Raw genomic sequence first — 144179 nt, forward strand, 5'->3', positions numbered from 1 at the left:
ACTAGCCACGAAGACCTTTCCAATCAAGGGATGGGCCTCCTCAACAATTTATGCCATTGGGAGAGCCTATTGAGTCATTAATGAAACAATTAATACAAGCAAAATTTATCAAGTTACCAGATATCAAGGCAGAACCAGTGGTAAAGCCGCATTGGTGGAATGACAATGCCTATTGTGAATACCATCAGTCAAAAGGGCATAAAACTGCATCATGTTTTCAATTGAAACATATGATTCAAGACTTGTTAGAGCAAGGAGTAATTGAGGTAGATCTTCCCAACGTGACCTCTAACACTGATCATACAATTTTCAAAACTCCTTTGCTTGTACATGACAAGGGTAAAGCATCTTCTTCAAACTCTACCCAAACAGCAAATTATGCAAATACTAGTTATAAAAATGTCATCAATTGTTTTCGAGTGTCAAATGAGTATGTTTTCACCCTAAGAATAAAGGGACAAGATCATTCTTGTGCAGTCACCACTCGTCGATCCAAAATAGTCCTCAAAGGAGCTCCTGTCGTTCCTCCCAAACCAACTCCTGCAAGTCAGTATAATCTCCTAGATCATCTGGGAAAGACACCTACACAAATATCGATCCTTGAGTTGTTGAAAATGTCCCCTATGCATCGTGCAGTCCTGGATAAAGCTTCAATTGAGTCCACTGTCCTGATAGACATTGATGTTGACCAGTTTCAAGCCCGAATAGGACATCTAGCTGTTTCCCAACATGTTGTATTTTCTGATAATGATATTTCACCTGATAAGCTCCCTCATAATGATCCTTTACATCTTGAAGTCTTTGTCCATAATTGCAAAATCTAACGAGTCTTGATAGATGGCGGAGCTGGTCTTAACATCTGTACCTTGAGAGTGCTCATTGGTCTTGGTTATACAGAAAAGGATATTGATTCTTCTAGAAGAATAAAAATCAAAGCATATGATGATGTTGAGCGCTCATCCAAAGGGATAATTACATTGCCTATCAGAGTCAGTCCAGTGATAGAAAACACTTTCCTGCAGGTCCTAGACCTTGATCTCCCTTACAATATGATTCTTGGTCATCTATGGATCCACGTAGTGAAAGTAGTTCCGTCCACTTATCATCATTGTTTAAAATATCCTTACAATGGAACTGAGATAACAATTCCAGGAGATCCTAATCCATTCCAATTTTGTGCTGCCCTAAAGGATTCTCCGCAGTAGCAAGTCCCAGTCAATAGAGAGGCCAAATCACATAGTTATGTGGATCCTAATGAATTGTTAGATGTTGTCAAAGGAAAATTGAAGATACATGACCAAGGATGTGGAGAGTATTCAATGGCTCAAACATTCCTTATTGGGAATTTACCGATATCTCCAAAATCACATGGCAAGCCACATTTGTTGCAAAAGGAACCTAAAATGGTCATTTAGTATCAGCCCCCCACTACATTTACAAGATGGGGTGAACTTGACAAAGAAACTTTAGATGATGATGTCATAGATTGGCTTTATAAGGATCCAACTGAGATCCCACCTATCAGGTTGCCGGTGGAGCGATACGGCAAAGGATTTACTATGCTGCAGAAGAAAGGATATGATGGCTGTAGTGGCTTAGGTCCTAACAAGAAAGGAAGGCTAGAACCTATTATACCCAAGATGCGACCTCCAACTTTAGGGTTAGGTTTTGTACCATTGCAAATTGGATCCTCATCTACCAAATCGACCACGTGTGGAAAGGGGCGTGACTCGGATGATGAAACAACACCTGAGGATACCCGACCCGAAACTGATTCCAATGAATGGGAGTGGGGTTCTTTTTCCTCTAGCTCCTATGCCCTTGACAATGTTTTCCTTGACCCTGATGATTTGACCTTGGAGGACAAACATGAAATAACTCCCCCTCCAAGGACATGTCCTAATGCTTGGATAGAGTAATTCTGGGACCCAAGCTCTGAATCAGACATGAGCAGTTCAGATAGTGATACCACAGATGTTCACATCTTTACCATTTCGGCCCTCTCCCTCCTTAAAACTGATGATGACATGCCCCTCGTCTATCCCCAACTTATCCAACATGACCAATAAGAACCACTCACATTGGATTTTTTTCAAAATGACGAAGTAATTGCAGAATTCCTTGGACTACGGGAAGGCATACCACAAGGTGATCATAAGGTAGGATTTGCTATTGATCTGGATTCCATAGCATATTTTGGGGAGTCAACTCCATCTTCCAGTCATCAAAATGAAAAAAGAAAAGAAAAAATACAAAGTCAAAAGAATAGGTCTTTGAGTGAAAACTGTAAGGCACTCTCTGATCATACAAAAGTAAAAATAAAAGACGTACCTGCGGGTGAAAACCTCTCTGAGGCGCCTAAAGGTGGAAGAGTGGACATACCCATATCAAGTCAGGATAAATCAACATTGCTTGTGGAAATGACCAAAGAGATAAATTTGGGTACACCTGACAACCCTAAGGTCATTCACTTTGTTGCTTCTTTATCAAAACAGGAAAAGATAGATTTTGTCAATTTCTTTATTGAGAAGAAGATTAGCTTTGCATGGTCCTATGCAGACATGCCTGGCCTTGATCCAAAATTAGTCCTTCATCACTTGCCGTTAAAAGAAGATGCCAAGCCTGTTAAACATAAACTCAAAAAGATGCATCCCTAGGTGGCTCTTTTGGTCAAGGTAGAACTGAAAAAATTACTAGACGTGGGCTTTATTAGACCCATTGATTATGCAGACTGGATTTCAAATTTAGTACCAGTTAGCAAGGTAACTGGGGGCATCAGAATCTGTATGGATTTTTAGGATCTTAATAAAGCATGCCCTAAAGATGATTTTCCATTGCCAAATATAGACATCATAGTTGACATGACTGCTAGATATGGGATGCTCTCATTAATGGATGGTTTCTCCGGCTATAACCAAATTCACATTGCTCCTGAAGATCAACATAAGACAGCATTCACCTGTGCTTGGGGTACTTACTACTAGAATGTGATGCCCTTTGGTCTTAAAAATGCTGGCGCAACATATCAAAGAGCAATGATGACAATTTTCCATGATTTCATGCATACTTTGATGGAGGACTATGTTGATGACTTATTATGCAAATCTGTCACTAGAGATAGTCATCTAGCCATCCTGGGCCCAATCTTTGACCGAATGGTGACCTACAACCTCAGACTCAATCCAAAGAAGTGTGTCTTTGGTGTCATAGCCAGCAAATTACTAGGGTACATTATTTCTCATAGAGGCATTGAAGTCGACCCTGCCAAGGTTAAAGCAATAATGGATATGCCTCCTCCTTCCAATCTCCGACAATTAAGAAGTCTGCAAGGAAAGCTATAGTCAATCCGCCAGTTTATAGCTCAATTGGCAAACAAATGTCATCCATTCCAGCATTTATTGCATAAAGGAGTCGCTTTTAAATGGACTGAGCAATGCCAATCAGCATTTCAAGCTCTTAAGGACTATTTGTTGTCGCCACCTATTCTAATGCCTCCTATAGAAGGAAAGCCATTTATATTGTATATTTCTACAACTGAAATGGCACTAGGAGTTCTCTTGGCCCAGCAGGATGAGAACGGCAAAGAGCGAGCTATTTATTATATCAGTCGGACACTAGTAGGCTATGAGTTGAATTATTCAACTATTGAACGGGCATGCTTAGCAATGGTCTTTGCAACACAGAAACTCTGACACTATATGTTAAATCACCAAACATTGTTGGTTGCAAAAATTGATCCCTTGAAATACTTTCTTAGCAGAGCAGCTTTGACGGGTCGCCTAGCAAAGTGGGTTATGATCCTTAGTGAATTTGATATTGAGTATATGGAGCGAAAGGCAATAAAAGGACAAGTCATAGCAGATCAACTTGCAGAGGCTCCTATTTATGATGATCATCCCATGTTGACTGATTTTTGAGATGAATCAGTCTTTGCTCTCACATCTTCTAATGAATGGAAGTTATACTTTGATGGGTCCCATACCAAGTTTAGATCTGGAGTAGGCATATTGTTTGTCACCCCTCAAGGTGATGCTATTCCCAAGTCCTATAGAATAACTTTTCATTGTACCAATAACATTGCAGAGTATGAAGCACTAGTCACAGGACTCCAAGTAGTGGTCCACTAGAACATCACACATTTACAAGTCTATGGAGATTCTCAATTAGTCATCCGACAAGTGAATGATGACTATGAAACAAAAGATGAAAAGCTTATTCCCTACAAGCACATGGTAGATTTCTTCAAGACAAAATTCACAGCTATCCATTTCAGTCAAGTTCCAAGAATGCAAAACAAGTCGGCAGATGCGATGGCTACGATCGCTTCCATGTTAAATATGCCCCACAATATCGACAAATGTGAATTTTTGGTCGAATAGTTGCTTGTTCCTTCTTTTGACATTCCGACAGCAGATGTGATGTGCATTCTTGTTGGTCCCAACTCCCCATGGTACAATGACGTATATCAATATTTGAAATCCCAAACCTTACCACCTAACCTTTCCACTAACCAACATTGAGCCTTCATCTGACAGACAGCCAAATATGTCATCATTGCCGACACCCTTTACTGTCGTTCCTTTGACCATACCCTCCTCAGGTGTTTGGATTCTGATGAAGCACAAACGGCTTTACACGAGGTTCACGATGGTATATGTGGGGGCCATTTCAATGGTCTGAGCTTAGCCAAAAAGTTGATTCGTGTTGGGTATTATTGGCCCACTCTAGAAAAAGATGTTCATGATTTTGTTAAGAAGTGCTACAAATGCCAGATCCATGGAAACTACATTCATGCACCAGCCCAAGAGCTTCATTCTGTCATATCTCTGTGGCCCTTTTCTCAATGGGGATTGGATCTTATTGGCCAGATTCACCCAACATCTGCAAATGGACACAAGTTCATCATTACAGCCACAGAGTATTTTACAAAATGGATCGAGGCTATCCCCATGACCTATATCACTGGTGTACAAATTTCAAAATTCCTATTGAACTATATCATATGCAGATATGGGGTTCCCCTTGCCATAGTCACAGATAATGGTCGTCCCTTCAAGAAAAAAGATGTCAAGGAACTCTATGAAAAATTTCATATCCAACACCGTTTCTCCAGTCCATACTATCTATAGGGTAATGGTCAAGCCGAAGCATCAAATAAAACCATGATCAAGATCCTGAAAAAGGTTGTCAATGACGCTGGTTGAGATTGGCATGTATAGTTGAATCCAGCACTATGGGCTTATCACACTTCTATCCGCACACCTACTAGAGAAACACCTTTTTCCTTGGTGTATGGTGTGGAGGAAATTTTACCCTTGGAAGTGGAGATTCCTTCTTTGCATGTTTCCTTGCAACATCTAACTAATGATGAGATGCATAGAGTCTCTCAGTTGCATTAGCTTGAGATGTTAGATGAGAAACGTCAGATAGCTCTGACACATTTGCAAGCATATCAGAACTGTCTCCGTCATTCTTATAATAAGAAAGTCAAAGGGTGACACTTCAAAGTGGGAGATCTGGTTTTAAAGGCAAACCCCAAGAATGCACAATCTACTGACATCATCAAAGGCAAGTTTGAACCTAATTGGGTTGGGCCTTTCATAGTGACTACAGCCTATGGCTCGGGGGCATACCAGCTTGCCACCTTAGAAGGTGAACCTTTGTCTGATCCTGTAAATAGCATGCACCTTCGCAAGTACTAGGCATAATTTTGTATCAGCACTTCTTCAAGTATGATCTTGAAAAAATACAAAAAAATAAAAAAAGTGAAAAACAAAGAAAAAGAACAAAAAAAAAGTAAAGAAAAATGATTCACCCTCTAGTGAAAACCTGGCAAACAGGCGCTTTGGGCAAGTACCTTGGTGAAAACCTAGCTATGCTTTGTCGTGTCCATCCTTGTCTTGACCCAATGTTCTGTTTCAGGCATGTAATTGGTCAACATCATTGTCTTGCATACTCTGTTTCTTGTGCATATGTTTGATCCTGGCCTCTATATATGTCTTTCAGATGTGCATTGGGTGTGTTCCCCTTGTCATGATCAATCACAGAAATAAATCCAAAAAAATTGAAAAATGTCCTGAAATAAAACCAAAAAAATTGAAAAATGTCCTGAAATAAATCCAAAAAAATTGAAAAATGTCCTGAAATAAATCCAAAAAAATTGAAAAATGTCCTGAAATAAATCCAAAAAAATTGAAAAATGTCCTAAAATAAATCCAAAAAAATTGAAAAATGTCCTAAAATAAATCCAAAAAAATTGAAAAATGTCCTAAAATAAATTAAAAATTTTTTTTAAAAATGTCCTTAAAAAAACCCTAAACATCAAATAAAGTCTTGAAAAAATGAACAAAACTTTTTTGGAAAAATTCAAAAAACAAAGCAAAAGTATCCCCTTTGTGCATAGACAAATCGCTGAGCACACATCCAACGACACGTAATCACACACTGCACTTTAATGCAAATCACGTATTAACAGATGACCTTTTTCAATCAAAACTAGAAATTCAAACTGATCACAATTGTCTTATCAATCAATCATCAACATCAGTATCATTCGTCCTTGGCACACTATCATGGGTCTTATACAGGGTGTGGTATACTCGAAACTAAACTGTGTCCTGTCTTAGACGGGGTACCACATGTCCTAAAACCAGATAGCATGATCGTCCTATCAACGCTTTCAACTTTTGACAATGAAGATCAAGATGTTTGTTTGGCTTGTTGGAATTAGCGAGTCTTATCTTTTTATTGATTTATCTTCGATCATGTTCCTATGTTGCTCGATGATGTCACTGAGTGATTTAGAGTGACTGGGATGGTTCATGGTCCCTTTCTTTTTTTGTTGTGATTGTTGTTTGTCTACGATGTGTCTGTCTTTTGCAAAAAGGGTTACATTTCAGCTCTAGCCTTCAATGCCATGATGCTACGCATCCATTTTGCTACATTAAAATAAAGGTTCTCACCTACAAAGTGCATTAGTGAAAGCAAGTTTTTCTTCACCTCTAATTGTCCTCTGTCTCCATTTCTTTTTACTATCATTTCTTCCGTCAGTTCGGATAGTCAGTTCGGTCTAGTGCTCTGATTTCCCCAAACACATGTTACATCCTGCATTCATTGGTTAGTACATTTGCATTACATCAAGTCTCACATCAAGCATTTTATCCATTTCATATTATAAATGCATCAAAAACACATAAAAAATATATATCCATACATGTTCCACAATCATACATCAACAGTGCATAAGTCCTCCATACATGGAAAATAACATAAGTCATAACACATTGCATCCCATCATATTGATGCATATCATATCATATATCCACATAATATCGGCATACAAAATTGGACTGTCTGTCCTAAGTATGGCCCGCAGGCTGACTACATAATGTCAAACTACATCTGTCTCTGTCCTAAGGAGCATGTGCTTCTATCACTGGGTGTTCCCTTTGTCCTCCTCATCCCTACCATGTCTCATAGATGATGTCCCTCCTAGTCCTGGCTATGGTGGTCTCATAGGTCCACTCACTCCCATGCTGCTCACAAACCTCCGAGAGCGTGCCTTGCTCTCTGTCCTCGATCGTGCCTGATATGAAGCTTCTCTCTACTCTGCTGGAATTGCACTCTCATATAGTGTCCTCTAATGGCATATATCCTCTCTGGTCTCTACCAACATCTGTGCCATCTCCCATGCACTGGCATCCCTAATCGACCCAATATACTCAGTGACTCTCTGTCCTTCTCGTTGTGCCTGCGCTATTGCTGTATCTCAAGTCGCTGTAAGTCTAGCTATTTTTTCTCTAAACTGATCCTTCTCTATCCTCAAGATGGCATTCTATCTCTCTAATGTCGCAATATTATCATGTTGACTCGCTATGGTAGCCCTGCACATATCCATCTCCTCTATGCTAGCTGTCTCCGGCTCTATGGGTATATCCTACAATGAATCCTGATCAGCTGAGTCTGGCTCATAATCATCATTCCCCTCATCATCTCTATCCTCATCATCCCCCTCATCCTCATCACCTCCCTCATCCTCCTCATCCTCATCATCTCCCTCCTCCTCTCCTACGAGTGGGAAGTCCTCTTGTCTCCTCAGTACCAGAATATTAGGATCAGTCAATGGCACTGGCTGTCATCGTGCAAACCATCTCTCATACTCCTCTGTCGTCCTGGCATCCACCACATCTGATCTCCAATCCCACTATCTCTACTGTAGCTATGTGAAGTCAGCATATGCTATGTGTGGCTAAATCATCCTCCCCCATTGACTCGTCTCTCTGTGAGATCAGGCAAAGTGTGCAGTCCCTCTAGGTATATCCTATCTCTCTCCAAACTGTCATCTGACTCTCTCTGGTAGGTACATCTCAATCGCTCTTTGGTGATTCACTGGTTGCCCAATCAGGTACCTCTCCTATCTACAATACAATAGCTCATCACTATCATCTGACCATCTAGGGCAATCAAGATATGGCCTCCATGTGAACTCTCTCAATCTGTCTAGCTCATGTCGCCAATACAATATGTATCCAAAAGGACCCTATCTTAGTGCTCCTCCATAGTAATACACATATGGTCAGTGTGGTAATACCTATCTCTCTACAATTGGTCGACATATGGCTATGTGCTCAAATGCCCATACCTGTAATAGTGTGACTCCACAGCTCAAAGACTGCACTCCCTGATATGCTATCTAATGCAACTGAAAATATAGCATAGCCAATACACATGGTCCCCATGCGTACATGGTACCCTCTATAGCCATCCACTCTAGCACTCTTCCCCATCCAATAGGGAATCCATGTCCTCATCTGTCTCCTGCTAATAGACATGCTATCACCACGACTATCACCACATATCGCCGATCATACTCTGATGCCATGGTCTCCCAGCCAATCTCCCTCTCTATGATATCCAGATCATCTATGTCGCACTCAAATAATCTACACAAAGCATCTCTCCCTATCACTGGGTTGTACTCTACCATCTCTCCATGAATCAGAATGCGGAGGATACACCATACATCCTCTAGTGTCACAGTCGCCTCCCCAGTCGCTAGATGGAAGGACGAAGTCTCCGAGTGCCATCGCTCTGCCAATGCAGTAAGTAGTCCTATGTTTGCCCTAATCTTGGGCATGAATGTGATATAGTATATTCCAAGTCCTGCTAATGTATCTCTGTCCGTGCTCCTAAGTCTATGTCGTAACATGAAGTAGTCTGGTCGGTTCTCCCGTGTGATCAATGGATACTATCGACTCTGTATCACAATTGGGGCACATTTTGTCACTTTTAGGGTTTGCTCCTACGGGCTACATTTCCTTGTTTCATGTCCAAATCAGGGTGTTCTTTATCTATTTTTGACCTATCCTATTCTTATCCCCCCTTTTCGGATCATTCGCATGCCATTTTTGACCAAATTAGGGTTGCCAGAGCACAACTGCACCTGTGTGCTAACTCCTGCGCTTGTGTAGCAACAAACTACGCCCGTGTACCCTACACAAGTGTAGAAGACCCCACACAAGCACAGAAGACCCTACACAAGTGCATGATTCACCCTACACAAGTGCAGGAGTCACTTTCTGCATTCCTTGTGGGCCCCGCAATGTCCAGCAAGCAAGTCAAATTCATAAAATTGACAATATGGGTTTTTGAGATACATACCGCTGCTCTCGCATCATTTGATTATCTGTACATGCGTACACATTCTCTGAGGTGATCTATCATTGGAATGTTCGCCATCTCTCTGTAATTGTCGATTTCCAGAGCAACAAATCCTCTTCTTGGGCTAGTGCAAATGAGCAATTTTCACTCTCTTTGCCTCATTTATAGATCTTTGTCAGTGCATAGATGGATGTGCACCCTCTCCATCTCATTCTAGTCATGGTCTTTTGCACCTTCAATTTCTTGTCATTCATGTATCCAATCTCCGATTTTCAATCCATTTGATCCTATCATATTCTATCATTATTATCGATCAATTAGCCTCTTTTCTGCATGTTTTCGGCCAATTCCTCGAGGGGGCATGCATATGTCATTGTTAGCATTTGGGGCATTTTTATTATTGTTCTTTGAAACAACGCTTAAAATCACATTGTCTCAAAGAGGGGCAAAATGTAGACACCTAAAAATGGTCAACGCTTGCGGAGTCGTACTTTAACATTTGCACATTGCCTTATTTTAGGGTTTTTGCGTCGCATTAACATTTCTCCTATGATTCGCACTTGGTTTTTATCATTTACGAGCATCAAGTCCTTCTTCCGAATTCTTCATTTATCTCACTCTCGAATTTGGTCTTTTCGACAATAATCTTCAGTCATGATTTTGGTCGATCTTATCCCGTCGCATCAATGTGTGTGCTCATTTGTCATCATTTTGGAAATCATCAATCCTAATTAGGGTTTTGTCCTCATACATCAATCTTGTCGTTTTGCGATCGATTTGTCATCAATAATTGTCCTTTTATCAATCTTGTCATTTTGTGATCGATTTGTCATCGATCGTGGTCATTTTTAATCTTGTCGTTTTGTGATCGATTTGTCATCAATCGTTGTCCTTTTATCAATCTTGTTGTTTTGCGATCGATTTGTCATCGATCATGGTCATTTTTAATCTTGTCATTTTGTGATCAATTTTTCATCGATCGTCGTCCTTCTCAATCATGTAAATTTGGATCAATTTGTCATTGTTCCTCGTCAATTGGTGCATTTGTCAATCAAATCACTTATCAAAATCATGATCGAATCGACATCAAATCAATCTTACATCAAGACCTAATTGTCGTTCTTGCATTTCTAATTTATCTTCTAGGGTTTCATGATTTAACTCATTTAACCTTGTTTGTCATTTTCTCTCCATTTTCTCTTTAGGATAAATGATTTATTTATTTATCCTAAGTCTTCTTGTCACAATTAAATGTTTATTTAATTGGCTAATTAATTCCCTCTCTTTGTGTGAATTAATTAATGAATGAAAACTTGTTAATTAATTCACTTAATTTCTAATTTCTCCTAATTCACTTATTTCCTAATTTCCACATCATTTCTAATTTTCTAATTTTCCTAATTCCTAATTTCCACCTATTTTCTAATTTGTCAAATTCAATTTCCACCTAATTGATTTCTCTCTAGTTCTCCTTATTTTTGTGCTTCGGTGGAAGCATGAATTTCTCATGCGTCATACTTTTGGCATAGCAAGATGTCATAAGCTTTTAGTCCTCTAACCTTTGCATTGGCAATATGTCATAATTCATGACATAGAAGGTGTCATAACCTTCTTCTTTCCACTCAATTGTGCCATTTTTGAAATCAATTGCCTCTAATATCAATTTCATGCTAATCTGATCTTTTCTCCAATTTGTCTATAAATTGGATGAATTTCTTCAATCAAGACTACTACCTGGTCGAATCAATCACGCTTTGAGAATTCTTGTGCTACAATCTTGTCTACTTGCTTTCATATCATGCTTATGCACCAGTAGGTGAGAGCCACAAACAAATCTATTTGAAGGAGAAAGAAGGACAATGGAGCCACATGAAGGAGACATCCAAGTCTACATTTGGTTTGCTTAGTTTTCAATCTTGAATTGATGTCTTGTTTTCATGTCTTTATTGAGTGTAATTAGGATTGTTATCATTGCATTTGAGATTTTGTGATTGAGCTAGATTACTAATATTGATTTGCTTTGATGATTTCCACATTTCCTATCTACACCTGGATTTGTTTTTCTTTTATGCTTGTTATTTCCTTCTGAACCCAACGGAAAACCTTGTTGAAGCAGTTCGTGTCATTTTTGAAAAAAAGGTCAATATTCAAATGGGAGCCATCCTAAGCCTTGTCTCCCATAGGATCCATGCTCACCTCCAAACCCACCTCCTTCAGCTCTGCACTCTTAGCTTCCTTCATGGAGATGTCCTCCCTAGCCAAGCCCTTATTGTGGTCCTTGGAACCACTAGGGAAGGGTGAATGGTTCTTATCTCCCAAATCCACACTTCTCAAAATCTTCGCCTTTTCCTTCTAGCTAGAGATGATTTGAACCTCCTCGCTGTCTGTCTCCATATTATCTTTAGTCTCATTTTCTTCCTCATACCAACTATCATCATCCTCTCCCTTCTTCTTCCTTCTGGTCAACCCTTTACCCTGATCCTCTTTCCCTATTTTCCTTTTATGCTTGCTCAACCCAGTGTAATGGGGGTCATCCTCAACATCCACCTCTGTGTCATAATCTTCACCATCATCATCCTCTAAATTATGCAATTCCTTGTCTGACTCAAAAACCTCTACAATATAAAGTTGAACCATGGTATTCTTGATGTGGTTATCCAGAACCACCATAAGACCCTCATTCATGGCAAGATTGGTTTTGGGATTAGAGATAGCATCCATAATCCTGACATTTAGGGAACAAAACAAGTAGTAGGGGATGGAAATTTTCTCCTTGTACCGGAAATGGTTGAGAATAACAAAATGGTATCTATAAACCCTGGTATATCTACCATCTAAAGTAATAAATTCCATAATAGCAAACAAAACTCATTTCCAGATCATCTTGATTACCTTTGGGGAGTAGTAAGTGTGACTTGTCTTCACCAGCTTCACTTTCTCCTCCTCATCTTTAGGGAATTTCTTCACAGCAACATCCGACAGCTTCCTATCCATGTAGAATTTAATACCATCCATCGACAGACCCATAGCCTCAACGATCATGACCATCTCATTCACCTTAACCTTCCTACTGCCAATGGTCAAGGTGCCCTTATTCCACCCCTTTTTGAAAATCCTAGTGATTTTTTATCATCTTTCTTGCACTCTCTCCATGTAATCCATCTTTTTTGTTTCTTGCAGCACAACTCAAACCTAGGGATGGTCCTGCCATTTATCAATTTTAGTTGCCTTCATGCGCTTGTGATTTCCCCCCATATTCTTATCGATTTCAGTCAACTGTAATTTCCTACAAATACCACTCTTCATTGTAGACTTTCATTTTAGTAGGAAAGAAGCCTCTAGAAGCCAAATGATATTTCTTAAGCTTCCACTCTAAAAGGAAAAAAACACCCACAAAGCATGCAAGATGATTTGGCAATTACTAATGTACCTCCCTCTTAGCTGCTTATGATACCATTTCATGATGCCACGACCACCCCTACCATCTTGGGAAATGTTATCAAATCCTGCCTTGTTTACCATGATATCTTTTATAATTTAAAATGTCACGTGTCACTCGAGGGAGCTCCCCCTTGCCATTCCAAATCTTGATTTTCCTGCTCCGTACTACCTCTTTGGCAGCCCAATCAACGCTCTTGTTGGCCTCTCTATAATCATGAGAAATGAAACACTAGTTGAATCCCTCAAGCATCTCCCTAGTTGTGTCAATGATATTTTTAATAGATCATGAGGGTTGATGCTTACCAAGGAGGCAATTGATAATGTTTCTAGAATCCCCCTCCAGCCATAAAAATTTGACTCCCATATTGTGTTGTAATTTGATAGCTTTGAGGGTTCCCATAGCTTCAACCAAATGATTAGTTTGATTCCCCAAGGGTAAGGCCACTACTCCTATGCAAAAGCTAGCACAATTCTGGATAACTCCACCACAACTAGCTGGCACTGGGTTCCCTTTAGCAGCCCCATCAAAGTTAGCCTTAATCTAGTCATTGGGAGGAAAATACCAGCATCACATCATTCTTTTAAGTTGGTTGGTATCGATGTCCATGTGGGTTGGGATATTCCAACTCATTATTACATCATAATCATCCTTACTATTGTCGTAATGAGATCCACTAGCCATAACATTCTCAACAAAATTGTATTTTATCTTAGCCCAAACCACCTCAGAGAGGTTAATATCATTCCTAAAAATTTTGTTATTCCTTTCTTTCCAAATACTCCATAGGATATGTGGAAAGGAAAACTTCCATAAATTTCTTATGGTTAGATTGTTTGTACTGCAAGACCAACTCCTGAAACAAACTTGAATCTCATCTAGGAACACCCAATTTAAACCCCAATGCTGGAAAAAAATAGCCCAGATAGGTTGGACAAAAGGACAGTGGATAAAAATATGGTTCACAAATTTCTCATCATTGAGACATAGATAGCATCAATTAGAGATGTAGACTCCCCTCTTTCTCAGGTTATTTGTGGTTAGAATTTTATTTTGCAAAAAAATCCATAAAAAAATATTAATTTTTGGAATCAAACCTGAACACTAGGCCTTAGCCTAGCAAGGACTAGAGTCTTGAAACTGATCCATCATAAGGACAATAGATGCCATAGAATAAGTCCCTGAAGGTGTACCGCTCCACACTAGGTTGTCCTCCCTTCTTGGGTTAATAACCTCTTGGTTGATCACTAAGTTAACCTTCTTTAAGTTACGATCAATAGAGCTGAGGTCCACCCACTTTTGATCTCTCCAATAGTCAGCAACTTTAACACCGAACCTGTCCTTGAAGGTTTGGATGATCATCTGAGAAACACAACTATCATTGAGAGGATTTCCTCCAATCTAGGCATCATCCCATAAATCCACCTTTCTGCCATTACCAATGGCCCAAACTTTGCCCAAACTGACAATACCTTTAGCATGGGTAACACTATTCCAAATAGTAGAGCCACTCGGTATCTGATTAGATGCAAGGAAATCTTCCATGGTAGGGACCACACATAAGTATTTAGCCTTCCAAATTTAATTCCACTCACCAGTTCTCTGATAGATTCTCCAAATTTGTTTGGCCAGAAGGGTCTTGTTCAAGGTTCTAATATTTCTTACGCCTAGTCCCCCCACCTTTTTTTGTTTGCAAACATTAATCCAGGAAATAAGGAAAACTCTCTTCTTTTCCTCAACCCTAGACTAGAGGAAAGCTTTCTGAATTTTCTCAATAGCATCTGCAAATTCACCAAGAATTTTGAAGAGGCTTAAATCATAAACCAAGAGAATCTAGAGAGAATATTTTAACAGTTACTAAGAAGGGTACCTTTCCATCCAACCAGCTTCCTATTGAATCTGTCAACAAGACTATTCCAAAAAAAATTTGTAGGTTTCGTGTCCAAAGGAAGACCCAGGTAAATAGATGGGGGCTTCCCAATTTAACATCCAAGGATCCAGGCCATCCTATTTTGTCTATCCTCTGGGGTGTTGAAGACAAATACAAAGCTTTTCTCCTAATTAATCGCTTGACCCAAAACTGAAATATAAGTATTTAGAAGGTTCTTCATAGTAGAAGCTTCTTTGATTGATGAAGTCCCCATTAAGATGGTATCATCAACAAATTGCTGGTGGGAACAGGATTTGAATCTAGAAGAGGGAGAGACTCCTAGAAAAAGAACCTGAGAGAAAAATTTGCTAATAAATCTACCCAAACATTCAGCCAGAATAATGAAGAGAATAGGGGAGATGGGATCCCTTGCCTGATGCCCCTAGAAGTTTTAAAGAAGAGGGAAGACACACCATTCACAAGGAAAGAGAAAGAAGGAGTCAAGATAAGTTGATCAACCAACTGAATAACCTTATCACAAAATACAGAATCACCAAGTTATTGGTATTATGGATGTGTTGCATTGGTTTTGTCATTGATGTCAACACTTGTCAACACTTATCAGCACTGGATATCTTTGGTTATTTTCACCAGCATGTTCAATGACTTGTGCACAGTCATCGGTATTTGGTTCACTAGCAGGTTATATTGTTCACCAACACTAAGGATGATTTGTTATCATTTGGAGATTACTTGGTTATGTCAAAGACATGGTTTGGACACTTGGTTTTGGTGATTTGGTTATTAGTCTAATCAAGTTTGCATATTTGCTATTACTGACAAATTGGTCTAGGTTATGGACCAGCAAGCGTTATCTATTCCAGATAATCATGACACATTATGGAGATGATTTATTGATTGGTTATTATTGTAAGTGCATTGACCAAACATGATGCATCGCATATTGATTCATTTGTAATTGATTTAATTGTAATATTCTTAGTGAGCCGCCCTACACACTTGGTCTTAGGTTTTGGTATATATGTAAGATCTCATTTGTGAAATTATGTAGAAGGTGTGGTAGAGGATTGTAATAAGTTATATGCGAATATAAGCAAAGCTATACAGATAGAAATCATTTGAATATTCAAGGAAGGTTTGAAGAAGACAATCAAAGCTTAACCGATACTGAATCCAGCATATGAAGATGCTATTTTGAGTAGTACATTATCATTGGATTTAACCATCCAATTGTACTCAGTGTGACTCCTATTTTGTGATTGAGTAGTGAGCTCTAAGCAGTTGGCCTTTCTACATGTGCAGACCCCATTTGTACACGCATACTATCTACAGTAGTATCAACTAATTGTGGGTAAGGTTTCCCACCTTGGTTTTTCCCCTTACAGGGTTTCCACGTACACATATTTATTTTATGTCTTGTGGATGTTATTTGTCTTTCTATTTCATGCATTAAACTTTATCGCTACTGTTATTAACTATTAAACTGTTAACCGACATTAAGTTTGTGTACCTGTATTATGCATCAAGTTTGATTAAGTTATATTTGGGTTGAAATTAATAGACAACTAATTCACCCCCCCCTCTCAGTTGCCTCTGAGTCCTAACAATCGGTATCAAAGCCAAGTCCTCTTTTTGTAGAAGTTTAATAGCTTGAGGAGATTCTATGGCAACTAACTATTTCAGGAAGGATAGTCTGAAACTTGATGGAACTAACTATGGTATATGGAAGATCAGAATAGAGACACATCTAAATTGCATTGGTAGAGACATATGGGATATTACAAAGAATGGTTGTGTTGGTCCTACACAAAGTCAACCTAATCCACCTACCTTGGCTAAAGATCAGGAGAATGATTGCAAAGCAAGAGAAGCACTTTTGAGCTCATTGTCAGATCAGCAAATTATGGGATTATCAAACCGATCTATTGCTTAAGATATTTGGGACGAATTGGAGACATTGAATGAAGGTGATACCACTATCAAAATTGCAAAATTGGAATGCTTCTGAGTCAGGTATGAAAATCTGAAAATGGAAGAAGATGAAAGGATTTCTGCTTTTATGGAAAGAGTTAATGAAATTGTTTTGGGTATACAATGTTGTGGAGGATCCTTAAGTGAAGATGAGATTGTTTCTAAATAAGTTTTAAGATAATTGCCACTAGCATACAAAATGAAAGTAACCGCTATAAATAAATTAAGAACAATGCCTAATCCATCAGTATCCAGAGATACCTTGGTTGGAAAACTTTCAGCTTTTGAACTTGAGGAATTTGGTCTTGTTGCTACAATTAAGACAGATTTGGCTTTCAAAGCATCTATAGCATCATCATCATCATCTGATAAATCTGATTGGAAAGCACTTTATGCAAGAGAACTTGAAGACATCAGAAGGGAGAATGAAGAACTTGAAGAACTTGAAGCACCATTTGCAACAAAAATGCCTAAAGGTCCAGTTGGAAGTTGTTGGCAATATTGCATTATAATAGACAATGAAAGATTGTTGGCATTTCTTAAGGATATTGAGAAGGTTGTTGATGATTATGGATATAACTGATTAAAGATGTTTTACTATCTTGATATTATTATTTTGTCATTGATGTCAAGAAATTGATTTTCTAATTCAGTATGATGTTGCCATATCTTGAGAAGTATGATATGAAGATTATAAAGATGTCAGTAAAAGACACAGGAAAGAATATGATGAATAAGGGGATGAATAGGGTATTCAATGGGAAACTACTACCGAGTCAGACAATGATGAGATCATGATGTTTCAGACTATTTTAACATCATACATATGTTGTAAATTGTAAAGGTTAATACTATACTAAGTTATCAAGCAAAGAACCTAGTCGGTAAACCCTAAGGTTATCACTATCGGTTAATGAAGGCGGAATGTCTACCAAGTGGAGTTTAGTATTCACCAAGTTGTTACCGAGTTGTAACCGACCTATAATAGAATGCATTAAATATTTACATGCGGTATTTAATGAAGGAAGTTGATGAGCTAGAGTGGATCAAATGATTGGTGAGTTGTGGAAGAAGTTTTTTAATGAATCTGAGGCAATGGAAAGTCGGCATGAAGATCTACAGCTCAAATTGAACTGCAATACCCTGACACAAGTTCCAAGACTATTATGCAAGTTCCAAGGTGGGGTAAAATGTTTTCAAATTGAAAGATGCATTGAACCTAGACAAGATTGAAGATCTGATGGCTATGATTGATCATGGGAAATGTGATCAAGGAGATTAAGCAGTTACCTAATTGTTTATAAATAGGAAACTGTTGATAAACAATGCATGCGAGAAAGTGTGTGCACAAGGATGCTACATAGTGATTACCGAGCATAGAAGGTTGAAGACCTATTAGAATAACAGAGTATAGAAGCCCAGTAGATAGACAAGATTAGTTCTATGTCTAGATTGTATTGAACAAATAGGAATCTGCTTTAGCATTTTAGATGTGAAGTTGCAAATAGATTTTTATTACCGTTATTTTGTGAAAGTGACAGAAAATATCTTAACCGAGTGGACTTAACAGTCTTATATGTAAACCCTCTAGCAAGGTGACATTCTGATTGAGTGTTTGAAATCCTTTAACAAGGTCACTTCTAACAAAGTGAAGATCCTAAAAGATCTAAGGGAAATCCCTTAACTAGGTCACATCTAGCAATGTGTTTGTAATCTTTAACAAGATTTTCTTTTAATCGAGCATACTCTAGAAGAGTATATTTCTTAGTGGGTCCGAAATCCCACAGTGGTTTTTTCCCTATTTGGGTTTCCACGTTAAATCTGGTGTTATGAGGTTTATAATGTTCATATGCTTTTGAGTTTGCATGTTTAACAGTTTTGGTTATATTACTGATATATATGTTACCGAGGTTGAATCTGATGTTTTTTATGGATGATTAAGTTTGTATGATTCACCCCCCCCCCTCTCATCTTGTTGGCTATTGGATCTATACTTATATTAAGTATCAGAACTATCAATTGGTATCAGAGCTTTGGACTCTGAAAGGAAAGTTTAAAGGCACTTGAGTTAAAGATCCAAAGATGTATAAGAGGGATGTACCGAAGCTAAACAAGTCAAGTTTCTCTACATGGCAGAAAAGGATGAAGCTACATCTATTAGGAGTTGGAGAATATGATGTATACTATCTGGAGAATGATTTTGTTACACCGAGCACCTATCCATTGACTATGGAAGAGATAAAGGCGAAGCAACAACATGTTCAAGCAATGATTGAAATAACATCTGCATTGACCGATTCAGAGTTTAATGATCTAGAAGGTTGCAATGATGCAAAGGCAATGTGAGATAAGATCATATCAGTATATGGAGGAGATGAACATGTTCAAAGAGAAAAAATAGATAGTCTGAGAGGACAACTTGAATCTATGAGGATGAATGAAGGTGAGAACATAACTCAGTATAGTACAAGAATAAAAGAGATTGTCAATCAAATCAAAGGAGCAGGTGGAACTATTGAAGAAAAGGATATAACAAGTAAGTTGTTGAGAACCCTTCTACCAGCTTATGCAATCCGAGTTTCTGCAATCAATGAATTGAGGTCTGTACCTAATATGCCAGTTTCTTTAGATGCTACTATTGGTAAGCTACATGCATTTGAGTTAAGTAATTTTGATAACAATGGATCTTCGGTAAATAAAGTTGAATTTGCATTTAGTTCTTTTCATCTTGATGAATCTAATGATTACAATGAAAGAAAGTATAAGTACTCTGAAGGAGATCACAGTGGAGCAAGTGAAAGATTTTGAAAGAACATGGAAGAAGTACACAAACTGTATGAGGAAATCAGAAAGCAAGAAGAGTTTGAAGCACTATTAGCCAAAAGGTTACCGAGAGGCAAAGGTAAGTATAAAGGAAAACTACCTTTGAAATGTTTCAATTGTGATAAGATAGGACATATGGCTTCTAACTGTCCTGACAAAGATTTTACTAAAAAGAGAGATTACCGAGATGATAGATAGAAAGATAATCATTACAAAGGACACTGAGACTTCAGAAGAAGAGATAAAAAGACATGCTTAATAGCTGATGAGGAATCTAACGATGATAAATCAGATGAGACTGATATAGAGGAAGTAGTTTATGTGGCTATCAAGGATGGCTCAGATGAAGAAAGGTATGAAGAAAAAGCCCTAATATCTCACATAAACACTAATGATTCTTGGATTATAGATAGTGGATGCTCACATCATATGACAGGAGATAAACACAAGTTTGTTATGTTAGAAGATTATGATGGAGGCTATGTTAGATTTGGTAATGATGCACCATGTCTGGTAAGAGGTAAAGGATCTATAACACTTCTTGATAATGCAAGATGCAATGATGTTTATTGGGTTGAAGGTTTGAAATACAATTTGTTGAGTGTAGCACAGCTAAACAACATAGGTTACCGAATAGAATTTCAGAAAGGAATTGTCAAAGTTCATGACAAGAATGGAAAGTTAGCTGCTACCGAGACACAAACAAAAGGTAATACATTTCACCTTGACTCAACTTGGAATAAGTGTTTGCATGCAAAGATTGATGATACCTGGCTATGGCATAAAAGGTTTTGTCATGTAAATTTTGATAATCTGATCAAAATAAGTAAGAAGCATAGAGTAAGATGTCTACCGAGTCTTGAAAAACCTAAGAATGCTATGTGCCGAGGATGCCAGATGGGTAAGATGACAAGATCAAGCTTTACAAGTAATTCTTACACTTCTAAGGGAATTTTAGATCTTGTGCACACTGATCTTTGTGGTCCTATGAAAGTTCAAAGTTATTATGGTGATAAGTATTTCATATTATTTATGGATGACTATTCAAGGATGATGTCAGTAATGTTTTTAAAGGAAAAATAAGAAGTTTTTCAAATGTTTAAATGGTAAAAGGAAAGAGTTGAAAATGAAACAAGAAGACAACTGAAATGTCTTAGATAAGATAGAGGAGGAGAGATCACATCTGATGAATTCAACTTATTCTGCAATGATCATGGTATTAAAAGACAAGTCTCTACATTGAGAACTCCATAGCAGAATGGAATAGCTGAGAGAAGAAATAGATCTATTGTGGATTGTGCTAGAACACTGATGATTGAAAAGAAGGTGCCACAAACATTTTGGAGAGAAGCAATAAGCATAGTTGTTTACACCTTGAACCGAGTTCAATTAAAGAAAGGTACTTTCAAGACACCATATGAAATCTGGTATGATAAGAAACCTAATGTTAGCTATTTTAAAATCTTTGGAAGTAGATGCTATGTTCATAAAGATGATAGAAATGGCAAGTTTGATTAGAAAAGTGAAGAAGGAACATTTCTAGGTTATTCTTCCAGAAGTAAAGCATTTAAATGTCTTATCAAATCATATAACAAAATAGTAGAAAGTGCAAAGTGAAAATTGATGAATTTGCATAAAGAAATGATGAAGGAAATTCCAAGGAACCAAAAGACTATGATGAATTTGTCTATGTTCAACCGAGAAGTCCTACCAAGAAGACTATTGAAGAAAATGAAGAGAATAACTAGTTACCGAGTGATGAAGAAGATCATACAGAGCCTACCGAGCCTGTATTAGCCAAGTATGTTAGAAGACATCATGCACCAAGTCAGATTATAGCAGATAAGGATGATACAGTGATGACAAGGAACAAACTGAGACAGAACACATGTTTGATATCTGAATTTGAACCGAGAATAGTGAAAGAGCCATTTAACAGTGAAGATTGGGTAAATGATATGACAGAAGAGATTGATCAAATCAAGAAGAATGACACATGGACACTAATCCCAAGACTGAAGGATAAAAATGTAATCGGTACAAAGTGGATTTTCAAAAACAAGCTAAATGAAAAAGGAGAAGTCATTCGAAACAAAGCAAGACTAGTTTGCAAAGGTTATGCTCAAGAAGAAGGAATTGATTATGGTGAAACTTTTGCACCTGTTGCTATACTTGAAGGAGTAAGAACATTATTGGCCTATGCTGCTTTCAAGAACTTCAAGGTATATCAAATATATGTCAAATCTACATTTCTGAATGGAATATTAGAAGAAGAATTTTTCATTGAACAACTTGAAGGATTTGTTGAAGACAATAATAAAGATCAGGTATATAAATTGAACAAAGCTTTATATGGTTTGAAACAAGCACCAAGAGCATGGTATGAAAGATTGCACTTTTATTTGATTAAGATTGGTTTATAAGGACAAGTGAGAACAACAACATGTACATGAAGAATGATGAAAATGGAATACTGATCTCAGCCATATTTGTTGATGATATTATATTTTGTGGGACTGACTCTTTATGCAGGAACTTTGGAAATGAAATGAGCAAAGAATTTGAGATGTCATTAATCAGTGAGATAAAGTATTTTATAGGTTTACAGATACTGCAAATGAAAAATGAGATTTTCATTACTCAATCCAAGTACATAAAGGAAATCTTGAAGAAATTTGGAATGGAGGATTCAAAACTAGTAAGTACTCCTATGACTACCAACTATAAATTATCTAAGAATGATGAATCTGCATCTGTTGATGAGACACTCTATCGATCCATGATTGGAAAACTACAATATGTTGTTCATAGCTGACTAGACATAGCACATGTAGTAGGTATAGTTGCAAGATTCTCTACAAATCCTAAGGAAACACACATGACAGCAATCAAAAGAATTTTTAGATACTTGAAAGGCACAGAGGATTATGGCTTAGTATATCAAAAAGGAAATGATTTTGATTTAAAAGTTTATACTGATGCTAATTGGGCAGGCAACATTGATGACAGAAAAAGCACAAGTGGAGGAGCTTTCTTTTTAGGAGAAAGACTAGTTAGTTGACTTAGCAAGAAACAAGGATGTGTTTCACAGTCAACAATAGAAGCTGAATACATTGCTGCAGCATTGAATTGTACCAACATTGCATGGATCAAACAACTATTGGAAGGTATAAATGAGAAAGTTACCAAGCCAGTAACTATATTCTGTGACAATACTATTGCCATTAATATTTCAAAGAATCCTGCTATGCACTCTAAGACAAAGCACATATCTATCAAATATCATTATCTTAGAGAAAAAGCTCAAGAGAAGAAAGTGGTGTTGGAATATGTTAGCACAAAGGAGCAAATAGTAGATATCTTTAACAAGCCACTACCAAAGGACACTTTTGAATATCTTAGAAGTAAGTTAGGGGTCCTACCCCTATCTTCTACTCACTGACCAAGTTCGGTGAAAGCATCAATCCGATGACTCTATAGAATATCTTTTGGGAGTTGATGGTGAGTTATACACTTTAGGATGTTTTCTTGAAGTGTACAGGAATTAATACGGGAATTATACAGGGAACAGGAAGAAATTATGTTCTAAGTTCTTTACTTTTTTTTGGCATTGTTGTCAAAGGGGGAGAAGACCTACCAAGGGGGAGAAGACCTACCAAGGGGGAGAAGACTACTATAAAGGAGAGAAGACTGAGAGAAGACCTATCAGGGGAGAAGACTAAGAGAAAATTTAGCAGACTACAGATTCGGAAGAAGACTGAAGAAATGAGGAGAAGTCTAATTTATGGGGGAGAGCATTTCAGCATTTCAGAATTACAGCAATCCGAATCTATTAAGGTCAAATCAATTGGTTTTACCATCAATGCCAAAGGGGGAGATTGTTGGCAATATTGCATTATAATAGACAATGAAAGATTGTTGGCATTTCTTAAGGATATTGAGAAGGTTGTTGATGATTATGGATATAACTGATTAAAGATGTTTTACTATCTTGATATTATTATTTTGTCATTGATGTCAAGAAATTGATTTTCTAATTTAGTATGATGTTGCCATATCTTGAGAAGTATGATATGAAGATTAAGATGTCGATAAAAGACACAGGAAAGAATATGATGAATAAGGGGATGAATAAGGTATTCAATGGGCAACTACTACCGAGTGAGACAATGATGAGATCATGATGTTTTAGACTGTTTTAACATCATACATATGTTGTAAATTGTAAAGGTTAATACTATACTATGTTATCAAGCAAAGAACCTAGTCGGTAAACCCTAAGGTTATCGCTATCAGTTAATGAAGGTGGAATGTCTACCGAGTGGAGTTTAGTATTCACCAAGTTGTTACTGAGTTGTAACTGAGCTATAATAGAATGCATTAAATATTTACATGCGGTATTTAACGAAGGAAGCTGATGAGGTGGAGTGGATCAAATGATTGGTGAGTTGTGGAAGAAGTTTGTTAATGAATCTAAGGCAATGGAAAGTCAGCATGAAGATCTATAGCTCAGATCGAACCGCAATACCCTGACACAAGTTCCAAGACTATTATGCAAGTTCCAAGGCGGGGTAAAATGTTTTTAGATTGAAAGATGCATTGAACCTGGACAAGATTGAAGATCTGATGGCTATGATTGATCATGGGAAATGTGATCAAGGAGATTAAGCAGTTACCTAATTGTTTATAAATAGGAAACTGTTGATAAACAATGCATGCGGGCAAGTGTATGCACAGGGATGCTACATAGTGATTACCAAGCACATAAGCTTGAAGACCCATTAGAATAACAGAGTATAGAAGCCCAGTAGATAGACAAGATTAGTTCTATGTCTAGATTGTATTAAACAAATAGGAATCTACTTTAGCATTTTATATGTGAAGTTGCAGATAGATTTTTATTACTATTATTTTGTGAAAGTGACAGAAAATCTCTTAACCAAGTGGACTTAATAGTCTTATATGTAAACCCTCTAGCAAGGTGACATTCTGATTGAGTGTTTGAAATCCTTTAACAAGGTCACTTCTAACAAAGTGAAGATCCTAACAGATCTAAGGGAAATCCCTTAACTAGGTCACATCTAGCAATGTGTTTGTAATCTTTAACAGGATTTACTTTTAACCGAGCATACTCTAGAAGAGTATATTTCTTAGTGGGTCCGAAATCCCACAGTGGTTTTTTCCCTATTTGGGTTTCCACGTTAAATCTGGTGTTATGAGGTTTATATTGTTCATATGCTTTTGAGTTTGCATCTTTAATAGTTTTGGTTATATTACTGATATATATGTTACCGAGGTTGAATCTGATGTTTTTATGGATGATTAAGTTTGTATGATTCACCCCCCTCCTCTCATCTTGTTGGCTATTGGATCTGTACTTATATTAACTATCAGAACTATCAGAAGTAAGTATGAAGGTAAAGCATCATTTAAATGTTTTAACTGCAATAAAATTGGTCATATGGCATCTAGGTGTCCTAATAGACATGCAAGATTGAAAGAAGAAGCTAAAAGAACATATAAGCCTAACCCTGAATATCAGAGATACATATTTAAGAAGAATAGAGACAAATCATGTTACTATGCAGATGAAGGAGTTATTGATGATTATGTTGATAAACTGATAGACAATGGATGGGCTTTTGTTGCAATAATAGAAGATCAACCGACACCTACTGTACAACCGGTAGAGCAGGCCCTGGAAGCTAAAATTGAAGAAAATGATGAATGGATCATTGATTATGACTGTTCACATCATATGATTGGTGATAAAAGTAAATTCCTAACCTTTCAGGAATACAATGGAGGTCTAGTATGATTTGGGGATGATAAAGCTTGTTGGATCAGAGGAAAAGGCACTATATCTTTTGATGGTAAGCACAATACTAACAATATTTACTATGTTGAAGGTTTGAAGCATAATATTTTGAGTACTGTTCAATTAGTTGAGAAGGGATTTCAGTTACAATTAGAAAATGGTAAAGGCAAAATCATGAATAGACCTGGTTTGGAAATTGTAACTGGTAATCAAACTAGAGGCAATATCTTTCACTTGAATAACAATGAGAAGACATGCTTGATTGCACATATTGACGAAAATTGGTTATGGAATAAGAGACTTTTTCATGTAAATTTTGATTGCATTGTGAAGATCAGTACAACTAAGGCAGTAAGGGATTTACCAAAGATTGTAAAACCTCACAATCTGGTATGTAAGGAATGTCAATTTGGAAAGCAAGTTAGAGAAACTTTTAAGAGTATTCCAGAGAAATCCAATAATGGTCTTGATTTCATTCATACTGATTTATGTGGTCCAAAAAGAACTAGAAGTTTACAAGGAGATAGATATTTTATGCTAATTGTTGATGATTATTCTAGAATCTGTTGGGTTACTTTTCTCAGGGAGTAATCAGAAGCTTTTGGGAAATTCAAACTATTCAAGGTAATGGTAGAGAATGAAACTAGTAACAAAATCAAATGTCTAAGATCAGATCAAGGAGGTGAATTCACATATAATGAATTTAGTACATTCTATGAAGTGAATGGAATCAGAAGACAATTATCAACACCTCAGACACCCCAACATAATGGATTTGTGGAAAGGAAGAATAAAACTATTCTGGATGCAACTAGAAGCATGATATGAGAAGAAAATCTACCTCATGTATTGGAGAGAAGCAATGAATACGGTGGTTTACACATTCAATGAAGTTCACATCAAAGGTGAAATCAGTAAGACCCCTCATGAACTATGGTTTGGTAATGATCCTACTCTTAAATATTTTAGAATATTTGGAAGCAAATGTTATATTAGGAGAGATGATTATATTGGTAAATTTGATCCTAGAAGTGATGAAGGAATATTTCTTGGTTATTCTTCTAAGAGCAAGGCATATAGATGTTTTAGTAAGAGATTGCAGAAAATCATTAAGAGTGCAAATGTGAAGATTGATGAATAGTTTAGAGGTAATTCAAGGTCCAAGGAATCTGAACCAGCAATTGAAATAATCACAAATGAACGTACACTGAGTACACCAATATAGAATGTTGATCCAGTCACACCAGCATCATTTGAAAATTCCATAGTGACTTAAGAACAACAACAAGTGAATACACCCAGGTATGTAAGATTGAATCACTCTAAAAGTCAGATAATTGGGAATAAGTATCAAGGTCTTATGACTAGAGGAAGATTGGCAAATGAAGAGGTATGTCTAATTTCTCAAATTGAACTAGAAACTATTTTTGAGGCATGTGAAGATAAACATTGGATTAAGGCTATGGAAGATGAATTAAAATAAATTGAAAAGAATAACACATGGACATTAGTTCTCTGACCTAAAAAACAAAAATGTAATTGGAACTAAATGGGTATTGAAAAATAAACTTAATGAAGATGGTAAGGTAATCAGAAACAAAGCAAGATTAGTGTGTAAGGGATATTCACAGAAAGAGGGAATTGATTACAATAAAAACCTTTGTATCGGTAGCTAGAATTGAGGCAGTTAGACTATTTCTACCATTTGTAGCACACAAGAACTATAAAGTATATCAAATGGATGTTAAATGTGCATTTCTGAATGGTGATCTTGAAGAGGAAGTTTACATTGAACAACTTGATGGATTTTCTTTAACAAATGACAAAGATATGGTTTACAGGTTAAGGAAAGCTTTATATGGATTGAAGCAAGCTCCTAGAGCTTGGTATGCTAGATTGGACAAATATCTTTTGAAGCTTGGTTACACTAAAGGTAATGCTGACAGCAGCTTATATTACAAAGTGACTAATGATGACATCTTGGTTATTGAAGTTTTTGTTGATGATATCATTTTTGGAGGAGAAGATGGATTGTGTAAAGACTTTTCTAATAAGATGCAAGAAGAATTTGAAATGTCTATGATTGGGGAGATAAAATTATTTTTAGGATTGGAGATTTCGTAGACTGATAAAGGTATATTCATAAGTCAATCAAAGTACTTGAAATAATTACTAAAAAAATTTGGCATGGAAAACTCTAAATTGGTAAGTACTCCTATGACTACAACTGATAAACTGTTAATCCAACAAGATATAAATCTATGATTGAAGGTTTATTGTATTTGACACAAACAAGACCTGATATTATGAATGCAGTATGTATTGTTTCAAGATTTTAGAGTAATCCTAAGGAAAATCATGAATCAGCAATGAAAAGGATTTTCTGGTATCTACAAGGCACAACAAATCTTAGTTTATGGTATCCTAAACATGAACATTTTGATTTATGTGCATAAAGAGATGCAAATTGGGTAGGAGATGTAGATGACAGAAAGAGCACCACCGGTGGAGCATTCTTTCTTGGTAGTAGATTGATTTCATGGTTGAGCAAGAAACAAAATTGTACATCACTATCAACAACAGAATCAGAATATGTTGCAGCAGCAACTAATTGTACTCAGGTATTATGGATTAAGAAAATGTTGGAGGACATAAAGGTAAAATGCAAAGAACCTATAATCATTTACTGTGATAATATGGCAGCAATTGATATATCAAAGAATCTGGTATTTCACTCTAAAACTAAACATGTTTCTATCAAATTCAATTTTCTAAAAGAGAATGTTGAAGCAAAAGAAGTGAAATTGGTTTATGTGAATACTAAAGAGCATATTGCAGATATCTTTACTAAGTCTTTTCCTAAGGAAACTTTTGAATATCTCAGAGAGCAGCTTGGGGTAATACCCTCACCAGTAGAAACTTAGACAGTTGGAGATTGGCATCAAACGAGCAGGAATTGACAAAGAAACCTTTTTTCTAGATTTGATGAAGGAGAGCTACTTCTCAGGGGGAGTATTTATCTATTCCAAATCAGCATGACACATTATGGAGATGATTTATTGATTGGTTATTATTGTAAATGCATTGAGCCGACATGATGCATCACATATTGATTCATTTGTAATTGATTTAATTGTAATATTCTTAGTGAGATGACCTACACACTTGGTCTTAGGTTCTGGTATATATGTAGGATCTCATTTGTGAGATTATGTAGAAGGTGTGGTAGAGGATTGTAATGTATATGCAAATATAAGTAGAGCTATACACACAGACATCATTTGAAGATTAAAGGAAGGTTTGAAGAAGACAATCAGAGCTTAACTGATACTGAATCCAGCATATGAAGATGCTATTTTGAGTAGCACATTATCTTTGGATTTAACCATCCAATTGTAGTCAATGTGACTCCCATTTTTTGATTGAGTAATGAGCTCTAGGTAGTTGGCCTCTCTGCATGTATAGACCCCATTTGTACACACATGCTATCTACAGTAGTATCATCTGATTGTGGGTAAGATTTCCCACCCTGGTTTTTCCCCTTACAAGGTTTCCACATACAAATATATGTGTTATGTGTTGTGGATGTTATTTGTCTTTCTATTTCATGCATTAAACTTTACCAGTACTATTATTAATTGTTAAACTATTAATTGGCATTAAGTTTGGTTTACCGATATTATGCATCAAGTTTGATTAAGTTATATTTGGGCTGAAATTAATAGACAACTGATTCACCCCCTCTCTCAGTTGCCTCCGGGTCCTAACACAAGAAACTTGTCCATGAATCCACAGTCCACATGATCATAGGCTTTAGACAAGTCCAACTTCATCAAGAAGCCTTGTTTCTTCAATTCCACCAATGAGTGTATTATTTCATGAATAGTAATGATAGAGTCAAGGATTTGTCTGCCAAGTACGAAGCCACTCTTTTGGGGTGATATAATAGAAGGGATAATCGTGAGAAGTCTTCCAGTAACCACCTTCAAGATAATTTTGGAGAAAGAATTGCATAAACTTATCAGTCGGAACTGATCCATTGAATTAGCCCCAGGACATTTGGGAATCAAAACCAAAAACATAGCATTGAGTTCCTTTGAGATAATCCTAGCCCCAAAAAATTCTTGCACTCTTTTAACCTTATCAAATTTGAGAATGTTCCAAAAGGATTGAAAGAAGAACAACGCGAACCCATTTGGTCCTGGGGCTTTATTGCCATCAAAGGAGAACGCTGCTTTATTAATGATGGAAGGAATGGTCTCTAAGAGGGCCCTTTGAGAAAGATCATCGAGACCGCTATCCGCTAAGAGAAGAGATTTGAAAAAATTCCTAGCTTCATTCCCAATCTCATCATCCTTCCTTGTATCAATTCCACCAATTCTCAATTTAGAGATCTTATTAGTAGCCTTATGTTTCACAACAATCATATGGAAAAAACTAGTATTTTTGTCCCCAACTTTAAGCCAAAGAGATCTGGACCACTATTTCCAAAATTCTTCTTCTCTTATGATGATCTTATGATACTTAACAAGCACTTCATTATATCCATTGGTTTTAATTTTATCCTATATTTCCTTTAGCTCAAGTTGGATTTTGGACTTGGCAACAAAAAGATACCCAAAAACTTCCTTGTTCCATTTCTTAATATTATCTTTCACATGCCTTAATTTTTTTGCCATTCTATAAATTGCAGTACCTTTGACATCAATTGACCACCACTCCTCAATGGTCTTCTCAAGGTTAGGATGGTTCAGCCACATCCTTTCAAATATAAACAGGAAGTTTCTTTTAACACTTATATTCTCTGCCACAAAAACCACAAGAAAGTGATTAGAACCAATCTGAGAAATAGCTGACAAGGAGCATAGATAATGGATAAACTAGTCATTACAGATTAGGGCCCTGTCTAATCTAACTTGAATAAGATCTCCCCCCACCCTTTGGTTGGTCCAGGTAAAATTGGCACCTTGGAGATCTATATCATGCAGAACCTAGTTATTAATAAAGTTCAGCAAGTCCATTCTACTTTCTAACTGAGATGTGATGCCCCCAAACTTCTCATCATCATAGAGAGAGGTATTGAAGTCCCCCATGACCATCCACCTTTCATCCTTAAAAGGAGACTAAATGGCCTCCAACTTCTTCCAAAATTTACATCTACCAAGTCTATTATTAGGGGCATAAATGTTAGTCAAGATCCAAGAGGTACCATCCCCTAAATGATGAAACCTAACAAAAGACAAATTACTATCCTACTTAACAGGCACCCCAGTAACATGCCTTAGATTTTAGAAAATGGCAATGCCCCCAGAAGCACCATCTGAGATACCTCCTAAAACTCCACCATCCTTAAAAAGCTTAATCTTCTCAACTTTATCTTTAGTCATTTTAGTTTCTTTGATAAGAATAATATCTGGTTTATGCTCTCTAACTAAATTTCTAAGAACGTCTTGTTTATGTGGACTATTCAATCAATGTATATTCCATGAAATAATATTTATTTTATTTTTAGGGAACATACCTCAAGGATGATCATTTGAGTACCATCCGCTATATTCTTGGTTGCCTCTTGATCTCTGATTTGGCTTGCTGATAGTCTTCCATGGGGAGAGGGGATAAAACCCATATTGGCTTTAGTCCTATTTCTTGTCTTGACTGGAGTATCCTAAGGGGTAGATTTTGGCCCCTTTTTTCCAACTTTCTTTCATTCCACAACTTCATTATTTTTGATATCTTCCTCTTGGTTATTCTGGGCGATTGTCTTCTGCTTGACATCATCATCCTCATCCCACTTAGCACTTATATTAATCAATGAGGTTGTTGGGGACTATTGTTAAGTAGATTTCACCATATCCACCAATTGTTGTGATTCTGATGACGAGATCCCTCCAAGGATCAAACACCTCTGGGCATCCTCATAGTTTGATCTAGGGCCATCTCTATTAGTGTTTCCCATAGTGTAGTTCGAATCTACTTCCTCCTTGGTCTGCAAAACCACTTGTATTTCTCTATCTTCTAGGTTATCACTTTGTTGTTCCTCATGATTGGTGTTTTGTCATTCTCTCTCGTCTTTGCCTATTTGATCCTCTTTCCCTTCTTCAATTATATGGTTTTCTGGGTTTTCCAAATTAATGTTTCCCTATTGCTCAAAAGTGTCAGGGATGATTACACTTTGGTCTTCTTCTACCATTTTTTCTTCTTTAACAATCACTAGTTGCTTAGTAGGATTTTTGGCTATCCATTGCATTGTCTTGTCTTTCTTCTCTTTCTCTTTAATAGCTTGTAGAGGGTATTTTCTAGCAGTATGCCCCGATATTTTGCAGTTAAAAGATAAAAAAGGGACACTTTCATATTCCATAGGTTGGACCGACTTCCCCAATCTAGAATTAATCGCAATAAATAAAGGCATATTTGTTCCTTGCATAACTCCCACACAAATCCTTGTAAAGGCGAGTCTTCTTCTAGCTGATGTGATAGGATCCATAGATAAGAGTTCCCCAAAGAAACTAGCAATTCCTTTAAAAACATCTTCAACCAAGAACTCCAGTGGAAGGCCTGACACTCTGACCCAAACAGGAGCTTGTACAAAAAAATATTCATTTAGGTCCATCTTAGGTGACCACTTTTGTGGAGCAAGCATAGATTTTCCAATCAACCAAGGACCATCACAAATCACCCTCGACATGTCTTCCTCAGATGAAAAGGACATAGACAATGCACCTTTGGACATGGCAGTGATCTTAACTTGATCTTTGAGTGCCCATTTACATTTAGCAAATGCCCTAACAACATCAATATTCAGTCTCGAGCCCAAAATTTTTCCAACCTGAGTTAGTGCCATAAGGTTAATTTTATATTCAATCAATGGATCTAGAACTTCAATATAAAATCTACCCTTTTCTGGTTCTGAGATATTACAAACTACAAAGAGTAAGGACTTTCCACTTGGTTTGACACCGAATAGGGATGTCCACGATTGACCGATGTCCCTTCGAACGGGACCCTACCTTGGGTTGTCTCTAGCACATGATTCTCCCCTCCCCCAATTAGGATTGAGAGGCTTGTCACCACCTTGTGGGTCCACATCCACCAGATCCTTTCCATTTGACTCAGAAGAGTCAGGGCAGTCCTGAGATTCATCCTTTCCACCCACTCCTTGGCTCATCTGTCCATTACAGGCTTTCCCGCCCTGTCCTGAGTTCAAATTCAAATTTGCTCCCTTCTCCTGCTCCTTGTCTTGATTTTCATCATGTGTTGACATTGGGTCATTCTTCATATTATATCTAATTCCTTTCCAACCCTAATGAACCTATTCGATCACATTTGGCCCTATATCATCATGATCAATAGTTTTATCATTTGATCATTTGATCCTAAATCAACCTTTATTGATAATTAATCAGTCATTAATTATCGACCTCTTCAATATTTTTATCAAATCCTTTCCAATTATCTTTAATCAATTTTCGTCAGTCAATTAGAATTATTAATTTAAATCAATTTCAATGTCAAAATCAATCATTTTGACATCTCATTTTCCTTTATGGTGTTCAATGATCTTGTCATTATCATCATTATCAATTTCCTGGTCTTATCAAAAAACCTCTAGATTATGTTCTTTTTGATCATTTTTCCTTGTCAATTATCATCAATTTTGTCAGTATTGTAAATCAATCATTTTATTTTAGTCATAATTTGGGCCTAATTCAAAGTTAGGGTTGGATTCATGTACTAAGAGGGGGGCTGAATCAGTGTTATACCGGAATGAAAGATTTTAGCCTTAACAAAACATTCATACACCAACCGGTATACCGGTACAAACAAAATTGAATGAAGTAAAGCAACCAATAAGACAAACATGTGAATGAGAATCATAACACAGATTTATACATGGAAAACCTCAAAGAGGAAAAACCACGTTGGGATTTGTGACCCATAATATCAATCCATTGGCCATATGAAGAGATATTACAATATATGAGGGGCATGCACTTGCAGGAAGGCTTACACCCTAGAGCATGTTGCTCAATCATAATAGGAGACTCACTAACAACATAAAATTCTAGACAACAATCTGGAGAAGTGTGAACTACTAAGATAGCATCTTCTATGCCAGAATACAGTTCCAATTTCAGCCCCATCTATTCCGGTTGAAACCCTAAACCCCTTTACTGGAATAACCCTTACGTTAAATTCCTCACATACATAATCTCTCTGATATATTTTGCATTACATTAACATCATGATCCATTACATCCATATCCTCATTATATCAAAATGATCTAATCAATCTGCCCTATTTACCCTATACAAATTTATGCCTTATATCAACTTACAAAGATATATACAATGTTAGATTATATGTCGGCCAGACAACATAAATAAATAAACATTAAAACAAGTTGCCAATTCTAGATCCAAGATAAGTCAGCCTCCAATACCGATAAACTTTTCTTATACCAAGTTGGCCTGCATTGCCAGTGACCAAATAAATCCTTTTGTCATGTGGGTGTCGGTGCCGGTGCCGGTGCTAGTGTAGAATCTGTGAAGTGTGTGTTGGTACACCATATGAAGCCAGAACACAAAATCACGTTGTCATCAATGAAAATATAGTAAAACCAACCAATAGAGTGTCAATTGCCAACAATCTCCCCTTTGGCATTGATGGAAACACTCATGTGAAAAATGGTCAAGGTTTCATTTGTCAGTTTCATCCTGTCCTGCTCCCCTTGAGCTAAATATGCAAAATACTCCATGTCTCCAAAAACTAAAACACTTTGTAACTCCCCCTAATGTATACAATTCTTTTTCACATCTATACTACTCCCCCTTTGACATCAATGCCCAAAAATTATAAAAAATAATGTCAAACAATAAGAACTGTACACTAAATACCTCCAAAAATGTCTTACCGGAGCTTGAGCAATTTCAAAATTTTTGGATAAGCCCTCTCCAGTAACTCCACATAAGTATCCCAGCCGGTTTTGAATGTGCCAGAAATAGATACAAGACCACTGAATAAGTGTGCAAAAGATTATTTTTCATTTATCTCTACCGATGTGGGCTTTCCCAGCATATCCATGCATTCCTTCTTATGTACACAGAGTGAATCCAATCTTGGACTCATCAAACCTCTCAGACTTTTGGCTCTCCGAATTATTTTATCTCTTTCCTTCTCAAGAGAAGCAATTTGATTCTACAAAATCAAAATTTGACAATAAATTGATGTTTTCAATGAAATTAATCCATCAAAAGATTTAGCAATACTAGCAATTTTCTCGTGTATCTCTTTTATTCTTTTATCTACATTTGCTATAAGTATTTCAGTATTGCAACATACCCTATATATATTAGTACATTGTTTCAAAGAATTTCCTATTAGAGTTAGCTTCTCCTCAATCTTTTTCTTCTCTGTCTCAATTACCTAATCAAAAGTGGCTCTCTTAGCCTGAGTAAACATTTCTAATGCTTGTTGGTTTGATCTTTGTTGTAAGGATTGAAATTCTTTTGATATGTGCTCAATGATTACCTTAAGCTTGCCAAAAGGGATTGCTTCATTTTCAATATTACACTCTGGGACCAATTTGTATAGAGCATTAATTGATTGATTTATAATCCCCTTATCTCTAGTTCCCTCCTTCATCAGATTCAGAGCAGCCATCATCATCAGTTCAGTGGGACTCATTTCTGTGATGGTTTTCTTTTCCACCTAAGAAGTGTCAAGTGTCAACAATGATGGTCCAACAAATGGTTCCCTGTCAGATTCCCTTGTTTTATCCTTTGATGTTTTATCCTTTATTACCTCCTCACTTGCACCGATGGCTTTGCCACTTGGTGCAGTCTGTGTAACTATTGGTTCCTCTATAGGAATAGTATCCTCAACCTGTACATTAGTATCCGAAGGAAAATTGTCATCAGTGTTAGTATCTTGTACAATGTTATCTGTATTAACCAGTATCTCTATATTTGTCTGTACATCTTTATTTTCTGGTGGCTCAATTTCCACTATCTTAATATTTTTCAAAACTAAGGGTGGAGTACCCATGATCCCCTTTCCTTTCCCTTCAACCAGTATATCTACAATATCTATCTTTGTCTCTAGTGAAGTAAAGAATCCTCTGTAGTCTCCCAAAAAATCAATCCATGCCTTCTGAGTTTCCTTTATTACTTCATTCACTCTTCCTAGCATCAGACTAGTTATCTTGTGTTTGCTATTGAATACCTTTCTGTCTTCTGCTTCAATTGTCTTATCCATTTCATCTAGAGTTATAGTAACACATATAGCTAGTAGTTCTTGTATTTTAATGTGTTTATCCTCTTGCATAGCTGATAATCTTCTAGCATCTAACATATTATATAACTCAGTCAATATTTGATTTTCTATCTCTATTAAGGCTTTCTTATAGATATCTATGTATAATAGGATTGCTTTCCCTACCTCTCTTTGCTCATCATCCTCTAAGTTTTCATAATAAAATTTAACATTCTTCAACATGCCATCTTTTGTAATTTCATCTACAATTTTTGCACAAGTTTTAGGTGGTATGATAGTAACATTGCCAGTTTCAATTGCTAAATCAATGACACTCTTCTTCTTCCTCTTGATAGTACCAGATGTAGTTGTAGGTGTATCTTTAGGTTCTTTCTTCTATGTTGGTAGCTTGATTGTGACCTTCCTAACCGGTTCCTTCTTTTCTTCCATCTTTGTTTCCTCTGGTTTCTTTCTAACAGCCCTCTTGAATGCTAATGGAGTGTCATCTTCTGATTCAGATTCAGTAGTAAAAGGTTCAATATGAACTTTTGGATCCTTCCTCTTTCTATTTTTATTTGGGACAACATCAATTAGTGCCTTTATGTCCTTTGAGACCTTCTGTAAAAATCTGCTTGCTTTTCCTTCTTGTTTCTCTCTTTTCCTCTGGTTGAACTCTATTTCAACCTCTAGAGTCTTTTGTTGTGCAGTTCCACAAGGTTTCTCTACCTCATCTATTTCTGCATCAATTAGCATTTTTGCGTAGGCATCAAGAATCTGTGCATCTACCTCATATCCCATTTCTTCAATCCAAATCTTTCAGGGCTTAACTGCCTCTATGAGAGTCGCATCCTTCCTTACCATGAAGCAAATGTCGGTAGAGTATTTCTCTACTATATGTTCAAGTACCCTTACCCTAGACCTCATAGATTTTTGAAATGCCTTGAAATACCCCCATATCTTATCATCTCTCTAGCTTCCTAATGCAGCAATTGAATATTTTAATTATTTTCCTACCAGAATGTCAAAATCCCCATTGTTTCCTACTAGAACCGTGTGTATCATTCAAAAAATATAGCATCAAGCAGACTAACAAATTCCCATACCGGAAAGTGCCCTTCTTCTCACCCTTAATCTTTCCTAAGTTGATTAACAACTTTTCAAGCATCCAAGCACAAAGATCTAATTTTACATTATCTCTCATCATTTTCTATGTAGCCAATATAAATGAACTGGAAATAGAATTCAGTCGGTCTGACTGAGTTACTTTATATTAGATAATCATACTTCCAAATTTGATGTTAGTGTTAGTGATAATGCTCACTTTCATGGATCTCATTTTAGATGTAGCATTGGTTAACTTCCTCACAAAGTCTTTTGAAACTTTCTTATCTGGATGTTTCCCTACCGATGACAAACTAGTAATTATCCAGATGGCTTCCTTGGTAATTTTGTAAGGTATGTCCAGCCATATGAATTCCCCTTGTACTCTACTCAGTATATATCTGATTATCTCCTCCTTAAACTATAGAATATCCAAAATATCTTTAAGCACTAGTTCTTCAATATGTAAATATGTCGGCTTAATCTTTCTAGCTTATCCCTTGATCTTTGAAGTTCCTAAGTCCTCTATATTATAGTGGATGTATGCCCTAACATCCTTTATATACACAACTCCTTCTATAACGCGATAAAAAAAACTCCAACTGAATCTTCCTGGGTAGCCACATATAGATACCACTTGAAAATTAATCTGGGGTGGTCCTTGACCTCCACTACAGCTGGGTTTGCAACAAAAATAGGAATAGAAGATGATCCCACTTCCATGTTTCAAGATAAATACCTTTTGTTTTCTCTTAGTGAAAACCTTCAACAAATTCTTCCAGATGCCGGTGTGATCACTCAAGAAGAAATCTGATTGCCTTTGAATAGCATCTAATTGCACTTAGTCGCTCTGAATAACTATGAAATCGCTCTGAATGGAGGGTGATTAACAATGAAGTGTATTCAACCTTTTATCCTTTGATAAAAACCCTAATCTTCCATTGACATAAAATGATTGCCGGTGATAGATACTGGATCATGCTCAAAACATATGCATTCCAGATAATCCCCTCCAATATCTAGAAAATATTCCAAAACCTCTTCCCGAGCCATATGCATCATCTTCATGAATTTTGCCTACCCCTAAGGCATCTGCCTTAGTTACCGGATGAGCTCATTGTCGGTGTAGGAGCAACCTCTTCTACCAGATAAGTAACTAGGACATTCCCATCTAATGATTGTTCTTCAGTATTACTAACCCATCTCTGAGTACGATCTTACCGGATTTCACCAATCTTCTCTTTTCCTTTTTCATTTGATCCTCCATAACCAACCAGTGGGTTTCTACTTCTACAGAACTTAGCAATATGCCCAACTTCATTACATGCATAACATGTAACATTGTTCTTCTGAATTGCTTTGCTAAAACCGGTGAAATTTTTTGACCTACACTGATTAGCCATATGCCCATATTTTCCACAAGAATAGAATTTTACATTGATTCTGCAATCCTCTGTCTTATGACCAATTTTATTGCATTTCGAACATTTACCAAGAGCAGAATCAGGGTTTTGATTTACTCTGTTTCTACAATGCCTAGCCATGTGACCAAATATATTGCAAACAAAACATCTACCATTGAATTTATAAGCTTGAATTGTCTTACCGGTGCCTTATGGTTTTTATCTTCATTAGCAGTACTGGAACTCTGTCCTTGCTCAAATCCAAGTCAACGGGAATCTCCAATGTGTCTTTGTCTCTTCAATAACTCATCAAGTTGTGTTGAGCTGATCTTGAATTTTTCCTTGTACTCACTTGCAACAATTAACTTTTCTATTAGCATTATCATTTATTTCTCAATATCTTGCTCATTTCTTTGGGATTGTAGCAAATTAGTTCTCAACATATCATTCTCATGAACCAACCTACCACATTCTTCAAACTTGTTCTTTAGGGATACAACAAGATTTTCTTCCTTTTTTCTTTTTGTTCTCAATCTCCTAAGACATACTCATTGTTATAGCTTGCATTTCATTCTTCATAACCATATTCTCCTGACTCAATTTTTGACATTATTCCTTAAGTGCATTTTTCTCTTCATCATCCTGATTTTGTAAAATTTCCTTCCTCCTACCTTGAATAAAAGATAGCCTATCTTGTAGGACAAGAATGAATTCCTTAGCAGAATTCAATTCATCTTGTAGCTTTAAGTTCTTTAACCTTTTAGCATCATAATCTTGAAGTGCCATCTCAAGCTACTTCTCCAAAGCCATATTCAATGATTTTGGTTTTAGGATCTTCCTCAAGCTGTTAAACTTCCTCCAAGGCACAAGGCTCTGATATCAATTGTTGGAAATCAATAGCACTAAGAGGGGGTGTGAATCATTGTTATACTAGAATAAAATATTTTAACCTTAACAAAACATTCATACACCAACCGGTATACCGGTACAAATAGAATTGACAGAAGTAAAGCAACCAATAAGCCAAACACATAAATTAGAATCATTACACACATGTTTATACATGGAAAACCTCAAAGAGGAAAAACCATGATGGGATTTGTGACCCACAATATCAATCCACTGACCATATGAAGAGATATTACAATGAGAGGCCTGCACTTGCAAAAAGGCTTATATCCTAGATCATACTGCTCAATCATAATAGGAGCCTCACTAACTACATAAAATTCCAGACAGCAATCCAGAGAAGTGTGAGCTGCTAAGATAACATCTTCTATGCCAGAATACTGTTCCGGTTTAAGCTCTATCTATTCCGGTTGAAACCCTAAACCCCTTTACCAAAATAACCCTTACAATAAATTCCTCACATAAATAATCTCTCTGATATATTTTGCATTACTTTCACATCATGATCCATTACATCCATATCCTCATTATATCAAAATGATCTAATCAATCTTCCCTATATACCTAATACAAATTTATTCCTTATATCGACTTACAAAGATATATACAATGTCAGATTATATGTCAGCCAGATAACATAAATGACTAAACAGTAAAACAATTTGTCGATGTCGGATCCAAGATAAGTCGCCCTCCAATATCGATAACCTTTTCTTATACCAAGTCAATCTTCATTGTCGGTGACCAAAGAAATCCTTTTGTCCTATCGATGTCGGTGTCGGTGTAGAATTTGTGAAGTGTCTGTCAGTACACCATATGAAGCCGGAACACAAAATCATGTTGTCATCAATGACAACATAGTCAAACCAACCAATAGATTGTCAAATGACAACATTCTCCCCCTTTGGCATTGATGGCAACACACATGTGAAAAATGGTCATGGTTTCATCTACCGGTTTCATCCTGTCCTGCTCCCCTTGAGTAGAATATGCAAAATACTCCATGTCTCCAAAAACTCCAAAACTCTATAACTCCCCCTAATGTATGCAATTCTTTTTCACATCTATACTACTCCCCCTTTGACATCAATACCCAAAAAATGTAAAAATAATGTCAAAGAATAAGAACTATACACTGAATACCTTCAAAAATGTCTTACTGAAGCTTGACCAATTTCAAAATTTTTGGATAAGCCTTCTCCAGTAACTCCACATAAGTATCCCAACTAGTTTTGAATGTGCAAAAAATAGATACAAGACCACTCTATAAATTAGAAAAAGATTATTTTTCATTTACCTCTACCAGTGTGGGCTTTCGCAACATATCCATGCATCCAGAAGGAATCGCTTCATTTTCAATCTTACACTCTAGGACCAATCTGTGTAGAATAGTGATTGATTGATCTATAATCCCCTTGTTTATGGTTCCCTCCTTCATCAGTTTCTAAGAAGCCATCATCATCAGTTCAGTGGGACTTATTTCTGTGATGGTTTTCTTTTCCACTTGAGAAGTGTCAAGTGTCAACAATGATGGGCCAACAATTGGCTCCCTGTCGGATTCCCCTATTTCTCCTCTGATGTTTTATCCTTTATTACCTCCTCACTTGCACCGATGGCTTCACCACTTTGTGCAGTCTGTGTAACTATCGGTTCCTCTAAAGGAACAATATCCTCAACCTATACATTAGTATCTAGAGGACAATGGTCCTCAATGTTAGTATCTTGTAAAATGCTATTTGTATTAACCAGCGTCTCTGTATTTGTCTATACATCTTTATTTACCAGTGGCTCAATTTCCACTATCTTAATATTTTTCAAAACTGAGGGTCGAGTACCCATGATCCCCTTTCCTTTCCCTTCAATTGGTGTATCTACAGTATCTATCTTTGTCTCCAATGAAGTAAAGAATCCTCTGTATTCTCCCAAATATTTAATTCATGCCTTCTGAATTTCCTTTATTACTTCATTCACTCTTCCTAGCATGAGACTAGTTATCCTGTGTTTCCTATTGGATACCTTTTTGTCTGCCACCTCAATTGTCTTATCCATTTCATCTGGAGTTATAGTAAGACTGATAGCTAGTATTTCTTGTATATTAATGTGTTTATCCTCTTGCATAGTAGATAATCTTCTAGCATCTAACATATTATATAACTCCGCTAGTATTTGAGTTTCTATCTCTATTAAGCTTTCTTATAGATATCTAAGTATAATAGGATTGCTTCCTCTACCTCTCTCTGCTCATCATCCTCTAATTTTTCATAATAAACTTTAACATTCTTCAACATGTCATCTTTTTAATTTCATCTATAATTTATGCACAAGTTTTAGGTGATATGATAGTAACATTACCAGTTTCAATTGCTAAATCAATGTCACTATTCTTCTTTCTCTTGACAGTACCAAATGCAGTTATAGGTGTAGCTTTAGGTTCTTTCTTCTATGTCAGTAGCTTGATTGTGACCTTCCTAATCGGTTACTTCTTTTCTTCCATCTTTGTTTCCTTCAGTTTCTTTCTAACAACCCTCTTGAATGCTAATGGAGTGTCATCCTCTGATTCAGATTTAGCAGTAACAGGTTCAATATGAACTTTTGGATTCTTCCTCTTTCTACCTTTCTCCGGGATAGCATCAATTAGTGCCTTTATGTCCTTTGAGACCTTCTGTAAAAATCTACTTGCTTTTCCTTCTTGTCTCTCCCTTTTCTTCTGGTTGAACTCCATTTCAACCTCTAGAGTCTTTTGTTGTGCAGTTCCACAGGGTTTCTCTACCTCATCTATTTCTGCATCAATTAGCATTTTTGTGTAGGCATCAAAAATCTGTACATCTACCTCATATCTTATTTGTTCAATCCAAATCTTCCAGGGCTTAACTGCCTCCATGAGAGTCTCATCCTTCTTTACCATGAAGAAAATGTCGGTAGAGTATTTCTCTACTATATGTTTAGATACCCTTACCCTAGACCTTATAGATTTTTGAAATGCCTTGAAATAACCCCATATCTTATCATATCTCTGGCTTCCTAATGCAGCAATTGACTATTTTAATTGTCTTCCTGCCAAAATGTCAAAAGCCCATTGTTTCCTACCAGAACCGGGTGTATCATTCAAAAAATATAGCATCAAGAAGACTAATAAATTCCCATACTAGAAAGCACCCCTCTTCTCACCCTTAATCTTTTCTAAGTTGATTAACAACTCATCAAGCATCCAACCACAAAGATCTAATTTTACATTGTCTCTCATCATTTTATATGCAACCAAAATACATGAACTTGAAATAAAATTCAATCAGTTTGACTGAGTTACCTTATATCCAATAATCATACTTCCAAATTTGATGTCAATGTCAATGATAGTGCTCACTTTCATGGATCTCTTGTCAGATGTAGAACTGGTTAAATTCCTCACTAAGTTGTTTGAAACTTTCTTATCTGGATGTTGCCCTACCGATGAAAAACCAGTAATTGCCCGGATGGCTTCCTTGGTAATTTTGTAAGGTCTGTCCAGCCATATAAATTCCCCATGTACTCTGCTCAGTACATATCTGATTATCTCCTCCTCAAATGTAGAATATCCAAAATGTTTGTAAACCCTAGTTCTTCAATATGTAGATATGTTAGTTTAATCTTTCCATCTTCTCCCATTACTTCACTCAAATACATTCCCTTGGTCTTTGAAGTTCCCAAGTCCTCTATATGATAGTGGATGTATTCCCTAACATCCCATACATACACAACTCCTTCTAGAACATGAGAAAATGCTCCAACCAAATCTTCCTGGGTAGCCACATGTGGATACCACTTGAAAATTAGCCTGGGGAAGTCCTTGATCTCCACTACAGTTGGGTTTGCAACAAAAACAAGAATAGATGATGATCTTGCTTCTATGTTTCAAGATAAATACCTTTTGTTTTCTCTTGATGAAAACCTTCAAAAAAATCTTCCAGACACCACTGTGATCGCTCAAGAATAAATCTGATTGCCTTTGAATAGCATCTAATTGCACTTAATCCCTTTGAATCGCTCTGAAATCACTCTGAATGCAAGGTGATTAACAATGGTGTGTATTCGACCTTTTATCCTTTGATAAAAACCCTAATCTTCCATTGACATTAATGACTACTGGTGAAAGATATCAGATCTCGCTCAGAACATATCCATGCCGAATAATCCTCTCTAATATCTAGAACATCTTCCAAAACCTCTTCATGGGGCATATGCATCATCTTCATTAATTTTTCCTACTCCTAAGGCATCTACCTTAGCTATCGAACGAGCTCACTATCGGTGCAGGAGCAGCCTCGTCTATCGGATAAGTAACCAAAACATTCCCATCTAATAATTGTTCTTCAATCTTCCTAACTGATCTCTGAGTATGATCTTACCAGATTTCACTAACCTTCTCTTTTCCTTTTTCATTTGATCCTCCATTACTAACCGATGGATTTCTGCTTCTACAAAAATTAGCAATATGTCAAACTTCATTGCATGCATAATATGTAACATTGTTCTTCAGAATTGCTTTGCTAAAACCAATGAAATTGCTTGAGCTGCACTAATTAGCCATATGTCCAAATTTTCCACAAGAATAGTATTTTAGATTCATTTTGCAATCTTCTCTCTTATGACAAATTTTATTGCATTTAGAACATTTACCGGGAGCAGATGCAGGGTTCTGATTTGCTTTGTTTCTACATTTCCTAGCCATGTGACCAAATCTATTGCAAACAAAACATCTACCGTTGAATTTATAAAAACTGAATCATCTTATCGGTGCCTTATGGTTTTGATCTTCATTAATAATACCGAAACTCTATCCTTGCTCAAATCTAGGTCCACTGGAATCTCCAATCTGCTTCTGTCTCTTCAATAATTCATCAAGTTGTGTTGAGCTGATCTTGAATTTTTCTTTGTACTCACTTGTAGTAGTTAAATATTCTCTTAGTATTATCATTTGTCTCTCAAGCTCTTGTTCATTTCTCTAGGATTGTACCAAATCAGTTCTCAACATATCATTCTCATGAACCAACCTACTCCATTCTTCAAACTTGTTCTACAGGGATACAACAAGATTTTCTTCCTTTTTCTTTTTGTCCTCAATCTCCTTAGACATCCTCATAGTTATAGCTTGCATTTCATTCTTCATAACCATATTCTCCTGACTCAATTTCTGACATTGTTCCTTAAGTTTATTTTTCTCTTCATCATCCTGATTTTGCAAAAGTTCCTTCCTCCTAGCTTGAAAAGATGATAGCCTCTCTTGTAGGACAAGAATGAATTCCTTAGCAGAATTCAATTCATCTTGTAGCTTTAAGTTCTTCAACCTTTCAGGATCATAATCTTCAAGTGCCATCTCAAACTACTTCTGTAAAGCCATATTCAATGATTCTGGTTTCAGGATCTTCCTCAAGATGTTAAACTTCCTCCAAGGCACAAGGCTTTGATACCAATTATTGGATACCAATAACACTGAGAAGGGGGGGGGGGGGGTGAATTAGTGTTATACCAGAATAAAAGATTTTAGTCTTAACAGAACATTCATACACCAACTGGCATACCGGTACAAAAAGAATTGAAAGAAGTAAAACAACCAATAAGCCAAACACATAAATGAGAATCATAACACACGGATTTATACATTGAAAACCTCAAAGAAGAAAATCCACAGTAGTATTTGTGACCCACAATATCAATCCACTAGCCATATGAAGAGATATTACAATATATGAGGGGCCTGCACTTGCAGAAAGGCTTACAGCCTAGAGCACACTGCTCAATGACAATAGGAGCCTCATTGACTACATAAAATTCCAGACAACAATCCGGAGAAGTGTGAACTGCTAAGATAACATCTTCTATGCCAAAATATAGTTCCGGTTTAAGCTCTGTCTATTCTGGTTGAAACCCTAAACCCCTTTACCGAAATAACCCTTACAATAAATTCTTCACATACATAATCTCGCTGATATATTTTGCATCACATTCACATCATGATCCATTACATCCATATCCTCATTATATCAAAATGATCTAATCAATCTTCCCTATATACCCTATACAAATTTATGCCTTATGTTGGCTTACAAAGATATATACAATGTCAGATTATATGTCGGCCAGATAACATAAATGAATAAACATTAAAACAAGTTGTCGATGCCAAATGCAAGATAAGTTGGCCTCCAATACCGATAATGTTTTCTTATACCAGGTTAGCCTGCATTGCTGGTGACCAAAGAAATCCTTTTGTCATGCCGGTGTAGAATCTATGAAGTGCCTGCCGATACACCATATGAAGCCAGAACACAAAATCATGTTGCCATCGATGACAACATAGTGAAACCAACCAATAGAGTTTCAAGTGCCAACACATTACACCACACTCCTAAAATATTTTGGTAGTAAGCAAAGTAGAATGAATATAGCATAATAGTTCATGGTACATTGAAAACTCTACATGGTATTTGCAACAAGAAGTATTATGAATCTTAAGAGGTACACAATTTAAAATGGCTTCAAAGATTCAAAATCCCTTTATGAGATTTGCAAAGTTGGATGTGTTTCACAAATTTGTTTTAACAACATTTTTTGGCTTGATTCCAAGAAATGTTTAGGATGCGGTGTGTGGTATCGATTGTCAATTCTTAACTTTAAAACATCTTGCACATTGGGTGATACTCTAAATTTAGAGTGCCAAAATTGATGAATTTCTTCCTTTACATTGTTGGTCAGCTTCTTATCAACACATGGAAGCCCCCCATCAAAATCCCATGTATAATTTTGAAGAGGATCGTTGAGTCTTTCTCTTCTTGCAAGTGCTCCATCCAAAGTTTTATGATTTATGTTTAAATCAACACAACTTTGTCTCATAAAGAGAGCCTTTCTCAAATGATGGCTTACTAAGGAGGTTGTAATCACTCTCCAAGTAAGGTCTCATATCTATTCCTTTCTATTCTTTCCAATAGATTGAGAGAATTGAAAATATTTTTGACAATAATAAAAAATTTCTTCATCTTCTTGTTCACATGAATCTTCAATTTCCCTAGCAAAGGCCTCATCTTTTGCATCTTTAGCAATTATTCAAAAAATTGGCATTGCTCGGTCAATGTCTTATTACTAAAATATTGCTTGAAAAATTGTGTATCTCACAATCGAATGTTTTGTGGTGACCTCTTGCCTTCAATATTATCTACAATATTCTTGTCAATTTCATGTAACCATTTTGGGGTTCTTGAAGGTATTGAGTTTGGAATTTGTCTTTCTTCTACACAAGGGTCTTCATTTCTCATGTAATTTGGTGATACATAATGTTCACTAAGTGGTTCGACATTTTCATGTATTAGCATATTGTCATTGATGCCATTGATACTTTTGGATCTTGCAACATTGGTGCAACACACTCTAGCATAAGTAACATGCAGCACATTTCGACATAAGCTTCATATAGTGTGGTAATATTACTAGTCCAGAAATCTCATAAGGCTTTAGGATCATGGTGTATACCTCTCCAGATGACCACATCTAAACATTCCAATTTTAATGTGTGATTATAGCTTTGCTATAGGTCCATTAATAAGGCACTATGTTTTGCTTGGTTAATGTAATGGAATGTTTTTGGTTCGATCCTATTCGGAATCATCAGCAGTTTAGATATTTTGTATTTCAAGATATGAAGGAAGACCTTTTGTGTTTTGGCCGACTTCTTTAATATAATATAATCAATATACCATGGCATGTAAAGGATTTTTGGAGCTTATCCTTTACACTAATTAAATCTGACTTTATGAAAACATGTTTAGTATATAATGTAGTTAGCGAGCAGCATTTAGATAGATGATCTTTTGATCATATAATATGGTGTATAGTATATGTGATCAGACAGTAAATGTAAAAGTTATTTTGTACAACGAATGTGATATAGATTATGCACTTATTGGAACTATATCTCATGCATATGGCAGATGCAACATAATTGTTCATTTTTGTACTACTAGTTGTAAGCCATCATACTTTGGACACTGAGTCCATCTGGCAATGAGCCACATATTTTTTATATTATAGAGAGTTAACCCTATCCAAGGTTTTTCCCATCTTGGGTTTTCTGCATATAAATCTTTGTGTTATGTGGTGTACTTTATTGTCTGCTATCTTGTTAGTTATTTAGCTAAGTAATGTTATGTGGTTATTTGTTTAAAAGTTTTAATAAGCTTAAGGGAATACTTATTCACCCCTCCCCTCTCAGTATTTCGAGTGTTCAACAATTGGTATCAAAGACTGGTCCTTTAGAATAGTTTAACCACTCAAAGGAGATCCAGAAAGTTGAACTTATGGATATTAGTGAAGAACTTAGAAATGCTCTTGAGGATGTTGAGGCAATTGAAAATAAAAATAAAGATATGAAAGAAAATGTCTAGTTGGCAAATGAATACATTGAAAATTTGAGAGATCGAATCTAGAAATTTAAGTTGAGACATAAGGAGGTTAGTGAAGAGCTCAAGCAAGCAAACAAAACAAAACCAAGAGTGAAGATGATGAGAAAATAAAGTAGTATTTAAACAAGATGGTGAAATGTAAATTAGGGGAATGTAAGAAGCTATAACAAGAAGTCACAACCTTGAAATCAGATCTGAAAAAATCAAAGAAACAAGAAGACAAACTTAAGGTAAGTTCAGGTAAGCTACATCAAATGTTAGTTCCGCAAAGATCTCTAAAAATCAAAAGTGGTCTAGGATTCGAGACAGGAGAAAGCTCACAAACAAAATTTGGAAATGAAGAAGGAACTTCTCCAGCAAAAGAAGCTCAGACTGATAAGTCAGCATAAGATGACAAAGGTAAGTCATCGGTTGAGCAACAGGTAAGTAAGCAAAATGTTTCCTTCAATAGACATTGTTTTAACTACAATAAATTAGGTCATAAAGCATTTGAATGTAAAAATAAAATAATTCAAAATGTTAGCACTTTCTCCAATAGATACTATACTTGCAAAAAATATGGTCATAAAGCTTGTCAATGTAGAAATCATGTCGTAGTAGAGTAGCATAGATATAGACAATTTGTAGGATGATGTTTTGTTTGCAATATGTTTGGACACAAGGCTAGCTAATGTAGGTCAAGACAAGGACAAAGGAATGACAAATGTTGCAACTACAACAAATCTGGTCACATTGCAAGGCAATGTAGAGGATAAGTGAAACCAAGTGAAACAACAAAGAATATATGAAGGAAAAAATAAATAAAAACTAGAGGAAAAAGGAAATTGAGGCTACACCCAACTTCAATGCACACATTGCATCTGGTAACTGAGAATTAGAGGCATTGGCCTAGGGGGTTTAAATCACGAAATATCCATCCCCTACTAAAGAGCATAAGGCTATAGTAATAGTAGGAAGATATGAGCATTATGGTGAAGACTCTAGTGGAAAATATGCAATTTTGGTAAAATGTTGAGGTTCGAAAAGACTCTATGAACTCAAATAGAATATAAAATTAAAAAAATATGATCTTATTTCTTATCACATTTAATGCATGCAAGTGGGTTGAAAAGGCATAAAAGGAAACTTGCTATGTTTTTTTTCTCACTCGAAAGTGATAGAGGTCTATCTAGTGGATAAAGAAGAGAAAGGGTTAGGGTTTGTTAAAGAAGCAACAAGAGGTATTTTTCTGCAATTTAATTCTTAAATACTTTTATACATGGCTACCCCTATAGTTATCGATAAAAGTGCTCAATAACAACCATTATTTAATAAGTATCCAATCAAGTCTCTTGAAAATGATATGGGGGGTGCATTTTCAAGCATTCCTTTTGGAGTTGTTTTGTTAGAAGATGTCAAGGCATATATTCATGTGAAGTTGGATGAATTCGACCATGGAAAGATGAAAATTTCATGGAGAAACAAGTTGATTGGGAATGATTTGAAATAAAACCAAAATACAAAACCCTAGTTGAGAAAAGAATCCAAGTGTGGAACTGCTTCCCTAATTTCTATTTTGATGACAAATGGGTCAGAATTGCTATGACCATATTTCATGACAAATTCTTATGGCTTGATGAACAATTCAAGATTACCAAGGATGTAATGAAGGTGATTACCAGTGTATGTGATACAGGTTCTATCTTGGCACCAAAATCAGCAAAGAACAAGTTGAGAGGATGACCAACATCACATATGGCAGTCGTTCCCTTAGGGTTGACACTATCACAAACCCTACCATATGTTATGCTTAAATGACGATAGGCATCAAGATTAACTATACCAATTGAGAAAAAATGATCTCAACTACTATAGTCAATATGGCATATGAAATGGTTGAGAAAGGTGTAGATTTTGAACTTTGTGAAATTCTAAAGCAACAGTTTCTGGATAACTTGAAATAGTGCAAGGAGAAAAAGCATCCATTCAAGTATGGGTCACTAGCTCTATGTATCATATTCTATTTCTTGCAAGAGATTCTTGTATGTGGAAAGGTAGTATGAATGGAAGGCACTCTAGTTTCTAATCAAATCATAGATCAATTGAGAAGGTTTATAGATTTATTTGGGCAGGAAGAGGCATTCACTAGCTACTTCATAGTATTTAAGCTCAAAATGTGTAATAAGAAAAGAATCCCTAGATCCTTTGTGCAAAAGTACAAAGATTATATCACATTCATGATTTCAAAAAACAAATACACTATGGAGCCCATAGTTCCTAGAACTCAGTGGATTTTGACTCTGGGATATGAAGTCTCTAAAGAAACATTGGAAGGACTTGCAAACTTCTTGTTGGAAAGTCTAGTAGATGAGACCAAGGAAAGGTTTGGGATAGTAGAAGAAAAATTCATGAAAATTCATATAGAGAAAACCAAGGAGAGGAAGAAATTTAAAAAAAAAACTATTAACGAATCTCTGAAGCAATACATCCTTATTGTTGAGGAAGTAAGGCAATTCAAGAGTTTTGGCAAGATTTTTGCATCTTCTAATTCTCTGGTGAAAGAGAAAGACTCCCCAAGTAAAGAAGCTAAAAACCATGTCAAGAGGAAGAAGGAAAATCCTTCTCCATACTCTTCCAAGAAGACCAGGAGGGGAAGCAAGAAATTAATTGAAGTTGAATTTGAAGAAGAAGCACCAAAAGAATAATCTAATAGAGAGGGATTCAAGATTTAGTCTCAAAAAGGCAAAGGTAAGAAAATAGTTATGGAAACCCTTGAATTAGAATATGTGTATAATATGATAGCTCTTAAAGGTCAATTAAAACAAGTGAGTGATATGTATGTTGAAGCTAACAATGAAGATAAGGAAACCATTGTAAATACTTTTATTCAACATTGTGTTAGATTAACTACTATTTTAGAAGATTTTAAGAAAGATATTCCCCAAAATCTCTAAAAAATTCTTAATGAGATCAGAAGAAAAGATATAGAAGATGATAAGGAAATCTAGAAACATGCTCTAGAGGTTGTTGGAAACACTCTTTCCGAGAAATAAAAGGCCACTCTTATACAAATATGCATAACAAAACTCGGGAAAAAGAAAAGGCTATATGCTCTTATAGAAAGGTCACAAGATATAGATACACTGAAAGTAAAATCGGTATAATATGTGAGATCCATTGCGAACAAATCTAGACTTTTATGGTCAATGAAGGTCTAAAAAATATATCTATTGAAGATGTCATTGACTTGAAATTCTTAATGAAAATATTATTTCTTATGATGTTTCATATAAGAATATTATGCCTTGTGTCACTATTGTGAAGGAAAATCCTTCAGTAAAAGCACCTGATGACATTGTAGCTCAGAATGTTCCCATTGATAGTTCAAAAGTGGAAGAGATGAAAGAGAAAGATGATCAAGAAAACAAGGATAAAGTGGTAGAAAAGAAAGTGAAAGAGAAGGAAGTGGAAGAAAAGGTTAATTCCATCTAAAGAACGTGCCACACCGGCTAACACCACTGAAAGGGTGCAAGCTAGATCTAGGTCTAGTACACTAGAAAATTTGTTTGCCACTCCACTATTGTTCCAACCTATCACCTCCACATTTCTTGTTGATATAAATAAAATTGATTCCTTTTATAAGTTTCATATTGGTAAAGTCATTCAGGCTTCAGTTGAAAAGGATGTATTTGATTAATTGAAAGAGAAGAATAGAGTAATTAAGGATGTGATATCATCTCTTTAAAATGCTATTCCCAATAGTTTAGTTGACCCATCCTCTTCCAATATAGATCAATGCAAAAGCTTGGCAAAATCTCTCAAAATTTACTCCTCCACTCTGGAATCTCGAGTAGTTCATGAAAAGGAGTCTAAAACGGCAAAATTGCTATCTAATTTGAAAAGTAAATGTGCAGCAGCAAATGGAGACCTATGTCAACTTATTGCAAAAGTTCAATCTTGTCTCTGCACTAGAAATTCAATCTATATTTATAGTCTACAATGGCTAGCTACTACTAAGAGAATTCAGAATGAGATTGATGCAATTGAGTCAAAAATTGAAGAGGCATTTCTCTCGTTTCAGCTAGCTCAGGACCTCTCTAGGTCCGGAAGGACATTCATTGAAGATTTTCACAAAAGATACTTTGAGCTTTAGTAGCAAAGGGACAACATCATTATCCCTCTTAGACAGCTAAGGGACATGTGTAGTGATTGCATCTCTTTGATGAATCGTGTCGTCTCCAAGGCATATAAGTTTACCTTCTCTAAACCTCATTCCATTGAAGATGTTGAAAATACACTTGTATCTCTCCATGTTGAGTCTGCTGTCCTTAGAGATGCCCTTCAATAATGGACTAGAAATGAAGGTATTTGGTCTACACGCATTCAAAAGATTAACGAATCTTCTTGTTAACCTATTTTATGGTTATTGCTCTTAGGGGGAGTTTATCTTCTTTTTTGTTTATATAATCTATGTCCTCACCGTTTTCCATTTATGCCAAAGGGCAAGTAAATATATGTAATTTAAAATTGTTAACTTTGTACAAAGGAGTGAATATGTAAAAGTTGGACAAATATATATATTTTTTCTTTTGGTACACTCGTATGCAATGTTGCCATCAATTATAAAGGGAGAGATTGTTAATATGTTGTCATTGATGCTTTTGGATCCAGAAACATTGGTCTGGCACATTCCAACATAAGAGTCACATGCAGCACATTTCAGCATAAGCTTCATATAGTTCGGTACTATTACTGGTCCAAAAACCTCATAAGGCTTTAGGATCATGGTGTATACCTCTCCAGATGACTACATCTGAACATTTTGGTTGTAATATGTGATTACAACTTTGTTATGAGTTCGGTAATAAAGCACTTTTTTTTTGCTTGGTTAATGCAGCACGACATTTTTGGTCCAGTCCTATCCAGAATCATCGACACTTTAGGTATTTTGTATTGCAAGATATGAAGGAAGTATTTTTGTGTTTTGGCTGACTTCTTTAATATAACATAATCACTATAGCATGGAGTGTAAAGGATTTTTGGAGCTTATCCTTTACCTTGGTTAAAGTTGACTTTATGAAGACATGTTTAGTATATAATGTAGTTAGCGAGTAGTGTTTAGACATGATCTTTTGATCATATGATGCAGTGTATAGTATATGTGATTAGACAATAAATGTGAAAGGTATTTTGTAAAGCGAATGCAATATGGATTATGCACTTAATTGGAACTGTATCTTATGCATATGATAGATGCAACATAACAGTTCATTTTTGTATTACTAGCTGTAAGTCATCATATTTGGACAGTGAGTCCATACGGTAGTGAGCCACCTATTTTTGTATTACTATAATTGGTTACATATTACTGAGAGTTAACCCTCTCCATGGTTTTTCCCATCTTGTGTTTTCCACGTATAAATCTCTATGTTATGTGGTGTACTTTATTGTCTACTATCTTGTTAGTTATTTGGCTAAGTAATGTTATGTGGTTGGTTGTTTAAAATTTTTAATAATTTCAAGGGAATACTAATTCACCCCTCCCCTCTCAGTATTCTAGGTGTTAAACATCAGCTTTCAATGTCAATTCCAAAGTTTTCACCTTCAATGTCAATTCCAACATTTTTACTTTCCATGTCAACATTTTCATATTCAATTTGATGTTGAACATTTTGAGTTTCAATTTTGATATTTTCATTTCCAAATTTAATATCATGTTTAACATTTTGAATATCAATTTCAACATTTTCATTCCTAATTTGAATATCATGTTCAACATTTTCAATATTGATATCTACATTTTCATTTTCATTTTCAATATCATGCTCAACATTTGCATATTCAATTTTATGTTCACTTGAAATAACATTTATCAGTGGAGCAGAGGCCTCACCTTCACCAATATTTGGCATACCTTATCTTTTCTTCCTATGACTTTCTCTATCTCTTTGTCTATATGCTTTAATTTGTTCTTTTGAAAGTTTTCTTTAACATTTTTTCTTTCAATAATGACTACTCCCTATTATACATCCACAAATATGCTAAAAATGATTGCTAATGACAAATTTGTGTCAAAGATTCTCAAAAATGTAGAATTTGTCTCTTACTATTTGAAAACCTATGTTTGTCGCCTGCAAAAAGAATGTAGGGACCATTTTAATGCTCAAAATGGCCCACTATCCTCTTTTGTGTGGCCCAAGAATCGGATATCACATATTGGATATTATCTGATATTTGATATCTTTTCATAAGGGTGCCAACAATTTTGGTGTTTCCCTTTCTCAAATGTATCAGATATGGCCCGCCCGAGTGCCCACCCTAGTGCGCAACCCAGCCAAGGTTGGTGCTAAGGTATGTGCACCAAGGTGCCTACCCCGATGAAGGTGCACACAAGGTGCGCACCTAGGGAAAATTGAGAAATTAACCTAGCTTCTAACTTCATGCGCACCAGAGGTGTGTGCCATGGTGTGCACCTTGGAGCACACTTCGGAGCGCTCTTTGGTGTGCACCTCAGAGTGCACCTTTGGTGCACACCAAGGTGGGCACTGAGGTGCGCAGTAAAGTGCGTTGTGCTCAAAAATTTCTAGAAAAGGCAAAAAAATTGAGATTATAGAATTTCCCACTGGAGAGATAGTAAAAAAAAAAAAATTGAAGAAAACATGGGTGCCAAGGTGCCCACCCTAGCGAAGGTGCACGTGAGGTGTGCACCCAGGGAAAACTGGGCAATTAACCCAACTTCTAACTTTGTGCGCACCTTGGAGCACACTTTTGAGTGCACCAAAGGTGCACCCTTTTTTAGTGGTATCAGATATGGTGCCCTTTCTCAAAGGTATCAGATATCAGATAATATTTGATATTCGATATCTTGTTTAGGATAGGGAGAGAGAGAGAGAGAGAGAGAGAGAGAGAAACTAGGGGAGGAGATGTAAGTATCAAAATATAGAGAGGGAGAGAAGGGGAAAGGGATGGGGGAGAGAGGAGTCTATAAGGGGAAAGGGCTCAAGAGGGTGGGAAAGGGAGAGAAGGGAATGGGGGGAGAGAGAGAGAGAGAGAGAGAGAGAGAGGTAATTAGGGGGGAGATAGGGGAGAGATGGTGAGAAAGGGAGAGGGGGGAGAGAGTGAGAGAAGGGGTTGGCAAAGGATAGGTGGGAGAGGGATAGGTAGGTAGAGAAGGGGAAATGGAGGGAGAGATAGGGAGAGAAGGGGAAAGGGATATATAGAGAGATAGTAATTAGAATGAGGGGGAGAGGGGAGAGATGGAAGTGTCAACAAAGGGAGAGGGAGATTAGGGGAAAGGGAGAGGGTGTGGGCAAGGGATAGGGGGAGAAAGGGAGAGAAGGGTAAAGAGAGGGGTGAGAGAGAAAGAGAAGTGGACCGAGAGAGGGGGTTGGCAAGGGAGAGAGCAATATTTAGAAGTGCAATACATAGGAGAAGAGAGTTGGGTACAAATCAGTGTACAAGGTGTTAGGGATAGTAGGATAGATAGAGCTATAACTAGAGGGAAAGAGTGTCCAAATGGAAGATTATATAAGGGATCCAAGGAAAAAATTTATTTAATCTAAAATTTTATATCGAGATATATATAAGTTTTTAAATGTATATTAATATCAGTAATTATATTATATTATATTATATGTATTAGTAATATATATAAATATTTATATATTAAATAAAATATATAGAATAATATTTTGAATATTATATATAACAATAATATAATATATTATATATTATACATAATTGTATAAGAGGTTATGATATATTATATGATATATCATATATTATATTTGTAGAAATAAATTAACAGAAATCGGATATCCGATAATATCGGATATATGTTACCTACAAATATATCCAGTTTATGATACCTTTGACAAAAATTTGCAGCCTTGGGATTCGCCTCAGGATTTATTTGGGATTTGGCTAGGACATGCCAAACCTAGAAAGTCAACACAAAAAACAAGTTTAGGAGTTTTCCTTGGTTTTCCATACTTCACCCATGTGGCTGATGACTTTTTTTTTACCAAAAAATGATGAAACAAAAAGGGTTTTTTAAGGAGATTATTAGTTTTCCACCAATATAAATTATGCCTTATTTTGAATTTAATAAATTGTTATTATTCATATTCTACTTGAATTACGACTAAAGTCTTGATTGATAGGTTGATTGAAAAACATCTATAACTTTCAAACAATATCACATTTTTTGAATCCAAAACATGCATCAAATTATATGCTTCAAATACTATAAGATTAAAAAAATTTAATTTCATAAAGTTTTGACCAACTTATGGTGATCAGACATACGAGTTTTTATGTTTTTAAAAAGGTGTAGTAAAAAACTCATAATTAGTTATTTAGTTTGAAAATTTACAAAAAAATATGTGTCACATATGGACATGAGCCTTCTACTTATATCTAAAATCATAAAAAAATATTATGATTTTATTGTGGTTAGTGTGGTCAGGCAATCACCTGCTTCTTATCTTTTTCTTGAAATTTTAGTACTAGTGCATTGAAATATCAATTTTTCGCTAAATGGATTTATTTATTTTTATAAAACAACTAGTAGCTTAGAAACTTCATTCAATGTGCTACAGATTATATTCTTACATATTTTTTAAACAATGTTGATAACTTATTGAAATTTTTATGTCAAGTTGTGTAACTCTATTTTTCTAAATGTTCATTGTCACTTAAGGGCCTAGTTTGGCCAGCCATGATCTTGCACATACCCATTTATGATGCTACATTTAGCCCTCACTTTAGAAAGAGTATGGACCTAGGTTCATACTCATGATAAAGTAGATCAAAGCATAAGAAAATTTCATCAAGGTAAAAGAGACAAGGATCACTAAGCCCCCAAGTGACTCTAGGACCTCACCAATCTAAAACCAAGACAAAAAGAGCACCACATGAAGAGAGAGAGAAGTCATGACTACACTAGCCTAGTAAGGTTAAACTTAATATGAGCCATGTAAAGTGGTCCAAAAGAGAAATAAAAAAGTCTAGCAAGTTGTGTTATGCTAGTCAATTCACCCCAAGGATAACCAAGCGAAACATTGTACATTAAGAAATCTGCCAAAGGAATACTGCAAAGGATAACTAAGGAAAGCATTACATCCAAGGAAATCTACCAAAAGGGAAGACTACAAATAAAAAGACACAAATTACTAAGTAACCTAAAAAAAAGGCTGCAAAAGTTGATTGCTCTAGTGTGTGCATAAAGTGTAACAAAGAGCGAAGTGTATCTCCTTGTGTTAAAGCAATTGTGTGCACCTTACCAGGAGTTATAGCTTTAAGGTAGCATGCATGAATCCAAAAGACAATCATGTTTTCACTATGATATGCCCCCAATCAAGGACAAAATCAAGAGAAATATAGCACATGACAAAAAGAAACATAAGGGATCCACTGTCATGCCCAAAATTTAGGGCAAAAAATGGAATGATTTTTTTTTTAAAATACTAACTAAATAATGTTAAGTTTGCTAACACAAACACACTATGCAGTTTTGCTTTTAACTATGTTTAAAACAATCATTTCCTACTATTTAAATAGCAGAAAATAAATTAAGATTAACTACGGATTAGAATAGACTAGCTCATTTTCACTCAATCTAATTAATTTTTAAATTAAATATCAACTTCATAATATTTCGATTTTAAATATTCAAGCTATTCAAATTTTAAACTAATAATAACTTTATTAATATTTATCTCATGAATACCTAAACCTATTTAAGTTAGAAATAAATATTAATTTCATTAATAATTAGCTCATAGACTTCTCAATAAATTTAAATTTAAAATAAATATGGACTTCGCTAACATTTAAACAAGTCAACTTTTTTTAAATTTAAAGCCTAATGTTAATTCATTATAATTGGATTCATAACATTTCAATTCTCTTTGAAAATTATAATTAAATAATTCCACCATACCTATATGTAAATATAATTAATATTATATAAATATAATATTAATATATTTTAAAACCTAAATGGGTTTACCATGCAACCTTAACCCTTATTAAAATCTATAAAATAGTCCCCCCCCCCTTATTTTATTTTAATACTCATTCTTCATTTATTTACCCTAGCCCTAACCGGGCTAGGGTTTCATCTTAATTTATTGTTATGTTGCAAGGTTTAAATGCAAGTCGGCGGTGCTATTAACAGTGGCGGCCGAATTGGTGGAGACGGGGAAATGGGAGCGACGCTGCCAGTGGGACGACCCACTGTGAGGGTCACGGCCCACACAGCGGCCTTGGCCACTGTGTGTGTCATGGCCCGCACAGTGGTTGCGGCCACTGGTGCATTCCGTGGCCCACATAGGGAGCCGCAGACCCTATGCATTCCGTGGCCCGCATAGAGGCTGCGACCTCTATGTTGGTCGTGGCCCGCACAGGGTCTGTGTGCCCTACGCGGCCCTTCCCAAATAAGTCTCCCTCTTTTTTTTTTTATATATTTTTTTTTAATATAATATATATATATATATATTTTACATGCAAATTTTTTTTTTTAAAAAAAACAAAGGTAATTCATTAAGTTTAATAAATAAATATATATATATATATATATACATTTTCATATGTATATATTCATATATATATATATATTTGGGTTTATATCTACATTTGTTTCGTAGGTAAATGGTATGATATGTTTTATATATATGTATATATAAATATATACATGAAATCTATATGTATATAATTATATATATTTATATATAACTTTTATTATTATTTCTTTTCTTATAATAAAACCGAATTCATGGAAGATTCTGATTTAGATATCAATTTCTGAAACTAACTATTGCCAGTATTTAAAATAACTGTCTATCTTTCTGAAATAAATGGAAGAATATTATCCTGAAACTATATTGTACTTTATTGCTTTTACAGAAAATAGAAATATAAAATTTATTTTAATCTACAATATGCATGCAAATCTAATTTATGCCTTTCCTATTTAATTTTATTTTAAATGCCTAAGAATGGAATAAATTTCCTGCTAAACTATTTATCATAACACATCGGATATACTTTTTTTTTTTGAACTTAGGGAATACTAATTTAGGAATACATAATTCTTTTCTGCAATAAATACATGTACTGATTTTGCAATTAATACAGCAACTGAATAGGTATTCTTATTAAAATCTAACAACAACTACCACTCATATTTTCTGCAATTTAAATGAAGACAAATTCACAGATAAAAAGAAAAACACAGAATTAAATAAAACTGATTTTCATATTTCAATGACTATTGCATGCAATTCGAAAGTAATTCTTTTCAAATAGAAAATAGGAATATATCTAGCTTTTTACAATATTAAAGATATTCTGCAAAGTTTACAAGATGTTTCTTTATTTAAATACAATAACAAATCTCATGTCTATATTTCAAATTTACAATTAGCCTCTCATTCCAACGAATGAGGGTGTATTTCTCCTTTTAAAACTAATAAATTCAATTGCAATTAAATTTCTGCAACAATAATCTTCTGCAACTTTTCACTTGTCCTATTCTTTTCTCCCGACAATCCTGCATAATAAATCACAAATATGACCATGGAGTGCTCACCTCCCAGCCTAGGCTAACTGGTAGCCACCCCCGAGCTCAGAGAACCAAGCCCTAGATGGGTAACAAACATGCAAACACATAGAAGACAGAAAACACACAAATTTCAAACACACTCCCAACTTGGCTACACTGCACCACACTTTGGTGATGACCTTTTCAAGAGTGGTAGTGGACCAATACCCTGAGGAGAACTGCAAGTATGGAAAACATGTAGCCACCTCATGGCACAACAAATACATCAAGAATTTCAACCCCTTATTCCTTATGCCCCCCAAGGCATTCTAGCCTTATATCCCTCCTTATGACCCCCATTGCACAAACAGGCCATGTAGCAAGGGTCACACAAAAATCCCTTGTGATTGCTCTCATAACAAGAGTCTCTCACTCGAGGGTTGTCACTGCTACCACCCACAAGATCCTCCTCTCTCCCAAGAGTAAGAGGTCTTGAAAACTCCCAAAAACACATACAAAACAATATACAAACTATACCAAGTGAACTTTCCAAAAAGGACATACAAGAAAACAAATTTCTTACACCAACATACTTTCAAACACATGCAAAAAGAAGTCATTTTAAGAATAATGTAACCAACCTTAATCTGCCCAAAGGTAGGATAGTATTTGAGGAAGAGCTACCGAATTCCACGGATCTTCTTCTTCTTCTTCTACCCTTAGCCAAATTTTACTATTCAAATCTATTCTATTCTTTTTCAAAAATTCTCTTGTCTCCAAAAATGGAGAGTGGGTGATTACCCTCAAATTTTCAAATTCTTGCTTAAGAAGCTCATTCTCCCAATTCTCACAAGTTTCTAAAAACTAAAGAGGAAGGTAAGCCAGAATGGGAAAGAGAACTCTCATTCGAATAGGAAAGTTTACAACTAGGTTCAAACTTCTAATTTCAATTTTCGCACAACTCAGAAAAGTCAAATTTTAGAATGTCTAAAAGGTCACTTAGGAGTAGAAACTTGCCTAAAATTACCCCTAACCCTTAGGTATACCTTATAGGCTTTAGGAAACCCTATTAAACTACCCCTAGGTGTTCATTTAACCCATTTTAAACCCCTTTGAAGTTTACTTTCGGGTCAAACATATGTTGACCACCCCAAAGGTTCTTTTCCCAAGGTATTTATGACATCACGTTACATTAAATGAAAAAAGCTATAGTTGAACACTTTCCCACCAAGAGACAACAAATGAAATTTAAACTTAAATCCACACATGTGTCAAGTGACACAAAGAAAACACTTTTACAATTTCCAACATGAAAACGTCTCTTGTGGATTTTACACAATTAACTTAAATACACTTAACACACATGCAGCATATACTGTTACGAATAAAATACAACACAAACGGGGTGTTGTCTCTCCAAATAGACAACCCCTAGCTTACGAACATACATAAGTCTAGGTTTGGTTCTCTGTAATATTTCCATGGTCACATGGATAACTTTCTGCGCATCTCAATTTACACATTAGTACTTTCAAATATCCACATATAATATAATTCAAAGGAATAACAATACACATCATCACTTGCATACAATTTACATCTGCACAGATTAAATACATCTTTTATCAAGCAATTTCACATAAGCAATTTCATCCTAATTCACATAAACTTAACCATACATCATAGTTCTATTATCATAGTAAAGTCCTGCAAATTCAATAACGACATCTATCATCGCAATATCATCTTATCTAACAATCATGTAGTTTTCTATCTCATAAGGCATATAAGTAAATCATCAAAATATAGCAATGTTATCCAAATCCTGAAATCATATAAGTTCTAAGTTTCAAAATGCATCAAAATAAAGTATCCATAATAGTCTAAATATAAAATCCACTAAAATGTCAGACTGAGTCGAGGTGAGGCCTCACATCCACTAACTCTGGGGTCAATATGTGTGTATGATAACTCCTGTATATCAAGTATAATTGCATTGATTTGACCTCATCCCTCAAAGGAGGTAGTGGAACTGAAAGCACAATGGAAGAAGAGAACATAAGATAACAAATAAATAGCTTTTTGGGTCTATTGGGATAATGTGAAAATATGTGTTTGGATTGACTGGGTAATGTGTTCTCATTGATGTCAACATATTTCTTTGTGTGTTCTATTATTGTAGTTAGATTAAGTGAGTTGGTTTGGTCAGTGTGTTACAGATTAAAGGGTTTTGAGACAAGTATCTCTAGTTGATTCATCTCAAGTTTGGGTGGTTTGCATGGAGATTTGATCGAGTAATGAGATCCGATATTGCGGTTGGTTTTTCAATTATTTGGTGTTGATCAGTGTTCTGGATTTTTCTCTACATTTCTCCTTGTTGCAATATCTTGGTTTAAGGATTTGGTAGAGTGTTTGGGATAAGCTAGTGTGTCCTAAATTTAGATGGTTCCTGATTTGGAGGTCCACAAGTGAATCTTTCAGTTTGAAAGTCATTGCAGTTAGTGTTCTTGAAGTTCAGTATAATGATTAAGAAGATTCTAGTAAATGGTGTTGGTGCGGTTGTTTCCGTGGTAATTCATGATACTTGTGGATATTTCTAGATCGTGTCATATTTGTGTTGATGGTCCGCATTGATCGTTGTGCTCATTTTTTATGATTTTCCTTGATTTGATGGTGTTCTTCATGTTCTTGGTCGACATGATGATTGTAGCGTGTTGCAAATGTTTGAGGCATAATTATGTTGGAATCCAAGAACATTGAGAGGGGGTGAATCAGTGTTTTACTGAAGTGTTCAATTTTAACCTTATTATAACATGCATTCACCAACTGATAAACTGATACATATAAGATTGAAATAAGTAAAGCAATCAATAAGCCAATCACACAAATGAATACTATAGCATAGAGAATTATACGTGGAAAACCTCAAAGAGGAAAAACCATGATGGGATTTGTAACCCACAATATCAATCCACTGGCCATATGAAAAGATATTACACAATAGGGGGGCCTACACTTGCAGGAAGTCTTACAGCCTAGAGCACACTACTCATCACAAAAGGAATCTCACTAACTACATACAAATCTAGACTACAATCTGGAAGAATGAGTGAACTGCAATGATAACATCTCCTATGCCTGAATATAGTTCTAGTTCAAGATCTGTATGTTCTAGTTCTAAAACCCTAAACCCTTACCAAAATAACCTCTTACATAATATTCACAATCAATCAGAGAATCAGATAGATAGACTATACATAGAAGATAGATCTTTTGATTCAAGGTCTCGATTGTGACCTATTCTACCAGGCCTGAGAGTCGATATGTTGTAATCCAGTTGTAACTGAATGGATGTAATCAAATTTCATGCAATAAACCAATCTGTTTTGCATTGCCTTTATCATATCTTGAGTTTTCATTATGTTTACTCTTGCTGGCCAGTTCGGATTGATCTCTTTGAGGTCCCTCCTCATCGGTGACTGCTTCAAGTGGTATCAGAGTGAAGGTTCATTTCGGAGGTTGTGTGTCCTGAATTTCTTGTTGTAGGGTGGTAAATTGCAGATCTGACCTGGAATTGGAGAGGACTGGCATGAATCAATAGCATGAAGATGAACTAGGAATGGTGGAGGGTGTGGGAATGCACCCTATTGTGATGGAGATGTTACAAGGAATAGCAACTCCATTAGAAGCCATGGAGACAGCCTAGAGAAGAGGCTGACATATTGAGGATGTAAGTGAAGATGAAGGAGAAGAAGCCCAGGAAGAACAAGTAAACCAACCGATGGTTGATCCAGATGAAGAAAGGTTTTTAAGGATTTTGAGTAGGGCGAACACTAAACCTCATTTTACCCCACCAGAATATGATGGGAATTTAGATTTAGATGAATTGATGGATTGGATCTCAGAGATGGAGAAGTATTTCGATTTTGAAAACACTGCAGAAGAGAGGAAGGTGAAATATGTCTGTACTCGGTTGAAAGGTCATGCATCTCTTTGGTGGGAGAATTTGCATGCTGATAGACAAAGAAGAGGTAAAAAGAAGATTAAGACATGGGATAGGATGATTGCTAAGTTGAAATCAAAGTTTGTGCTGGCGAATTATCAAGTGGATTTGTTCTGGAAGTTAAAGAATCCGAGACAAGGAATCTAGAGTGAAGGAGTACACCAAACCATTTTACAAGTTGAACATCAAATCCGGATATGTTGATGATGAAGCTAAACAAATTGCAAGATATTTGAACAGATTGTGGATGTCTATACAAGATGAACTCAGTATGATGAAATTGGAGAGTGTTGAAGAGGCTTGCCAGTATGCCCTAAAGGATTAAGAGAAATTGAACAAAAGACATGAGCAGAGACGGAGAGGTCGAGGTGGAAGATTTACCGGAGGAATATTTCAAGGAGGAAGAGGATATACCAGAGGAAGAGGATATACTGGAGGAAGAGGAACTAGTACAGATCAGAACAAGGACAAGGAAGTGATAAAAGAAGGTAATTCATATTGAAAGGATGATAGAAATTTATACCGGAGGAGAGAATCGGATGGTTATCAGAATGAGAACTTTGGAAGACAAGACAAGAGGACATTCAGAGGAACCTTCTTTAACTATAGAGTAGAAGGACACCATGCATTCAAATGTAAGAAGATAGAGGCTACCGAAAGAGCAGCAGTGGTGGAAGAAAACTCCACCGGATCAAACAATAAACTGAAAGATGGAGAACTATTGATGATGAGGAGAGCTTTGTGTTGTACCAAAGGAGATGAAGAACCCTTGTAGAGGAAGAATTTGTTCAAGACCAAATGTAAGGTATCATGTAAATGTTGTAAAGTTGTTATTGACAGTGGTAGTTCAGATAATCTTGTTTTAGATGAGATGGTGAATAAGTTGAAATTGAAGAGATTAAAACACCCTAAACCTTACCAAATAGCATGGATTCAGGATGAACATAAGTTGTTAGTAAGTGATTAATGTTTGGTAGAATTAAAAATTGGGCATTATTGTGATGAAGTTTTGTGTGATATTATGCCTATGGATATTTATCATAATTTGTTGGGTAGACCTTGGCAGTTTGATAGATAGGCAATACATGATGGAAGGAAGAATACATACACTACTATGGCTAATGGGATGAAGCAAACCTTGTTACCTTTGGAGGAACCTTTGAAGAATGAAGTCAATACGAATGCCAGAATTTGTTTAGTAGATGCAAGGAAATTCATGGATCGACTAAGACACGAGAATGTGTGTTTTGTCTTAATTCCTAAGAAGAGTGAGAGACCAAAACTAGAAGGAGAACACTCGGAAGGAGAACACTCGGAAGAGATAAGATATTTGCTGACAGAATATGAGGACATCATTTCAGATAATGTACTAATGGATTTCCACCTATTAGAAGTATTAGTCATTGCATGGACTTGGTTCTTGGAGCTAGTTTGCCTAATAAAGCTACACACCGGTTGACACCGATAGAGAATGAAGAACTGAATAGACAAGTGCAGGAGTTCTTGAAGAAAGGTTTGGTCAAGGAGAGTCTGAGCCCTTGTGTAGTACTAGGAGCATTAGCACCTAAGAAGAATGGAGAATGGAGGATGTGTACAGATTCAAGAGCAATAAACAAGATCATAGTGAAATATCAGTTTCCTTTGCCTAGGGTGGATGACATAATGGACTGTTTGAGTGGAGAAAAATACTTTACAAAGATAGATTTGGAGAGTGGATATCATTAGATCAGGATCACAGAAGGTGATTAGTGGAAGGTAGCATTTAAGACAAATGAAGGACTATATGAATGCTTGGTGATGCCTTTTGGATTGACTAATGCACCAAGTACTTTCATGAGGTTGATGAATGAGGTATTGAAGAGATTCTTGGGTAGGTTTGTTATTGTGTATTTGGATGACATTCTAATTTTTCAGTAAGACAAAAGAGGAGCATTTGTTGCAGTTAAGACAAGTTTTCTAGAGGTTGAGAGAAGAAAAGTTGATGATCAATATCAAGAAGTGTACTTTCATGAAGGATGAGTTAGTCTATTTAGGATTTGTGATATATGAGGATGGTTTAAAGATGGACCCTGAGAAAGTGAAAGCCATTGTTGAGTGGCCTACACTGGAAAGTATTGGGGAGGTAAGATCATTTCATGGGTTGGCTAGTTTTTACCGGAGGTTTATCAAAAATTTCAGTTTAGTTTGTAACTCTATGACTCATACCATGAGAGGAGATCGGAAGGAATTCAAGTGGACCACCGGAGAAAACAAATGTTTTGAATTGTTAACGCAGAAAATGACTGAGAAGCCTGTGTTTGCTTTACCAGATTTCAATAAAGTATTTCAAGTGGATTGTGATGCAAGTGGAACAACAATAGGAACAGTCTTGAGTCAAGAAGGGAGAGAAGTAGCCTATTTTAGTGATAAATTGAATTATGCCTAGAGAAGATATTCAATGTATGATCAGGAGTTTATGCCATAGTTCAAGCCTTGAATAAATGGAGACATTACTTGTTGCCTAAGGATTTTGTGTTGTATATAGATCATCAAGCTTTGTAGTATTTGAATAGTCAAAGTAAGTTGAATGAGAGACATATGAGATGGGTAGAATTCTTGCTAAGTTACACCTTTATGTTGAAGCATAGAAGTGGAAAATCTAACAAAGTTGTTGATGCATTGAGTGGGAGAAGGAATTTTATGACTGAGATGAGAGTGAGAGTATTAGGTTTTGAAGATTTGAAGACCTTGTATGATGAAGACTCAAATTTTGGAGAACCTTGGAAAGAATGTAGAGAACCAATTATGGTAGATAGAATCAAATGGTTGGATTACTTCATTCAAGATGGAATGTTATTCAAGGGAGTTTAGTTGTGTATACCTAAGAGTTCCATGAGAGAGAACCCGATAAAGGAGAAACATAGTGGGGAACTAGCTGGACATTTTGGCATTGATGAAATAGTTGCATTGGTGAGTGAGTAATACTTTTGGCCCTAGATTCATAAGGATGTTAAGAGATATGTGCAAATTTGTAGATTTTGTCTAGTTCGCAAAAGGTAGTAGTCAAAATGTGAGATTGTATAAACCTTTGACGGTACTGGTAAGACCTTGGGAGGATATAAGCATGGATTTTGTACTTGGATTGCCTAAGATACCAAGAGGGAATGATTCTATATTTGTGCTAGTGGATAGATTTTTGAAGATGGATCATTTCATACCTTGTAAGAAGACATTAGATGCATTACATGTAGCAGACCTATTTTCAAGAAACTGGTGAGATTGCATGGATTACCTTAGAGCATAGTTTCAAATAGAAACACAAAGTTTGTTCCCTATTTTTGGAGAACACTTTGGAAGAAGATGAATACAGATTTGAAGTTCAGTTCTACTTTTCATCTAGAGACTGATGGACAGATAGAAGTTGTTAACCGGAGTTTGGGAAACTTGTTGAGATGTTTAGTGGGAGATAAAACTAGAAGTTGGGATTTGATCCTTGCACAAGCAGACTTTGCCTACAACAATTCAATGAATAGAAGTACTAGAATAACACATTTTGATATTGCTACCAGAGTGCACCCTAGAGGTATAGCAAAATTGAGAGAAATTAGTAGTGAAGACCAAAAGAGTTAAAAAATAAAAGATTTTGCATGGCAGCATTGCATATTTAGGTTGAACAACATTTGGAAGACATGGACAACAAATATAAGGAGAAGGCAGATGAGAAAAGGAGACATAAGGAATTTGAAGTTGGCGATGAAGTCAAGGTATATCTAAGAGGAGAGATTCTCGGTTGGAACTTATAATAAGTTGTAGATGAAGAAGTTTGGACCCTATAAGATTTTGAGGAAGTTCAGTTTTGGAAATGCATATGAAGTGGAGCTACCAGATAGTCTAAGTATTTCACCTATATTCAACATTGAAGATCTTCATGAGTACCATGAACTAGAATTCAATAAGGATAGTGTTGCAGACTTGGAGAAATAGTTTCCCCAAAATGAATCAGATCAGATTGAAGAGATTTTGGATAGTAGGATTGGACGTAGTACCCAGGACAGTCAGTATAGGGAATATCTTGTGAAGTGGAAGGACAAACTAGTTGAATATTCATCTTGGATTTCTTAGGTAGAGGAAGACCGCCTTGGTTTTCTTCTAACCCCAGCAAAGTGAGAGGCTCACTTTTTCAATAACCTTGGATGTCTGATGCAAGAGCATCCTTGGTTCACAGCAATCTTGCATAAAAAAAAAACATTTCCCTTTCTATTTGTAGTTCAGTTTTCCTTTCTATGTATCATGATTTTGGTTCACCGGGTCATGTGGAGTTGGATTCTACTTGAAGACTTGAACATCTTTCTTGCTTTCAGACCGTAGAGCATTTGGATCACTTTTCGACAAGATATTGCTACCAATTTCCATGACAATTTCTTGTTACCAGATTGATAGTTCTTTGTTACCGATTGCTTGAGACCTATTCTAGTGATCTACCGGAACCCATTCCAAAGCTTGCAGAGCCTTGGATGTTGATCTTGATGTTCCTTGGCGTGTGGCTGACCTTTTCTCACAATCTACATTTTATCCTTTGGATTTTTCTAAGGAATCACTTGGCGGAGGCCGACCTTTGTTATTTTCATGTTAGGTCTTGTTCTTTGGGTTTTGATCCCTTTAGGACTGACTGGATCCTTTGGATCAATATATATTTGTAATTATGCTTTAGAATGCAATCAATCAGAGAATCAGATAGCTAGACTATATATAAAAGATAGATCTTTTGATTCAAGGTCCAGGTTGTGACCTATTCTACCAGGCCTGAGAGTCGGTATGTTGTAACCTAGTTGTAACTGGTTGGATGTAATCAAATTTCATGTAATTAACCAATCTGTTATGCATTGCCTTCATCATATCTTGAGTTTTCATTGTGTTTACTCTTGTTGGTCGGTCCAGATTGATCTCTTTCAAGTCCCTCCTCATCGGTGACTACTTTAGGTTATATCTTTGTAATTTGTGATGTGTGTTGAGCTGACCTTGAAAGATAGGTTGATGATATGTATAAATATGTAGTGCCCAAACTTTTGGGAAAAAAATACAACAATTTTTTTTTTAAAATGCTTAATTACTTGTAATTTATGTAATGATTAAATGTGGTTGTTCACGTAGTCCCACTAATTTGATAACTTAAGTGTCAACTTAATAGGTCTTTAATGCGAGAAATAAATTTTTTTATTTAACTCCTAACTAAAGGGGTAACATGTGATGTTTGTTTGTTAAGAGGGGGGGAGGGGGTAATTTAACCTTCCCCACGCCTCCTTACTCTAATAACTTTAATGGGGTATAGTTCTTTAAATAAGATTAAAGACACTAACCCAAACCTAACAACAATTTAATAATTAAATTATTTAAATTTTATTCAAGTGTTCAAAACCATTGAATTCGTCTTAAATATAATTACTAATGAATTATATTTCAATTTCTTATAATTACTAATAACCCCATTTCTATTTAAAGTTGATTAAAATATTTCAATAATGTCAATACAACTTTAATGTTAATTATATTCCCCCATTGCAATCCATCAATTTTACTATATTAATATTAATATAATTGCCTTATATTAATATTAATTTAATAGTTATATGTATTTATTAGCCAACCTTATTATTATTCCACCACCATAAGTTAATTATTTATAAATGTTTATACTTATGTATATGTGTTACAACATATCCATTTATTTTATGAATATATATAAATCCATATTTACCTCAAAAATGGTCTATAAAAACACACCCCTCTTAATATTTATTTAAATCTAATACACATTCATATATGTAACCATACACATATCCTTTTGATATGTGTATGAAGCTACATATACATATAAGTTAACTTTATTTTAAAACCCAACCCTAAAAGAAAACCCCTCTTTTTTTTATTTATCCTAATTAGGGTTTCTTCTTCTTTATCCCCCTTTTCTTATCATAGCCCTAACATATTATTAGGGATTCTTATTTTCTTTTGATTGTTGCAGGAAGGGGAGGGTCAGACCCCTATTTGGTCACCATTCATGGTAGGGATGAACAAGCAAAGGGGATGTCTTGTTTGTTTGCAAGGCTTCGTAGAAATGGTTGTGAGGGGTTTACATTGGCACTATGCGGCGAGGAGGGAGGAGCAGGAAGACAACGTGGAGGTTGTTAGGATTAATGATAGTCCCAAAGATACTGAGAGGGGGGGGCTGAATTAGTATCTAATCGGTTAACAAATTCTTTAATCTTATTAAGTATTTTGCATTCCAGAACAGTGTACTAGTAAATAAGAATTAATGTAGTAAACAGAAACAATAATGATAGCATAGAAAACACATCATAACACAAGATATTTAATGAGGAAACCCAGTGTGGGAAAAACCTCGATAGGATTTGTGACCCACAATATTCACTCATTGGCCAATGAATAAATATTACTTACAATGAAGGGCATGCACATGGAGGAAGGCCAACTGCCTAGAGCTCACTGCTCAATCTACAAAATAGAAGTCTCACTAACTTACAAAATGGATTATGAAAATCCAATACAATGTACTACTTCAAATTAACATCAACTATGCCAGGTTTAGTACCAGTTTAAGCTCATACTATAACCATAAACCTTATACAAAATCTGTCCTATGCTTTGCATATATCTTCCTTCTTATTCGCTCATTCCTATCCCATATCCATCCATACCTAAATGATTTACAAGATGTCATACATATATGAGTGTATTACAATATGCCATGTCGGCTTTACAAAATATAATTACAATTAAATACAATAAACAAAAGTTTATTCCTGTCGGCTAGGGTGTCGATATGCATTGTTGCCGTTGCAGGTGAAGTATCTGTCGGTGTCGGTGTCTGCCAGTGTCTTTACCAAATGAATGTTGGGTGATTTCCAGAACATTTCTAGTAGGTTTCCATCAATGACAACACCATCATTTCTCATTAGAGTGTATAATGCCAATAGAGGCCACCTCCAACAGCGCATGGGTTTACCCTTGCGGCTGTGAGAATGTCCCCCCCCCCACAGCCATGAAGCTTTGGCCCTATGACTGTGGGGTGCCCATCCCACAATCGCAAGGGTATACCCCTATGATTGTGGGTGGCCTCGATCCCCACAGCCCTTAACTCAACATCCAACTCGATGCCCTTTGTTTTTTAGTTAAATTTTTTTTTTAAATATAATATGGTTACACGATTTTATATATATATTTATATTCTTATGTGTATATATATTTATATATATACACAAACTGTATATACATAGTGTTTTCTCAGATCTATTTTTTTGAATAGTTGCATTTGTTATATATATATATATATGTATGTATGTATGTATGTATGTATGTATGTATACATATTTAATATAAAGCTTATTGATTTCGAAAATGATCAACAAGGTGTTTTAAATACAAAATATAGGGATACATGATGATATATATAAATACATACATATACATATATACATACATATATATACATATATGTATATGTATGTATGTATATGTATATATGTATATGTATGTATGTATATGTAAATGTATGTATATATATATATATACATGTATGTATGTATGTATGTATGTATGTATGTATGTATGTATGTATGTATATATACATACATATATTTGTATATATATAAATATGTATATATACAAAACATATATATATATATACAAATATATATATACACAAATATATATATAGGTATATATACATATATATACATGCATACATACATATATATATATATACATACATACATACATACATACATACATACATATACATACATACATACATACATACATACATATATATACATATTCGCACAAAAATATGCTTTATAAAAAATGATGTTATTTTCTGTTTATTCTAGCATTGTTTCTTAAAGAGCAGGTATAATGTGATGTTCAGAGATGTATGTATATATATAGGGTATGTGCACAAAGATGGTGGTCAAAAAAGTGGACACCAACTAAAAAAAACATGAAAAACAAGTAGCAAGTACGCAGTATTAAAATTTGAAATCACCGTGTACACACTTAGGTCCATTGTTTTCAAGCCTAAATAAAGAACCGCTTAGGAAAGTGAGCGTGTGCACGGTGTTTTTAGGAAAGTGAGTGCGTACGCGCTTTTATGTCCTAAAAAATCGCATACGCGGTACCTATCAAAAAAAGTTTTTTAAAAAATGATTGGGTCTTATTTTCCCCGTGACCATGGCATTTTTTCTCTATTTTCTCCACAAAACTGTGAACGGGCTACCATATTTCTCCACCAAACGCTATGGATCAAGATTAGTTTTGCTTAATTTTTGTCTTTTTCTCTCATTTATTCAAATTTTTTACATTTTGATTTAGATTTCGTTTATTTTGATTAGGTTTCAAAAACTAGATTCTGATAATCCACAACAACAACAAGATGCACCTCCTGAAAACCCGAACAAAACCCACAAGATGCACCTCTAGTTCCTCCTTTTGACCGTACACCTAAAACACAAGAGAAATTGATTAATCAGTAAGGGTTAAAAATGTCTAAAATAAATAGACTGATTAATAAATTGAAAACATTTGAGCTTGAGCATCATAAATCCCTCACCACTATCCTAGAAACATTAGCTAGTGGTGCCACAGTCATTTCCACACAAATTACAAAATGGGCAAACTTTAGGGATATGTGTCATCAATACTATGCTAGTGGGTTATCATACGAGGGAGTGAAAAATAAAAATATTAGTAAACAACAAATATGTGCCCTTTTTGTTGATCCTAAAATTGGTCAGTCGTTACCTCTTAATGCAAAGAGGATTCTCATACATTGGTGTACCAATGTGCAGATGAAGAAAATTGTTTGGCAGAGGTGGTGCATGGTCTTTGATGATCCACCTTGTAATAATTATGAGGTGCCATTGTATATTTTGACAAAAGTATACTTTGAGTCTGTCCTCAATGTGTGGCCAAACTATTTCAACATGAGAGAGTTCCATGGTAGAGATGGAGGCTCTGCCCAAGATAGACCTAGAGCCTGTAGGTGATTAGCCCTGGAGAGTCATCACCCCTAGCACCTAAACCCAAGGTGCATCAGGTTGTCCTAATAGATCTGATAGAGTCGATGGAGCTATAGACTCTTCAGGCAGCCATAGAATTGACTGGTTGCATCATCCAGCATGGGACACAGTTAGCACACCCTCTTGTACTAGATGATGAGCCATTAGTTGCTCCAAGTGGTGACACAGAGCCCATTCAGCATGTGTGTGTCAGTTTCTCAGGGATATGCATAGGGATGGATGACAAGGTCGTTGTAGATAGATCCACATATCATTTGTGCACAATTTGCGAGAGTAGATGTCAGACCCGCATGGCTGAGGACATGGCGCTGAAAAAGGAGTTGATGGACATGTTGTTTGGCCATTAGCCACAAACAGAGGTGTGTTGATTTCAATTCATAGCATTTTATTTATCAGTCACTTTAAATTTTTAATTATATAAATGAATTTTCATTTATACATCGATTTAGATTGATACAAATTGTAGACATCTAAAAATGGTCAACGCTTGCGGAGTCATACTTTAACATTTACGCATTGCCATATTTTAGGGTTCTTGCGTTGCATTAACATTTCTTCTATGTTGCGCACTTGGTCTTTATCATTTGCGAGCATCGAGTCCTTCTTCTACATTCCTCATTTTTATCGCTTTCAAATTAGGTCTTGTCGATAACAATCTTCAGTCATGATTTTGGTCGATCCTTATATTTCTCCTAATTTCATGGGAATGACATTTCAATTTGTCATAATTTGTCATAATTGACAATAAATCAATTTTGACACAGAAATTTGTCATAATTTTGTCAAAATTGTCAATCAATCAATTTTGCATAGAAAGTGCAAATTTGTCATAATTTGTCATGTTTGTCATTCTTGATTTGCAATTTCTATTCAAATCTCTTCATGCTAATCTTGTCATTTCTCCAATTTGTCTATAAATTGGATGAATTTCTTCAATCAAGGCCCCTAGTCCCTAGTTGAATCAATCACGCTTCTAGTATTCTTGCGCTATCGTCTTGTCTACTTGCTTTCACATCATGCTCATGCACTAGTAGGTGAGATCAACAACAAAGCTATTTGAAGGAGAAAGAAGGACAATGGAGCCATATGAAGGAGACATTCAAGTTTGCAATGGTTTGTGTTTGAATTGATGTCTTGTTTTCATGTCTTTATTGAATGTTTTTAGGATTGGTCATTGCAATTGAGTTTTTGTGATTGAACTAGGTTAATGTTTATCTTGCTTTGATGATTTCCACATTTCCTATCTACATAAATTGGTGAACCCGACGTGTACTAACCCCCTAACCATGCTTTTGAGTGCTTTTGAGTTGATTTGCAGGTGAAAAACCCAAGAAACAGGGTAATGCAGGGCTTTCTGAGAACTTATGCGCTTGTGTAAGAGCAATCTGCGCCTGTGTCAAGCATTTTGTGCCTATGTCAAGGACTTATGTGCCTGTGTCAAAGGGATTTGCGCCTGTATTACTGCATTCTGCACCTGTGTCACTACAATCTGCACCTGTGTAAGACATTCTCCGCCTGTGTAAGGCCAGAAACAGAGGTAAAAGGCACTATTTTTACTTGCAAATTGTTTTGTTTTGCATTTTGTTTCTACTTTTTGGTCTTTTGGTACTAATTCTTTGTGCAGCACCTTGGCATTACGCATGACAAAGACAACAAATGAAACTATTAACACATTTTATGTAGGTTCGATAGTCAAAGACTAAGCAAATTAAACTTCTAACTTGGTGGTTTTGCAGGTTGCCTTATACTCCAACTAAACCTTGTGTTTGTAATTCATAATTAGGCACCTAGTTTTGATTGCTAAGTAGGATGGAATGAACGTATGTTTTCTTTGATTGTTGAGTTTGACATTGGAGTAGGAGAGTATGCTCTCATCCTTCTTAGGGTGATCAGAAATCCAGATCTTCGATACCATTCTCATGTTTTGATTGTGTGTTACCTTTAGAGGGCCTGCCTTCCCAACCATTTGCTTTCTTTTGCAAGCGACAATCATGAGAAGGGAATGACCCAAAGTGAGTACGGCTAGAATACCTTCGCATTCTAACTCACTATAAACAAATACCTGATGAGCGAAAGCTTTGAAGGAAGGGTTACGTGGGAATTGTAGTTACTTGGGAAGTGATGACCCTTGGACTCTTTCTCATATCAACATCTAAGTAGGGCCTCAAGGTCTAAATCGTGCTTGCGCAACTACATTTGTTTGGTATCTTGGTGGGCTTAATGTCTCAATCACGCTTGTGTGACACCAAGGAGTAACGCTTAACAGAAATCTTGACTAAACACCTTGTATTTAGAGGCCAAAAATCCTTCTAGTTGCTTGAGAAGGACAAGTTCAGATACTTGGAAGAGATACTAAGTTCGCCATGGGGAGATTTCCATGGGGACTGATGCTTGGCTGCCCTAAGAAGTGAGTGTCATGGAGGGGAGCCCGTGGGGTCAAGCATCTATGTATTCTCCTTGAATCTCATAATGAGTCTACCTCTCAAGTACCTATTGCCCTTGCCATCCATAAGAAATGTGTGAATGAGCATGATTGTCTTGAGTCTAAGTTAAAATATCTTGTCTTCTTTACTTGTCAAAAGTTGAGTTGTGTCTCATTTAAAAAACAAGACAAATTGATTCAAAACAAGGTTAAACACAAGAACATTTCATCCAACAAAGTTCAAAACATCTTCAAACATGGTTGTCAAACATTTTTCAAAATCTTGTCTCAGCATTCATGTCACTTAGATTTAGGTTCATCCTAGGTTTGCATTTTGCAAAGTCATTGTCAAGTACCAAGGTTAAGTTTCACATAGGTCATACTCCTTTGCATATCAATAAGGGTCATCCATTTTGCATGTGTCCTCTTGCATTAGAGTAATAACATTTCATAATTCAAACTTAGATTGACATTGTCATACATTTGCATTTGCATACCCTAGGTCCCTTCATTAAGCTTAGGTCATTATCATATCATATTAGGGTCACTTGCATAGTAATTGTCCCTTTGTATATAGTGTCAAAAACTAGGTTTTGTCATACTTGAGTAATCCAGATCTTTGATAAACCCTAAGTTATTGTTAGGAAGTCTAGACCTTATCAAACTTTTGTCTTTTTGTCATCATTGTCATTCGGTCAAACCTAGCTTAGTATCCAAGCATATAGGGGAGACATTGTCATTTTGTCCTTTTATCACTTGGTCCTTTTGTCCTTTGAGGTCTAGACATCATTTCAATTTAAGGGTCTCTTTCTTAGATTTGCATTCCAAAAAGTTTGTCAAAATCTTGAAAAACAACCAAAAACATAGATTGCATTCTTGCCATAGATTGCATTTTCATCTATTTAGTTTGCATTTAGTTGCATATCATACATTATCCTTGAAAAATTCCAAAAATATTGCATTCGCATAGTGACATGCCTATTGAGACAAGGTCAAAATCTAAAAAGATGGGCGAACCAACGTATCAACCCATTGACAACATATCAAATTCACAGTTTCAAACTAGTCAAACAGTACAAATTGAAGGTTCATCAAACACATCATTACCACCATATGGAATGGTTCAACTTGGACCACCTCCATTATATGCACCAATATTTGTACCCATGAAACCAGGACATGGGAGTGTTCCACCAACACCAAGAGGAAATGCACCTTTCGATTGGAATCAACCAAACCTGCAACATGAAATTCAAATATTACATGAGGAACAAACTCTTTCACAAGGATTTGGTTCAGATCAAGGCATTCAACAAGAAACAAATCAAAACATTTTACAAGATTCTTCATCAGATTTCAATGCTTCTGATGATGTTGATATGTTCCTTCAAGATCCAAAGTTGACAAAAAAGATGGATAAATTCTTGAACAAGGTCTTTAAGATGTTCCCACAAAAATATCTTGACATGATGAGTAATGTGACCTCCTCAAGTGAGAAAATCAATGTGTAAAAACAACAAGGTGGTGAGTTGTTAAGTTTCTCTCCGCATCCCAATGAAGAAACTGTGCAACAAGAAACTCAACCTACCTTGATGAGTAAACATGCTTCAAAGGCATTGACAGTGACTATTCCTCAAAAGTCACCATTTGAGACAATAAATAATCCATTATTTAACACAACACCTGTAACACAAGATCAAATGAAGACCACACAAATATTGACAGCTGTCCCTCAACAAGAAGTGGTTCCTCACATGCATAAAATTGGATCAAAATCTAAGATGCAAGAAAGCTTCACGATTGGAATGCCTGATCTCACCAATGTCCAAAATAATTCCATGATACAACAAAGTTCTTATGTCCCACTAAGTTCAATATACTTGCCAAACACTCAAGTACCTATTATGCAGACTATTGTGACAGATCCTTCGATAATGGTGACACAAAGAGCTACAGATAGTGGTTTGCACCAACAACAAATGTTGCAACAATTGAGTAATACACAAAAGGTACAATCGAATGTGCAAACAAACAATGCTCAACAACAACAATATTGCATTCGACAACAAGTTGCAGCGCCCTCTGCACCACTACAAGTTAATGCAAACTTGCAACCACCACAATGGATTGGACAAACAACACAACAAGTTAATGCAAGTGCCATACCCCATCTTAAGGAGAAACAACAAAAACCACCCAAACAAAGTTTTTTGCAAATGATGTGATTTACACCGCGACAACAACAATTGGCACAAAGTTAGCAAATTCCAATTTGTCAGCATCAACAACAACATGTGCTTCAATATGTGTCAAGACAAACAAGCTATCATACTTCACAACCGCAATTGACGTCTGTGCAATATCAACAACACCCTAAATTGCAATATCAACCTAGGCTACAAATGATGATACCACCACAAGAAGCACAGCAACAAGGTCAATATCAAGGAATGGCACAACCACAACAATAAGAGGTGTACCAAGAACATTATATGCTGGAGACACCAAAGACGGCAATTTCAGAGCATCAACAACCGATCGAAAACATGATGTATCGACAAAGAGTACCCACTCGGATTAATGATGGACCTCCAAAATCTGATACAATTGTGCAACAACTTGAGAAGTTGCAATGACAAGTCGATGCATTAGAAACCAAAGGGACAAAGAAGTTGTATATAGATCAAGATTTATGTCCTAATCCATTTGACAAGAGCTTATACATGCCTCCCTTCCCTAAACATTTTGAGGCACCTAATTTTAAGAAATATAAACGGAATGGTAATCCAAAAGATCACATTCAAGCATTTTTCACGGCATGTACTAAAGTGAGTTATGAGGAAACATATTTAATGCGCTTATTTGCACGAAGTCTCACGGGACAAGCCATGGATTGGTATTCGCATCTGCCAGGAAATATAAAGACTTGGTCAGAATTGGCTCAAAAGTTTATATCTCACTTCGCGTTCAACATCGACAGTGACGTGACCATGTCAGATTTATGCAACACCAAGCAAAAGCAAGGTGAACCATTAGTGACTTTCTTGCAATGATGGCAAAGCTTGTATAGTCGTTCTTCCCTAGATATACCTGAAGAACAACAAGTGAATTTGTTTATCCAAAATTTGGTCCCAGAAATGATGTATGAACTAAAATTGAAAAGTCCCAATACTATCGAGAAACTCATTAAGAAAGGGATGAACATTGAAACTGCTCTTGTAGCTAAGGGAATCATTAAGCTCAACAAAGACAGTGACAACACAAACAATTCAGGGGACAAAAATAGATTCTGGTACAAAAACAAGAATGTCACTAATGATGGAGTTGTTGATGCAAGAACGGTGAATGCAAATCAACCCCCGTTCACAAACAAGAAATTGAGTGTTCCTAATATGTCAACTATGGAACAAAATCAAACACTAGTGAGCAATGTTACTCAACAGCCGCAATACCAATAGCATACTCAACAATACACTCAACAATATAATCAGCAACAAGGCCAGCAACAAAACCATCAACACAAACCTTTCTGATCAAGGGATGGACCTCCTCGATAGTTCACGCCATTGGGAGAGCCTATTGAGTCGGTAATGAAACAATTAATACAAGCAAAATTTATCAAGTTACCAGATATCAAGGCAGAACTAGTGGTAAAGCCGCATTGGTGGAATGATAATGCATATTGTGAGTACCATCGGTCAAAAGGACATAAAACAGCGTCATGTTTTCAATTGAAACATATGATTCAAGACTTGTTAGAGCAAGGAGTAATTAAGGTAGATCCGCCCAACACAACCTCTAACACTGATCATACAATTTTCAAAACTCCTTTGCTTGATCATGACAAGGGTAAAGCATCCTCTTCAAACTCTACCCAAACAGCAAATTATGCAAACACTGGTTATAACAATGTCATCAATTATTTTCGCGCATCAAATGAGTATGTTTCCACAGTAAGAATAAAGGGACAAGATCCTTCTTGTGCAGTCACCACTCGTCGATCCAAAATAGTCCTGAAAGGAGCTCCTGCAGTTCCTCCCAAATCAACTCCTGTGAGTCAGTATAACCTCCTAAATCATCTAGGAAAGACACCTACATAAATATCAATCCTTGAGTTGTTGAGAATGTCCCCAATGCATCGCGCAGTCCTAGATAAAGCTTTAATTGAGTCCATTGTCCCGACAGACATTGATGTTGACCAGTTACAAGCCCGAATTGGACATCTAGTTGTTTCCCAAAATGTTGCATTTTCTGATAATGATATTTCACCTGATAAACTCCCTCATAATGATCCTTTACATCTTGAAGTCTTTGTCCATAATTGCAAAATTCGATGAGTCTTGATAGATGGCGGAGCAAGTCTCAATATTTGTACATTGAGAGTGGTCATTGGCCTTGGTTATACAAAAAATGACATTGATGCTTCCAGAAGAATAACAATCAAAGAATATGATGATGTTGAGCGCCCATCTAAAGGGATAATTACATTGCCTATTAGAGTCGGTCCGGTGATAGAAAATACTTTCTTGCAGGTCTTAGACCTCGATCTCCCTTATAATATGATTCTTGGCCATCCTTGGATCCACGCAATGAAAGCAGTTCCATCCACCTATCATCAATGTTTAAAATATCCTTACAATGGAACTGAGATAACAATTCTAGGAGATCCTAATCCATTTCAATTTTGTGCTACTCTAAGGGATTCCCCTCAACAGCAAGTCCCAGTCAATAAAGAGGCCCACTCACATAGTTATGTGGATCCTAAAGAATTGTTAGATGTTGTCAAAGGAAAATTGAAGATACAGGACCAAGGATGTGAAGAATATTCAATGGATCAAACATTCCTCATCGGGAATTTACCAATATCTCCAAAATCATATGGCAAACCACATTTGTTGCAAAAGGAACCCAAGGTAGTTATTCAATATTAGCCTCCCACTACATTTACAAGATGGGGTGAACTTGACAAAGAAACTTTAGATGATGATGTCATAGATTGGCTTTATAAGGATCCAACTGAGACCCCACCTATTAGGTTGCCGGTGGAACAGTACAGCAAAGGATTTACTATGCTGCAAAAGAAAGGATATGATGGCTGCAGTGGCTTAGGCCCAGACAAAAATGGAAGGCTAGAACCTATTATACCTGAGATGCGACCTCCAACTTTAGGGTTAGGTTTTGTACCATTGCAAATTGGATCCTCATCTACCAAAGTGACCACGTGTGGAAAGGGGCGTGACTCTGATGATGAAATAACACCTAAGGATACCCGACCTGAAACTGATTCCAATGAATGGGAGGGGAGTTCTTTTTCTTCTAGCTCCTATTCCCTTGACAATGTTTTCCTTAACCCTGATGATTTGCCTATGGAAGATAAACATGAAATAACTCCCCTTCCCAAAACATGCCCTAATGCTTGGATAGAGTCGTTCTGGGGCCCAAGTTCTGAATCAGATACAAGCAGTTCAGACAGTGATACCACAGATGTTTACATCTTTACCATCTCAGTCCTCTCTCTCCTTAAAACTGATGATGGCATGCCCCTCATCTATCCCCAACTTATCCAACATGACCAACAAGAACCACTCACATTGGATTGTTTTCAAAATGACGAAGCAATTGCATAATTCCTTGGACTACGGGAAGGCATACCACAAGGTGATCATAAGGCAGGATTTGCTATTGATCTGGATTCCATAGCATATTTTGGGGAGTCAACTCCATCTTCCAGTCATCAAAATGAAAAAAGAAAAGAAAAAGTAAAAAATCAAAAGAATAGGTCTTTGAGTGAAAACCGTAAGGTACTCTCTGATCATGAAATAGTAAAAATAAAAGACATACCTGTGGGTGAAAACCTCTCTGAGGCGCCCAAAGGTGGAAGATTGGACATACCCCTATCAAGTCAGGATAAATCAACATTGCTTGTGGAAATGACCACAGAGATAAATTTGGGTACACCTGACAACCCTAAGGTCATTCATTTTGTTGTGTCTCTATCAAAATAGGAAAAGATAGATTTTGTCAATTTCTTTCTTGAGAAGAAGATCAGCTTTGCATGGTCCTATGCAGATATGCCTAGCCTTGATCCAGAATTAGTCCTTCATCACTTGTCATTAAAAGTAGATGCCAAGCCTGTCAAACAGAAACTTAGAAAGATGCATCCCCAGGTGGCTCTCTTGGTCAAGGTAGAACTGAAAAAATTACTAGATGTGGGCTTTATCAAACCCATTGATTATGCAGACTGGATTTCAAATTTGTTAACAGTTAGCAAAGTAACTGGGGGCAGAAGAATGTGTATAGATTTTAGGGATCTCAATAAAGCATGCCCTAAAGATGACTTTCCACTACCAAATATAGACATCATAGTTGACATGACGACTGGATATGAGATGCTCTCATTGATGGATGGTTTCTCCGGCTATAACCAAATTCGCATTGCTCCTGAAGATCAACATAAGACTGCATTCGCATGTGCTTGGGGTACCTACTATTGGAATGTGATGTCATTTGGTCTTAAAAATGTCGGCACAACATATCAAAGAGCAATGACGACAATTTTCCATGATTTCATGCATACTTTGATGGAAGACTATGTTGATGACTTATTATGAAAATCTATCACAAGAGATAGTCATCTAGCCATCCTGGGCCCAATCTTTGACCGAATGGAAACTTACAAGCTTAGACTCAATCCAAAGAAGTGTGTCTTTGGTGTCACAGCCGGCAAATTACTACGGTACATTGTTTCTCACAGAGGCATCGAAGTCGACCCGGCCAAGGTTAAAGCAATAATGGATATGCCTCCTCCTTCTAATCTCCATCAACTAAGAAGTCTGCAAGGAAAGTTACAGTCAATCCGCCAGTTTATAGCTCAATTGGCAAACAAATGTCATCCATTCCAGCATTTATTTCATAAAGGTGTCGCTTTTAAATGGACTAAGCAATGTCAATCAGATTTTCAAGCTCTCAAGGACTATTTGTTGTTGCCGCCTATTCTAATGCCTCCTATAGAAGGAAAGCCATTTATATTGTATATTTCTACAACTGAAACGGCACTAGGAGTTCTCTTGGCCCAACAGGATGAGAATGGCAAAGAGCGAGCTATTTATTATATCTGCCGGACACTAGTAGGCTATGAGCTGAATTATTCAACTATTGAACGGGCATGCTTAGCAGTGGTCTTTGCAACATAGAAACTCTGACACTATATGTTAAATCACCAAACATTGCTGGTTGCAAAAATTTATCCCTTGAAATACTTGCTTAGCAGAGCAGCTTTGACGGGTCGCCTAGCAAAGTGGGTTATGATCCTCAGCAAATTTGATATTGAGTACATGGAGTGAAAGGCAATAAAAGGACAAGTCATAGCGGATCAACTTGCAGAGGCTCCTATTTATGATGATCATCCCATGTTGACCAATTTTTTGGATGAATTAGTCTTTGCTCTTACATCTTCTAATGAATGGAAGTCATACTTTGATGGGTCCCATACCAAGTTCGGATCCGGAGCAGGCATATTGTTTGTCACCCCTCAAGGTGATGCTATTCCCAAGTCCTACAGAATAACATTTCATTGTACCAATAACATTGCAGAGTATGAAGCACTGGTCACAGGACTCCGAGTAGCGGTCCACTAGAACATCACACATTTACAAGTCTATGGAGATTCTCAGTTAGTCATCTGTCAAGTGAATGATGACTATGAGACAATAGATGAAAAGCTTATTCCCTACAAGCATATGGTAGATTTCTTCAAGACAAAATTCATGGCTATCCATTTCAGTCAAGTTCCAAGAATGCAAAACAAATCGGCAGATGCGATGGCTAGGATTGTTTCCATGTTAAATATGCCCCACAATATGGATAAATGTGAATTTTTGGTCGAACAATTGCTTGTCCCTTCTTTTGACATTCCGACAGTAGATGTGATGTACGTTCTTGTTGGCCCTAACTCCCTGTGGTACAATGATGTATATGAATATTTGAAATCCCAAACTTTACCACTTAACCTTTCCGCTAACCAACATCGAGCCTTCATCCGACAGACAGCCAAATATGTCATCATTTTCGATACCCTTTACCATTGTTCCTTTGACCATACCCTCCTCAAGTGTTTGGATTCTGACAAAGCACAAATGGCTTTGCATGAGGTTCATGATGGTATATGTGGGGGCCATTTCAATGGTCTAAGCTTAGCCAAAAAGTTGATTCGTGTTGGGTATTATTGGCCCACTCTGGAAAAAAGATGTTCACGATTTTGTGAAGAAGTGCTACAAATGCCAGATCCATGGAAATTACATTCATGCACCAGCCCAAGAGCTTCATTCTGTCATATCTCCATGGCCCTTTTCTCAATGGGGATTGGATCTTATTGGCAAGATTCACCCGACATCTACAAATGGACACAAGTTTATCATTACAGCCATAGAGTATTTTACAAAATGGATCGAGGTCATCCCCATGACCTATATCACTATTGTGCAAATTTCAAAATTCCTATTGAATTATATCATATGCAGATATGGGGTTCCCCTAGCCATAGTCACAGATAATGGTTGTCCCTTCAAGAATAAAGATGTCAAGGAACTCTGTGCAAAGTTTCATATCCCACACCATTTCTCTAGTCCATACTATCCATAGGGTAATGGTCAAGCCGAAGCATCAAATAAAACCATTATCAAGATCCTGAAAAAGGTTGTCAATGATGTTGGTCGAGATTGGCATGTCCAGTTGAATCCGGCACTATGGGCTTATCGCACTTCTATTTGTACACCTACTGGCGCAACACCTTATTCCTTGGTGTATGGTGCGAAAGACATTTTACCCTTGGAAGTGGAGATTCCTTCTTTGCATGTTTCCTTGCAACATCTAATTGATGATGAAATGCATAGAGTCTCTCAGTTGCATCAGCTTGAGATGTTAGATGAGAAACGTCAGACAGCCCTGACACATTTGCAAGCATATCAAAACCGTCTCTGTCGCTCTTATAATAAGAAGGTCAAAGGGTGACACTTCGAAGTGGGAGATCTGGTTTTAAAGGCAAACCCCAAGAATGTATAGTCTACTGACATCATCAAAGTCAAGTTTGAACCTAATTGGGTTGGGCCTTTCATAGTGACTGCAGCCTATGGCTCGGGGGCATATCAGCTTGCCATCCCAGAAGGTGAACCTTTGTCTGATCCTGTAAATAGCATGCACCTTCACAAGTACTGGGCATAATTTTCTATCAACACTTCTTCAAGTATGATCCTGAAAAAATACACAAAAATCAAAAAATAAAAAAATACAAAAAAATCAAAAAGATCAAAAAATACAAAAAAAGTGAAAAACAAAGGAAAAGAACAAAAAAAAAAAAGTAAAGAAAAATGATTCGCCCTCTAGTGAAAACCTGGCAAACAGGTGCTTTGGGCAAGTACCATGGTGAAAACCTGGCAAATAGGCACCATGTGTAAAATCGATCATTGCTCCATCATCTATCCTGACCTCTAGCAATGCTTTCTCTCTAAAGGTTTATCAGGTCTATCCTTGTCCTGACCCAATGTTCTATTCCAGGCCTGTAATTGGTCAGCATCATTGTCTTGCATAATCCATTTCTTGTGCATATGTTTCAATCCTAGCCTCTATATATGTCTTGCCGATGTGCATTGGGTGTGTTCCCCTTGTCCTGATCAATCACTGGAACTTTTTAATTTAAAATGTGTTGAAAAAATCATAAAAAATCAAAAAATGTCCTGAAAAAATCATAAAAAATCATATAATGTCCTGAAAAAATCCAAAAAAAATCAAATAACATCCTGAAAAAATCCCTAAAAATAAAAAAATGTCCTTTGTGCATAGACAGATCGTTGAGTATACATCCAATGACATGCAATCACACATTGTGCTTTAATGAAATCATGCGTTAACAAATGAACTTTTTCAATCAAACCAGACATTCAAGTTGATCACAATTGTCTTCTCAATCGAACGTCAGCATCAATATGATTGGTCCTTGGCACACTATCATGGGTCTTATACAGGGTGTGGTATGCTCGAAACTAGACTGTGTCCTATCTTAGACGGGGTACCGCATGTCCTTAAACCAGACAGCATGATCGTCCTATCAACACTTTCAACTTTTGACAATGCAAATCAAGATGTTTGTTTGACTTGTTGGAATTAGCAAGTCTTATCATTTATTGATTTATCTTCGATCATGTTTCTATGTTGCTCGATGATGTCACTGAGTGATTTAGAGTGACCGGGATGGTTCATGGTCCCTTTCTTTTTTGTTGTGATTGTTGTTTGTCTGCAATGTGTCTGTCTTTTGCAAAAAGGGTTGCATTTCAGCTCTGGCCTTCAATGCCATGATGCTCTGCATCCGTTTTGCTACATTAAATAAAGGTTCTCACCTACAAAGTGCATTACTGAAAGCAAGTTTTTCTTCATCTCTAACTGTCCTCTGTCTCATTTCTTCTTACTAACATTTCTTCCATCAGTTCGGATAGTCAGTTCGGTCTAGTGCTCCAATTTCCCCAAACACATATGTTGCATCCTGCATTCATTGGTTAGTACATTTACATCACATCGAGCATCATATCAAGCATTATCCATTTCATATTATAAATGCATCGAAAACACATAAAAAAATGTATCCATACATATTCCACAATAAACATGGTGCATAAGCCATCCATACATGGAAAATAACTATCAGTCATAACACATTGCATCCCATCATATCGATGCATATCATATCATATATCAAAATAATATCGGAGTACAAAATTGGACTGTCTGTCCTAAGTATGGCCCGCAGGTTGACTACAAAATGTCAAACTACATCTGTCTCTGTCCTAAGGAGTACGTGCCTCTATCACTGGGTGCTCCCTCTATCCTCCTCATCCCTACCATGTCTCAAGGATGATGTCCCTCCTGTCCAAGGTCCTGGCTGTGGTGGTCTCATAGGTCCACTCACCCCCATGCTGCTCACTGACCTCCGAGAGCATGCCCTGCTCTCTGTCCTCGATCGTGCCCGATATGATGATGCTCTCTACTTTGGTGGAATTGCACTCTCATATAGTGTCCTCCAATGGTGTATCTCCTCTCTGGTCTCTACCAACATCTGTGCCATCTCCTATGCACTGGCATCCCTAATTGACCCAATATACTCAGTGACTCTCTGTTCTTCTCGTTGTGCCTGAGCTATTGTTGTATCTTGAGCCACTATAAGTCTAGCTATCTCTGCTCTGAACTAGTCATGCTCTGTCCTCAAGATAGAATTTTGTTTCTCTAAAGTCACAATATGATCGTGCTGACTTGCTATGGTAGCCCTGCACATCTCCATCTCCTCTATCCTAGCTATCTCTGGCTCTAGGGGTATATCCTGCAATGACTCCCGATCAGCTGAATCTGGCTCATTATCATCATCCCCCTCATCATCTCCATCCTCATCATCCCCCTCATCCTCCTCCCCATCCTTATCCTCATCTCTATCCTCATCATCTCCCTCCTCCTCTCCTACGAGTGGGAAGTCCCCCTGTCTCTTCGGTACCGGAATATCAGGATCTGTCAATGGCACTGGCCATCGTCGTGCAAACCATCACTCATACTCCTCTATCATCCCAGCGTCCACCACATCTGATCTCCAATCCCACTGTCTCTATTGTAGCTATGTGAAGTCAGCATATGCTATGTGTGGCTGAATCATCCTCCCCCACTGACTCATCTCTCTGTGCAATCGGGCAAAGTGTATAGTCCCTCTAAGTACATCCTACCTCTCTCCAAACTGTCATCTGACTCTCTCTGGCAGGTACATCTCAATCACTCTCTGGTGATTCACTGGTTTCCCAATCAGGTATCTCTCCTGTCTACAACATGATAGCTCCTCATTATCATCTGACCATCCAGGGTAATCAAGATATGGCCTCCATGTGAACTCTCTCAATCTGTCTAACTCGTGTCGCCAATACAATATGTATCCAAATGGACCTTGTCTCAGTGCTCCCCCATAGCAGTACACATATGGTCAATGTGGTAATACCCATCTCTTTGCGATCAGTCGACATATGGCTATGTGCTCAAATGCCCATACCTGTAGCAGTGTGATCCCACAGCTCAAAGTCTAAACTACCTGATATGCTATCTGATGCAACTGAAAATATAGCATAGCAAGCACACATGGTCCCCATGTGTACACCGTCCCCTCTGTTGCCATCTGCTCTAGCACTCTTCCCCATCCAATAGGGAATCCATGTCCTCATCTGTCCCCTACTAGTAGGCATGCTATAACCACTACTATCACCACATATCGTCGATCATACTCTGATGCCATGGTCTCCCAGCTAATCTCCCTCTCTATGATATCTAGATCATCTGCGTTGCACTCAAATAATCTGTACAACATGTCTCTCCATGTCACTGGGTCATACTCTATCATCTCTCCATGAATCAGAATGCGGAGGATATGCCATACATCCTCTAGTGTCACAATCGCCTCTCTAGTTGCCAGCTGGAATGAGGAGGTCTCTGAATGCCATCACTCTGCCAATGCGGTAAGCAATCCTGTGTTTGCCCTAATCTCAGGCATGAATGTGATATAGTATATCCCAAGTCCTACTAATGTATCTCTGTCCATGCTCCTGAGTCTATGTCATAGCATGAAGCAGTCTGGTTGGTTCTCTCGCGTGATCAATAGATATTGTCGACTCTGCATCATAATTGGGGCACATTTTGTCAGTTTTAGGGTTTCCTTCTATGGGCTGCATTTCCTTGTCTCATGTCCAAATCAGGGTGTTTCTCATCTATTTTGACCTATCCTATTATTATCCCCCCTTTTCGGATCATTTGCATGTTGTTTTTGGCCAAATTAGGGTTCCCAATACACAACTGGGCCTATGTAGCAACAACCTGTGCCTGTGTACCCTACACAAGCGTAGGATACCCTACACAAGTGCAGGATGCACTCACACAAGCGCAAAAGTCAATTTCTGCATTCCCTGTGGGCCTTGCAATGTCCCACAAGCGATCAAATTTCATAAAATTGACAATATGGGTTTTTGAGATACATACCACTGCTCTAGTGTTGTCTAGTTGTCTATAGGTGTGTACACATTCTCCGAGGTGATCTGTCATTGGAATGTTCGTCATCTCTTTGCAAGTGTCCTTTTCTAGAGCAACAAATTCTCCTCTTTGGCTAGTGCAAATGAGTAATTTTCACTCTCTTTGTCTCATTTATAGATCTTTGTCAGTACATAGATGGACGTGCACTCTTTCCATCCTGTGTTGGTCATGGTCTTTTGTGTCTTCCTTTGCTTGTCATTCGTGCATCCGATCTCCGATTTTCAGTCTGTTTGCTCCTATCATGTTCTATCATTCTTATCGATCAATTGGCCTCTTTTCTAAATGTTTCCAGCCAATTCCTCGAGGGGGCATCCATATGTCATTGTCACTGTCTAGGGCATTTTCAATATTGTTCTTTGAAACAACGCTTAATATCTCATTGTCTCAAAGAGAGGCAAAATGTAGACATCTAAAAATGGTCAACGCTTGCGAAATCATACTTTAACATTTATGCATTGCCTTATTTTAGGGTTCTTGCATTGCATTAACATTTCTTCTATGTTGCGTGCTTGGTCTTTATCATTTGCGAGCATCGAGTCCTTCTTCTGCATTCCTCATTTTTATCGCTTTCAAATTAGGTCTTGTCAATAACAATCTTCAGTCATGATTTTGGTCGATCCTTGTCCTTGTCAATCTTGTCATCTTGTGATCGATTCGTCATCGATCCTTGTCCTTGTCAATCTTTTCATTTTGTGATCGATTCATCATCGATCCTTGTCCTCTTGTCAATCTCATCAATTTTGCGATCGATTTGTCATCGATCATTGTCCTCTTTAATCATGTCAATTGGCACTTTTCAATTTGGTCTCTTTATCAATCTTGGTCAATTTGTCAACCAATCTCAATCGTTTGTCAGCATTGGTCCTTTGTTAATCAAAATCATGATCAAATCGACCCTACATCAATTGTCTTTTGTCTAGACCTAATTGTCATCCTTGCATTTCTAATTCATCTTCTAGGGTTTCATGATTTAGTCATTTAACCTTGTTTGTCATTTCTCCCTCTAGGTTAAATAATTTATTTATTTATCCTGAGTGTTCTCATCACAATTAAATGTTCATTTAATTGGCTAACTAATTCCTCCCTCTTTGTGAATTAATTAATAAATGAAAAATTATTAATTAATTTACCTAATTTTCCATTTTACTAATTTTTCCTAATTCCTAATTTCTCATTTTCTAATTTCCTAATTTTTAATTCATCTAATTTCAATTTTCTCCTATATTTCTCCTAATTTCATGGGAATGACATTTCAATTTGTCATAATTTGTCATAATTGACAATCAATCAATTTTGACATAGAAATTTGTCATAATTTTGTCAAAATTGTCAATCAATCAATTTTGCATAGAAAGTGCAAATTTGTCATAATTTGTCATGTTTGTCATTCTTGATTTGCAATTTCTATTCAAATCTCTTCATGCTAATCTTGTCATTTCTCCAATTTGTCTATAAATTGGATGAATTTCTTCAATCAAGGCCCCCTAGTCCCTAGTTGAATCAATCACGCTTCTAGTATTCTTGCGCTATCGTCTTGTCTACTTGCTTTCACATCATGCTCATGCACTAGTAGGTGAGATCAACAACAAAGCTATTTGAAGGAGAAAGAAGGACAATGGAGCCACATGAAGGAGACATTCAAGTTTGCAATGGTTTGTGTTTGAATTGATGTCTTGTTTTCATGTCTTTATTGAATGTTTTTAGGATTGGTCATTGCAATTGAGTTTTTGTGATTGAACTAGGTTAATGTTTATGTTGCTTTGATGATTTCCACATTTCCTATCTACACAAATAATATGCATTTAGGATGCAACAATGGTATCCCATACTCCTCCCACAGTTACTACAATTGTAACTTCAACGCCTGAGGTATAAATTTTGTAACATGTTAAAATAGAATACTAAACTTTGAATTCAAAAAAATTACAAGATATACTAACTATCTTTAATGCTTGGTCCAATTTTTGGTCTTTAGGTGTTGACAGCGGACTAAATGTTCTAGATTGATGACATCATGCTCTCAGTGATCGATTTTGGCCTATAAGGATATACGGTATCATATTTTGTACACTCTTTTTTATGTATTGTTTTGATGGAATATTCAAGTCATTTCATTTTAGATTTTTAAAATTATGTTTAATATATTATCTATACTAATATCTCATGTTAATTTTGTTTTTTTAGGGTACCCCCTCCACGTCTAGGCCTCGTCCTAAGCAAAAGAATTCCTTGAAGATGCCAAAACATGGGAAGAAGGTAATTGAACACATTTTTAGTTGTACAATTGTTTGAAAATGTTGAAATTGTATTAGTTGGGATTTGTAGATTGATTAGAGTTTTTATCCTATTTTACATGTACAGCGGCCATTGAGCTATGTGGATTTGTTGAATGCACCTGATTCGCTCGTGGATCAAGAGAGGGCGGAGGTATGTATCTCTACTTTATTTTCTTGATTTCATGATTATATGCACGTGTACATATGAACTTGTGATAAATTATAGTCTTATAATGTTTTCATACAAAAAATATCCATAGCTGCTTCATCAATGGCGAGCCCTCCTTCGTGCACTAGAGAAGCATCTCAGGATCTAGTACACTTTTGTTTGATATATTACATTAATTGTTTTTAACCTACAATACTTATCATTATATTAATTGTATTTAATTTTTGATCATTTTTTGTGTAGGTAATAGTGATAGTTTCTCCATCGATGGTGAGCTATCCTCAGTCCATTGGAGAAGCATCTTAGGCACGAGTACATTATTGTTCTCTATATTGTAGCTTTTAAGTGTTTTTTATGTATTTATGTTAGTACATTGTATTAATTATACATTTAATCTACAATAGCCCTCTTCATGGTTCAGGCATAATGTGGATCCTTTTAAGTTTGTCTTCAAGAAAACTCCTAAGACTGACAAGGAGAGGAGAGCAAAGACATTAGGTCCAAGATCAGCCGATGAGGTAATCTGCATTTCAATTGCAAAGAAATTATAGTTAAATGCATAGTTATGTTGTTAATTATGAACTATTTTCTACAAAGGAATTATAACTTGGCTTTTGAATTGTGGTTTTGCAGCCATCTAAAGAGTCGCGTACTACATCAAAGAGGCTCGATTTTGATGATCCACCACAAGTTTAAGATCATATAGTGTTATTTGTGGTCATAGAATGAGCAATACATTGAGATATATTCTACATTTTTATTGTATATCGATTTGGACATGGCATATGCCACATTTTTGTAATACTTGTATTGACATGCCTTATATATATATATATATATATATATATATATATATATATGTTGATATTTGATCCAATAAATGTGTGCCGAGTTAATTATTGTGTATTTGTTGTATTTTGTGGCTGCCCTTTTATAAAGTTATTTATAATTTGCCTATATGATCAACAATATGAATATAAACAACAAAAATCTATGATATAAAAAATTGTAATCGTGGAATATGATTTGATAAAAAATTTAAAATGTTGAACTAACCCTACAAAACTCCTTGTATTCAGTTCATTAATGTGTATTTGTTGTATTTGGTGGCTACCCTTTTATAAATTTAAATTAATATTTGTCTATGTAATAAAAAATATGAATATAAATAACAATATATGTGTGGTGCAAGAACACCCTCATGCTCACAATTGTCAAATTTTGGTTCTCATGTTTGGGGGTCATTTGGATCAAAGATGTAAAATTTACTCAATTATTGTTAAAGTTGCTCAATTATCATCAAAGTTGTCAAAGTTGTCAAAGTTTAGCTTCATTTGGATAAAAGATGTTAAATTTGCTCAATTGTTGTCAAAGTTGCTCACTTGTTGTCAAAGTTGTTGAGTTGTTGTCAAATTTGTCAAAGTTACAAGATAGGATAGAATTGACTTGGTTTGTCATGTGAACAAACCAACATTATGAGCAAATCTGGATGGGTAGGTTTATGCTAGGCATGCTCCTCTCATGCATCCCAAAGAATCAGAACATCAAGAGTCATACCCTACCGATGTGATCTCTCAAGTGCCCTAAGTCCAAAAAATTGTTAAACTTTGATAGACTATTTCTTCCAATATAGAATACATGTGATCAATTTGTTTGAACCTGTGGGGTCGCATGAGGCTCCTCTACAATGGCCTATCTCAGTTTCTGATGACTCGTAGCCATTTTCAATTGGTAGCATTTTTTTGCCTATTGCAAAAACCGTCAGTTGCATGTAATGCAAAGTTGTAAGATAGGCTAGAATTGATTTGGTTTGTCATGTATACAAACTGACATCACAAGCACATCTGGGTGGGAAGTTTTATGCTAGGAATTCTCCTCTTGTGCATCCCAAAGCATTAGAACGTCGAGAGTCATACCCTACCGATACGATCTCTCAAGTGCCCTGAGTCCAAAAAATTGTCAAACTTTGACAAATCTTTTCTTCCAATCCATGACACATATGATCAATCTATTTGAACCTGTGGGGTCACATGAGGCTCCTCTACAATGGTCTATCTCATTTTTTGACGAATCAGTGCCATTTTCAATTGGTAGCATTTTTTCGCCTGCTACAAAAATCATCAGTTACATGCAATGCAAAGTTGCAATATAGGCTAGAACTGATTTGGTTCATCTTGTGCACAAACTGACATCACAAGTGCATTTGGGTGGGTAGGTTTACGCTAGGCATTCTCCTCTCGTGCATCCCAAAGCATCTTAATGTCGAGTCATACCCTACTGGCGTGATCTCTTAAGTACCCTGAGTCCAAAAAATTGCCAAAATCCACTAATGTCTCCATCTGGCTCAATTGTAGTGCTTTGGGAATTCGCTATGTATCAATGCAAACCAACGGTCTACAAGACCATTTGTCAACCCACTCTTGTGATTCACATTCTTCCCACAAACAACACATGCATGAAGAGCAAAAATATACCATCTATCTTGTATAAATTTCTAGTGAACTTGCATTTGAACTCATAATTGAGTGCATGTCACTTGATCTTGCAATTGTACAACAATCTAGATAGTTTTCAATGTTAGAGTCAATGATCAACCAAAAATATCTATGAACCATTAATGTACTTGGATTACCTGGACCCATCATAGATTTACACCATCGCACAATAGTTTTTTCATCTATCAACTCAGCACCACCTTCCTACTCCAATTCATCTCTAGCTAGGGCTCTTTTTACACATGCTCTTGCACCATCGTGCTCTCCCTTACCATGTCCAGCCTTAGTGAAATTCCAAAAATATTGTACACTGCTTGTCATATAAATCCTTGTCAACCAATTAAACATCCTTGCATTCTTGAGTTGTGCGGTGCAATTATCTGACCATATTAAGTGTCGGTTGTATTGTATGTTTATTTCCTTTAAATTATCATAGAAAACTTTGAATCATCCTTGTACAAACTCTAATGAATGAGTATGATCATCACTTATGTAGAAGTGATACTCTCTTACAACCTTTCTATCATCCTCTATTCTATCATCTGCATGCATGAATGTTATGTGTACAAAAATAGAAACTTGTGTAGAATGATAATACATATATTGCACTTCATTTTGAGGTTGTAGTGTAAAATTTTCAGAAAAATTAATAATAGAGACAATGGTTCCAAGAGGAAATATGTCCTTACATAACTTGAATTTCTCATCTAACCATTGAGCTCTATGTCTATGCATTATGTACTCATAAACTAGTTTCTCTTGAAACATTTTCATAAATTCAGCTTTACATATATCATTTTTCACTCACTCACATCTCTTCAAATCTTTTCCATTTTTAATTCCATATGTGAATGTCTTGTATTTTCCAAAAGAAACTAGTTTCCTACCAATTTGATGTGTGCTCTCCAAATGTAAACATCTTGGTAAATAGTGAAAACCACCACATATAGCACAAGAACCTTCCAAACAAAGCATCTTACAATAAATGCAACCATCATGTCTATTACATAGCACACTTTAAATAAATTCTCTTACAGACTTAGGAGGTGCTTGTATATTGCATTCCTGCAAAACATCATTAGTGTGGAAAGTAGAACAAATATGACAAAAAATATCATAGTGCATGGAAAGTTCAATATGCATCCTACAACAACACGTGGTGCGTACATGATTAATCTTAATATAAAAAGGTTTTTCCATTTCAAAAAATATTTGAGAAACTCTTATTTGAGGAAGCGTTTCAAGGAATCTTTCATAAAATTTTGTTTGAGTCATATCCAAATAGTGTTTGGCATGTGGCTCACAATTTGTATACCCGATTCGCCTTCTAACAACATCTCTTTGGTTGGGCAGAACTCTTGTGTTGTCATGCAAAAAAAAATTCAATTAATACTCTTAGTGCATCAACAACAACCTTGTCTTTGTGTGGTATTCTACTCGAGAATGCCCAAAAAGAATTATTGTTAGGTTCATCTATTTTTTCTTGCCTCTGTAATTTTTTAGTTAATGTTGTTCTACTAACGTTTAATGCCTTACTTGTTTTTCTTATCAAACGATATTTTTTTATTTTCTTTCTCATTATGGTTGATACAATGATACGTCGAGTAACATTAGAATCTTTAGTATGTGATTTTGAACCAATAGCTTGATATGCATCAAATATATTTCTCACAATAGTTCTTTCGTTGTTACTTTCAGATGATCTTAGGCCTAGAATTCTCATTGTCTCTCTAAAATTCAAATTTTTAATCATTTGAACAATTAATTGACATCTTGAGGTTTGATTTAAGTATTCAAAATAGTTTTTCCATATCCTTTTAACCATTCTCCTACAAGTTTGTTCATTCATTTTATCGGGCATTGACTTCAATATATTCTCATCAATGTCAATTAGATACTTTGGTTTCCTACGAATGATTCTAGGATTTGTTAACATTTGTGCCTTGTGTACATTGTGTACATTCAATTCATCAAATAGAGCAGGTGTAAGTTAATAATTTAATACATTATTCAATGTGCTCTCTTCTTCATATGCATTAGGTTCATACGGTAAATCAAATGTCTCTTCTCCAATTGCATTAGGTGCATTATATTTGTTTTGTAAATCAAATTAATATGTTGAGGATGGCATACATTCTTGTCCCATTGGTCTTATGTCACATAATTTCTTCACACACTGCCTTTGTCTTTCCTTTTCAGCCTCTCGTTGTTCCATCGTTCCTCACTTGTTCTTTCCCATGGTTGATATCAGTTGTCCTAAATAGAATCATATTACATATATATGTAAACAAAAGTTCATAAACAATCAAATAACCATAAATATGCATCTTATAATTATTTTTTTGAATAAAAAATATAAAACAATCACAATAATATTGACAAAACTAATAAGAACAACAATTCAATCATTTCAAATCATGCAAAAACAAAAAATTCACTTACTTCTATCTATAAAATAGTGACAGAAGTGTAGACACAGTTGCAGTGGGGCCTTCAACAACCTCAAAAACTTCTTTTGAGGCCATTGAGGCTCTTGGGAAAATAAAACTAAGTCTAAGTACCGCATATGCGTTGTTAGTCCCTAAAATGTTGACAAGCCCAACAATTGTTTTTTCACCCTATACGCGCTTAGAACTCATAAATACCACGTACGTGCTCCTAGGCCTTAAAATTATTATGACAAGGTAGCAAACTAATAGGCTTAGTACCTCGTACGCGCTATTTGTAGTAAATAAAATGTGAAGGAAAAGGGAGGGAGGGAGATGGAGAGGGGGAGAGAGGGAGAGGGAGAGAGAGAGAGAGGGGTGGGGAGAGGGAGAGAGGGAGAGAGGGAGAGGGTGAGAGAGGGAGATAGAAAGAGTGGGGAGGGAGAGAAGAAGAGAGAGAGGGATGGGGTATGGAGGAAGGGAGAAGGTGAGAGAGGGACAGAGAGGTAGAGAGAGAGAGGGAGGGATAGAGTGGGGGAGAGAGGGATAGAGAGGGAGAGAGAGAAAATAAGAGGGAGAGAGGGGGATAGAAGGAAAGGGAGGGAGAGAGGGAGAGGGGGAGAGGGAGAGGGGGGAGAGAGGGGGAGGGGGAGTGAGAAAGAGAGAGAGAGAGAGAGAGAGAGAGAGAGAGAGAGAGAGAGGGAGAGGGAGGGAGAGGGAGAGAGAGAGAGAGGGAGGGAGGGAGAGAAGAAGAGAGAGTGATAGGGTATGGAGGAAGGGAGAATGGGAGAGAGGGAGAGAGAGAGGTAGAGGGAGGGAGGAAGGGAGAGGAAGAGGAAGAGAGAGGGGGAGAGAGGGAGAGAGAGAGAGAGAGAGAGACCTTGTACGCGCTTGAGAGGGCGAGAGGGAGAAAATACACATACATACACACATGTGTGTATATATACTTAATATATTATATATTATATAAAATATATTATATATTATTATATACATATATATTATATAATATATTATATATGTATATAATAATATATAATATATTATATATTATTATATACATATATATTATATATTATATATATACACATATTATATATAAAATATCATATTATACATATTATACACACTCCCAAATTTTAAACAAAAGTAGCGCGTATGCGCTTCTTATACCATAGGTACCCTGTACGCACTTTTGACTATTTAGGCTTGGAAATAGGCCTGGATAACAAAGCTACGGGTTGGAAGTTTGATTTTCCTCCTTTTTTATGTGTTTTATTTTATCAACTTGGTTTCTTGACTTTGTCATCATTAGGTTTACACTTCATCAAGTGGCTATTTCTAAAATTGCCACCAGATTTTCACCCATCTTCTGAGCTTTCTAACCATATATTTTTTTAAAATTTGAACAACAATAACATTATTATTGAATTTCTTTTACCAGTGTCTCCATAGTTCTCATAGACATACGTGTACCATTTTTTTAATAACTTTTGATCTACATATCCAAATTTAAAAAACTTTATATATTATTGTAGTGCACTTGATTTTTTACAATTAAAAATAAAAAGAAATTGTATTTTTTATTTTTTTAGTGCAAGTTATGCTTCACGCATGAACAAGTACCTATTTTTTAGGATGTGCTTGATTGGAAAAACCATAAAAAAAAAGAACTCAACAAAAATTACAAAAAAATACACAACTTCTACTTCTCACTCTTAACTATATTTCTGCCAAAGGATTTGTCAAAATACTAAATCTAACTATGACTTTTTTTATGCACATGTCAGACACTGTGTTATGTTTTTTAGAAAAAATTAGGGTCTATTTTTTGTGTGCGAAGGATTTGACCCCCTTAATCTTATCCAATTTTGAAAAAATTTAGTAGTTTGGAAACTAGATTCATAGTACTACAATATTTGTTCTTTGACTATCTTCATATCTTGAGTGGATGACTTTCAAATTTTGCCTCCAAGTTCAGGTTCACCTGATTTCTAAAAAAAAGTGTTCACTTATACCCCCTTTTTTACCACCATCTTTTTGCACTTACCCATATATATATATATATATATATATATATATATATATATATATATATATATATATATATATATATATATATATATATATATATATATATATATATATATATATATATATATATATATATATATATATATATATATGATGCGCACGTCAAACACTATGATATGTTTTTTTTTTAAATCAGGGTCTATTTTTTCGTGCGTGAATGATTTGACCTCCTTAATCTTATCCAATTTTGAAAAAATTTAGTAGTTTGGAAACTAGATTCAGTGTAATACAATATTTGTTTTCTGATTATCTTCATATCTTGAGTGTATGACTTTCAAATTTTGCCTCTAAGTTTAGGTTCACCTGATTTCTTAAAAAAAGTGTCCACTTATACCCCTTTTTGACTGTCATCTTTGTGCACTTACCCTATGTATATATATGTATATGTATATATATGTGTGTGTCTGTGTGTATATACATATATGTATATATATATGTGTGTGTGTGTGTGTATATATGTATATGTATATATACATATGTACATATGTATATATATATATATATATATATATATATTTGTGTGTATGTATATATGTATATATACATGTGTGCATGTGTATGTATGTATGTATATATATATATGTATGTATATATATATATATGTATGTATCTATGTATATATGTATGTATATATATATATATATATATATATATATATATATATATATATATATATATATATATATATATATATATATTCGGTTATATATATATGTTCATACTAGTAAAATAGGAATAAGTTGTTTATTTCAAATTTGGTTTTAATATTTTTTTTTTTAAATAGATTAACTAGTTGCAAGATAAATATTAGAAAGGCTTCAATAAATTTACTTTCAGATTAAAATATTACTAGTTTCATGTGAACTAATGAAACGCTAATGTTTTGTTTTAATCTGAACTTTTTGACTAATTAATAAACAGATTTCAGCTCATAAACAGAAATTTAAATGGATATAAATCTATTTCTTTGTCCAGGTAATTTATTATGCTTGTAATGAAACAATAAAAAAGCTGTAAATAGATATTTTCATTTCCTATTTTTACTTTTACAAAATGAACTTTCAAGAATGAAACTATCCAGGACTTCAAATAGATTGTAAATAAATGAAATACAAATTTAGAGCTTGCTAAGTTTTTCTTCTTTTGACAATGTCTTAAATCTGAAAAATCATCATTGTTGTGCTAATAAATAGAATGTGAATATTTTCCTATTTTGTATTTATTCATATCATAAATACAACAATAAAGAAATACAAGATTAATACAACTCTTTTTTTGTCTCTTTTCCTTTACTTCTAATACAATAACTTAATGAAACAAAACCTTTATTTTCTTCTCACATGCACTTTATTTTGTAACACAATAGTAGGAAGAGAAATACAAGGGGGTCTTTCTTTTACATTCTTTCACTAATAAGCATAAACTAAAATAGATATGAAGTGCAACTTGAAACATTCCTCAACCAACCACCTAGAAATCCTTCTTTCTTTCTTCTCCTACATCCATTAAGCAAACCTGCAAATACAAATTCCTTTGGTTGTGAGCATGTAGGATCACCTCCCAACCTAGGCCTATAAGAGGCCACCCCTAAGTTACGGAGAACTAAGTGCCAAATAGGTTACAAGAAATCAACTCACACACATACAATTTTCAGATTACAAAATAATGCATTCAACACAATAAACCCATCCCAAGCTTAACATATAGCCATCAAGAATGACATTCTTAAAGTTGGGTGAAGGTGGACTAAACATGCTGAGATCTCCAATATAACATAATAACACAAAGCCATTACAAAGCCAAAATCTCTTTCAAAACTTGGTCTCTCATGACCACAAAGATAAATCCCTTATGACCCCTTGACGCTTTTAAGCCAATACTCCCCTTATGACCCCCAAATTTAATAATTTAAATAAAGCAAGGAACCCGGATCCTTGTATCCCTCTCTTCTTAAAACAGGGACTCTACACCCTATGAATGTCAAACTCCCTTCACCCCAAGACTACTCTACCCTCCCAAGGATGAGTTTTCTCTTGACTCTCATAACAATTACATAAATAAGAATTCAACAAAAATTAATACACATCCATGTTCAAAATAACACAACACACAAATGCAAACACAAAATTTTAACATATGCAAATTATCAAAAAAACAACCAAATGCATTTAAACCTAAGGGTGACAATGCACCAACCTTAAATCCTGCAATGGAAAATATGAGAGATTTGATGAAGAGCCTCCAACCAAGCCAACACGATCCACCAACTACAAGATTCCTTCCTAAATTTTCTTCTTCAAAATTCAATTTCTACAACCACTCTTGATCTCAAAGATTGGAGAGTGGGTGATAAAAATTCTAAGTCTCCATTTTTCTCCTAAGTAGACTCTCTCCTCACAATTTCCAGCTTCCTTGGAAGACGATGTGAGAGCTCATAGGTTGGTCTTCCCAAGCTTCTTACAAGGTTCCTAAAAGAGAAAACTGAAAAGGTAAGTGTAAGGTGGGGAAGTGCATCAAACACAAGAATGGAAGGTTGTCTAACCAAGACTCAATCTTCTAGAAGTTTATTTTCGCCCATCAAGAAAATGTCACTTTTGAAGTGACTTGGCAATCACATGTGAGTGGTTATAATCTCAAAAAGTTACCTTACCAATATGTATATCAAGTGGGCCTTCAAAGATGACTTAACCTCAACTATAGGAGTTAGTTTGACCCCACAAAAACCCACCTAAAGTTTACCTACGGGTCAAACTTGATTTGACCATTCAAAGGGCTCCCTAACCAAGTTGTCTTTTGGGACCACTAAATGGGATTTGAAAATGCATTGGTTTTCACATTTACCTCTCAAAGACATGTCACATGACAACTCACAATAAATTACAAGTGTCAAGTGATACCATAAAATACAACACATCAACATACACTTGGACATGTCTTTTCAAGGTGAATTTAAATTAAAATTAAACAAATTCAACACACACACATGCATTCACTTATACAATACAAATGAAGTATTGTCTCTCCAAATAGACAAACCTTGGTTTGACAATCGCACATAGGTTTGGCTTTAGCTCTCCTGTATATTTTCATGGTCACATGGATTAATATCCTACACATCTCAACCCACATATCAGTAGGTCCAAAACAATATGCATACATATATGAAAGAAAATACTTTAAAACACATAGAATCCAATTTCAAATCATATCATGATTTCATCTTTTAATCAAGAACAACAAGGATAGAATTAAATTTCCTTTCCTAACAATTCATAGGTAACCATTTACTAAATTACAACATTCATTGCATTCATATAAAGCAATCATCAACTAGGCATGCATACATGATTCATCCTAACATCAACATAAGTACTGAAATTAAGCATAATATGGGATATATCATATGATCCAATATTATCAAATCATCTATCAAATAGTCTTAAAATTCATAATGCATCAAAGTAAGGTATCAAATGATAAGTCCATAGTTAAAAATAAAGAAGTGTTATGATGGGCTCGGGGTAGAGTGTCATGCCCAAAATTTAGGGCAAAAACAGAATGATTTTTTTTTTAAAACAACTAGATAATTGACACAGTTTACTATCACAACATGTGTTATCATGTTGGTCAACAAAGTTCAAACAATTTCTTGATACTAACTAAGTATCAAAACTTAATTAAAATTCATTTGCGGAAACTAAATGTTTTAATTTGTTTTCTCATCAAATAAAGTCGATAGTCTAGTTTTATTTAAACTCATTTAAATGGGTGGATGAAGATAAGAATTGATCTCCCATAAAACCATATTGACTAAATTTCTTTTTAAATCATTAATTAAATAAATGGATTAAAGTGTCAAATTAATTTCCTAAATGACATTATTCGCTGAGGAAAAATTATCTTTCCAATAATCAATTTAGCTTCCAAGGAATTAATTTTTATTTTTTTAAAATTTAATTCAAGGCTTCACAAATAGTTAATTTGATAAAATAATTAATTGGGATTTAAATTCCCAAGTCCATCTAAATTGAAAACCCTATCTAATCTAAAATATAGATTTTCCTCAACTTAAAAACAAATTTTCATGTAATCCCTATTTAGGATTTTTTTTATTTTTTTTATTTTTATTTATAAACAAGAATTTAACAGTCTATTCTATTATTATTATTTTTATTACCCTAGCCCTACCCGGGCTAAGGTTTGATATATATATATTTTTTTGTTTTGTTCAAACCCCGCATTGCAGGGCCGAACTGAGAGAGAGATAGCACGGCGAAGGGCGAACGCAAGGAAAGGCGGGTGTTACCAGTGGCGGCGCGGCCATGGCCGCCCACTGTGCACTGCACAGTGTTCGGCCCTTGCCGCCCACTGTGCAGTGCACAGTGCGCGGCCCTGTCGTTCACTGTGCACTACACAGTGTGCGGCGTTGCCGCCCACTGTGCCTTGCATAGTGCGCAGCTCCGCCGTTCACTATGCGATGCACAGTGGCTTCGGCCCCTTTAGTTTTTGCTAAATTTTTTTTTTTTTATTTTCTTTTTATTTTTATAATATAAATATATATATATCTATATATATATATATAAATAAATACATTTAAATATATTTCTCAAAGCTAATTTTACATGCAAGTTTTTTCTTTTTTTAAAAGAAACAAAAGAAATAACAAAGTAATCTCATTATGCTAAATTAATATATATATATTTATATATATATATAATTATATATATATATATAATTATATATATATATATATAATTATATATATATATATAATTATATATATATATACATATATATATATATATATATGGTAAATAAACTTAGGTTTCCATTTCATTTGTTTTGCAGGGTATTTATATGGCATGCTTGTATAAAAACATATATATATGTATATCCATGAATTTTTTACATGCATATAGATATATATAAATATATATTTATGACTAACAGATTTAATTTCTTTTTCTTAAACTAACATCATAATCATGAAAGATTTTGATAAACCATTGTAGGAAAAGAAATATGGATTTTGCTTGTTTTAATGGATAAATATTTATTTCCAGAACTATATCGAAATCTAAATATTGAAATCTATGGGTATGCAGGAAACAGAATTCTAAGACTTATATTTTTATTTTTATTTTAAATAGTTAAGAAATACTATTTTAGGAAAACTTTATACTTTTCTGAAACAAATACATTCATGGATTTCTCAACTAATAAAACAACTAATTTTATTTACATGATAACAGCAAGTGCAATTCATGGTTTTCTGCAATTAAAAAGGAGATAGATTTTTAGCTAAAAAGAAGAACCCAAATTTAAATAAACTGATTTTTATATTGCAAAAAAAAACAACTATTGCATGTAAATCAAAAGCAATTCCTTTCTTTTTTTTTTTGAAAATAGAAGCTTATCTAGCTCTTTACAACTCTAACGATATTCTCAAATTTACAAGATGTTTCTTTATTTAACTACAACCATAAATCTCATGCCTGTTTCCAAAATTACAACTTGCCTCTCATTTCTATGAATGAGGATGTATTTCTCTTATCAAATTTTAAAACTAATAACTGCAAATAAATTTGAAATTCTTTCAACAATATTCTTCTGCAACCTTTCATTTTTCCTAGACTTTTCTCCTGGTATTCCTGCATAATAGAAACACAAATATGACCACGGAGTGCTCACCTCCCAGCCTAGGCTAACTGGTAGCCACCCCCGAGCTCAGAGAACCAAGTCCTAGATGGGTAACAAACAGGGAAACACATAGAAGGCAAAATACATACAGATTTTCAGACACACTCCCAACTTGGCTTCACAGCACCACACTTTGGTGATGACTTTTTTTTTAAGGGTGGTAGTGGACCAATACCCTGAGGAGAACTGCAAGTATGGAAAAACAAGTAGCCACCTCATGGCACAATAAATATATCAAGAATCTCAACCCCTTATTCCTTATGCCCCCCAAAGGCATTCTAGCCTTATAACCCTCCTTATGACCCCCATTGCACAAACAGGCCATGCAGCAAGGGTCACACAAAGATCCCTTGTGATCGCTCTCAAACGAGAGTCTCTCACTCGAGGGTTGTCACTGCTACCACCCACAAGATCCTCCTCTCTCCCAAGAGTAAGAGGTCTTGAGAAAACTCCCAAAGCACAACAAAACATAATGCAAAACTTTCAAATGAAATTCTAAACAAACCATTCAAGAAACTCAGATTTCTTCTCCAATCATACACTCAAACGCATACAAGATAACAGACATTTTTAAAGAAAAATCAAACCAACCTTAGTCTGCCCAATGGTAGTATATTATTTGAGGAAGAGCTGCCCAATCTACGGATCTTCTTCTTCTACCCTTAGTTAAACTTTCTATTTCAAATCTACTCTTTTCTTTTCAAAATTTTCTCTTGTCTCCAAAAATGGAGAGTGGGTGATTACCCTCAAATTCTCAAAATCTTGCTTAAGAAGCTCATTCTCTGAGTTCTCACAAGTTTCTAAAAAAAACCAAAAAGGAAAGAAAAACAGAATGCAAAAAGACTCTCAAAAAATCTCAATTAGATTTAAACTTCTAATTTTCAATTTTCGCACAACTCAAAAAAACCAATTTTTAAAGCGTCAAAAAGATCATTTGAAAGTAGAAACTTGCCTAAAATTACCCCTAACCCCTAGGTATACCTTATGGGCTTTAGGAAACCCTATTAAACTACCCCTAGGTGTTCATTTAACCCATTTTAAACCCCTCTGAAGTTTATTTTCGGGTCAAACATATGTTGACCTCTCCAAGATTCTTTTCCCAAAGTAATTATGACAACACGTTACATTAATTAAGAAAACTATAGTTAAACATCTTCCCACCAAGAGACAAAAATAAAACATTTAAATTTAAATCCACACATGTGTCAAGTGACACAAATAAAAAACTTTTACAAAATAAAACATGAAATTGTCTCTTGTGGTTTTTTTTACACATTAAATTTAAATAACACTTAACACTCAAGCAGCATATACTGTTACGAACAAAATACAACACAAACGGGGTGTTGTCTCTCCAAATAAACAGACCCTGGCTTACGAACATACATAAGTCTAGGTTTGGTTCTCCGTAATTTCCATGGTCACATGGTAAATTTCCTGCGCATCTCAATTTACACATTAGTACTTTCAAATATCCACATATAATGTAAATCAAAGGAATAACAATACACATCATCACTTGCATACAATTTTCATCTACACAGATTAATACATCTTTTATCAAGCAATTTCACATAAGCAAATTTCATCCCAATTCACATAAACTAAACCATACATCATAGTTCTTTTTCCATAGTAAAGTCCTGCAAATTCAATAATGACATCTATCATTGCAATATCATCCTATCTAAAAATCATGTAGTGTTCTATCTCATAAAGCATGTAAGTAAATCATCAAATCATAGCAATGTTATCCAAATCCTGAAATCATATAAGTTCTAAGTCTCAAAATGCATCAAAATAAAGTATCCATAATAGTCTAAATATAAAATCCACTAAATGTCAGACTGAGTCGAGGTGAGGCCTCACATAGAGCCTCACACCCTCCCCCACCAAGCATGAACTTCCTCTTGGAGTTCATAAAAAATATGGGGATATTGAGATCTCATCCGTTTTGTGTCCTCCCATGATGTTGTAACCTTGTCATAACAATCCCACTGGACCCTAACCTAATCCAGTTCTCAGCCTTGAAGAGATAGCATCTAGCGAGTCAAAATGCGAATGGGCTCCAATGCCAACTTCTCGTTTGACTCCACCTGCAAGGCTTCCAAATATAAAATATGAGACTCATCATAAATATATTTACTTAGTATAGACATATGAAATACATCGTGGATGCGTGACATGCTAGGTGGAAAGGATAGACGATAAGCAACTGGTCTTATCCTCTCCAGGATCTCAAATGGTCCAACAAAGCGAGGTGTGATCTTAGAGCCCCTTTCCATAACAGATTGGACTCTTATGCGGTCACACTCTCAAGAAAACTCTATCCCCAACCATGTAGCTATGATCTATCCTCTTCGCATCTGCATACTTCTTTTGTCTATCTTAAGCCTCTCTAAGGCACTGTCTATTCAAATCCACCTGCTTCTCCATATCTTGAACTAACTCAGGACCAATGGCTACTCTATCCTCAATATGGTCCCAACTCAAAGGTGTTTTGCATGGTCTATTGTACAATGCCTGATATGGTGGAATCCCCAAGGATGTGTGATGCCCATTGTTATAGGCAAATTCTACCAAGTGAAGGTACTCCTCCCATCTAGTCTGATGATCCATGACATACATATGGAGCATATTATCAAATACCTAGTTCACCCTCTCTATCTATCCATCTATTTTCAGATGATAGACTATGCTAAAGTTGAGTTTGGTACCCTTACGCTGCCTGTAATGCCTTCCAGAAGGAAGAAGTACAGAGGGAATCCCTATTTGAAATGATCTTGGATGGAATGTCATGAAGTCTGACAATATCTTGCAAGAACACCTATGCCACTGTTGGTGTTGTAAAAGTAGTTTGGACTAGTGAGAAGTGAGCTACTTTGGTCAACTTGTCAACTGTCACCATGATGGCATCATGGCGGTGAGATGACATAGAAAGACCAATGATGAAATCCATCAAAATTGTGTCCCACTTCCACTCTGATATCCCATGTGACTAGAGCAACCCACCTAGATGGTAGTGCTTTGCCTTAACTCTCTAGTACTCAGGGAATCATGCTACTAGTTTTTCAATGAGTTGCCACATACCCAGCTAGTGATATAACTGTCTCAAATCTGCATGCATCTTCTTATCTGTGAGATGTGCTACATAGGGTGCTCTATGACCCTCTATCACAATGAAATCATGCAATTTCTTGGAGGAAGGTACATAAATGTGTCCTCTATGGCGTAGTAGTCCATCAAACTCCAATGAATAATCTACATATTTCCCTTCTAGGGCCCCCTAAGATCGCACTACCTAACACACCTCTAAATACTAATCATCCTCAGACAAGTGCTACAATATGCGATCTCTCAAATTTGTACCTATGGCCATAGAGTATAACTCATGATGTCTCCTATTCAATGTATCGACAACCACATTTTTTCCCCTTGATGTAGTGAACATCAAAATCATACTCACACACAAACTCCATCCATCTCCTCTAACGAGCATTAAGGTTAGGTTGAGTGAATATGTACTGCAAGCTCTAATAATCATAATTAATCTCAAAACGATGTCCTAAAAGAAAGTGTCTCAATCTCACTAAGGCGTGCACCACTACTACAAGATCAAGGTCATGGATAGAGTAGTTAAGTTTGTGATTCTTAAGTTTCCTAGACTCACATGCAATAGCTCAACCACCCTGCATAAGTACTACTCCCAAACCATCCAAGGAAGCATCTGTGCTTTCCACAAAATCGATTGAGGGATCCGACATAACAAGAATAGGTGCACTACTAAGTGCCCTTTTGAATTCCTTAGAGTCCCTCTCACACTTTTTTGTCCACCCAAATTTATTTCTCTTTTGCTGAAGAGATATAATAGAGCGTGCAACCCTTGAGAACCCCTCAATGAAGTGTCTATAATACCCTGCTAAGCCCATGAAGCTCTTGACCTTTTCCACACTGGTTGGCGCTGGCCAATCCATGATAGCTCTAATCTTTAATGGGTCAACTAAGATCCCATCACTTTATATGGCATGTCCTAACTATCGGACCTCTGTACGGAAGAAGGCACACTTAGACAAGTTGTCATACAACTGATTCTCTCTCAAGCATTGCAATACCTGGCACAAGAACTCTTCATTCTCTTCCTCATTCTGATAATATACCAATATATTATTGAGGAACACAATCAGAAATCTTTCAAGGTGTAAAATACACCATTAATGAGACTTATGAATATTGTTGGAGCATTGTACTACTGTGAACTCATAGTGGCCACATTTAGTTCAGAAAGCGGTTTTGTGAATATCACTTTCCACTATCCTCAATTGATGGTACCTTGACTTTAGATCTATTTTAGAAAAAAATTTGGCACCCTGTAACTGATCAAATAAATCATCGATCCTAGGTAATGGATACCGATTCTTGATGGTAACTTTGTTTAACTGTCGGTACTCCATACATAATCGTAGTGATATGTCCTTCTTCTTTATGAAGATGACTGGTGCGCCCCAAGGGGAGATGTTAGGATGAATGTTACCTTTCTCTAAAAGTTCCTCAAGCTACATCTTGAGCTCATTAAGCTCATTAGTGGTCATTCTATATGGTGCTCTCAAAACTAGCTCAACTCCTGGTACAAGATCTATATGAAAATCAATCTATCTATGATGTGGCATACTAGGTAGCTCAGAACAAAAAACATCTGCAAATTCCTTAAGATTAGGATGATCATCAAGTGAGGGTTCCTTCTCATCCTCTTCTTCTTTGTCACTAATAGTGATGGCAAATAACTGACATTCCTTTTGCATGCTCTGCTTAAGCTGCATAGCGGAGATCATACGAAGTGATATGGGTCTTTGGACTCCTAAAATCACTGTGGAAGTACCATGATCTACACACTCAATCTTCTTCTTCTTCTGACAAACCATATTGGATCTGTGGGCATATAGCCAATCCATACCAAGAACAATGCCATAAGCTCCTAGTGGTGTAACTCAAAGGTCTGATATGGTGGTCATACTCCCAATCTGAAGCTAACAATCTCTAACCATAGATTCCACGGACACTCTAGCTCCTTATGCTAACTCAACATCCCAACTAACATATTTCCTAATTACCACTAGCTCGCAACGCTCCACAACCAATGGAGAAATAAAAGAATCTATAGCTCTTGAATCAAATAGCATAGTAACACTACTACCTATGATCATACATGTAGCCTCTAAAACTATGGCTTGATACTCAACTTGGCAGTTGTCAACCACTGCAAAAACTCTGTGGGACTTACCCATGTCCCCAACTATAGGTTATGAACCTGCCATGCGCTAACTACCTTCCATTTGTTCTTATGGGCACTCTCTTGCCATGTGTCCCATGGAACCACAAATAAAGCAAGTGCCACATGTCTAAATCTGTACACCTTGTGTCCTAGAATATTGTTGCCCTCCTGTCCTCCTAGATCCACTTTAACCACCCCCGATGGACTATTGAGTCTATGTCAGAGGTTTTTATGGAACATGTTGTCGTTGATCACGTCTAAGACCCTGTCTCTACCACTTTTTAGGCCTAAAACCCTGATGTCCATGTGGAGGCTTATGCCTTTGATTCTACTGAGTCTGATGTAGAGGAAGAGGGGGTTTGTAGGACCCGAACAATTTCTATGACTTCCCTTCCAATGGGGTTTCTGAAACCCAAATTACTGTGGTGGAGGGTTTCGGTTCTGAAACCAATCTCATGTATCCTTTTGTTTACTATAAATCTCCTCTACTAATAATACCTTCTCCATGTTAACCTGAATGCTTCCTAGAGTTTCCATGCGTATAGGTCCTACTATTCTGACATTTAGTCCTTTGATGAAATGGTTAACTAGCAATTTCTCATCCTTCATGTAATTCACATAAGGCAGGAGCTCAAAGAACTTTCTCTCATACTTTGAAACTATGAGTCCCTTCTATTGAAGGTCATGGAACTCATCAATCCAGCATTGCCTAGGGTGCTCTGACAAGGATCTATCTCTAAACCTCTCCAAGAAGGTGCCCCAAGTGATGGTGGATGATAACTCATCACAGAATCACAAATTATGCCTATGACAAGGATCTATCTCTAAACCTCTCATTGGACCGACATGAAATCAGATTCCTATATGAGGACATCATGTCTAGGGTCTTGTATGCATGTGTGTGAAGTGTTGTAAAGAAGACTAGGTCTTTGCGGAAAAGGCATCTTGTGACAGAGATTGAATATAAGACTGAAGTAATGCTACAATGCATTAAAAGAGAGCATTCAAGGATCTAACTAAGCATTTTGTGCTACTTTCTAGATCACTTACTTGTTGATTACTAATCTCTTCGACAAGTCAGAAACCCTTAATCGGGTAGGCTTAGTTAAGCCTATTCTAAATCCTCTAACAAGGTGGTTCACAGTTGTGGATCTGAAATCCTTTAACAAGGTAGTCTTTAACAGGACTTATCTCCTAACAAAGATCTAGATTCCTAACAGGATCTATTCTGGTGAAGAACATTGTAAGGCCTTAACTGGTCTAACCTTAACCGGTCTAGTCGCTATTCTACAGATAGTAGACTTGTGAGTTTTACTCACCATGGTTTTTCCCATTTGGGCTTCCACGTCAAAATATAATGTGTTATGGTGATTGTGTTATTATGGGTGAATTCTTTATTTTCTATTTGGCTTGTTTGTGTTTTAACCAATTTACTATTTAAAGGGTTATGCCGATCTGCAGTAAGATTGCTTAAGTGTTTGGTAAATTCATTGGGTATACTAACTCATCCCTATTGGGGGTCCCATAGATACTAAGAGGGGGGGTTGAATTAGTATCTAACCGGTAATAATTATTTCTTAAGTTAAAACATGCAGAACATAATATAACAGTGTACCAGTATGCAAGAAATAAAGCAATAAGCAGAATCAAGAACATCCACATGAAAATTACCCCATAACACAAGATGTTTAACGAGGAAACCTGGTGTGGGAAAAAACTCGGTAAGATTTGTGACCCACAATATTCACTCACTGGCCAATAAGAGAATATTACTTACAATAGGGGCCTGCACATGCAGGAAGGCCAACTGCCTAGAGCTCACTGCTCAATGGGAAGTCACACTGACTTACAATAAGGATTATACTAATCCAATAACTTGTACTATTTTACAATAGCATCTTCAATGCCAGATTCAGTACCGGTTCTTGCTCTGTTCTTTACATATACCCTTGACCTATATTTCGCACATTAGGTCTGCCTAATAATTTTCTTTATTCTCCTTACCATCACTTCTACAAATGTCTATAATGATCTCCTTTATATACAAGAGTCATTTTACAATTTCCCAAGTCGGCTTACAATAATAAACAAAAAATTACATAACAAAAATCCTATCAGCCTCTGTGCCAGTATACATCTTTTCTTTTGTGCCAGTGTTGGTGTAGAGTGATCTATTGATATCAGTGCACTGTCTTGTCAGTGTAATGCTTTGCCAGTATAATGTCTTGCCAGTGCCATAGGATTGCAAGGTTTCCTATGTAATGCTTTGCTGGTATGATGTCTTGCCAGTGCCATAGGATTGCAAGGTTGCCATCAATGACAAAACCTTCAATCACATACAATGTCTCATTGGAGTGTGCATATGCCAACAATCTCCCCTTTTGGCATTGATGGCAACACTCATGAGAAATTTCAAAAAGTATCCAAAAATGTGTAGTCCAAAAATGTTACCAAAAATGTGAGAGCTCCTCCTGAGCATATGATTCCTGTATTTTGAATTTTCTCATCCCACTACTCCCCCTTTGGCATCAATGACAAAGGTTGTCAAGATGTCAGTAGAGTTTGTAGGTTCATCTATCCATATCCTCAACCATGTAGTTGGGTAGTTATTATCTGAAAAAGATCTCCCAAAATTAAGTTTATACTATCCATAAACTTCTTACTATCTTTTATTGTTGTCACAGTTCTTTTTACTGTATCGGTGAGATACTGCAAATGCTCTGCCGGTGTTTTGCTTCCTTATGTTAATGCCTCTGAAATTTCCTTCCGCAGAGATGCTAAATAGTCCAATCTTGGACTCAGTTTAGATCTCAAATGCTTTGCCTTGTTTATTATTCTCTCTTTCTCTCTTTCCAATTTGAGCAATTCTTCCTCAAAATTTGCTATCTACTCTTCAAAAACTGATAATGAATCAGGTGAGTTTACAAAATTGTTTTCAAGCTTATTTATCTCATCCTGTGTCTTGCTTATTTTCTTGTCAATATCTACAGTCAAAAAGTTTGTTTTACATGTATCTTTATATAGATTTTTGTATTCTTTCAACAAACTACATAGTTCTGGTAGAAGTGTGTCAAAATCTCTATTACACTTCTTTATTTCCTCATCAAATAATTTTTGTTTCTCTTTCTCTACCTTATCCTTTACTGATTCTTCCTTTATTTTCTCAATGTTTTCAGAAATATATTTACACAATGTATCCAATTGTCCTAAAGAATCTTTATTATCTATGTTACAGTTTGGAGCTATTACCTTCAAAATTGGTATAGAATCATCAATTTCCTTATAAGCTTGTGAGCTGCAGTCAGTTATTTTCTTGATGGAGTCAAGTAATACCTCAGTCACATTTGTTGACTTGAATGTTGATGATGATCCAATAATCTGAGTGCCGATGGAAGTAACCATGCTTGTATTGACCTCTGGTAGGTCAGTTTGTGTCTGCATTTCTTTTAGCACTAGTTTTCCTACTTCACTACTTACCGGTGGCACTGTTTCCTTATGTACCTGTTGTTCCGGAGCCTTTAGCTCTGTTGGTTTCTCTATATGTTGTGTTGTCTCTATCTATGCCTCAAATTCTACCTTTTTCTCTGTATTTTCTATCGGTTTCTCTATTTCCCCTGCTACCGGAGGCTCATTTGCCATATCTGACTTATTAGATGTATCTTTATCTACTATTATGTTGATTTTTTGAGTATCAACATTTACAGTATACAGGACTTCAGAATTAGGATTTCTATCCTACATCCATATTTTCTACTGCCAATTGATCTTCAGTAGTTGTAATTTTCACTGGTGGGGGTAGGTTGTCTTTAACTTTTATGCTTGGTGGTGCACCAATTTTGCCTTTCCCCTTGTCCCTGTCTTTCTGATATACCTTTATAGGTTTAGGGTTCATGTATTCTTCTTGTTTTTCTTTGTCAACCAGGAATATATCCCAACCATTTTCTGTTTCCTTTGTGACTTCATTGACTCTTCCTACCATTAATGAAATATGTCGGTGTGCAGTAGAGAATACTGACCAGTTTGCTTGAGCAATCAAATCATCAATTTCCTTGGGAGAGTTTACTGGATATACAGCAAGTTGCTTCTCAATTGTTATTTTCTTGTCTAATTCTATCACTGCTTGCCTTCTGGCCTCAATTCTTTTGAATAAATCATCAGGAATTTCATTTGCTACTTCCATCAAAAATTTCTTGTACATGTCCATATGCAGTATCACACTATTCTCAACTTGCTCTTTATCATCAGCAGTTAGAGTATCATAAATTTTCTCTATGTTTTTTAGTTTTCCTTTCTCTGTGATTTCATTTAACAGTATATCAAGAGGTGTCAAGTCACTGTTTGTCCTTTTATTTTTCTTTGGTGTCAGCTTTTTCTTTGGTGTGGCCTTTCTAACATGAGATCTCACTGCTGGTTGCTTCTGCCTTGTTCTTCTAGGTGAAGGAGTGGTTGCCAGTGAGGGGTCTCTTTTTCTAACAACTCTTTTAAAAGTTGTTGGCATGTCACCTTCTGAAGAAGTACCTACCGGGGATAGGTGAGTTTTAGGTTGTGGAGCCGCCAACTCATCCTCTGTTATGCCAGTTTTCTTTAGTACATCTTCCTTAATAACAAATCATATGTCATCTTTGTATTTGTCTACTATTTTCTGAGATAACCTTATTCTTTGCTTCATTTTGGTCTTCAATGCTTGGAAAAAGTCATGAATATTGTTCTCCTTGTTCTCACCCATGTTATTGAACAGTTCTGTCAATTGCTTTCCTACCCGTATGTCTTATCCAAGTTCTTTATAACCTATACCAGGAACCTATTTTGTTATGTGTAGCATTATGCATACTAACAAATTTCCAAATCTGAAAGTTCCTTTCTTGTCCTTCTTGATTTTTCCAAGGTTGTCAATCAGTTCATCCTTTAACCATTCACAGATGTCAATTTTTGCATTGTCTGTTACCATATCATAAGCACTCTTAATGCATAAACTTGAAACTAAGTTAAGTTTGTTGGCATGAGTGGCTTTGTAACCTAATATCATACTTATGAATCTCACATTGATATCTTTTACATCATTAACCCTTAAAGATCTCTTATCGAATGTTGCACTAGTTAGGTTTATGACTAGGTCATTTGTAACCTTCTTGGTTTTATCTGGTCTCTTACCGGTGGTCGGTAGCCCTGTGACAGCTTTCACAGCTTCCTTGGTGATCTTATGGATTGCATCTAGCTAGAAAAATTCTCCATGAACTCTACTTAACACTATCCTAATCACATCCTTTGGAAATTCAGGAATGCTAAGGATTTCTATGAATCCTAGGGTTTCAATAACCTTGTGTTCATCTTTAACATTGTCGATATCATCACATATTACGGTTTTATACATGGTTTTGATTTCCTCATCTCCTAACTCTTCAATGTTGCAGTGAATGTACATTCTAGGGTCTTTAGCATATACAACTCCTTTAGGGATTTGAGAGAAAGCACCTAGGGTATCATACTTCTTTGCTATCTTGGGGACTAACTGAAATATGGGCCTAGGTATTTTGATTACTTCAACAATAGTAGGGTTTGCTATGTATTCAATTGCAGAGGTGGATGCCATGATTAAATACCTTTTTCTGCCTTGGGTGGATGATTGCTTGGAGTGTGCTTGCTTCTTGTTCAAAATGCCTTAGCTCGAAATCTTCGCGCTCTCTGAAAATTTGAAATCACGGTGAAATGAAATGGAGCCAAAACCTTATTTTTATAATGTCTTTTCACCATCTACCACATTAATTGCATGCCAGTTAAGTATTCACTTAACATTGTCTACCAGTAATAAGTAATTTTCAACTTCTTATCTCTAACTAAGGGAATAATTAGCATATGTGTCATTTGATTACCAAACCCTCTAGGAAACTTTCTTCAATTAGATGAAGAACTTCCTGCCGGTGGAGCACTGCTCTGTCCTATTGGTGAGGCATCGCTTTGTCCTATCGGTGAAGCATTGGTTGGTTCTACCGGTGGAGAAGTATTCCCAATATTTAGATCCGCTTTTCTAATCCATTGTTTTGAGAATTCTTGCTTAACCTCTTCAACTTTTTCTTTACCTTTCAAGCTATCACTTTTGTTGTCTACCGGTGTACCTTTACTTCTACAAAATTTAGTAATATGCCCATTCTTGTTACATGCATAACAAGTTACATTATTCTTCTGAATAGCTTTCCCATAACCTATGCCGGTTTGTGTTTTGCATTGATTTGATAAGTGTCCAAATCTTCCACAAACATAACATCTCACATTCATTCTATAGTTTTCAGAGTTGTGACCAACTTTGTTGCATTTTGAACATTGACCGGTGGGTGTATTGATATTCTGATAATTCCTAGATCTACATTCATTTGCTCTATGACCATACTTATTACAGTTAAAGAATTTTCCATTGAATTTATAAGCATTAGGTTGTCTTACCAGTTTGTTGTGATCCTAAGTATTTGCAGTACTGAAGCTTTCACTAACTTCAAACCCAATTCCAGAAGTGTCACCTTTAGGTTTTTGATTCTTCAGCAAGGTACCAAGTTCCTCTGAGCTTTTCTTGAATTTTTCTTTGTGTTGATTTGCAGTTTCCAGTTCTCTTTCCAATATTTCTTTTTGTCTCGTTAGTTCATTTGAGTCATTCTAAGTATGCATCAAATCTGTCTTCAACATGTCATTTTCATAGCTAAGTCTTGTGTTCTCATTTGCTGCATCACTTAGTCTTATGGTCAATTCTTCTTTATTCTTCTTCTTGTCCTCAATCTCTTTGCAAAATCTCATAGTCATATCCTGCATTTCATTTTTTGTTGTCATGATCTCTTGTTTCAACTTGCTTATCATATCATTAAGTGATTCCTTTTCATCATTCTCATTTTGCAATTTTTCACACAGTTCTCTTCTCTTATTTCTTCCAACAGTAAAATTTTATTGAAGTGCCTGAATGATATCCTGAGCTGCTCTTAAATCATCTTCTAATTTGATATTTTTCAATTTCTCTGCATCATAGTCTGTAAGAGCTCCTTCAAGTTGCTTCATCGGATTTTCCATCTTTACCGATGTCAAGATCTTCCTCAAGCTGCTAGGCTTCTGAAAATAGAGGACCAGGCTCTGATACCAATTGTTGGGGGTCCCACAGATACTGAGAGGGGGGGGTGAATCAGTATCTAACCGATAATAATTATTTCTTAAGTTAAAACATGCAGAACATAATATAACAGTGTACCGGTATGCAAGAAATAAAGCAATAAGCAGAATCAAGAACATCCACATGAAAAGTACACCATAACACAAGATGTTTAACGAGGAAACCCGGTGTGGGAAAAACCTCGGTGGGATTTGTGACCCACAATATTCACTCACTGGCCAATAAGAGAATATTACTTACAATAGGGGCCTACACATGCAGGAAGGCCAACTGCCTAGAGCTCACTGCTCAATGGGAAGTCACACTGACTTACAATAAGGATTATACTAGTCCAATAACTTGTACTATTTTACAATAGCATCTTCAATGCCAGATTCAGTACCAGTTCCTGCTCTATTCTTTACATATACCCTTGACCTATATTTCGCACATTAGGTCTGCCTAATAATTTTCTTTATGCTCCTTACCATCACTTCTACAAATGTCTATAATGATCTCCTTTATATACAAGAGTCATTTTATAATTTTCCAAGTCGACTTACAATAATAAACAAAATATTACATAACAAAAATCCTGTTGACCTCTATGCCGGTATACATCTTTTCTTCTATGTCGGTGCCAATGTAGAGTGATCTGTTGATGTCGGTACACTATCTTTTCAGTGTAATGCTTTGCTAGTATAATGTCTTGCTAGTGCCATAGGATTGCAAGGTTGCCTATGTAATGCTTTACCGGTATGATGTCTTCCTGGTGCCATAGGATTGCAAGGTTGCCATCAATGACAAAACCTTCAATCACATACAATGTCTCATTGGAGTGTGCATATGCCAACAATCCCCCTTCTTAGTATTCATCAATTGGTATCAGAGCCAACCTTTCTTTAAGTCTAACCACTTGAAAGGAGATATGGGGGAATATAGGATGAGGGAACTCACTCACCATCTGGCTAAATCTGAGAGAGCCTATGATGAACTTAAGGTCAAGTATAAAGCCTCTTTAGCCAAAAGAAGAGAACTTGATGAGAAAATGCTGGAAATCACTGAAAATAACTCTTCTGATGAAGCAAACATGGATGCCCTAGTCGAATAAGTGGAGAGACTGAATGAATCCAAAACTAACCTGAGGAGGGAGCTGGAAGGACTAACCATTAGGATGAGTCATGAACTAGAAAACCGAGGAAAAGTTGAGGATCTAGTGAAGGACAAGGAACACAAGATCTCTAAGTTGAAAAAAGAAATTGGTACCATTACTGCTTATTTACAAGAGGGTAAGGAAGAGAAATAAGAAATACAAGCAGAATTGAATGCAACCATTTCTTAGAGTGAAACCCTAATGAAGACCAATGAAGCTCTTTCCAAGGAACTTGTTGAGATGAAGGAGATACTTGCAAAGTTCAACCAGAGTGCTGCAAAGTTGGACCAAAAGCTAGAATCAATGAAGCCATCAAAGGATACCTTTGGACTTGGTTTCTCTACATATAAGGAAGGTGAATCCTCTAGAACCAAGACTGATGCACTAAAAGAGAAACCGGTACCTAAGAACATCAGTAAAAGCAAAGGTAAGCCAAAGTTCAAACCTGTATGCTTTAACTGTCATAAGGAAGGACATACTACCAATGTATATAGGAGCAAGGCTTATAATAATTTCCCTTACATGCAAAACAATGTGTATGACCACAAGGCTAGAACTGGTAGATTTAATGGTCATTGTTATGCATGCAACAAGTTTAGACATAGATCTTTTGAGTGCAGGTCAGTTATGAACAACTCTGGAGGTTATGCATCAATATCAAAAGGAGTTGTCCAAGAACCACTTATGAACTGGAACTCAAACCGGTATAGAACCTATGACCACCAATCAAATGGTTATGGAGTGACAAATGGTTGGAGAGAAACCTATCTGATATGTCATGGTAGTGGTCACACTGCTGCAACATGTAGGAGAAAGAATGGAAATGTGAACATCTGACCATGGAGAGCACCTGGTATGGTATGATATCATTGTAACAAACTAGGACATATTTCTAGATCATGCAAAGTGAGAAAGAATCCATCGAGAGACATACTGGTCGACCCAGAAGGAAAGGTTGATGTTGAAACCGTTCAGGCCGATATGGATAAAATTTGGAAGAAGAAATTTGAAGAGAAGCCACAAGATGTACCAGTTTCTGCACCTAGTATGGAGACCCCTGAATCGGCAAATTGAGCTTCAAAAAGGTTAAGGGAGAACATATCGGTAACAATGTTTTGAACCCCTGGAGTATATCGATAAAATGCTTTTGTCGATATTGGTTACCTGTTGACTGACAAAAGAAATAAAGTGGTAAGAGATAAAATTAGGGTTTGTACCCTAATGATGATGCATTTATTATGGTAGGTAGGAGCATGTATAAAGGTGATTCTTGTAGTCATTTTTACTTACCTATTTTTTGAGAAGCATTTTTCTAACCTGAGTAGAGTGAAAAAAGCGACCAATCTTGCATTCAAAGAAATCTAGAAAGAAATCTTGTGCAAGATCCCATAGTTATTTCAAGTTATCCAGAGTGGAGATTAGAGTGGTAAAGAAAGCTTTTGGAGAAGTGTGTTGTGCTCGACATCGGCGAACCCTAGTTTGGAGTAAAAAGGTATTTTTTGTCAATTCACTCTTATCATTCGAATTTATTTAGACATGACTTCTACATCCAAAGCCTGTTCTAGTTCTTTTGCACATGAGGAATCATCTGAATTTCTTAGGAAGAAGTTGAAATACAGTGCCCTATCTCAAATTCCCATCAGAGTCATTGTCAAGGGGATGTTTCCAGTTATATTGATTGTAGACTGGAAGACCTAGGGTCTCTAGTGATTCACTCCTAGTTGAGTTTGTTCTGTGGAGAAGATAGGAAGATTAAACCAGAGTATAGCATGATCGAGGAGAAGAAATTTCACAATGCAATATATTTTCTTGAGGAATTCACAGAAGATCATATAAGAATTATTCTTAGTAGGGTTCATGGTGACAATATGTATCTTGAGTGAACCCATGATATCACACCAAAGGCAATCCATGTCATGACCGGTTTCTGCAATATTGGAGAAGTCCCTGTTCTTCGCAAGATCACAAAAGTCAAAGTGACAGAGCTCACCGGCTTTGTGAGAGACTAGCGGGCAATGACTGTAAACACCATAAGAGATGACTTGGTGAAGTATGTGTGCATGGTGAGTGGGTATAGAGTATTCTATGCTAGCATGATGAATTATGTTCCTATAGCTACAGTGAATGCTACTTATCGAATGATCAAGGAAGATGCGAAATACGACTTGTGTACCTGCATGCAAAAACAACTCATGGAGAATTTGAAATCCATCAAAGAGGAAAAGACACTAAGGTTCAAGTTTGGTCAACTACTTGTCCGGTTGTTTTTCTACTTTCAAGGGTATTTTCTGAGAGTTGGTGATGTTCAATGGTCAAGTGACCTACCAGTTACAAGACAAATAAAGGAGAGTCTGCAAGTAGTGGGATCTACTTATCCGAAGAATCTAAACAAGTATTTTGATGAGTTCAGATTAAAGATGAACTAGAGAGTAAGGATATCAGGTGACCTAGTTAAGAAGTATGAAGGTGATATTTTTTTCATGATCAAAGTGGATCATTGCATAATGGAAGCAGTTGAGCAGAGACAAGATGTAGTTGAGCCTATGGGTTATGAAGTGGTGAACGATATACTTACTCGATATGCCTCTACCCTACTTGGTTTACCACTTGATCCAAAGAAGAAGAGGACCGGTACCTACTCTAAGCGGGTTAATACTACTAAAGTACCGAAGCAGAAGAAGAGGAAAGTTATGCCATTGGCATTGACACTGGTTACATCTGCTGCCAGTCCAAAAGTGACCAAAAGGTCACCAAAGGCTATTCCGCCAAAGGTATTTGAGAGGAAGAAGAGAACCAAGAATGGAACATATGATTCAGTAGACATTGAATCAGAAGAAGAAATAAATAAGGTGAGGCAATCAAGTAAGAAGACCAAGCAAACCGGTAATGTACTTGCAACCTCTACACCGGTAAATATACACGTTGCCTCTTACAAGCCTATGACACATTATCAAAGGATTATAAAGAACATTAGAAGGAAATTCTTGATGATCTAAAAGATTATTTTGATGATCTTAGTGATATTGAAAAAGCAAGAGGTAGAGCAAGAACTTATTAAGTATCTATGTGACAATGATTGATCTTCGATTGATATTAAACCTGTTATTTCTAATTCTTTGTATAATTCTATGGATAATAAATGGCACATTGTCATTGAAAAGGAGCAAGAAATTAGGGAGCAAAATTTTGCTCAATATTTTCCAGATGCCTCTAATTCTAAATTATTTGAGCTTCTTAATCGATACAAAGGCATCTTTTTCATGCAAAAGAGAAGACTTCAGTTACTTGGAGGTAAAATCTTCGAAGTGTAAAAAGACACCCATCTACAAGCTAAAGCAATTGTCAAGATGTAGAAGGTATCTAAAGAAAATCGATAGGCTGACCGAGAGCCTGACCTATCCCAATCAAAACTGGATGAAGCCTTCAATGATCAGGGAGAAAGAGTAACTGAGCAGAATGACCCTATTGATGTGGATGCACTAGATGTTGAAGGTAATAAACCAGAGGAAGAAGATAAGGAGCAAGTGGAGAAGGATAAGGAGAAAGAGGAGAAAGAGAAAATGGAAAAAGAGAAAGTGGAGAAAGAAAGAATGGAAAAAGACAAAATAGAGAAAGAGAGAGTGGAGAAAGAAAAAGCAGAGAAAGAGAAAGTGGAAAAGGAAAAGAAGAAAAGGAGAAAGCAGAGAAGGAAAAAGAAGAGAAAGAAAAAGATGAGAAGGAGAAAGAAGAAAAGGAGAAAGCGGATAAGGAAAAGGAAAAGAAGGAGAAACTGGATAAGGAGAAGGAAGAGAAGGAGAAACTGGAAAAGGAGAAAGAGGAAAAAGAGAAGGCCGAAAACGAGGCTAAGGAGAAAGGAGAGAAGGAGAAGAAGAGAGAAGAGGAAATCAAAGCAAAGGAAAGTGGACATACTTTTGAGGCAACCGGAAATCAAGTTCAAGTTAAGTAGGTTGATATCGCCGGTCACAATGAATTGACTCTTGCCTATCTCACCAAAATAGTAGATGAAAATGAGCTCCTAAGAAGTATTCAACTTGCTCAAGAAAGATTGGAGGAACTGAGAAGGAAGAAAGAAAAAGATGTTATTCAACTTGTTGTTGATACATTTTCAACCGTAGTTCCCAATACTAATCATTCTGGTACCAACTCTTCACTGGCCCAGTTGAAACTTCTATGCACTGTAGTGGGTGATCAAGTACAATCATTGGAAGATGTTGCCTAGGCTACCGTAGAGAAAAAGCATGCAAAGGAACTATAAATTGCATTGGTGAAGCAATTTAATAAAGACAGAGCCAATCTAATACACCAGAGAGATGATATCAGTCTGGCAATGACTGAAGGCAATAAACTTTTGAGCAAAATCTACCAACCCGTTCTATTTTGTGATGATGCTCTGAAGAAGAAGGGTCAACTCTAATCAAAGTTAAATAAATATATAGACAACTTAAAAGTTCCCTATGATCCCTTCACAGTGTATGGGCAAACTGTACAAACTCACTAACAATAGATTGACAAGATTTATTCAGAGATCTGCAAACAGTTTCAAGATCTGTAGAAACTTTAGTTGTTGTTGTTACCTAAGTTACAGGTTCTTTAGAAGTGCTTTCTAAACATGGACGCCATTATTAGCATTCTAGATGAAGACTCAGAGTGAAATTGCTACCTCACTCCTAGATACCTGGTCTACAGTCATGAAGGACTTTTTGAAAAACTTTAAATTCATTTTTGAAAAGTTTTACTCATTATTGTCATAGACATATACTCTATTTTTATGTTATGCAATATGATTTTGGCATGTTTGTATTACTTTGTCATTGTTGGCAAAGGGGGGGTAATTTTAGTTTGAAAATTTTATGGGGAGTGCTATTGAAGTAGTACATGCTTGCAATTTTGGCAAAGGGAGTAGTGTATATGCTTAGGGGGAGTAATTTGATTATGCCATCATTTTTGTTTTGTAATCACTTGGATGTCAAATTTTCCTAAGTGTTGCCATCAATGCCAAAGGGGGAGATTGTTTAAGTGGTGATTGTCATTGATGGAGACACACTTATTTGTTGTATGAGTTATTCTCAACCAGTTCTATGTGATGTATTTTTCAAACTGGTATTATATGCCATTGAATGCATGGTCTTTGTTTGTTGTAGACTATCAATGTTTTGCAGAAAGTGCTTACCGGTCAAAGCATGGTTGAGGACCTCAAGCAGTACAAGGACTTCAAGCGGTACGAGGACCCCAAGTGGCAGCCAATCTTTTTTAAGATCGAAACACTATGTTCCAGTTTACCAGCCTTTGTTTGTAAACTAGTAATTGGTATACTATGTTTTGTTAACCAACAGACTTGTAAAGTGTGATGAGTTACCATCCACTAACACCAATGCAGTGATTCTGTGTCATGTTACAAATTATGTCTAGATGCACTATACCTCAAAAATTGTAGTCTAATCTCATTGGACAAACATGAAATCAAATTCCTATATGAGGACATCATGTCTATGGTTTTTAATGCATGTGTGTGAAGTGTTGTAGAGAAGACTAGGTCTTTGCAGAAAAGGCATCCTGTGACAGAGCTTGAACAAAAGACTGAAGTAATGTTGCAATGCATTAACAAAGAGCATTCAAGGATCTAACTAAGCATTTTGTGTTGCTTTCTAGATCACTTACTTGTTGATTACTAATCTCTTCGACAATTTAGAAACCCTTAACTAGGTAGGCTTAGTTAAGCCTGTTCTAAATCCTCTAACAAGGTGGTTCACAGTTGTGGATCTAAAATCCTTTAACAAGGTAGTATTTAACAAGACTTATCTCCTAATAGAGATATGGATTCCTAACAGGATCTATTCCGGTGAAGAACATTGTAAGGCCTGAACCAGTCTGACCTTAACCAGTCTAGTTGCTATTCTGCAGATAGTAGACTTGTGAGTTTTACTCACCGTGGTTTTTCCCATTTGGGTTTCCATGTAAAATTATCCCCTGTTATGTTGATTGTGTTATTATAGGTGAATTATTTATTTTCTATTTGGCTTGTTTGTGTTTTAACTAGTTTATTATTTAAAGGGCTATATCGGTCTGCAGTAAGATTTATTAAGTGTTTGGTAAAGTCATTGGGTATAATAATTCACCCCCCATCTTAGTATTCATCAAGAAGTTCTTTGATCTAATCTCTTGGATCATGGGGTTCTCTCTCTACAACCACTGGTGCTATAACTGGTGGTGGCTCTGGTTGGTGAACTGACTCAGGCTCATGCTTAGCCTATCCCTCTAGACGGCTAGGAGGTGGACTCCTACTCTGTTCTTTAGTTGTTGAGCTATGACTCTCTAAAACCTGTTTTTCTTCCTAATGACCTGTTGAAGGTAGTCCATCTTATATAATCCCTATCAGGTTCTGCAGTGCATTCAATTGTCTTGATTTGGGTCTATAGGTTGTTTGAGAGGAGCTTCCCAATTCCCTTCGGGAACCAACTCTTCCTACCCAACATCTTTGTGTGCCATGCGAGCACGTCTAGGACCCCTTCCACATCTGTGAGCTTGTTGTGCAGCCAGAGACATCATACATGAGTATATAAAATAAATAAATAAATAAATAATATTAATTTTAAGCAAAACATAATGGAGAAAGGTTCCTAGTGTTGAAAACCTTGCTCATAACAAAATGTAGTGCCCAAACTTTTGGGCAAAAAACACAACAACAAAATTTATTTTTTAAACGCTTAATTACTTGTGATTTACATAATGTTTAGATGTGGTTGTTCACTTAGTCCCACTAATTTGATAACTTAAGTGTCAACTTAATTAGGTCTTTAATGTGAGCAATAAAATGTTTTATTTAACTCCTCACTAAAGGGGTAACATGCAACATTTGTTTGTTAAGAAGGGGGGGTAATTTAACCTTCTCGACACCTCCTTACTCTAATAACTTTAATGGGGTATATTTCTTTAAATAAGATTGAAGACACTAACCCCTAGGGGTGAAATTAAAACTTTATCGAAACCTACCAGCATTTTAATAATTAAATTATTTAAATTTTATCCAAGTGTTGAACACCATTCAATTCGTCTTAAATATAATTACTAATGAATTATATTTCAAATTCTTATAATTACTAATAACCCCATTTCTATATTATAAAAAAAATAAAAAAAATAACCCCATTTCTATTTAAATCTGATTAAAATATTCCAATAATGTTAATAGAGCTATAATGTTAATTATATTCCCCCATTGCAATCCATCAATTATACTATATTAATATTAATATAATTGCCTTATATTAATATTAATTTAATAGTCATATGTATTTATTAGCTGACATTATTATTATTCCACCACCATAAATTAATTATTTATAAATGTTTATACTTATGTATATGTGTTACAACATATCTATTTATTTTATGAATATATATAAATCCATATTTACCTCAAAAATGGTCTATAAAAATACACCCCTCTTAATATTCATTTAAATCTCTCTCTCTCTCTCTCTCTCTCTCTCTCTCTCTCTCTCTCTCTCTCTCTCTCTCTCTCTCTCTCTCTCTCTCTCTCTCTCTCTCTCTCTCTCTCTCTCTCTCTCTCTCACACACACACACACACACACACATACACACACACACACACATATATATATATATATATATATGTATGTATGTATGTATGTATGTATGTATGTATGTATGTATGTGTATGAAGTTACATATACATATAAGTTAACTTTATTTTAAAACCCAACCCTAAAAGAAAACCCCTCTTTTTTTATTTATCCTAATTAGGCTTTCTTCTTCTTTATCCCCCCTTTCTTATCATAGCCCTAACATATTATTAGGGCTTCTTATTTTATTTTTATTATTGCAGGAAGGGGACGGTCGGACCCTTGTTCATTTGCCATTCATGGCAGGGCTAAATAGGAAAAGGCGGCATCTTGTTTATTTTCACAACTTCATGGCAATGGATGTGAGGGGTTTACATTGGCACTGTGCGGCGAGGAGGAGGGAGGAGTGGGGTGACGTCGTGGCATCCACCGCCCATAGCATGGGGGTTTACCCCTATGACTGTGGGGATGTCACCCCCCACAGCCACGGAGCTTCGATCTTGTGACTCTGGGGTGGCCTTCTCACAGTCGCAGGGGTAAACCCCCGTGACTATGGATGGCCTCCACCCCCACAGCCCTCGACCCAACATCCAACTCCATGCCTTGCTTTTTAGTTAAATTTTTAAAAAAATAGAATATGGTTTTTAAAAAGATAGAATATGTATACATGACTATGTGTGTGTGTGTGTGTACTTATATATATACACACAATATATATACACAATGTTTTTTTATATCTATTTTTTTTTAACAAAATGATTTGTTATATTATATATATATATATATAATATTTTTGCCCCCATATTTGGCATACCTTTAAAATTGAACTTCAAATCAGTCTCAGTGTCGAGTAAAGATCCAATAGGTTTTTAGGCGTAAGTAATGAGCATGTTGTCCAAGGTCATTTCTAGTCAAAATATGAAAAATGGAAGACTTTTGAAAATTACAACAAATTGAGGGAAAGCACTTGACAGTTGGGATCTAAGCATCATTTTGTGTCATGTGGCCAATTTTTGCCTGAACCCAGTTCATAATTTGTCATATTTTAAACTTTCAAATTTAAGTGTCCCTCACCCAAAAATGATTAAAATCTCTTATTTTAGGATTCATTATGAGGATTAAATGATTTTGTTGGCTCGTTTCCCCACCATCAATGTGTTTTTAAAATTTCAAGACTTACCTACCTACCGTTTGGAAGATATGGTCATTTTTCTCAAGCCTGTGCATTAAATTTAAAATATTTAAATTATTTTTCAAATAAATAATTTAATATTTTTGATTATTTTAATATTGTGGCCATTTGAGGGAAAAAGTTGTCTATAATGTCATTTTCATCTCTCCTTTATTCTCCTCCATGGTTGATGGTTTATGGAGGTCAAGGTCATAATCTTTTAGAGTAATGGTTAGAAATGCTCCATTTTGGAGCATTCTTAACCCATAGTCATAACCTTTGCAAAAGAAGGTTAGAAATGCACCATTTTGGAGCATTCTTAACCCATATTTCTAACCTCTCACCAAAAAAAAAAAAAGGTTAGGAATGCTAAAAAATGGAGCATCTCTAACCTCATTTCCTAACCTTGTGGGCCCGCTTTGTCAAAAAGGTTAGAAATGCTCCATTTTGGAGCATTCTTAACCTCCTCCATAAGAGATAAAAAAATGCTTCAAACAATAGTATGGGCATTCATCAAGGCAGCACTAGAAAACATGAATGTATGTCATGAAAGAATAGACACTACATGTGAAGTGTTTGACAAAATGTTGCAAAATGCAGATCGTGAGACATCACCAATACACAAAGACATGTTGTGAAATACGGATATGTGTGCAAAATGTAGAAGGCGTAGATAAAGAGAACAAGGAATGTTGTGAATTGCTTGACTTAATGCCTCACAAAAATGTGGTCTCATGGAATGCGATGATCTCAAGATATTAGAAACTTCAAGCGAATGCAATGTGCAGGTTTAGATTCAAACTCTGCAACCTTTATCAGCATTATGCCAGCTTGTGCTAAAATGGGAACTTTGGAACACGACATTAACACTCATCAAAGCATAATGGATAGTAAGATTTTATCATATCTTATACTGGCAATTATTGTGGTAGATGTATGTGAGATATGAAGGTATTGACAAGGCATTTGAACCATCTAATGAAATGTCTCAAAGTAATGGAGATTCATGGAATAGAATGACAGGTCTGTTGAAGAATTTTTGAAAACATTAAAGCAGATACAATTGGCAAAAATTAAGCTAAATTCCTCCATGCCCTCGCTAATTCCTTACCTATGCAAAATGGGAGCATCGAACCAGGTTGAAGATACATTAGTTTTTGTCAAACATTGGATTTTGATATGCATGTAAACCATAGAGGCAAAATAAATATACCACGAGGTGTTTCGGAAAGCTTGTGTGTAGAACGAGGAGAAGATTTGTGGCATGCGAATCGTTTGACAGAATGCCTTAAAGAGATGTCACCTCATCATGGTGAGCAAACACTGCAGGATGAACACCAAACGGACTCAGCATGGAATTTACACATTAACCACTAACTGCAATAATCATAGGATATACATTGAAATGTCGTAGACATTCATCAAGGTGTAAATTTTAGAAGAGTTTTCATCAGTTGTTATCATTGTCACTGCTTGGCTAACGTGTACTCAAATTTGCCTACCGTGAAAACCAAAATGATATAAATTACAAAAAATGAAGGCATCGTTGGCATGTGAACTGCTTTGACATAATTTGCATGATAATATTTGACAAAAGACATGTGCATCGTGGAGTAAGCATAACAAATGGAGGAATTACGACAGATGTAGTTGCAGTTGTTTTGGTAGATATGCATGCGTCATGGAACATAATCACAATATATTGAACCGTTTGATAAATTGTTTCAAATAATGTCATCTCATGGCATGGCATGTTTGACAAACTATAGAGGTGGAAGCATGGGCAATACAGTTAAGTGTTTTTAGAGCTTCCGAATATGGAAGCACAATGAATACTGTAAAATGTGGAAGTATAGACATGGCAAGTGAACTGGTTGACAAATACCTCAGTTCGATGCCATCTCATATAATGCCATGACTACATGATATACTTTGGAAATGATGCAAAGGCTTTATAAATTTCAAACTAATACAATTAGAAAGTGTAAAGCCCAATTCTACATCATTCCATGTGCCCGTGTGAGAATGGGAGGCTTAGAATAGGTTATAAACATCCACAAAGGCTTGTCGATGGGAATATTTGTGTCAGATATTATAGCTAGAGATGCTCTGGTAGATATGAATGCAAAATATGGAATCATAGACAACGCGTGAATTGTTTGGCAAGATGTTTCAAAGAGATATCATCTTATGTAATGCAACGATTGTAGGAGAAGAACACAATATTTTGGTGAAAAAGATTTCGAAGCTTTTAAGAAAATGCAAGTGGCGGGTATAAAGCCAAATTCCACAAACATTGCTAGCATCCTTCCTGTTGCAGGTTAATGTCACCATCCTTCCTACCGTACAAAATGGAAGCTTTAGAACAATAGTATGGGAATTTGTCAAAGAATAATGTATCAGTTTTTGTCATAGATTATTAAACTGGCTATTTCAATGGTAAACACATTCAAATATGGAGGAATAGCCAAGGCATGTGAATTGTCTGATAGAGTGCTTCAAAGAATGTGGCCGCATAGGCAATGCACGTTAATGTTTGACTAGATACCTCAGAAATGTCATTTCATGAAATGCAATAGATGCAAATAGAGAAGATAGGCAGGATAAATGAACTATTTGGCAAGGTCCCTCAATATACCAAATTTGCAGCCTTTGGAAGAGAAGTGGTATACACATGAAGAATTTCACATAATGTTGCAGATTGTGAGAGCATAAACAATACTGCAGAATGTGGAAGTATAGCTAGTATCGTATATTGCTTGATAGAATGTCGTGTTTATAGAATGAAGATCGTGGAAGCACAGACTAGGCACATGAAGGTTTGAATGTCATCTCATGGAGTGCATTACATATGTAGTTTGATCATTATGCATGTAGATTGACCTTCATGCCCATGGTGGCTATTTTAAAAATGTCCCCAACTTTACTTTATGATACCGGTGACAACGCAGTTGCAATTTGTTGGAAAGACATTAAATGGTATATGATTTTTGTATAGGAGACAAGTCACACCTACAAAGATACATAGTCTTTTAGAGACTGGATTAAAATGAGAGGTACCTAAGGCTCATATGATAATGGTATGAAGAATGTCGAGTTGTCTTTGATACCCAAGATAGGAGCCAAGGAAGACGGCTTCGAGATCTACTTACTCTTAATGGTAGAGGTGAAACAAAAAAAAAGGGAAATAACACTCATCTTAGAAATCTTAATGTTCTTAAAAGGTGAACAAACATTGCATTTCATAACCAATCATGATATGAGAATAATGAATCATCAAAAGCACTTAGACTAATGCAGATGATAATTCAAAGAGGATCACTTTAATTTCAGAGGATGTTCAAAGCAAATGATTAATAGATTGTTACATCACACATACAATGTGCATGTCTAAGTGTAATGAAGTAGAAGTGTATGTCCTTAAAAGAAAGATGTTGGTGAAAGGATAATTTATGTTAATGATGGATATAGCTCAAGTTATGGATATTTCCAACACATGATCCTTTTTCATTCTTATGAAGAGGCTCAAATTTTTATTTTCCTTTCAAATGAATATATATGTTTTGTATCCTTAAGTGACTAGATTCCAAGATGATTACAAGTGTAAATAAAGCAAATGATGATGGAGAAATACTTCAGGAAGATCCATAACTTGAAAATTACAATGTTTCAAGTTGTTCTTTTTGTAAATGTGACTTTTGTCACTCATTGTAACTAAAGGTTAGAAAGTGGACCTTATTTATGCAAAAGTAAAGTAGTTTCTAACTAAGCTCTTTTTGCATAAAAATAAGTTAGTTACTAAGGTGGTTATTCTGAGAAGCCTATAAAGGCAAGGCTATTTGGAATGTAAGGGGAGACTTTTTACAGAGGGGAGAACTCTGCTGGAATTCTAGGAGAAACTTGTAATGACATTTTGATTTACACTATGTATAGAAAGGATTTTGGACTTGTATATTTCCAAAAGGGTAATGAAGGATACGTCTTAGTTCTTGTGTTCTAAATGTACTCATGTGTTATCATTTTTTATTTCTTGTATGTCAAATTGGTAGCCCTTTTTATGCAAATGTGATTTGTATAATTGATGTGATGATGCAAAAGAAACCTTTTGTATCTCGGTTTGAATGTGTTGAAGTATCTTATCTCTCTGTATGTTGAGATTTGTCATTCTTCTTTATCATCATCTCATGGCTAAGTATATTACCTTATAAACTCCCCTTGTAATTTGTTGCTAATGTTGAGAAATCTCAGTTGATGGTTGTATGTCTATTGTTGGGGTTTCTATCTTTATTTCTTTTTAGTTTTATGTTTTCTCCTTTATGTACTTTTAGGTTGAAAGTACACAAAAATCCTAAATACCCCCATCATACGAGGGAGCTGCCCCTCTCAAATGCAGAGGAAGATTGTGGTTTTACTCCAATCTCTCCAACTATTGGAACGTTTGACACTGCTCATTAGGAAAATAGGGTCAGTTTCAGATAAATGAGCGCAGTGACAAATCTATTTACCAATAGATTTTTGGCAACTCCGCTGAGGAGTGACATACCAGTGTGCTTTGTTCCTCAGATATTGTAAAGTACCTTCTTCAGAATGAAGGTTGGCGACTCTGTTTGAAAGATTAAATTTAGAACAATGGTTTGGTACAAAGGAAAGTTGGAAAGTGATAGTGAAAGTGATGATGAAGACTATATATATCCAAAGAAACAGGTTTCTGATGAGCCCACACAAGTTGAATTCTTGAAGAACTTTTATGGCGGCATGCATTTTACTCCTGATAAGATTTACCCTACCTTACATCAAGTGTTGCAAAGCATTGAAGAAAAGGATGGAAAGGAGATTGGTTTTCTTTCTTGTGATCATTTACCTAAATCAACAACAATCAAGAAAGATGAAGACAAAAGTGATCTTTTTCATGTACCAGTTGCTCAAAAGAATCAAAGTCTTGATAGTCTTAAACAAGTAAACTTCTTGGAGAGTTTCTACAGTGGAAAGAAACTTGATCATCATAAAATTAATCCTTCTCTACTCCAGAATCTGCCAAAGATTGAGGAAAAAGATGGAAGAGAGAACCAAATTTCTGCTCGTGATTGTATTCTTGAATCAACAATGGATAATAATGATGATTCTCATCCTCCTCCACCTATTTCCCAACAAAATCAGACTCTCAATGATTCACATATCAAGTTTTTGAAAAGACTTTATGAAAATAGGAAACTTGATCATGATAAAGTGCATCCTTCTCTACTTCAAACATTACAAAATATTGAACAAAAAGATGAGAATGAGAATCATTTTCTTATTGATATGAATTCCTGTGAGAAAAGTAATGAAAAGAACTCATTAAAATGTGTATATATAGAAGAAGATGAAGTCACATCTACTTGTAAGGATACATGTCAAGAGAAAGATATAAAGGTGAGTGAGATAGAGAAAGAAGATTACATTAAAAAATGCCATAATCACTATGAAGATTGTCATAGCAAAGAAAAAGTATTTTATCAACTTGAAAAAAAAAGCTTGAAGATGGTGAATCAAATTATTTTCAGATATGCATGTAGTTGAAGATTGAAGAAGATGATGAAGAAAGAGAATCCCAAGATGAATCTCAAGTAGTCTTCATCCCAACTTGGTGTCTCCATTCTTCTGACAATGACTTTTTATGTGGAGAGGATATTCTCATTCATCCATCACTAACAGTTGAAGATAAAAAAAAATTTGAGAAAATCAAAGGTATGATACCTAATGGAGAACCTTGTACATATATGACCAACGAAGAAGAAACTATAAGTAAAATCTTGAAGACATATTCTTCATCTTCAAAAATGGAGACCTTTAATAAACTTCTAGATCAATCCCGAGTGAAAGAAGATGAACCATCAAGCATTCACTCTATATCATATATGCCACCTAAGTATGAAGTTTTCAAATTCCTTGAAGAGTGTGATGAAGAGGAATCATTGGGACAAGGGAACACAAAAAGTAATACAAATGTCTATGACCAAGTTGAAGATGAAATCTATGTCTGAATAACAAAAAATGTTCCTATCTTGATGGAATTGCAATCTACGCCTTATGAAGTATTCAAGGTTCAAAGCAATTATCCTTTCAAATCTTTAAATCAAGAAGACACCCCTTTTGGGAACTGTACCAAGAATGTAGAGATAAATGAGGTAATGGATGATCTAATGAAGGAAGCCAATGAAGTTAATTCCCATAATGATTGTATTCTAGATTGGTGTTTGAAGACTTCAAATGATTACTTCTCCTATGGTGAAAGCGTGTGTCTCAATCCTTTGTTTTTAGATGAGTGTATTTCTACAAGTAATTTTCAAGTTGATACTCAAGAACATGATTCGATGGTTGTGTCTACTCAAGTTTCTTCACATTACAGATTATATGAAGGTTGTCCAGTTCATGGGTCAATTTGTTGCAAACTAAACTGTTAGAGGGATCTTCAGATAGAGGATATAGGTATGCTTGAGAATATTCCACAGATTGCCAATAATGTTCAAAGTGGTACCCAAATATTTCAAGAGGGTCTACAGATTTATGATGAGAGATGGTTGTTTGGTTCATTTATCAAAGATATTTCTCATCTTATACATGTTGATCTTGCCAACCTATTGAGATTGGTGTCACATGGATGTTCTCCATTGTTTCGCAAAGGTGCCTATTTCTCCAAGCCCGTGAACGGTTTTTTATGATAATCATGGAGAGCTTTGAAGTCGGCTTTGCCTACCATGTACATACTTTAGTTGGAGTTTTGTTGTGTTCATCCCATTTTTGGTTTGTGTCTATTTTCTCTAGCTATTCCCTATACTATTTCCTCTGTGACTTTGTTGCCCAATGAATAATGCACTTGCCTATGAACCAGAGATTTTAGGTTCATCTTGCATCCTTTGCATAGCTAATTAATTTCAATTAATTAGTTAACCTACATGATTCCGACATATCATCTTCCTAATTCATCATTAACCTAATAAATTCTTCTAGAAACTCACTTAACCTTATTCTTCTAATTTTTAATTCCTTCCACTCATTCTCTCTCCTAGTCAAATCCTCCTACAAATCCTATCCCACCTAACCTTTCCTCTAATCCCCCTCTTAATGAGTTGCTAGTGGCTAATCATTATGATTAGCCACAAAGTCAACTCCTTGTCCCTTCCATCCAATCACTATCCTTAAATGCTCTTTTCCTAGGTGAATCTCACATTCCTCTAGGCATCTCCTCTCCCAAGGAATTTTTAATTCCTTTTTATTCCTCCAATCCCCATGATCATCCCTTTTTGAAGAATTTTAAATTCCTCCTCCCCATTCCTCAAGGAATGTCCCATCCCTTGCTCTTCTCAAGGCAAATTGGGAAAGTCTTCCCAATGTACCTTGAGGAGTGTGGAGACAAGAAATGTCTTTAAGGCATATCTCTTGGTCTCCACACTCTCTCTTGGGCCTTGTGTGAGCTCACAAGAAATCCTAGCCCTTCATCTTGGATCCATCCTAGTCATCCATTTTTCCTCTCCTCATCCTATAAATTAAGGACTCCATCCCTTCATTCATCATCTCCAAGTTTAGTAATCTTATGCTGCTAGTTTGAGCTTAGAAAAGTCATCATAGTATCCTCACCATGCCAAAAGCATCTCCCATCCACACTTAATCATCTCATCCATATCATCCCTCAAGATCCATCTCATTTGTGCACAACATTGGAGAGCCATCCACATCAAGCAAGCAAGGAGAAAATCAACATCAAGTTGGAGGCACATTGGGCACACTTCAACTCCATCTAAGCTCCATTTGAAGGAGAAGGTAAAAGCTTTTGTGAGGTATATGCATGTCATTCATGTTTTCATATGATTGAAGTTATGTCTTTTGATTCCATATGTTTTATGTTTGATTTGCATGATTTTCTAACTAATCCACCTCATTCTCCTTTTCACCATCTTCATTTTGGCACACCCGGTGGGACCCATGTCCCTGAAAACTAATATTTTTGTGATTTTTTGTGAGTTGTGAGATGCAGGTTCCAGAACAGCGTGAGCGACTTGGGTTCAGCGTGATAGAAATCGTATTTCGGCACGTACGCAGGCACATCAATGCAACCGCCTCATAACATTTAAATTTTTCCCACTCTCTTTTAAATTTTAAAAAAATTTACTCTCTATCTATCTGTTTACTGTGTGCATAGGCATTTCGGCGCAAAAGATTTAAATTAGCACGACAGTTTTTATAAAATTCTCACTCTGTTTTTTAAATTTGAATTTTGAAAATTTTACTCACTAATCTGTCAGGTTTTTATTTTCAGGGTTTCAGCACAAGCACAGGCATTTCGGTGCAAGCACAGGTGTTTCAGCGTGAGCAATTCAGATCAATGCGATAGACAGGTATAAAACCCTTCTCTATTCTGTGTTGACTGTTATCTTTTTTTACTGGTTTTATTTACTGCAGCGCGTACGCAAGCGTTTCAACATCTACGCAGGCACTTCAGCGCGGCTGACTACACTTCAGCACATGCGTTGTATGTGTAGTGCAGTAGGTACTAACTTCCTTTTTTTAGTGTTGCAGTTTGAATCGACTGTCCAAGACCTTAAACAATGGAAAAAAACTACTAATTCACTTTTTTGCAGGTTGCCTAGGAGACTCGACCAAACATTGTGCTTTTTTTTAATTAGGCACCTAGATGTTAATTAAAGGGTGAATGAATCATTGTTTTATGTGTTTTGAGAAAAGCGTAAAGGTAGGAGAGTATGCTCTCGTCTAGCTAGACGATCAAAAATATAGACCCTCTAGCCTTTTCTTGTTTGATTGCATGCTTACCCTTAACGAGCCTTCTCTCCCAACTTTCTCTTTGAGAAGGTAAGAGGGGAACGACCCAAGTGAGTACACCTGGACCTAGGGTTCCCAAATCACTATAATAAATAGGCCATTGACTACAAAAGGGTCAATGGTTGGGGCTATATGAGAGTTCACTCTCATATTGGGTGCTTAGTAGGATCCTAGAGATCTCAATCACGCTTGTGTGACTACTAAGTTATTGGTGCTTCATTGGGCTATAGGCCTCAATTGTGCTTGCAAAACTATGAAGGGTAGCTCCTAATGGGAAGACTTACTAAACACCTTGTTCATAGTGGCCAAAAACCTTCTAGTCATTGGTGCAGGAGGTCGGACATCCGAAGCTGCTCATATTTTTACAGTCCTTAGTAGAGACACAAAGTTTGCCATGAGGAGTTTTAATGGTAATTGATGCTTGGCTTCTCAAGAGAAGTGAGTGTCATGGAGGGGAGCCAGTGGGGTCAAGCATCTAAGTGTCCACTCTGGGTAAGTGTATCTGGGAAACCAATTGGGATCCAATGACTATGGTCCTTGCTAGCCTTAAGAGTGTTGTATATGAACATGAGTGTCTTTGAGTTAAAATACATTTGATCATTGTGTTTTCTTTGTTTGATACATACTTTCCAAGAGTAAACTAGAGAACACATCATTATCCTCAAACACTTTACAAAAAACACTTGTCCAAACACAAACAATTATCCAAGTCATTACCCACACAAAGTCCAAGATTGCATCAAAACTCCATTTGTCTCATGTTTCATAAGCCCAAGTTGTATAAACATCCTAAGAAGTCAATTCACCAGCCTATCAAGAAGAAAAATCTCACACAAGCACAACTCCTTAGGCGTCAGAAATTTTGGTATACCAACCATAAACTCTTGCTCAAACATAGGACATTCTTGCATCATTACCACAATTACATCCATGGTCATAGCAATGAGTTTGATGCTAGTGATGAACTAAGATTCTGTGCTCTCCATCAAGGTTCAGGTTTTTCCTTTAACACTAACTATCATCAAAATCAGGGTGGTTGTGTCCCTTCATACAACTTGTCATCCAAACCAATCATTTATTGAGCCATGTTCATGCCAAGAATAACCTAGTCATCAAGTTTCTTCTAGTCATCACTATCATACCTCCTCAATCAATCACCATGAATCTCCTAAGGACTTAGCACATCAAATCAATCTCCCTCCACTATCAAATCAATTATCAAAATCCAAATTCAATCATCCTTTAATCTAATTTAACCTCACATTAAGGTTGCATGCCTTATGAAGTTCCATTTAGACCTCATCATTAATCAATTGGCTCTTGTGCATGAAGAAGAATCCTCTCAATCTATCTTTTTCCTTGTCCTTTTTGAGTCGATCAAGACTCTTAACCTACGCCTTTACTTTTCTTAGGGTCATTAGTCAACCCTTGGTTGAAAAGAGGCTTTTTAGTCATCATTCCAAGGTCTAAATTCTACCTAACTTGGTCATTACCTTGCTTGTGGTTTCATCCACCACCTAAAATCCTCATCCAAGGACTAAGGTGTCAATCCTAATCAAATCCAAGCTCTAATCCAAGAACCCCACCAATCAGCAAAATCCCTTGTTATCAAAGACAAAATCCAAAAATTCCACAAAAATCTTGCTAAGTCCTTTCATCAAAGATTTCTTCCTCCAAGCTTTTCTAAGGTTATTCATGTATGGTCACAACTCGATCCCAAAATAAAAAGATGGCTAAACAACAATATGGCATGTCGGACATTAGTATCCTATATGAAGATCCCATGCAAGATCCTACACAAAGTGGGCAACCTAGAAATCAAGATCAAAGCCAAAATCCTAACATGGTTAGCGAAGATGAACTCTCTCCGAAAGTGCAAACTTTCCTAGCAGACTCTTATAACCAAGAGATGATTGAAAATTTCATCCAACACAATCCTATTGCACTTCTAAAGACTCTCCTTGAAAATGGAGCTCAACTTCCACCTGAATTTGATAAATCCACTCTCGGCTAACAACCACAAGGAGACCCCTCTCCCACGTAGAATGTTGCACCTTCTATTCATGTTAGGAAACTTACAAATACTAAGAGGGGGGGTGAATCAATATCTAACTGGTAATTAGAATTTTTCAACTTAAAACATGCAGAACATATTGTAACAATGTACCGATATGCAAGAAATAATGCAATAAACAGAAATGAAAGAAACCACATGAAAATCACACCATAACATAATGATTTAATGAGGAAATACGGTGTGGGAAAAACCTCGGTGGGATTTGTGACCCACAATATTCACTTACTGGCCAATAAGGGAATATTACTTACAATAGGGGCCTGCACATGCAGGAAGGCCAACTACCTAGAGCTCACTACTCAAATGGGAAGTCTCACTGACTTACAATGTGGATTATAAAAATCCAATAACATGTACTATTTTACAATAGCATCTTCAATTCCAGATTTAGTACCAGTTCCTACTCTATTCTTTACATATACCCCTTAACCTATATTTCACATAATAGGTCTGCTTAATCTTTTCTTCTTACTTTTTCGCTTACATCACTTCCTTACAAAATGTCTACAATGATCTCTTTTATATATAAGAGTCATTTTACAATGATATCAAGTCATCTTAAAAAAATTTCCAAATAATAAACAAAATATAATACACCAAAAATCTTGTTGGCCTCTGTGTCGGTATACTTCCTTTCTCTGTGTCGGTGCCGGTGTAGAGTATGTTTTGTTGATGCCAGTGTAATGCCTTGCCGGTGTCATAGGATTGTAAGGTTGCCATCAATGACAAAACCTTCAATCACATACAATGTTTCATTGGAGTGTGCATATGCCAACACTCCAAACTCAATCAATTGCAACCCCATCAATCATCCAAACTCAATCAATGCCACCCGCAACACCTCCCCCTGTGGTCTCCATCCCACCTACTTCCTCCTTACCATCTATACCATCATCAAATCTGATCTCATATATCCTCCAACATGCTTCTATGCCATCTTCTTCCATTCAACCACATATTTCTATTCCACAAACTTTGCTTCCTATCAACAATGTCTCAAATTTTATCTGGTCCATACTCAATCTCGTCACAATAGTTTGTGGACCACAACCAACTATCACTCAAATCCCTATGACATTGGTCATCACATCTCATATTCCTACCTCTTCATAATATCAATACATTGGTGGTGGTGCACCTTCCTTGGCTCACCCAATTCTTGGGGCAAATACAATTCATCATTATCAAAATCCACAACAAGACCTCATCAAGGAAATTCAAGACATGAAAAATATCATCAAGGACATGAAACAAGGGACTAATAAGAGGAAACCTTACTCGTTTGAGGAATTTTGTCCTTGTCCTTATGACCCATCTATATCAGTTGCACCTTACCCTCCAGGATTTGAGATCCCTAAATTCACCAGGTATGAAGGCAAAGGAGACCCCCGCGACCATGTCTGGGAATTTCACATCTTATGTCAAGAAGTCTCTTATAGTGACCTATATCTTCATAGACTCTTTCCCAAGAGTCTCACAAGAGATTCCCTGGCATGGTTCTCATCTCTACCATGAGGCTCCATTGTCTCATTTCCAGACTTGGAAGAGAAATTTGTAGCTCACTATGCCTACAACATGGCTAATGGTGTTTCTATGATGGACCTATGTAACACAAAACAAAGGCTCGGAGAGACTTTCGCCAACTTCTTACAAATATGGTGATATCTTATCAAGAAATTCTAGTGGGACATTCTAGAACAACATCAAATTGAATTATTTCAAAAGAACTTTGTACCCAAACTTTCAAGACCTTTGACGTCTCAATATATCAAATCCTTCAAAAAATTGATCGATAAGGCCCTCACCCTCAAACGTGTCTTGTTGGAGGAAGGAACCTTGAAACATTACCAAAAATCAACACAAAGTTCTTCCTCTTATCATAATGACAAGCCAAAGTTCTGGTCTAAAAACAAAAACGTAGTCAACAATGGTGTAACTGATGCAAAGTGGGTCCAAACTTGGGCTGCTCCCCCAAAATCCACCACCAATAATCATCAATTCAATAATCAAAATCAATCCCAAAAACCTCACAATAATGTCTCAATCTAGGGATGACCACCCCGATCAAATAACAGAACTCCAAGAGACTTCACGCCTCTTGCTAAGCCTATTGAAATGGTGTTTCAAAAACTTGTCCAAGCAGGTGCAATGGTTTTTTTAATCACTCACCTATTTGACCCCAATCAACCCAAATCTAGATGGTACAATGAGAATGAGTATTGTGAGTATCATCGTATCAAGGGACATGATACATGAAAGTGCATGAAGCTTAAACTCTACATACAAGATCTCATTGATAGGGGTGAGATTGAAGTAGCAAATGCAAAACCTAGTAATAACAATAACAAACTTAAAATGTACCAGGAACCCTTCCTGAAGCATAATAAAGGAAAAGGATCATCATCTAACACAGTGAGTTATAACTACACTAATCATATAACCAGATTTGACTCTTTAGTAGGTCACATTGAGCCTGCAAACAACCATATTAACATCATAACTATCCAAGGAGTTAATCCTCCCTCTTCCGAAAGCATACCAAATCCTGCTAGGATAGTCATTCAAGGTGTTATGCCTTCCACCTCCCATCCCCAAAATGACTGCAATGTAACCACACACCGAGGTAAAGTCACCATCCAAGGAGTTCCTCCCCCACCAAACCCCCCGCCCATTTCTTCCACCTGACGATATGACCTCCTTGACCAACTTGGGAAGACCCCCGCACAAATTTCCATCCTAGAACTTCTCAAGACCTCCCCTGTACATAAGGAAATTTTGGAGCAAGCCCTCCTTGAGTCTCGTGTTCCTAATAACATCAATGCTATTCAATTCTAAGCTCTCATTAGAAACCTTTCTGCCTAGCAACACATTGTATTTACCTCCAAAGATGCTCTTGCAAATGATGATGAATACTAAGAGGGGGGGTGAATTAGTATACCAAAAATTACTGAACTCAAACACTTTATCAATCTAGCAATAAACCGGTATAACAATTTAACTAACAAACTGGTTAACACAAATGCAAACCAAATAGCAAGTAAGTCATTCACCCATAGAAGTAGAATCACCATAACACAAGAGATTTTGATGTGGAAACCCAAATGGAAAAAACCACGGTGAGATGAAACTCACAAGTAACTATCTACAGAATAGTAACCAGATCGGTTAAGGTCATACAATGTTCTTTACCAAAACAGATCCTGTTAGGAATCTCAATCTTTTTTAGGAGATAAGTCTGATTAAAGACTACCTTGTGAGAGGATTTTAGATCCACAGATGTGAATCACCTTGTTAGAGGTTTTACAAAGGCTTTTATGGGCCTACCCGATTAAGGGTTTCTAACTTGACAAAGATGTGAGTAATCAACAAGTGAATGATCAAGCAAATAGCACAGTCTGCTTGGTTAGATCCATGATAGCTCATTGCCAATGCATTTCAACATTACTTCAGTTTTCAGTAAATCCACACTCTATTATAGCACATAGACTTGATCTTTTTTGTTAAGATCGCACATACAAGAACTCATCAACCACCACAAACCCTAACAACTACACACATACTAAAACCCTAGACATGATGTCCTTAAAAGGAATCTGATTTCATGTCGGTCCAATAGGATTACATTGCAAGTTCATAGGTTCATTGAATCTAGACACATTTGGTAACATGACACAAAAACACCGTCAAAGTGTCGGTGGATGGTAACTCATCACAAAGATATACCGGTTGGTAACTCATCATAGAGTATTACCGGTTTACACAACTTTACCAATTACCGGTTGGTAACTCAGAGTAATACTGGTTTAACAGATTATCGGTTGGTCACTCAGAGTAATATCAGTTTAACTTTTAAAGAAATTACCGGTTGACAAAAATGAAGACTGGGAAAATGATAACTACCACTTCTAGTTTCTTTGCTCCATTCCAGTTGAGATCCTCGAACTGCTTGAGGTCCTCATGCCACTTGAGATTGGTAAACACTTTCTACAAGACACCGATAGTCTAAAGACTATAACATAATATCGGTTGAGCATAACTCTTACATACAAAAAGTGATCTCATAGCAAGTGTGTGTCCATCAATGACAATCACAACATAATCATAAAAAATGCCAACAATCTCCCCCTTTGGCATTGATGGCAACACTTAGGAAAAAAATTGATGTCTAAGTATTTTTACAAAAAAAAAATATGCCATAATAAAAAATACTCCCCCTAAGCATATACACTATCTCTTTGAAGAAAAAAAATGTATACTACTTCCTTACAAAGATAAACATGAGTATACATAGCATGCATCAGAATTTTAAATACCAGAATACTTCTCCCCCTTTGCCAACAATGACAAAATACAGCTGAATAACCCCTTTTTTGATTAGCTAAATAAATGTTTATGACAATAAAATGTGAAACTTGTCAAAAATTGATTTAAAGTCCTATATAAATTGCTTCATGAATAAGGACCATGACTCAAGTAATGAGGTAGCAACCTCACTCTCCATTTGCATCTGGGATACATGTTCCTCCATGGTGTCCAAAGTACTCATCTCTTGAGTAATCGTCAAGGCATCCAGATTGAGATAGCACTTCTGAAGTATTTGCAGTCTTGGTAGTAGAACCAGTTGTAGTTCCTGCAAATCCTTGGTCTAGTTTTTTATCTCCAAATCAATTCTTGCAGCCTAAAGTTGAAACCGGTGAACGGTTTGCCCATAAGCGGTAAAGGAGTCATATGGAGTCTTGAAGGTGCTTATGAATGTATGCAAATCAGTTTACAGTTTGTCTTTCTGGGCAAGCAGATCATCATAGAATAGATGGGGTAGACATATCTTATTGAGCAGCAATTTCCCCTCATCCATTGCATCTCTAATGTCCTTCTGTGCCTTCTGTAGATTGGACCGGAGCTCATGTAGCTTTCTCACCAAGGCAGTGTTCAAAGCCTTTTGATGCTCCTTCTTGGCATGCGCTTCTACAACCTCTTCCAAGCTTTGTACCTGGTCCTCCACAACTATGCATAAGAGTTTCAATTGGGCCAGAGAGGAATCGGTACTGGGGAGGTTGGTACAGGGTATCAAACTGGTTAGAGTGTCCACTGCAGCTTGGATCATGTCTTGCTCCTTCTTCCTCCTTATCACCTCTAGGCGTTCTTGAGCAAGCTTAATGGTTTGTAGCAGCTCTAATTCATTAGCAGATTGGAGGTCAATGGGACTGGTAATATCAGCCGATTTGGCTTGACTACCGGTTGTCTTTGGGGTCTCCACCTATGTGCTCTGTGTCATTTTCTCCTTCTCTTTGGCTCTTAACTTATCTTCTTCTGCCTTCTTTTTCTCCTCTACTTCTTTCTTTCTTTTCTCTTCTTCATCCTTCTTCTCTTCTTCTTTCTGCTCCTTTTCTTCTTCATCCTTCTTATTCTTCTCCTCTTCCTACTTCTTCTTCTCCTCTTCCTACTTCCTCTTCTCCTCTTCCTTTCTCTTCTCCTCTTCATGCTTCCTCTTCTCCTCTTCTTGCTTCCTCTTCTCCTCTTCCTTTCTCTTTTCTTCTTCCTGTCATTTCTCTTCTTCTTTCTTTTCTTCTTCCTTCTTCTTCTTCTCTTCCTCTTGTTTCTTCTTCTTCTCTTCTCGTTTCCTCTTCTCCTCCTCTTTTTTCTTTTCTTCCTCTTTTCTCTTCTTCTGCCTATTTCTTCTTTTCTTCTTCCTGTTGCTTCTTCTCTTTCTTTGCTTTCTCCTTGGCAGCCTTTTCTTTTTCCTATTTTTCCTATCCTGCTGCTTCAGATGGTGTACCCGGAGTGACATTTTCACCATTCAAGGCATCAACATCAATAGGGTCCATTTGAGCAATGACCTATTCTCCTTCACTATGATATACCTCATCTCATTTATTGGTTGTCGGTTCTTGCTCATCTTTCCTATTGGTTTTAGCCACTTGATGCAACCTTAAAGCGACTTGGGCATGAGAGTGGGTATCTTTTACCACTTCAGGAACTTTTCCTTCTAGCAACAAGAGTCTCCTTCTTCTCATGAAGAAGAGGCCTTTGTATTTTTCCATAGTTTCATAAAGTTCTGAATTTGACACATTAAGAAAATATTGTGCAAATATTTTCTCTCTTATTTCTTGTTCCTTCTTTATGGCAATGCACCATTTGTTATCTAAACAATTATATAAAGAATCCGGTGTCACAGATCTAATTTCTGATGGTGACTGATCATTACCACATAAATATTGAATGACTTCTTGTTCAACTTCCTCTTTCTCATTATCATTGAAATCATCAAAATATTCTTGCAAATCACTAAGCAATTTTCTTCTAATATTCTTAATAGTTCTTTGACAATGTGTCAAAGGTTTGTAGGAGGAAATATCAATATTTACCGGTGCAGATGTTTCTATAGCATAGGAAATTGGAAATCATTACAAGCAAATCAAAATACTAATCTAGCTCAATCACGAAAGCTCAAATGAAATGATCAATCCTAAACACACCCAATAAAGACATGAAAGCAAAACATTCAAGATTAAAAGCTAAGCAAACCAAATGCAGATCTGAATATCTCCTTCATGTGGCTCCATTGTCCTTCTTTCTTCTTCAAATAGCTTTTGTTTGTGGATCTCACCTTCAAGTGCATAAACCTAATGTGAAAGCAAGATTGACAATTAGTGCAAGAGTACTCAAAGCATGATTGATTTGACAAAGTGATTACGAAAAAGTGATTAGTTTGATTGAAGAAATTCATCCAATTTATAGATAAATTGGAGAAAAGACAAGATTTGCATGAAATTGATATTAGAGGCAATTGATTTCAAAAATGGCACAATTGAGTGGAAAGAAGAAGGTTATGACACCTTCTATGTCATGAATTATGACATATTGCCAATGCAAAGGTTAGAGGACTAGAGGCTTATGACATCTTGCTATGTCAAAAGTATGACGCATGAGAAATTCATGCTTCCACCGAAGCACAAAAATAGGGAAAGACTAGAGAGAAATTAATTAGGTGGAAATTAAACTTGACAAATTAGAAAATAGGTGGAAATTAGGAATTAGGAAAATGAGGAAATTAGGAATTTAGTGAATTAATTATTAATTAATTCACAAAGAGGGAATTTAGAATTTAGTGAATTAATTAGGAAATTAGGAGAAATTAGGTAAATCAATTAATAATTTGTCATTTATTAATTAATTCACAAAAAGAAGAATAATTAGTTAGCCAATTAAATTAAACATTTAATCGTGACACGAAGACCTAGGATAAATAAATAAATTATTTAACCTAGAGGGAGAAATGGCAAACAGGGTTAAATGAATAAAATCATGAAACCCTAAAAGATGAATTAGAAATGCAAGGATGACAATTAGGTCTTGATATAAAATTGATTTGATGTTGATTCGATCATCATTTTGAATTGACAAAGGACCAATGCTGACAAACAATTTTGATTGATAAATCCACCAATTTATGAGGAACAATGACTAATTGATCTAGATTGACACAATTGAGAAAGACGACGATCGATGACAAATTGATTACCAGATGACAAGATTGAAAATGACAACGATCGATGACAAATCGATCGCAAGATGACAAGATCAATAGGAGGACAAAACCCTAATTAGGATTGACGATGTCCAAAATAATGACAAATGAATATGCACATTGATGCGACAAGATAAGACCGACCAAAATCATGACAAATATTGTTATCGACAAGACCAAATTCGAGAGCGAGATAAATGAAGAATGGAGAAGAAGGACTCGATGCTCGCAAATGATAAAGACCAAATGCGTGAAATAGGAGAAATGTTAATGCGACGCAAAAACCCTAAAATAATGTGCAAATGTTAAAGTACGACTCCGCAAGCATTAACCATTTTTAGGTGTCTACATTTTGCCCCTCTTTGAGACAATGCGATTTTAAGCGTTGTTTCAAAGAACAATAATAAAAATGCCCCAGATGCTGACAATGACATATGAAAATGCCCCAGACAATAACAATGACATATGCATG

Source organism: Cryptomeria japonica, chromosome 6 (genome assembly GCF_030272615.1).
Source record: "Cryptomeria japonica chromosome 6, Sugi_1.0, whole genome shotgun sequence".
NCBI lineage: Eukaryota > Viridiplantae > Streptophyta > Pinopsida > Cupressales > Cupressaceae > Cryptomeria > Cryptomeria japonica.